The 104,866-nt window shown below is 43.9% G+C and overlaps 1 protein-coding gene across 5 annotated transcripts; it reads left to right on the top strand.

The window, feature by feature from the left end:
• Window positions 1-11,126: 11,126 nt before the first annotated feature.
• Window positions 11,127-43,775, top strand: LOC118368761 (ATP-dependent RNA helicase DHX15-like). 5 transcript variants are annotated; one of them, XR_004822424.2, is made up of 15 exons: window positions 11,407-11,896; window positions 13,478-13,781; window positions 14,564-14,757; window positions 15,040-15,199; window positions 17,176-17,394; window positions 24,087-24,254; window positions 31,365-31,451; window positions 31,933-32,082; window positions 32,734-32,842; window positions 36,209-36,400; window positions 38,034-38,156; window positions 38,992-39,182; window positions 42,121-42,290; window positions 42,369-42,482; window positions 42,700-43,775. XR_004822424.2 is itself a non-coding variant. In XM_035753125.2 (14 exons), the coding sequence occupies exons 1-14, from the start codon at window positions 11,333-11,335 to the stop codon at window positions 42,815-42,817; spliced, it is 2,193 nt and encodes a 730-aa protein (XP_035609018.1). In that variant the 5' UTR covers window positions 11,127-11,332; the 3' UTR covers window positions 42,818-43,775. The 5 variants fall into 5 exon arrangements, 4 of the variants coding, with proteins under 4 accessions (XP_035609018.1, XP_035609017.1, XP_035609020.1 ...); XM_035753125.2 differs by lacking the exons at window positions 11,407-11,896; window positions 42,369-42,482 and adding an exon at window positions 11,127-11,340; XM_035753124.2 differs by lacking the exon at window positions 42,369-42,482 and having other exon boundaries at window positions 11,408-11,896.
• The last annotated feature ends 61,091 nt before the right edge of the window (window positions 43,776-104,866 follow it).

The raw sequence follows: 104,866 nt of genomic DNA on the forward strand, positions 1-104,866 counted from the left end.
CATTTCTCCAGCCCTATCCCTCAACTTTTTACCGAAACGGGTGAGGTCGTGTTGTTTCAACTGCTGAGTGACGCTTTAAATAAATGTTTATTTCATGAATGTACACTGAACAAAAATAGTGTATAAACACACCATGTAAAGTATTGGTCCCATGTTTCATGAGCTGCAATAAAAGATCCCAGAAATGTTCCATATCCACAAAAAGCTTATTTCTCTCAAATTTTGTGCACAAATGTGTTTACATCCTGATCGTGAGTATTTCATATTTGCCACGATAACCCATCCACCTGACCGGTGTGGCATATCAAGAAGCTGATTAAATAGCATGATCATTACACAGATGCACCTTGTGCTGGGGACAATAAAAGACCACTCTAAAATGTGCAGTTTTGTCACACAACACAATGCCACAGATGTCTCAAGTTGAGGGAGGGGGAATTTGGCTTGCTGACTGCAAAAATGTCCACCAGAGCTTTTGCCAGAGAATTGAATGTTAATTTCTCTACCATAAGCTGCCACCAACGTTGTTTTAGATAATTTAGCAGTACGTCCAACCGGCCTTACAACCCCAGACCACGTGTCTGGTCTTGTGTGGGTGAGCAGTTTGCTGATGTCAATGTTGTGAACAGAGTGCCCCGCGGTGTGGGGTTAAGGTATAAGCTACTGACAATGAACACAATTGCATTTTATCAATGGCATTTTAAATACCAACAGGCTGACCTCTCATCAGGTGAACAGTGTTTCAGACCCATTGTACTCCACCTTTGCCTCCCGAGCCCATTGGGGAGTTGCAGCGATGAGACAAGATGGAGATCCTCTGAGGCTGTGGAGGGATCCAAATTGTGGATTTAAAATAACATGAATCATCAGCATAAAATGACACTTTTTTTAAGCCCTGGATTTCTAGACCCTTGATATTATTGTTGGATCTGATTTTAATAGCTAACATTTTGATGGCCATAATAAATAAATATGCCGATAATGGACAACCTTGTTTTACTCCTCTTGACAGTTTAATACTTTCTAATAGCCATTATTCACTATTTTACATCTAGAGTACCTATACATAACTTTAACCCATTGTATAAGAGATTCCCCAAAAAGTAATATTCCAGGCATTTATATATACCGTGGTCAGCCACATTTAGTCAGCCACCAATTGTGCAAGTTCTCCCACTTAAAAAGATGAGAGAGGCCTGTAATTTTCATCATAGGTACACTTCAACTATGACAGACAAATTTTGAAAAATTTGAAAATCACATTGTAGGATTTTTAATGAATTTATTTGCAAATTATAATGGAAAATAAGTATTTGGTCATTAACAAAAGTTTATCTCAATACTTTGTTATATACCCTTTGTTGGCAATGACAGAGGGTAAATGTTTTCTGTAAGTCTTCACAAGGTTTTCACACACTGTTGCTGGTATTTTGGCCCATTCCTCCATGCAGATCTCTAGAGCAGTGATGTTTTGAGGCTGTTGCTGGGCAACACGGACTTTCAACTCCCTCCAAATATATTTTTTTTATGGGGTTGAGATCTGGAGACTGGCTAGGCCACTCCAGGACCTTGAAATGCTTCTTACGAAGCAACTCCTTCGTTGCCCCGCGGTGTGTTTGGGATCATTGTCATGCTGAAAGACCCAGCCACGTTTCATCTTCAATGCCCTTGCTGATGGAAGGTTTTCACTCAAAATCTCACAATACATAGCCCCATTCATTATTTCCTTTACACGGATCAGTCGTCCTGGTCCCTTTGCAGAAAAACAGCCCCAAAGCATGATGTTTCCACCCCCATGCTTCACAGTAGGTATGGTGTTCTTTGGATGCAACTCAGCATTTTTTGTCCCCCAAACACGACGAGTTGAGTTTTTACCAAAAAGTTCTGGGATTTTTGCTCACTGTTCTTGTGATCATTTTGACCCCACGTGGTGAGATCTTGCGTGGAGCCCCAGATCAAGGGAGATTATCAGTGGTCTTGTATGTCTTCCATTTCCAAATAATTGCTCCCACAGTTGATTTCTTCAAACCAAGCTGCTTACCTATTGCAGATTCAGTCTTCCCAGCCTGGTGCAGGTCTACAATTTTGTTTCTGGTGTCCTTTGACAGCACTTTGGTCTTGGCCATAGTAGAGTTTGGAGTGTAACTGTTTGAGGTTGTGGACAGGTGTCTTTTATACTGATAACAAGTTCAAACGGGTGCCATTAATACAGGTAACGAGTGGAGGACAGAGGAGCCTCTTAAAGAAGAAGTTACAGGTGTGTGAGAGCCAGAAATCTTGCTTGTTTGTAGGTGACCAAATACTTATTTTCCACCATAATTTGCAAATAAATTCATGAAAAATCCTACAATGTGATTTTCTGGATTTATTTCCTCATATTGTCTGTCATAGTTGAAGTGTACAGGCCTCTCATCTTTTTAAGTGGGAGAACTTGCACAATTGGTGGTTGACTAAATACTTTTTTGCCCCACTGTAAATTCCAGTTGTACTTTATCAAAAGCCTTTTCAAAGTCCGCTATGAGTACCAGGCCTGGTTTCCCATATTTTTCATAGTGTTCTATTGTTTGGAGTACTTGTCTTACATTGGAGATAATATATCATCCATGTAAAAAAAACCTGTCTGATTTAGGATGAATAATATCCAACATACCTTTTTAATTCTATGCAACACTTTTCATTTACCCCAACACACTCACCTTAGATTGTACTTCTTTATTAAAAATGGATCTCTAATGAAGTATATTATTTATCTTTAGTCGCTCCTAATGGTATATACAGTGTATTCGGAAAGTATTCAGACCCCTTAGCTGCTTCCACATTTTGTTACGTTACAGCCTTATTCCAAAATGGATGAAGTTGTTTGTTTCTGTCATCAATCTACACGCAATTGATTTTTAGAAATGTTTGCACATTTATTATGAGACTCGAAATTGAGCTCATCCTGTTTCCATTTATCAACCTTGAGATGTTTCTACAACTTTATTGGATTCCACCTGTGGTAAATTCAATTGATTGGACATGATTTGGAAAGATACTACACACCTGTCTATATAAGGTCCCAGAGTTTACAGGGCATGTCAGAGCAAAAACTAAGCCATTAGGTTGAAGGAATTGTCTGTAGAGCTTTGAGACAGGATTGTGTCAAGGCACAGATCTTGGGAAGTGTACAAAAAAATAGAGTGGCCAGATGGAAGCCACTCCTCAGTGAAAGGCACATGGCAGCCCGCTTGGAGTTTGCCAAAAGGCAGCTAAAGGACTCTCAGACCATGAGAAACGAGATAATTTGGTCTGATGAAACCAAGATTGAACTCTGTAGTCTGAATGCCAAGTGTCACGTCTGGAGGAAACCTAGCACCATCCCTACAGTGAAGCATGTTGGTGGCAGCACGCTTTGGGGATGTTTTTCAGTGGCAGGGACTGGGAGACTAGTCAGGATCGAGGGAAACATTAACGGAGCAAAGTATAGAGAGATCCTTGATGAAAACCTGTGCCAGGGCACTCAGGACCTCAGACTGGGCCTAAGGTTCACATTCCAACAGGACAACGGCCCTAATTACACAGCCAAGACAACGCAGGAGTGGCTTCGGGGCAAGTCCCTAAATGTCCTTGAGTAGCACAGACGGAGCCCGGACTAGAACCCGATCAAACATCTCTGGAGAGACCTTAAATTAGCTGTGCAGCGACACTTCCCATTCAACCTGACAGCGCTTGAGAGAATCTGCAGAGAAGAATGGCAGAAACTCTCCAAATACAGGTGTGCCGAAGACCCGATGCTGTAATCGCTGAAAAAGGTGCTTCAACAAAGTACTGAGTAAAGGGTATGAATACTTACTCTACCGTTCAAAAGTTTGGGGTCACCTAGAAATGTCCTTGTTTTTTAAAAGAAAGCACATTTGTTGTCCATTAAAATAACATCAAATTGATCAGAAATACAGTGTAGACATTGTTAATGTTGTAAATGACTATTGTAGCTGGAAACTGCTTTTTTTAATGGAATATCTACAGACCTATATCCATTCTGCCCTGCCTATCTAAATCGACCTGGCCAAGGCTTTCAACTCTGTCAATCACCGTATTCTTATCGGCAGACTCAATAGCCTTGGTTTTTCTGACGACTGCCTCGCCTGGTTCACCAACTACTTTGCAGACAGAGTCCAGTGTGTCAAATCGGAGGGCATGTTGTCCGGACCTCTGGCAGTCTCTATGGGGGTACTACAGAGTTCAATTCTCGGGCCGAATCTTTTCTCTGTATATATCAATGATGTCGCTCTTGCTGCGAGCGATTCCCTGATCCACCTCTATGCAGACGACACCATTCTGTATATTTCTGGCCCTTCCTTGGACACTGTGCTAACTAACCTCCAAACGAGCTTCAATGCCATACAACACTTCTTCGGTGGCCTCCAACTGCTCTTAAACACTAGTAGAAACCAAATGCATGCTTGTCAACCGTTCGCTGCCCTCACCCGCCCGCCCGACTAGCATCACCACCCTGGACGGTTCCGACCTAGAATATGTGGACAACTATAAATACCTAGGTGTCTGGCTAGACTGTAAACTCTCCTTCCAGACTCATATTAAACATCTCCAATCCAAAATCAAATCTAGAATTGGCTTTCTATTTCGCAACAAAGCCTCCTTCACTCACGCGGCCAAACTTACCCTAGTAAAATTAACTATCCTACCGATCCTCAACTTCGGCGATGTCATCTACAAAATAGCTTCCAACACTCTACTCAGCAAGCTGGAAGCAGTCTATCACAGTGCCATCCGTTTTGTTACCAAATCACCTTATACCACCCATCACTGCAACCTGTATGCTCTAATCGGCTGGCCCTCGCTACATATTCGTCGCCAGACCCACTGGCTCCAGGTCTTCTATAAGTCTATGCTAGGTAAAGCTCTGCCCTTTCTCAGTTCACTGGTCATGATAACAACACTCACCCGTAGCACACGTTCCAGCAGGTATATCTCACTGATCATCCCCAAAGCCAACATCTCATTTGGCCGCCTTTCCTTCCAGTTCTCTGCTGCCAGTGACTGGAACAAATTGCAAAAATCGCTGAAGTTTTCTGCTCTTTTGCACACCAGTATCTCTACTTGCACATCATCATCTGCTCATTTATCGCTCCAGTGTTAATCTGCTAAATTGTAATTTTGCTCCTATGGCCTATTTATTGCCTACCTCCTCATGCCTTTTGCACACACTGTATATAGACTTTATTTTCTCTACTGTGTCATTGACTTGTTTATTGTTTACTCCATGTGTAACTCTGTGTTGTTGTCTGTGTCACACTGCTTTGCTTTATCTTCAAATCAAATCAAATCAAATCACATTTTATTTGTCACATACACATGGTTAGCAGATGTTAATGCGAGTGTAGCGAAATGCTTGTGCTTCTAGTTCCGACAATGCAGTGATAACCAACAAGTAATCTAACTAACAATTCCAAAACTACTGTCTTATACACAGTGTAAGGGGATAAAGAATATGTACATAAGGATATATGAATGAGTGATGGTACAGGGCAGCATACAGTAGATGGTATCGAGTACAGTATATACATATGAGATGAGTATGTAGACAGTAAACAAAGTGGCATAGTTAAAGTGGCTAGTGATACATGTATTACATAAGGATGCAGTCGATGATATAGAGTACAGTATATACGTATGCATATGAGATGAATAATGTAGGGTAAGTAACATTATTTAAGGTAGCATTGTTTAAAGTGGCTAGTGATATATTTACATCATTTCCCATCAATTCCCATTATTAAAGTGGCTGGAGTTGGGTCAGTGTCAATGTCAGTGTGTTGGCAGCAGCCACTCAATGTTAGTGGTGGCTGTTTAACAGTCTGATGGCCTTGAGATAGAAGCTGTTTTTCAGTCTCTCGGTCCCAGCTTTGATGCACCTGTACTGACCTCGCCTTCTGGATGATAGCGGGATGACCAGGCAGTGGCTCGGGTGGTTGATGTCCTTGATGATCTTTATGGCCTTCCTGTAACATCGGGTGGTGTAGGTGTCCTGGAGGGCAGGTAGTTTGCCCCCGGTGATGCGTTGTGCAGACCTCACTACCCTCTGGAGAGCCTTACGGTTGAGGGTGGAGCAGTTGCCGTACCAGGCGGTGATACAGCCCGCCAGGATGCTCTCGATTGTGCATCTGTAGAAGTTTGTGAGTGCTTTTGGTGACAAGCCGAATTTCTTCAGCCTCCTGAGGTTGAAGAGGCGCTGCTGCGCCTTCTTCACGACGCTGTCAGTGTGAGTGGACCAATTCAGTTTGTCTGTGATGTGTATGCCGAGGAACTTAAAACTTGCTGCCATCTCCACTACTGTTCCATCAATGTGGATAGGGGGGTGTTCCCTCTGCTGTTTCCTGAAGTCCACAATCATCTCCTTAGTTTTGTTGATGTTGAGTGTGAGGTTATTTTCCTGACACCACACTCCGAGGGCCCTCACCTCCTCCCTGTAGGCCGTCTCGTCGTTGTTGGTAATCAAGCCTACCACTGTTGTGTCGTCCGCAACTTGATGATTGAGTTGGAGGCGTGCGTGGCCACGCAGTCGTGGGTGAACAGGGAGTACAGGAGAGGGCTCAGAACGCACCCTTGTGGGGCCCCCGTGTTGAGGATCAGCGGGGAGGAGATGTTGTTGCCTACCCTCACCACCTGGGGGCGGCCCGTCAGGGAGTCCAGTACCCAGTTGCACAGGGCGGGGTCGAGACCCAGGGTCTCGAGCTTGATGACGAGCTTGGAGGGTACTATGGTGTTGAATGCCGAGCTGTAGTCGATGAACAGCATTCTCACACAGGTATTCCTCTTGTCCAGGTGGGTTAGGGCAGTGTGCAGTGTGGTTGAGATTGCATCGTCTGTGGACCTATTTGGGCGGTAAGCAAATTGGAGTGGGTCTAGGGTGTCAGGTAGGGTGGGGGTGATATGGTCCTTGACTAGTCTCTCAAAGCACTTCATGATGACGGAAGTGAGTGCTACGGGGCGGTAGTCGTTTAGCTCAGTTACCTTAGCTTTCTTGGGAACAGGAACAATGGTGGCCCTCTTGAAGCATGTGGGAACAGCAGACTGGTATAGGGATTGATTGAATATGTCCGTAAACACACCGGCCAGCTGGTCTGCGCATGCTCTGAGGGCGCGGCTGGGGATGCCGTCTGGGCCTGCAGCCTTGCGAGGGTTAACACGTTTAAATGTCTTACTCACCTCGGCTGCAGTGAAGGAGAGACCGCATGTTTTCGTTGCAGGCCGTGTCAGTGGCACTGTATTGTCCTCAAAGCGGGCAAAAAAGTAATTTAGTCTGCCTGGGAGCAAGACATCCTGGTCCGTGACTGGGCTGGGTTTCTTCTCGTAGTCCGTGATTGACTGTAGACCCTGCCACATGCCTCTTGTGTCTGAGCCGTTGAATTGAGATTCTACTTTGTCTCTGTACTGACGCTTAGCTTGTTTAATAGCCTTGCGGAGGGAATAGCTGCATTGTTTATATTCGGTCATGTTACCAGACACCTTGCCCTGATTAAAAGCAGTGGTTCGCGCTTTCAGTTTCACGCGAATGCTGCCATCAATCCACGGTTTCTGGTTAGGAATGTTTTTATCGTTGCTATGGGAACGACATCTTCAACGCAAGTTCTAATGAACTCGCACACCGAATCAGCGTATTCGTCAATATTTTTATCTGACGCAATACGAAACATTTCCCAGTCCACGTGATGGAAGCATGGAGTGTGGAGTCAGCTTGGTCGGACCAGCGTTGGACAGACCTCAGCGTGGGAGCCTCTTGTTTAAGTTTCTGTCTGTAGGCAGGGATCAACAAAATGGAGTCGTGGTCAGCTTTTCCGAAAGGGGGGCGGGGCAGGGCCTTATATGCGTCGCGGAAGTTAGAGTAACAATGATCCAAGGTTTTACCACCCCTGGTTGCGCAATCGATATGCTGATAAAATTTAGGGAGTCTTGTTTTCAGATTAGCTTTGTTAAAATCCCCAGCTACAATGAATGCAGCCTCCGGATAAATGGTTTCCAGTTTACAAAGAGTTAAATAAAGTTTGTTCAGAGCCATCGATGTGTCTGCTTGGGGGGGGGATATATACGGCTGTGATTATAATCGAAGAGAATTCTCTTGGTAGATAATGCGGTCTACATTTGTTTTTAGGAATTCTAAATCAGGTGAACAGAAGGATTTGAGTTCCTGTATGTTTCTTTCATCACACCATGTCTCGTTAGTCATGAGGCATACGCCCCCGACACTCTTCTTACCAGAAAGATGTTTGTTTCTGTCGGCGCGATGCGTGGAGAAACCCGTTGGCTGCACCGCCATGAGAACGTTACAGTCTCTGATGTCCCTCTGGAATGCTACCCTTGCTCGGATTTCATCAACCTTGTTGTCAAGAGACTGGACATTGGCAAGAAGAATGCTAGGGAGTGGTGCACGATGTGCCCGTGTCCGGAGTCTGACCAGAAGACCGCTACGTTTCCCTCTTTTACGAAGTCGTTTTTTGGGGTCGCTGCATGGAATCAATTCCGTTGACCTGTTTGTAAGGCAGAACACTGGATCCGCGTCGCGGAAAACATATTCTTGGTCGTACTGATGGTGAGTTGACGCTGATCTTATATTCAGTAGTTCTTCTCGACTGTATGTAATGAAACCTAAGATGACCTGGGGTACTAATGTAAGAAATAACACGTAAAAAAACAAAAAACTGCATAGTTTCCTAGGAACGCGAAGCGAGGCGGCCATCTCTGTCGGCGCCGGAAGGTCGACCAGGTCGCAGTTGCAAATTAAAACTTGTTCTCAACTAGCCTACCTGGTTAAATAAAGGTGAAATAAAAAATACATAAATTGGCATACAGAGGCCCATTGTCAGCAACCATCACTCCTGTGTTCCAATGGCACGATGTGTTAGCTAATCCAAGTTTATCATTTTAAAAGGCTGATTAATCATAAGAAAACCCTTTTGCAGTTATGTTAGCACAGCTGAAAACTGTTGTTCTGATTAAAGAAGCAACAAAACTGGCCTTCTTTAGACTAGTTGAGTTTCTGGAGCATCGGCATTTGTGGGTTCGATTACAGGCTCAAAATAGCCAGAAACAAAGAACTTTCTTGTGAAACTTCTGATAAATGAAGGCTATTCTATGTGAGAAATTGCTAATAAGCTGAAGATCTCGTAGAACGCTGTGTACTACTCCCTTCACAGAACAGCGCAAACTAGCCCTAACCAGAATAGAGTGGGAGGCCCCGGTGCACAACTGAGCAAGAGGACAAATATATTAGAGTGTCTAGTTTGAGAAACAGACGCCTCACAAGTCCTCAACTGGTAGTTTCATTAAATAGTACCCGCATAATGTAACAGTATAATTTTAAACCGTCCCCTCGCCCATACCCGGGCGCGAACCAGGGACCTTCTGCACACAACGACAACAGTCACCCTCGAAGCATCGTTACCCATCGCTCCACAAAAGCCGCGCACTCACCCCCCTTTTGACCTTCCTCCTTTTTCCGCAGCAACCAGTAATCCGGGTCAACAGCATCAATGTAACACTATAATTTGTTTAAACCGTCCCCTCGCCCATACCCGGGCACGAACCAGGGACCCTCTGCAGACATCGACAACAGTCATCCACGAAGCATCGTTACCCATCGCTCCACAAGAGCCGCGGCCCTTGCAGAGCAAGGGGAACTACTACTTCAAGGTCTCAGAGCAAGTGACGTAACCGATTGAAACGCTATTTAGCGCACACCGCTAACTAAGCTAGCCGTTTCACATCCGTTACAATAACACCAGTCTCAATGTCAACAGCGAAGATGCAACCTCTGGGATATTGGCCTTCTAAGCAGAGTTGCAAAGAAAAAGCCATATCTCAGACTGGCCAATAAAAAGAAAAGATTAAGATGGGCAAAAGAACACAGACACTGGACAGAGTAAGATTGAAAAAAATGTTATGGACAGATTAATCTCAGTTTGAAGTGTTCGGATTAGTTAGATGCAGATAAGATGCTGGAGGCAATGTGATGGTCTGGGGGTCCTTTGGTGGTGGTAAAGTGGGAGATTTGTACAGGGTAAAAGGGATCTTGAAGAAGGAAAGCTGTCACGCCATTTTGCAACGCCGTGCCATACCCTGTGGATGGCTCTTAATTGTAGCCAATTTCCTCCTACAAGACAATGACCCAAAGCACAGTCTAGTTACCCTGTTCAATGTGCACATGGCATTTACCTCCTCTACTTGACTTGTTATTGATTCTATTCTGCGAGGTCAAAGTAAAATAATGTGGGTGAATGACTAAACAGCTGTGGTGCAAACTATGAACAAGTTGTAGATCTTGAAAATCTGAAATAACTATTTTAAACAATACCTGTTTACTGTCACTTGGCAATAATAATTATTCATAGCTTATACAGTTACTTGATGTTTCAAGTGCAGCTTTGCAATTCATTCATCTTGATGTTATTGAGAGGTTGTTTCCCTTCAGATTGCATGCTATTGTCCCTTTTCACATTGAAATAACAGGGCTATTCTTTCCTGTGTAGGTGTTGGTCCTCTGTCTGTCAGCAGCTCTGCTTGGCAGACCTATTTCACACACAATTGGACTGTTATTTAATTGCCTGTGAAAGAAAGGGAGAAAAAGACCTGATATTTTAAATTAGCCTTGGATAAAGAGCATCAGTAAAGCTTTGTTATAACGTTGACTTCTCCTTCCCTATCACCATCAATCCCTGGTTACAAGCAATGAGCCATTTGCCATTACAAAGCTTGTTAGGAATGTCCAGGCTGTGTAATTACCTGTGTCAACGGCAATGATTGTCTCCGGTGTCAGCTGATTCGTCACTACATAATCTTATAGGTTGAAACGTTTAAGAAATATCTTGGAAGGTGTATACATTGAAAATGTTGGTCAAATGTTCTTGAAAGATTGACATGGATTAAAAAAACTCATTTACATCCAGAATGTGCATAATGCTGTCTTGCAATAACAAACAATTTGACAGCCCTCTTCAAGTACATATTTTTCGTATATTGTTATTTATAAAATGTTTGGCTTTAGGATGAATTCTACAACTGAGTTTCACCATCGGATTCGGTCAATGTTGGTATTGCACATGGACCCTCTTTTTTTATGTATTAGGGGGAGGCTGAGTTTGGTGCAAGCCACAACATCCCCCAGACAGCTAACAACTGACTCCACGTCCACGGCAGCAACTGTCCTTTACAGTTCCCCGTGGCGCAAATATTTAAGTCGCAATATTTTGCTAATATAAAAACGTTATTTCATGTATCTGGCTCGACGAAACTCACGCTAAATTGCTGTTTTTCTGTCATTTACGCAGAGATATTAATGATGAGGTAAGTGCTTCCGGTCGCCATACTTGTGGTGCTTAACAATAGCAGCAGCACAGACAGAACAAGGACCGATTTCTAAATATATTTGGCAGAAGTGTGCAGAAATTGTATGGCATCGACCTACTTTTGTTCCTTATTGTGGATAGCTATTTATGTGTAAAACAAAAAATGTCGAAACGACATCGTTTGGGTGATTGTTATTCATCGAGTGTAAAGAGAGTCTTCTGATGGGTGTGTATAGGGAATAATAGGGAGAGGATCCTTTGTTTTCGTGTTTGATGGGCACTGCAGTGCAGGAGTTTTTTTTGGGCTACAGCTAACGTCGCTCGCATGCTATCTTGCTAGATAAAATGTAAATGGCGAATGGACAAAACGTCCAGGGACGTGCATGCGGCGGAAAAGTATTCTAGCCTAGTTACGTTAGTTAGCTAGTCTTTTAAATAAACACGCAGTATAAGCTAACATAGCTAGGAAGCTCCTAAACCAGGCTAATGTTACAGAACAGTACAAAAGATGCATCATACATGCACGTGGGTAGCATCCTGCGCTTGGCCATAAGGTAGGTAGGTAAACTTAGGTATGTAGCTAGCTAGTTAGCATCCAGTCAGTAGTATTGCTAATGCTAACTAGACCGCTATCATGGCAAGTTAATCATGTTAACTAGTTATGCTAGCTAACTATATTATTTGTGTTTTTAAACACAAGTGGCTAGCTGACATGCTTTAGGTTTGTTTTGGTTGAAACTACCCGAAAAGCCGTTTCTGTCCATTGGGTATGCCAGCAGCATACCACCCTGCATCCCACTGCTGGCATACTTCTGAAGCTATGCAGGGTTGGTCCCTGGATGGGAGACTAGATGCTGCTGGAAGTGGTGTTGGAGACCCAGTAGGAGGCACCCTTTCCCTGGTCTAAAAAATATCCCAATGCCCCAGGGCAGTGATTGGGGACGTTTAACGGGTGTCTTGATTATTTTTGGCCACTAAAGATCCCATGGCACTTATTGTAAGAGTAGGGGTGTTAACCCCGGTGTCCTGGCTAAATGCCCAACTTGGCCTTCATAGCATCATGGCCACCAAATCACCCCCAGTTTACAATTGGCTCATTCATCCCCCTCCTCTCCCCTGTAACTATTCCCAAGGTCATTGCTGTAAATGAGAATGGGTTCTCAGTCAACTTACCTGGTAAAATATGGGTTAAAGAAACAACACACTGTTAACTAGCTAAGTCACAGACTTTATACATTTCTATAATCATTTCTATAATCCCTAGCTATATAAAATGTCTCATTTTGTATATCATCTGATGATTCAGTTGTCAGAGGACATCAACGTGGTGCTGAAACACATGGCCAACTTTGTCAGAACAAGATTCATTCATTAAGTCCTTCGCTATAATTGGGTACTGAAATGTCAACATTCTAGGCCCATAAGAACATGACACGAGTTCTGAAGGGTCAACTGATGTGTGTATGTATGTACCCAAGCTGACATGATGTCCTAGGAAATAGTGTAGTTGCTCATGACACAGGCTACATTGCTAAGACCAGTTTTTGCTTTTTGCCAGTTCATCAAATGGAGTCTTTAACATTGGTCTCATCAAAGAAGGAAATTCAATACTTTGGTTTCTTGGGTGCAGACATGCATTGTAGCATAATAAAGTTCTCGCCCCGCTACATTGCCACAACCCGTTTTAGCCTTTTGCCAGTTCATCAAATGGAGTCTTTAACATTGGTCTCATCAAAGAAGGAAATTCAATACTTTGGTTCTGGGGTGCAGACATGTGTTGTAGCATAATTAAAAGCAAATAAAGATATCACCCATTTGTAAAAGGAAAGTGTTCCCCTTTTGACTTGATATTTTAGCCTATTAATTTCTTTATTAATGTGACCTTTGCATGCAACACTTGATTACATCCTTCTGCAGCGTGAAAGGGAAATGCGCAGTAACCTTTTCATGTTATTTGAGGAAAAGGACATGACATAGCCGAGCCGCGGCACATTGTAGAATCTGAGCCGTCCTATTTCTGTGTTGGTTGTTGGGTTCATTCCATTTTGGAATGGTGATGGGAAAAGAGAAGGGAATGGGGCCTGGCCCGCTTTGTCTCGTCTGTCACACTACTCACATTCATGCCTCGACCACAGGCGAGACCGCGACAGGGACCGCGACGAGCGGTCGAAGGACAGGGACAGAGACCGGGATGCCAAGCTCTCTGGCATGGCCCTGAACCCGGCTGTTGGCAGCGCAGGCCTCTCCCACAAGCAGACGGCCATGCAGCAGCAGATCAACCCGTTCACCAACCTGCCCCACACGCCGCGTTACTACGAGATCCTGAAGAAGAGGCTGCAGCTGCCAGTGTGGGAGTACAAGGAGCGCTTCAACGACATCCTGGGACGCCACCAGAGTTTCGTGCTCGTCGGAGAGACGGGCTCCGGCAAGACCACGCAGGTAAGCAGGACAAGGGGTAGAGGCTTTACATTCATGTGGTGAGACGGAATGTATCTATTAAATGTTCTCCAAGCAATATATCATTGTATTCACGAACAAACAGTAACACAGCCGAGAAAAGCCAACTGATAACTCAATACTGTTTCCTATGAGATGCCTTGATGCCCTCACACACTTTCCCGTTATTTTCAAATGAATCCTGCTGCTGTGACTCATCTCCTTTCTCCCCATCTTGATTTGTTGAAATGTTAAATGCAGAGTGTGTGTTTCCCTTCCCCGTAGCAAAGAGGTTGGTTGCCACTGACGGGCACTCATCCGAGCACAAGGCTAATCCGGCAGAAGAAACAGTTTCTAACTTTAGGCTGCTCTTAGCAGGTCCCCTCGTCTTTTGAACAGTGAGCGGGGTGATCCCCACCGGGAGTGCCTATCAGCAGAAAGCTGGCAGACTGTCTAATACAAGCTATCATCTCAACTTCTCTGGAGCTCGCAGTTGATTATCAGAGATTGGAAGTGATCGGGGATGGTGGCATGGGGTTTACAGACAGTAACTGGCCGTTTTATTCTTTGCTCTTCATGCTATCATTCATGCATCCATGCATCATCATTCAAACATCCATGCTATCATTCATTTTTTTGACTTAAGGTTATCTCCAGTGCCATTTTATAAAGCACTTTTGATTGATATTGGTTTGGTTGCTGATTTGTGGAAGGTCAAGGGATTCTAAAAGTGAGTGTGGTTGAGTAACTTCTTCCTCTCACTATCTCCCCCTCTCTCGCCTCAGATCCCCCAGTGGTGTGTGGACATGGTTAAGGGGTTGGGCGGACCTAAGAAGGCAGTGGCCTGTACCCAGCCCAGGAGGGTGGCAGCCATGAGCGTGGCCCAGAGGGTGGCTGACGAGATGGACGTCATGCTGGGCCAGGAGGTCGGTTACTCCATTCGATTCGAGGACTGCAGCTCGGCCAAGACCTTCCTCAAGTAAGTGCCAGTCTCTACTGAAGTTGAAAAGCCAAAGATATTGTTTTATTTCACTGGGGTTCAGTGGGGCGCTTCGAAGGATATGTTTTCCGTTGAAAAATGTATTGCTATCTGAACATTTGGCATGTTCAGATAGTACCTCCCTATTTTTTGCTGTTAGGAAAAAAAAGTTAGATTTCAAAGAGAACTGGCTGATTTGGCAGTACACAGTTAGCAGTTAAATTGTTCGAGGAAAATGTCCACTTTAAAGACTTAGCCGTTGTGTTTCCTCCCTCGGTGCAGGTACATGACAGACGGTATGTTGCTGCGGGAGGCCATGAACGACCCTCTGCTGGAGCGCTACGGCGTCGTCATCCTGGACGAGGCCCACGAGAGAACGCTTGCCACAGACATCCTCATGGGCGTCCTCAAAGAGGTGGTCCGACAGAGGTCAGACCTCAAGGTACACGTCAAATCCTCATACCCCTGGGTGCAATGTACTGAACCTTGCAGGTAGAGGTGTCCTGAACAGAGCTGACCTCAGAGGAGCATGTCAGTTTTATGGTGTGTTTCTATCTAAATTCCTAACTTTGTGCACCTCTTGAAAGTGATCTGATCCGTGCCAGGTGAATGCAACCCCGTCCGTGCCAAGTTTCCACTCGCCAGTCTACATTCCACAGCATCTCATAGAGACATGCCACAGAGTTTCTAAATCCAAAGGTGGGAAAAAACGTTTTTATGGTTTGAGAAGTCAGTGAAAGAAGTGAACCATTCTTCCTTATTTGTTCATTTTCTCGATTTCTAAAGGCACAAGCCAGTGTCTCAAGTAGCTGAACCTGTCGTTACGACAACCTTTTGAAAGTGACAAACTGACACGTTTTCATTTGAATCAAAAGCAACTTTATATCGGAAGAGTGCGTTTGACTTCATGGCCGCAGTTCGACACAACCTGCAGACCTATGACGTGTTTCTGCGCATGAGCTTAGCTAACTAACGTCACCATGACATTGTCTACAAGGGATCAGGGATTTCTATTGGAGAAGCAGTTTCTGTTGTGTTCTTTACTGCTTCTCAAAGCCCTGTACCGTCTGATCCTCATGTCTTCTCCTCAGCTCACTCTCCTAGACTCAAATCCTACCTCTGACCTAGTCCCCTATCCTTCATGAGAGCCTGCCTCTCTGTGTGCACACACCTCCCCCCCCAAAAGCCTCAGTGTGGCAGTCTCTCCACGGGCTGACTGCTATGTGTCTATTGAGGAAAAGACAAACGTCAGCCATTCAGCTCAGAAATGCACGGCGAGTCTCCTCTGCGGCAGCACTGAGATTGCTGCCCGGGTCAGCCCATTTAAGAGAATCAGACAGGGATGGGTGGGGGTTCCGTTTTTATAGGCCGAATGTGCCGGACACAATTCTCATAAAACAGATGGGTAATGACTAGTTGTTGTCAGGGACGGCATCAAAGGTTACACACGTGTTCAGGGACTTTTAAATAAGGTCTAGGTTAGTGGCAATGATCGTACCGGCCCTGCTCATGTCCCTCTTCCCAGTCTCCCTCCTCTCCCAAATTTGAAGTGTAATTTGCCTTGATTAAGAGGAATTATAATGTCTTGTTATGCGTAAAGCGAAGTAGCGCATAGACCGTGGACCGAAATATTTGAGAGTGAAAATGGGAGAGCAGAGAGGCGCGCCGCCCACCATCAGAATTTTAATGTGCTTAATGGGCCCTAGGGGAGAACATGGTGTGCCCGCGAGACTTATCCAGGCAGTGAGCGTCGTGATCCTCATGGGTCAGGGGCTCTGTCCTCCTGTGATATGTCCACCATTTTGTTTCCTCTCACTTGGCCAGGGTCTAATCTACACTCTCTTTCTGGCTCACGCCCGCTTCCTATTCTCCTGCATAGAGGGTATCTATTATGTTTCCTATTTCTTTAAAAAAAAACGCATTTTGCCTTGTTATTATGGGGTATTTGTGTGTAGATTGATGATCATTATTGTTTATTTAGTCCAGGGGTCTGAATACTTTCCCAATGTATTGTATGTTCTACGTCCTAGGCCTTATCCATTTCATCAGTCACATGTGTTAACTATCACTCTAAACTACCCTGTGGTGAGACTACACCAGACCCTACCATTCGTCAACTTCTAAATACTCCTATCTTAACCTTTATCTACCTACGCTATACTATCGCCGCTGTCCCCTGGTTATATGTAAGCTCCTCTCTTCACAGTATTGCTCCTGCTAAAAGCTGCTGTTTCGGGTTGCCCTTAGACACTGATCTAAGATAACGCTAATCAGGATCTGAACCATTAGGCCAAACTATAATCTAGAACTCTGATCAGTGTCTAGGGGCAACGAAATCCTATAGCATCATATAACCCCATCGGCAGCCATTTTCTCTTCCCAGTCCACCTCTCAACACCCTGTCCTTTGTCTCATCAGGTCATCGTCATGAGCGCCACGCTGGATGCCGGCAAGTTCCAGGTGTACTTTGACAGCTGTCCGCTGCTAACCATACCGGGACGCACGCACCCGGTAGAGATCTTCTACACGCCGGAACCTGAGAGGGACTACCTGGAGGCAGCCATCCGCACTGTTATCCAGATCCACATGTGTGAAGAGGAAGAGGGCGACTGTCTGCTCTTCCTCACTGGACAAGAGGTAGGCCCTTTTCTGCCACCATTCCAGCTTTTTGCACACGCACAAACGAGATGATCAATGCTTAGATGAAGAGAGGTATTGAATGCATGTGTCCTTTCCTGTTTGGAACATTACCCTGGTAAGAGGGAAAAAAAGACAATGTCCCAGATTTTGCCTGCCCCATGAATCCTTGAAATTTCACTCCTAAAAATGTTGTATACTAATGTGTAATGGAGGGCGAGGTTTATGCCCATAATGATGAATTTGGTCACAGCTGGGCGGGCGCACGCCTGCCTGCCTTCCCCCAGAAACATCTGTCTGCCTCCCAGTTCACGAGTGGGAGAGGCAGCCTGTCTCAGGGCTCAGCAGTGCCACACTATTATTCTCACCATTCTCTCCCTACGTAATGTAACAGTTCGTGTAGCTTATGGTTGTGACATGGGAACTAATTAAGTGAGGTTTGTATGATTGTAACCCTAGACTGAGTTTAAAGGGATACTTGGACTTTTTGGCAAGGAAACCCTTTATCTAGTTCCTCAGAGTCAGATTAACTTGTGGATACCAATTCTATGTCTGGGCTCCCAAGTGGTGCAGCGGTCAAAGACATTGCATCTCCGTGCAAGAGGCGTCACTAAAATCCCTGGTTCGAATCCAGGGTGAATCATATCCGGCCGTGATTGGGAGTCCCATAGGGAGGCGCCCAATTGGCCCAGCGTCGTCCGGGTTTGGCCGGGGGAAAGGCACTCACTCATTGTAAATAATAATTTGTTCTAAACTGACTTGCCTAGTTAAATGAAAAAAGATGTCTCTGTGTCCAGTTTAAATGACGTTAAAGGTAGTTTTGCGAGCCAAGGCTAACTAGCAATAGCACAATGACTGGAAGTCTATGGGAACAGTTAGTTAGAAATTGCGCTAACGCTACTTAGCAACTTCCTTCAAACTGCATGCAGAGAAATAGAAATGGTATGCACAAGTTCATCTGACTCTGGGGAAGTAGGCTAGATAAATCTCTTAAGTATCCTTCGTGATCGAGCGTGAATGTTAATGTGCCTGGAGCTTCTCATTTTGAATGTATGGATTCCCTTACGTTAGCGCCACGTCATCATCCAGCGTAGCCATCTTTAAAAATAAATCATATCTGCCGAGGGCTCACCCAGTCAGATAATATGGCAGCCTATTCATTAACGGCAGTCATTTGTCATTCATCGGCAGGACGGCACTACCGCGCATCTACATCCGTTTTTATTTGCAGATGCCGGATCGATGCCTGGTTCGTTATGGTCGGGATGAAGTCACAGAGGAGCATTGTATTTGAAGTGGTATCCTTCAAGGGGCTGGTAGATTAGATTAGTGGTGTTCCAGCCACTCAGACAGCCAGGGAACAGCAATGGCCTCCCCTCGTTGAATGTGCAGAGGAGAAGAGAATATTTGCGGGAAATGCGTTAAACATTGATACGTCTCTTGCTGAGTATCCACCCCCATTGCCACCTCCCCTATAGCTCAATAACGCTGAACGCGTCAGGGTGTCAAGCTGCCGAGGCAAAGCAAGCAGTGCAGTCAGCGAGCACTCCCACGGTGAGTTCATTAACACTTTCCTAATTGGGTTAAAGAAGTCAATGTGAGATAGCTCTGGAGGAGATGGGCGTTAAAATAGTGCCTCCCCGGAGCGCATCTCAACCTTTCGTCGTCCCGCAACTTTGATGTTGACTAATGATCGGGTACGCAGATCTGCAACGTAGTTCTGTCTTTGAGGTAAAGCTGTTTTCATTTATGACAAATGAAAAGCGAAGTATTTGGGGGAGATTGTCTGTTTTTTTTAATGGTTCGCGGCAGGGACAAACTCAAACTCCCCAAAAAAGAGAGGCAAAACTTATCACAGCTGCCTCGCCCTGATAAGTCCCACCATTTAAGCTGCCCCCTCAGCGGTTCACTTCAAAACGTAAAGATTCGCCCGGGCCTCTGCTAATTAAGTGGACCGAGGCGAGTGCCTAATTGAGTCTGGTTAGGTGCCTGGTGCTCCACCGCATCGCTCCTGGGGTCGCGTGGGCCGGCTGGTGTGCAGGTTCTCACAGTTGGCTGGCCGCCCCGCTGTGCACGCGCTCCATTTCTCTTCGGGCACTGGCACACCAGCTCAATCCCGGCGCCTTGGCAACGGCGTCCACTTTTCATGACAGCTGCTGCATCCAGAGGGTTGATGGTCTATTAATACCCAGGCTAATTTTACCAATCTATTCATTACTCTTTTCCACTCTAACTTGTCAACGTGTTGATTACATGGCCATCGGTGGGATGGATTTGACTTGTGTAGTGAGTGAACACAGCAGGGAAAAATTGGGCTAGGAATGCATTACTGTCTGCAAACAAAGTCCACAAACACACAGAGAGATCCTAGGTGAGGCTCCCTATGTTTTTGTGTTTTATTCAATCGGGGCAAAGCCTTGCCAGTTCTTACCCTGAGTAAAGTAAATGCCACGTAAAGAGTAAACGCTCCAGGTCAAAGGAGAGCATCTGTTCTACTGGGTATCTCTAGGTTGCAGTCAGTGTCACATTGTGGCTTTGGTATGACTATCAAATATGGTTCCCATAATTTCAGAATACACCAAGCACCTATACCCCTTCCTGCCCCAGCCCCCATCTCCTTCGCACTCCAATAAAACATTTATTTTAATGTGTAAGTGCTAATTGTCACGTGACCCCGAAACAAACTATAGAAGGAGCTGCACAGTTCCCTAGGGCCTGAAGGTGGAGCAACAGCACAGGCTGTGACCGTTTACATGTTGGTGTTCTTGTTTAAAAGGAAGATTGCAGAATTAGGTTTCTTTTAAACATTCTGATTGGTTTCATCCTTCCAACTAAAAGTCCCAATACGACATATCAATTTTAAGCGTTTCGGAAAAGTGATGTCAAGAGAACACACAACAGGAGTGAAGCCACTGTCCACATAAGACGGTAAAGACCCACATCATAGAGTTGTCATTGTTTTTGAAAAAATATTTTTGGCACTCTGAATAAAGCCAACTTATCATCTGACCATATCCTGTGATTTCTTTATTCTATATAAAAAAAAAATGTTTTTTTAATCACTTTTACAGCACACAGGCTTTTAGCATTGCCCCTTTTACAGCCCTATTACCTACCCACTAACAGCTTTGAAACATCAAAGTATTCAGATCCCTTCACTTTTTCCACATTTTGTTGCGTTACTGCCGTGTTCCAAAATGAAAGTAAAACATTATCCTCATCAATCTGCACACCCCATGAAACAGGTTTTTAGAAATGTTTGCAAATGTGTAAAAAACCTTTGCTATGAGACTCGAAATTGAGCTCTGGTACATCCAGTTTCCATTGATTCTTGAGATGTTTCTACAACTTGGAGTCCACCTGTGGTAAATTAAATTGATTGGACATGATTTGGAAAGGCATATACCTGTCTATAAAAGGTCCCACAGTTGACTGTGCATGTCAGAGCAAAAACCAAGCCATGAGGTTGAAGGAATTGTCCGTAGAGCTCCGAGACAGGATTGTGTCGAGGCCCAGATCTGGGGAAGGCTACCATTTTTTTTTTTCAGCATTGAAGGTCCCCATGAACACAGTGGCCTCATCATTCTTAAATGGAAGAAGTTTGGAACCACCAAGACTCTTTGGAACCACCAAACTGGGCAATCGGGGGCCTTGGTCAGAGAGGTGACCAGGAACCCAATGGTCACTCTGACAGAGTTTCTGTGGAGAACCTTCCAGGAGGACAACCATCTTTGAAACACTCCACCATTCAGGCCTTTATTGTAGAGTGGCCAGATGGAAGCCACTCCTCAGTAAAAGGCACATGACAGCCCACTTGGAGTTTGCCAAAAGGTAGCTAAAGGACTCTCAGACCATGAGAAACCAGATTCTCTAGTCTGGTGAAAGATTGAACTCTTTGGCCTGAATGCCAAGCGTCAAGTCTGGAGGAAACCTGTCACCGTCCCTACGGTGAAGCATGGTGGTGGCAGCACCATGCTGTGGGGATGTTTTTCAGCTGCAGTGACTGGGAGACTAATCAGGATTGAGGGAAAGGTGAACGAAGCAAAGTACAGAGAGATCCTTGATGAAAATGTGCCATTAAACCCCTACAACTCATCCAGAACGCCGCAGCCCGTCTGGTGTTCAACCTTCCCAAGTTCACTCACGTCACCCCGCTCCTCCGCTCTCTCCACTGGCTTCCAGTTGAAGCTCGCATCCGCTACAAGACCATGGTGCTTGCCTACGGAGCTGTGAGGGGAACGGCACCTCAGTACCTCCAGGCTCTGATCAGGCCCTACACCCAAACAAGGGCACTGCGTTCATCCACCTCTGGCCTGCTCGCCTCCCTACCACTGAGGAAGTACAGTTCCCGCTCAGTCCAGTCAAAACTGTTCGCTGCTCTGGCTCCCCAATGGTGGAACACACTCCCTCACGACGCCAGGACAGCGGAGTCAATCACCACCTTCCGGAGACACCTGAAACCCCACCTCTTTAAGGAATACCTAGGATAGGATAAAGTAATCCTTCTCACCCCCCTTAAAAGATTTAGATGCACTATTGTAAAGTGGCTGTTCCACTGGATGTCATAAGGTGAATGCACCAATTTGTAAGTCGCTCTGGATAAGAGCGTCTGCTAAATGACTTAAATGTAAATGTAATGTAAATGAAAACCTGCTCCAGATCGCTCAGTACCTCAGACTGGGGCCAAGGTTCACCTTCCAACAGGACAACAACCCTATGCACACAGCCAAGACAACAAAGCAGTGGCTTTGGGACAAGTCTCAATGTCCTTGAGGTGCCCAGCTAGAGCCTGGACTTGAACCCGATCGAACATCTTTGGAGAGACCTAAAAATAGCTTTGCAGCGAAGCTCCCCATCCAACCTGACAGAGCTTGAGAGAATCTGCAGAGAAGAATGGGAGAAACTCCCCAAATACAGGTGTGCCAAGCTTGTAGCGTCATACCCAAGAAGACTCAAGGCTGTAATCACTGCCAAAGGTGCTTCAACAAAGTACTGAGTAAAGGGTCTGAATACCTATGTAAATGTGCTATTTTACCAGATTTTTTGCTGCTTTGTCATTATGGGGTATTGTGTGTAGATTTGATAAGGGGGAAAAACAATTCATTCCATTTTAGAATACGGCTGTAACTTAACAAAATGTACAATAAGTCAAGGTGTCTGAATACTTTACGAATGCACTGTATTAGCAGTTCAGCATTTATTGTACTGTTACACAAAATCAAAATGAACCTTTACTATCATAGTAGACTTTGAACATCTATAACCAAACTGTTGTTGGGTGATGGTAGCTATAGCTAGCCACATGCTAACCTGAGTACTAACGTTACTAGCAGTCTTCCATTTCCTAATAATTGCTCCCACAGTTGATTTCTTCAAACCAAGCTGCTTACCTATTGCAGATTCAGTCTTCCCAGCCTGGTGCAGGTATACAATTTTGTTTCTGGTGTCCTTTGACAGCACTTTGGTCTTGGCCATATTGGAGTTTGGAGTGTGACTGTTTGAGGTTGTGGACAGATGTCTTTTATACTGATAACAAGTTCAAACGGGTGCCATTAATACAGGTTACGAGTGGAGGACAGAGGAGCCTCTTAAAAAAGAAGTTACAGGTCTGTGAGAGCCAGAAATCTTGCTTTTTTGTAGGTGACCAAATACTTATTTTCCACCATAATTTGCAAATAAATTCATGAAAAATCCTACAATGTGATTTTCTGGATTTTTTTCTCTCTCATTTTGTCTGTCATAGTTGAAGTGTACCTATGATGGAAATTACAGGCCTCTCATCTTTTTAAGTGGGAGAACTTGCACAATTGGTGGCTGACTAAATACTTTTTTGCCCCACTGTATATATATATCTCGTGCAACCTTTCCTTTAAGTATGAACATGAAAATGCAGTGGCTATCGCTTCAGTACGTTTTCTGGTCTTTCCATAGCTAACATTGTCCAATGTCTGGAGATGGGGGGGGGGAAGAAACAAATGTGGTGTTTAGTGTAGATATTCCAGGAATCATAGACACCTATCAGGCCATATAGTATTATGTAGGCTGTATATAAGCTTGTCACTTAGGGTTCTCGTGGGCATGGTCGATTGCAAAGTAATAGTCTTAATTATTCATGGGCCGTTTACCGATTTGATATGTTGCATTTGCTAACGTCACATTATGGCAGTCCGTACCATGTTGGTTTATTATATTCAGGCTGCCGAGTTCAGTCGGAGTCCTAGCCTTTTGTCGTCTGTCATGTTTTCTTATTCCCCTGGTTGTTAAGTTTCTCTGTCTGGGAGCCCACTGGCTCTATAATGTTCAGCTCCACTAAACTGATCTGCCATGATTTGCCGCTGGTTATGCATCAGTGCAGCATTCTCATTTCACATTTCTCCTACAATATTGCGGTATGGAATAATGAACCGTGTGTGTCTGTGTTCTCCTGATTGCTGCATTTGACAACACAGCCATGGGGAGCTCAACCAAGCACGCGGCAGTCCAGGTTTAATTTCCTCAGTCAGATGGAGAGATGGGCAGAACAAATGTTCTCCTTCTAACCCCTCCTCTCCTCTTTAGACCTTTTTCTCCCCATTGTCTCTCAAGGTGCTATTCAAACCAAGCCCCAGGTTACTGTGTGCCCAAATGCTTGCTCTTCGTCAGCCACCCTTCACCTGCCTGCCCATTTTTACTTTTTCCGCTTCATCTTTCAGGAAATCGACGAGGCCTGCAAGCGCATCAAGAGGGACATCGACGACCTGGGACACGACGCGGGTGACATCAAAATCATCCCGTTGTACTCGACGCTGCCGCCCCAGCAGCAGCAAAGGATCTTTGAGCCGCCACCACCCCGCAAGCCCAACGGAGCCATCGGGAGGAAGGTAAACGCCACTCGATTCACTCCTCAGCAGCACAGGGCATCCCAGCAACTCAATATCTCCCTTCCAGAGAGGGAGGGGAGGGAGTGAACGTGGGAGAAAGTGAGAGGGCTAAAGGAAGCGAGAATTGGAGAGTGGCAGAGAGACGGGGAAGTAGGTGGGTGGATATGGAGATGGAGGAGTGGGAGGGGGGGTTAGAAAAACTGTTTTCCCGCTTCAGCTTTGGTGCAGGACTGACTCACACAACATATGCTGCTTTTGTCAGCATATGATTCCCTGCTCTAAAATATAACTGGGGTATTACTCACTCCCTCCATGCCCGAGGAAAGCACTGAAGCCACAGTCTTTTAATCTCTTGCACTCCTCTATTGGTTTTGCACAGTCTCTCTCTCAGAGAACAGAGGCCACAATCATCTGGTCTTCTCAGTGCCAGGGAAACGCAGCATGCATTACCGGAACTTTGCTCATCTACAAAAGAATGTGTGAACATTCCCCTCTTCTTGTTCCCTTGTCCTGAACTGGTCCCACAGAGAAATGTACGGCCCTTCGACTTCATGTTCCATTATTAATACGGGCCGCAAACCTGTCCAGCGTTTTGTTTATGGCTCGGTGTTCAAACGAGCGCACTATAATCACAGCAGTGGAACCACCTGGACGGCCACGCTGTTGGCAAGGAATCTGATGGAATATCAAAACCCTGTCACACCGCCAGTAATTTGCGAACATTTGCCCCAACATCTGACTGGGATTTGATGAATGACTCATTGTGTGCTGCCTACCCAATTGAGGCTGATTTGGCTGTCATTGGAGCCCCGAAAGATTATTGATGACTTATTTGGAATAATGAAGTCACCGCCTGATCATTTTTATATATACATTGTATTTGGAAAGTATTCAGACCCCTTGACTTTTTCCACATTTTGTTACATTAAAGCCTTGTTCTAAAATTGGTTTAATTGTTTTTTTCTCCTCTCATCAATCTACACACAATACCCCATATTTATTTTGCAAATGTATTAAAAATAAAAAACTGATATCACTTTTACATTAGTATTCAGACCCTTTACTCAGTACTTTGTTGAAGCACCTTTGGCAGCGATTACAGCCTGGAGTCTTCTTGGGTATGACCCTTTAACCAAGGGACCCTTCATCCAACCTGTATTTGGGGAGTTTCTCCCATTCCTCTCTTCAAATACTCTCAAGCTCTGTCAGGTTGGATGGGGAGCATTTGCTGCACGGCTATTTTCAGGTTTCTCCAGAGATGTTCGATCGGGTTCAAGTCCGGGCTCTGCCTGGACCACGCAAGGACATTCAGAGACTTGTCCTAAAGCCACTCCTTCGTTGTCTTGGCTGTGTGCTTATGGTAATTGTCCTGTTGAACCTTGGCCCCAGTCTGTGGTCCTGAGCGCTCTGGAGCAGGTTTTCATGAAGGATCTCTCTGTTCTTTGCTACGTTCATCTTTCCCTCAATCCTGACTAGTCTCCCGGTCCCTGCCACTGAAAAACATCCCCACAGCACCATGCTTCACTGTAGGTATGGTGCCAGGTTTCCTCAAGACGTGACGCTTGGCATTCAGGCCAAAGAGTTCAATCTGGGTTTCATCAGACCAGAGAAATTTGTTTCTCATCGTTTGAGGGTCTTTAGTAGGCTGTCATGTGCCTTTTACTGAGGAGTGGCTTCCATCTTGCCACTCTACCATAACGGCCTGATTGGTGGAGTGCTGCAGAGATGGTTGTCCTTCTGGAAGGTTCTCCCATCTCCACAGAGGAACCCGATCGCTCTGTCAGAGTGACTCTTGGGTTCACTTCCCTGACCAAGGCCCTTCTCTCCCGATTGCTCGGTTTGGCCATGCGGCCAGCTCTTGGAAGAGTCTTGGTGGTTCCAAACTTCTTCCATTTAAGAATGATGGAACCCACTGTGTTCTTGGGGACCTTCAATGCTACAGACATTTTTTGGTATCCTTCCCCAGATCTGTGCCTCGACACAATCCTGTCTCGGAGCTCTTCAAACAATTCCTTCAACCTCATGGCTTGGTTTTTGCTCTGAAATGCACAGTCAACTGTGGGACCTTATATAGACAGGTGTGCCTTTCCAAGTCACGTACAATCAATTGAATTTACCACAGGTTGTGTCCAATCAAGTCATAAAAACATCACAAGGATGATCAATGGAAACAGGAAGCACCTGAGCTCAATTTCGAGTCTCAAAGCAAAGGTTCTGAATACTTATGTAAATAAGGTATTTTTGTGTCTTGTTTTTAATACATTTGCAAACATTTCTAAAAACCTGTTTTCACTTTGTCGTTATGGGGTGGTGTGTGTAGATTTCTGAGGGGAAAAAAACATATTTAATCAGTTTTAGAATAAGGCTGTAACGTAACAAAATGTGGAAAAAGTTGAGGGGTCTGAGTACTTTCCGAAGGCAAGTCTAGGAAGGCTGCTGTCATCACGTTCCTTTCTACCGCTGCGGTTTGACCCACAGCATTTTGACAGGCCCCTCTTTTCCTGCTGTTCAAGACGAGTCGGATGAAATGCTTGCTCCGGCCTTCCTCGCTCACCTTCCCGGTGTGACGTTATTTTATCTCTCTCCTCCACGTGTGTGTGTTTTGTGTAAAGGAGGCTCAACAGTTTGGCCTAAGCCAGGGCCTGGGATCTTTCCAAAGTTCAAACATCATCCCTGTGTTTGCTTGCGCTGTTCAAAGGGATGTTGACATGAAAGAAGGACACAGGTAGCACAGGGAGTGGTTTGGATGCCACCTCCACATCTTAGTAGATTGGGACGGGGTGTTTTGGATGGTTGGGAGAATTGGTAGGTGGCTGTAAACTTGCATTTAGCAATTCTTTGAACAAAGAACCTCTTCCCAATATGCACTCTCAGCAGTGCCAGACTCCTCCCTGGTGTTTACAGTCTCAACTGTCTTAACAGCGTGCTACCTCTCAGGTAGTTTTTTTCTTCATGTTACCTGGCCTGAAGGGACTGTCACATGGAGGTGAGCTGTTGTCGGTGTCTGAACTTACATTGCAAAAGGGGAGAGTGAGGCTAGAATGACCGTGTAGGTCGCAATGATCATTGAACACCATATGACTTGCTTTCACTCAATGTCCAGGTTGATGAATATCATCAATTCTGGTCTTTCGCTAAGCTTAATTGGTCAAGGGTCTTGAATGTAGCAGTGGCAGCCAATGGCATTTGTCTTGAATGGACAAAAGCATGCACAGAGTGAGTTTGGCCTTCTGTTGTCAGTCTGACGCCGTCAGTGGCTGAGCCTTAGCTGAGGTGAGATGTCACCCAAGCAAGTCCAAGGAGAGGCAATGAAAGAATTAAGGCTCCCGGCCTCTGCTGTCCCGCATGCTAATGGCTGCATTAAGCACTCCCTCCATTAACATAACTTGCTTGCCCGTCATGTCTCCCCAGAAAAGCCACTGATCTCCCATTTTAGAACATTTTAATGATTTAGTGTTGGAGCTTCAATTCACTGTGATTACTAGCAAAGACTTTAATCCCCCCTCTCCCTTTCAAAGTATCATCATTATGCGCTTTTGACAAATGGGCTCTTGTTTAGCGTTAGGTTTGTTTTCTATCATCCTCACGTGTGTGGATATCCCTTCAATAGTCAGCGACGCACGCCCGCTGGGATCCATTCCAGTAAGTCACTGATGTGGCAGGGCCCAAATTGTTCGAGGCGCCCTCCATTTTTACCAATCAAGGGAAGGTTTTATTTTTCAACAGGCGGTTCCTCCCAGAGGGTTGGAGTGAAAGATGGCCCCTGTTAGCCACAGTGCTCACCCCCTGCAGGTTAATAACCCAGAAATAATGCGCAGAGATGATGCTCTAATGATATTACTGATGAAAAGTCTGGAACGCTCAATACAGCTGACAGACAGACAGGAAGGAGCCGCACTGTGCTGCTCTGTGTAACAGGCCCCAGCCTCCAGACGCATTCTGAATCAATGCAGTCAATGAGAGGCTCTCCTATATGGTTATGAAATGTGAGGAGACAGGCTAGCTGCTGTGGCAGCTGCTAAAGCACTGACTTACTCTTCCCTGACGTACAGGTCATTGGCCTAAACTGGTGGGAGTCATCTCATTGAACCTTTCACAGCTCCCTTTGAACAGGACACGAAGTGCTCCTTGCCACCCGTTCCTTTTGGGGAAATGTTGGCCGACATTGTTGTTTTCCAGAGATGATGGCCCAACCTGCCGGTCCATGCTAGGCTAGCCAACTTTGTTCAAGATTGCTTATCAGCTGTGTCATTGACTCAAAGAAGACGCAATTTCTCCACACCTACGGGTCACTGAATATGGCTAGGTGTTCTTAATGTCTTGAACTCTTTGCCAAGCAATTGGCTTTGGTTTAATTACAGTTTTGCTCTAGTTGTCAGCATGTAATTTTGTTTCAAAAGGTGGTTGATTCCTCTTAGTTCAAAGAGATCCCCTCAGACGTATTGTGAAGTGATACCTGCCACCGTTGATTCTTGCAATGCACCTCTAGTGTTCAATCCGATCAAGATGTACATCCCTCCCGAGGGGGAGGTGTAAACTAATCGAGGTGACCGTTGGCTTGGCCAGGCTGCCTTCTGACAGGTTTAAAATGGGTCGTCTTTGGCTGCTGCCTCTCTCCTCAGCATGAATAGAAAGCAGAATGCTTCTACTTCTAATGGCAGAATTACACAAGGCCAAGGGCTGGGCCCCCAAAAAATGTCCAAGACATTAATAACTAAACAGTCAGGCATTCTCTGGCTGGAGAGAAATCCTCGCTTAAAAGGTAGGATTTTGAAAAGCCTTTAAGGCTCACAGCTTTAGACAGCCACACGAAACGGAGCTACGCAGGATGGGCGGCAAGTGCTCAGAATCTGTTTTGGACCCATATCGATGGATGATAACTCACAGAAGTATTTTTGTACCGGCAAATGTTTGATCAAGAGATGTGAAAGCATTAACGAAATGCATTCACATACAAGCCACATATACACTATCAAATTAAGTACATGATTGGCAGATTTGTTAGAGGAAAGAGAGTGAATGTTTCTCACGCCTGTCATTCGTTGTAAGGAAGTGTCTGTTCAATGCTTCTGGAGATTTAATGTTGTAAATGGGCAACTTTCATTATTAGCATCTTTCCTGTGCTTGTAGTTGAACTGGTATTACTTTTCCATATGAAAGAAGTGGCAGTGCACAGAATATGCAATGAAGCAATTTTATTACCACCCCCCCTACATTATGCTGAGACATTGGAGTGGGAGTGGAAGTTCCCAGTACAGCAGGTTTCTGCCTGTCTGACTCCAGTCTCCAGTGCCATGGTGCACTACATAGTTCGAAGGGTTCTGGGGCCAATCAGGCTCTATAGTTACATAACGGGAACACCCCCCCAGCGGCGGTCAAGGCTCGCGTGAGAGCAGCTGCAGATCTGCCTTCCTCCCCTCCTCTCCTGTTTGTGTAAACGCTGACAGAGAGAGACCCATAGGGTGATGTGACTCATTTGATTTCGGTGCTCCGATTCAGCTGTCATTGCTCATAGACAGCCTTGCTATAGGGGATAATTGTAATAGAAAAAGATCTGGGACTGGGAAACGTGCAACTCCACAGCAGCTTCCCCGTTTGCGTTGATACCACAACCCAAACGGCTTTTCATTTGTTATTTCTCTTCCTTCGCCCCCCTCCCTTACGCAGTATTTGTCTGCACCCTATTACATTTTAGGGAAAATAAATGTTGCAGCCAGGCCCTGATGCTTTGATCAACCGACGCACCCTTCTGACAGCTGAGGAGTGGGCTTTTTTTCCTCCTCGTCTCCCCTCTGCTTCTTCTAAGTATTACTATGTGTTACCTCGGAGGAATTTCTCCTAAAGAAACCCAGCTGTAATATTTCTGACATTATACTTGGAAATGGGGAATCATAGGAAAAGAAAACCCCCTCCTTGGCTTTGAAGCAGTTGAAAACAAATCTCTGTTCTCATCACCTGCTCTAGTTTAGAGCCTCATTTTGCCGTGACTCATTTTTTGTGACTCTAAACATAATTGCCGCAATCCTCCGAGCTTATTAATTTTAATGCAACTTCGCTTCTATTTCGAGGTGGGTTTTGAGCACATCTCTGATTGCCGGAGTGAGTGATTTTAATTTGGTGGGCGCTCTCTTGCTGCCACACGACGCCTGCACCTTGGGGCGCATGAAACATCCGCGTGTTGCTTTGTTTGTTGAAGGCGACAGGCTCCATTACTCAGAAAGCAAGTCAGAATTTGATTTCCTTTCATTTTTGTCACCGCAACTTTCATTTTAATCTAAAACAAATTCCTCCAGTCTTGTCAGACTATAATCTCGGAGGATGAACGTCAACGTACACAGTGATTCTGAAAGAACTGCATTTTAAATGCAGGCCACCCGCTGGAAAAGGAACTATTACATCAATTATTTGTTGTAATTTTGAAGACCTGTGGGAGGAGCTTTTTGTAAGAGAGAAGATGACATCTCGTGGAGACTGGTAGCGTGCTGCGAGCTGACAGCGGCACCCCCTCCAAAAAGAGCAGTGGTAATACATGTGGAAGGGACACTCAGCGGCGAGGCAGCCCGCTGCAGTTTGCAGACGCCTCATTCGACTTGATTGCAACAACTGTTGCAGTACTCCCCTGTTGGGTCCTATTAGACAGTGTGTCTGCGATGGGCCATGGAAGTGTCTGCGGAACTTAATTCATTCAGATGTTGATGCGTGCTCGCTGTAGGAGTGTAGTGACTTGAGTGTTGAGCAGTGTCTCCACTAAAGGGGGATTTGTATGGGGCCACAAATTAACTATTGGTCATTTTTCCCTTTATTAAAACATTTGCTCCGTCTCGCTCTCATACTAAGATAATTTGACCTCCCCCAATGGCAGTAGGTTTTGACCTATGACCTAATAATTTCCCTCACATATTCAACACCTTATGACTAGACTCTGTGTCAGAATTCATGAATATGTGAATGACTGAATTATGAACCTATCAAATGACCAAATACCGGAATGAGTGAGTGAGTGATTGAATAGTGCCATTCCATTACAGGGCCTCGACCCATGTTACTCTCCCTTTCCCACAACTCCTCCCTAACGACTGACTCTAAACCCAGCTGTACTAATTTCCGCAGGTCGTGGTTTCGACAAACATCGCTGAGACATCCCTGACCATTGACGGTGTGGTGTTTGTAATTGATCCCGGATTTGCCAAGCAAAAGGTTTGCCACTGTCCTTCCTCCCCTGCGTCACCCCCATCCACCCCTCCTTAGCCTAATCTTCTCCGATCATCTGCCTCTGTTGCCTGAAAATCCCCAGATAAACAGAGCAGCGCTGCACCTGACAGCGGCAGAGATGGAAAAGCCTGTTATTTATTCCTCTGACATTTCTCTAGCCCAGAGCCAAGTCATACACGTGGCTCAATCAGAGATGATATATTTTCCCGGTTGGATTGTGTGTGCATGTGTGTTTGTGCTTGTGTGTGTATGTGTATGTGATTTGGGAATATGTGTGTTAGTGCCTCTTGTGTATGTGTGAAACTCAATTTCCCCCTGTAACCTGCATATAAATGCTGGTCTATTTCTCAACCATGATGCCCCCTATGCCTCATCCCTTTTGTAAATGATTGTGTACCTGTGTTTGTGAAAAGAGTGATTTGAATCCTCTCAATACCTCACCTGTCCCCCTTGCTGTTCCTTCCAGGTGTATAACCCTCGTATCAGAGTGGAGTCCCTCCTGGTGACAGCCATCAGCAAAGCCTCGGCCCAGCAGAGGGCGGGGCGCGCCGGGAGGACACGCCCAGGGAAGTGCTTCCGCCTCTACACAGAGAAGGCCTACAAGACCGAGATGCAGGTTAGTAGTGGTACTGCTATAAGAATTATATTAGTCCCAGATGAATTGTCTATAAATAACCAATTTGATTATTTGAAGCTGCTTAGGAATGCTAATGTCCCCAGGTCGAGATACCTACATCTTACATTATTTCCAGAGAGTGTACAGAGCATAGTCGTTCATTGCTTACTTGTATCCGTGATTCTTATAAGTGCAGTGCACTCGTACCTCTAGACTATACAGAGAAAAGGCATATGAGGCTTAATTATACCTGTACATTGAAAATAAACATCTCCATTTCCCAGCTATCCAGTATTTCCACTTAGAACACAGGTCTCTTATTCCTTATTCAGCCCTTTTCACTCTGACAGCTGGATTCCCCACCAATCACCCACAGCCCTTTTTAATAACCTGCGCCAGTGACACGGATCCCCCCTGTGACAAATGAACACGTGAAAGACCCAGTCCTCCACTTTAACAGGGTAATTCTTTCACGTCACACCGACTGGCAGAGGGCATTTTAAAACAAGTTAAATAGCCCTTCAAGCGGCCCTAGACTTCTATTTTCTGTTCACTTTGACGTACAAGTGCGTGTAACGAGATAATCGGTACCCTTGCTAATTTGTTTTGATTTGAAACCGTCTCCTCCGGTTTCCCTTTCTTCTGTCACAGGACAACACATATCCAGAGATTTTGAGGTCCAACCTGGGCTCGGTCGTGCTGCAGCTCAAGAAGCTAGGTATCGACGACTTGGTCCATTTCGACTTCATGGACCCACCAGGTAAGAACTCTTTTATTGCATTTTGACAAAAGGGATAGAAATTTTTGTTGTGTTAATATCTTGTTTTTGTGTTACTAGGGGACCTATTCAGTCAATCTCAGTCAAGGCTAAATTAATTTCTTTCTGCACAGTGTGTGTACACAGTGTGATTGTATATGCTGCTGAGTTTTTCTTTGTTTCACAGTGTAAATCACATAGCCAAACATTACTTCTTTTTTTTACTTAAAAGAGATTAATGTTCTTGACTTATCCTGGAAACCCAGTTACGGAGATTGATTGAATAGGGCCTCAAGTTGTAAAGTTTGGGTTTTGATAGATAACACCATGGTGAATTTCTGTCTCATTTCAATCACAGAATCATCTGTTAAGGGCTAATGAATAGACATGGACGAGTACATCTCAGGTCCACAAAAACAATTTTGTTGAACTGAAAATGTTTGATGTATGACACCCAATCTGGTTCAGCTATGAACTTAGAAAAATGAAAAAGAGGAAATGTGGAGTGTTTATAGAGTCTAAAATAATTGTTCTGTCTTGGAAGTTGAGCATAATGGCCACATTGGACCTTGTGGTTCTTTGCTCCTTTGCCGGAATAGGTAGTTAAACTGCACTGTCAAAACAAGTCTGTTTCTATCCGCCGTGGGTGGACATGGTGTAGTGACTAGGGAGGTGTAGTTTGGCTGGTCAGTCGATGTGTGTTTGGGCTGTCGCTTCTCCAGGCACCCCTATTCCCCCTGTTCATCTGCACTGGGCTGGAGCCTGGCCAAAACACACAAGAGGTGCCTTGTCTCGTCCCAATGTCACTTACTTCTCTTCCCAGCAGCCCTGGAGCCAACTCACCATGCGTGTGTTCTTACTCTCCCCAAGGAGAACTGCCCCCCACCCCCCTCGGACTCTCTGTCCATAGCCTCAACCCCAGACCCCCCCACCACCTTAATACAGTTTTCATCTCACCTCCGAGATTAAACCCATCTCTCCCCATCCACGGCGCCAAACACCATTTTGAGAATGAAATTGGTTACATCAATAGCCCCGGTATCACCTTGGCTATTGCCTTCTCTTTATATTCCGCCGGTGAAACGTGACTGACCTATTCCCCCAACCTCCGCCACCCACCCCCATCAGTTCTCTCCCACAACTATACGTCTCCTAGCACTTAAGGGTTAGCCCCCCGCCTGGTCCACTCAAGCCTTGTCCATTTAGTCTAACTGGGAATGAGGGGAAGGAATGATTACCTTATTCATCCACTTAGAAAAAAAGGCTGTCCCTGGAAGTTCTACACGCTGTCAGTGGAGGCACTGGGTCCGTCTAACTAGCTGCTTAGCGCCCCGGGAACACGAGCTGATTGGACTAGAAAGATGAATAGCCGGAGTATGCTGTGCCCTCGCTCCAACGCACTTCAAAGCTTCTCCTCCAAGAAAAGTCTTTGTATCTCGCCGGTGCACAGGTCAATTTGACATGCGGTGCAGAAGAACCACTCCCAGGATGCCTATGCCAGAGTTTTGGGTTCAGCCAAGTGGATCTCTGGAACTGGTTAAAGAGAGCAATGGATGTGGGTCTCCAGGTAGAGGGGCATGATTAGAACATGTTTTGCTCCTTAGCCCAGCGTTTCCCAAACTAGGCGTCGCCTGATTTTGAAAAAATGGGGTCATGAGAGAAACTCTGAAATACTGACCCAACGCTCTAAACGCCAGGCCAGAGCGCTAGTCCCAATTTGTAATAGACTGGCATAGCCCCAATTCAAAAAGTAAATATTGGGCTGCAAAACAAAATTGGGATCACAAATGGGGTTGCGGACCAAAAAAGGTTTGGGAACCTCTGCCTTAGCCTGTAGCCATTTGGATTGTCCACACACCGTCATCTGACTGATGAGGCCAGACAACCCAATGAATAAAATGTCAGCTCCTCTAAGGGCTTGAGAGATGGAATGCTTCCTTGAGACGATTGAAAACCTCTGCTGCTATGATGGTGGGGGGATGAGACCCATCAGCCATTTGTTTTAATTTATCATCAATTTGGGCACATTAAAAGGATTTAATCACGACTTGGGTTTGTGCTGCTGTCATTAAGGCAAGTGGGGACACTGTCATTGAGCTGCTGCTCTCTTCTGTGGCTGTATGCAATGAAATGGTGCAGGCAGGGTGATACCTTGGAGTGGGCAAGGATTGGAGAGGTCCATATATTTTAAGGTTAACCAAAGAACCCAGGCATGGAGGCCATTGGCTTTTAATTTGTGTTGCATTTGAGTTAGGCCTGAATCTTAATGGAGAACCTTGGTTTCCACCCTGTAACCAGGGAGCACACGAGCGGCCAGTCTATTTCTCTGTCAACCTGCCTCGCTCCACGCTCAATAAGCACAGTGGCAGTGGCGTGAAGCGGCTCACCAAATCACATAAAGTCCCAGAGAAATCAGTAGCGATTTACAGGAAGGACCAGCCTTAGGTGGGATTCATTTGCCTCTTGACATTTGCAGAGTAGTACATTTCAAAGCCAATGTGAGTTTAATGTACCTTTCAGCCTTTTAGTCCCATTGATTTGGCCCTTGGTTAATATATTGGATTCTCATGTATTGAGGTGGTCAATAGTTTATTTCTGATGAGGTGCATCATGTATAGATTGCATTTCCACACTTGTGCATCATGTTACAGATACTGCAAAATCAGATTTTCCTCCAAAAGGAGTGCGTCTGCCACAAGCCATTGATAATGTGGCTAGATCTCACTTTTCTATAACAAAAGTAGGTTTGATGCCCCGAATCGATTTGTTCGTCATAAGAAAACACCTGCTTGTATTTTGAAAAGGGCTTTTTTTGATTCCTTGTTTGAGAGAAATTAAAGTGAACAACATCAGCTGAAGCCGAAGCTAATTTTCAGTTGACATGCAACTGGTCATTAGGCTTCAGTTTTCCCGAGCCGAAGGTCAATAATTGCATCTTGGGGAAAATCTTTTAACCAAATGTGGGAGCCCTGTTTTGATGCATTAAGTGAAGGGTTCCCCTGTAATTGCATTAGAGTTGTTTTGAATCAGCGGAGCAGAAGATGAAAAATGAGCCTCCCGATTAAAGTTTCCGTTCGGGGTAACCGGCCATCACATATAGAGGTGCTTGTTTTAATCTCCCCTTGTGTTCTTTCCATCTTCCTCTGCGGTTTCTTTTTTCACTTTCCTCCTATGCCATCCCTTGCGCTTCCTGTGCTTCTCTTCAATTTCGTATTTAAACCTTTCTTTATTTAAACCTTATTTATCCAGGTTACTCTCGTTTGATATAAAATCAAATTTTTGTGTGAAAAGACCTGGTCCAAGATGGCAGCAGTTGACAATAGTACAAATATTTTCTTACCCTCGTCTCCCTCTCTCGTCTCCCTCTAGCACCGGAAACCCTGATGCGGGCCCTGGAGCTGCTCAACTACGTGGCGGCGCTCAACGATGACGGCGACTTGACGGAGCTAGGCTCCATGATGGCCGAGTTCCCCCTAGACCCGCAGCTAGCCAAGATGGTGATTGCCTCCTGCGAGTTCAACTGCTCCAATGAGATCCTGTCCATCACAGCCATGCTGTCAGGTAATACTCAGGGAGAAAAGTGTGGAATGCCCATCACAAGCCACCGTCATTATTGTGCACACTAATTTTCCTGTGAAAGTTGTATGTTTTTGACAAATTTGCCCTTCATCCTCCACAAAAGATGGATTCGGTGCCCTGCATCTGCAATTTTTTTTCTCTTAGTTGTCCAGGCGATGATCCCTTCACCCTTGACCCCTTTCTTTGTTTAGTCTATTTCACCAGACAGGTTTTTGGAGATAATTAGATGATATGTTTAAAGCCATGAACTTGCCTAGTTAAGTCAAATAAAAAAGTCATGAACTTCTCCTGAAACTCAAGACTTTAATGTGATTGTGTCTGCAGACACAACATGAAGACCCTACTCTATCTAGCCTTTGATATGCAGTGGTTGACATTAGATTTGTTTGTCTGGTGTCTAGAGGTGGTCCGAGCATTTCACACCTGTTCGTTAGAAAAACATATTTGTCCGGGAAAGAACATAAAACCATGCCTCTGTCATTGTAGCAATGACATCACTCTAGTACTGATGGAGTTCTAAAAAGAGCTGTGTATAGGGGGTGTAATCTGAACTCCATCTCTGCAACTGTGAATTTCAATAACGATGTTGATGAATGTGATTTGACTTGCGGCTGATAGCAAATTTAATCTCTAATGGGCCTTAACTTTGCACACGACCCCATTGAGCACAGTGAGGAAGAAAGAGTAGAGCAGAAGGAGTTGGTGGTGTCAGTCAGTTAATATTTGTCAGGCAGGAAAAATGCGTGTCTACAGTAAATTAATGAGTTTATAGTCTGAGCAGCACCAATGTGCTGCGGCAGTAATTGCACTTTAGGCTTGCCAAAGCAGAGTGCTGCTCATTGAGATGAATCCGATGCTTTTGAACAGAGGGAAAGGGAATTTAACTAGCTGTTTGGACAGGCTGCACATCTATAACTGGTGTGTCAAGGAACCCGGTTTTCTGCTGAGTTCATTACCGAGTCAGCAGTGGATACTAGGCCTCGCATCGCCCAGGCAACCAAGTGTAGGGATTCAAATCGATAAACACTCAGCTTTCACCCGTTAAGCCCACGATGGAGCATGTTTTAACGTTAGGCTGCTCACAACAAGTTTTGGGAAGGCGGGAGGTGTTTGATGCAGCCTTTTGATGTACAAGTGCTTTTCCGCGTGGATGCAAGACCATGGGTTTCCCTCTAAAGTGCTCAGGCAAAGATTGAGTGGTTAAGAGGACACTTTCTTTGGTGTCCCTCTGCACCACCGCTTAAAGAGTTTATGAGTCAGATGCAGGCTAGCCTCATAAATGCCCTTTACCCAAACAGTTTGAGTAAAGATACTATTTTGGGGGTTGGAGCCCCTTTCTATGCCCCTCTCATACCCTGGCTGAGGTTAGGTCTTACAGTATGCAGCTCGTAAAACATCTAACCTCAATCCTGCGCAAAGCAGGAGAAAGCCAACCCTCCTTTGCCTTCTCCCACCCCCCTTCACCCCCTTCTTCCGACACGCACCTGTGGCAATGCTCTGCCCCGTGAAGTGCTCTCTCTGGCCTCTCTGACCCGAGGCCTTGTTCTTCTCTGTGGGAATTGCTTAACTCATCCCTATGGGCGGCTGTGTTGGGGCCCATACCAACCTTGTTTAGTCCCACAGTGCTTCGTACGACCCACGGAGGCTAGGAAGGCGGCCGACGAGTCCAAGATGCGTTTCGCCCACATTGACGGAGACCACCTGACCCTCCTCAATGTCTACCACGCCTTCAAACAGAGTACGTGTCCCACAGAATGTCCATTGAGCATGCTTTATTAGAATTCAGGACTAGGCTTAATCTGTGTCCGGTAAACCAACCTTAATGTCACCTAACATACAGTGCCTTTTTGTCAACGATCTACACAAAAATGTTTGTGAAAGATAAAACACTATCTTGATTCCATAAGTATTCAACCCCCTGAGTCTGAACATGTTAGAATCACATTTGGCAGCAATTACAGCTGTGACTCTTTCTGGGTAAGTCTAAGAGCTTTGCACACCCAGATTGTACAACATTTGCACATTATTCTTTAAAAAAGTATATTATTCAAGCTCTTGTCAAATTGGTAGGTAATCATTGCTTGCCAGAGATTTTCAAGACAATTTTAAGTCAAAACTGTAACTAGGAACATTAAATGTTGTCTTGGTAAGCAGGTCCCGTGTATATTTGGCCTTGTGTGCTAAGGTGTTGTCCTGCTAAAAGGTGAATTTGTCTCTCAATGTTTGTTGGAAAGCAGACTGAAACAGGTTTTCCTGTAGAATGTTGCCTCTGCTTAGCTCTATTCCATTTATTTTTATCATAAACTCCCTAGTCCTTGCAGATGACAAGCATACCCATAACATGATGCAGCCTTCACCATGCTTGAAAATATGAAGTGCTACTCATGTGTTGTGTTGGATATGCCCCAATCATAACGCTTTGTATTCAGGACAAAAAGTTAATTTCTTTGTCAAATGTTTTGTAGTTTTACTTTAGTTTAAAATTCGGGCTTTAACACAACAAAATATGGAAAAAATTAAGGGATGTGAATACTTTCTGAATGCACTGTAAATCTATATCTTACCTCTCACAGACCATGAGTCGACACAGTGGTGCTACGACAACTTTGTGAACTACAGGTCGCTGATGTCGGCCGACAACGTGCGCCAGCAGCTGTCCCGGATCATGGACCGCTTCAGCCTGCCCCGCCGCAGCACAGAGTTCACCAGCAGAGACTACTACATCAACATTCGCAGAGCGCTGGTCACAGGATTCTTCATGCAGGTCAGTGCTCACTGGCCAAACAAGAGAAAGGAAGGGCCCAGAGGGTTCTGTCTCGGAATGTGTTGTCATGCTCTATGGCGCCATATTGTCCCCCAACAACACAGCACTTGGTTTTGACCTTTGGGTAGTTGGCTAGTCCCTTGTACATGTTCCAAAAATGTCACAGGCCAGAGTAGAGTATGTGGATTTGTCAGTTAACCCTAGTCAGTGTTTTGAAATTGGAAAATAGCACTGTACCACTGACTTATGGTTAGATAACCCATCTTCAATATAAGCTTGTTAGCTTGTCAAACTAATGCCATCCCTTAAAGTAGCAATCAACAGTTGAAACAATAACAAAGCGTACTCCACGCCTCTGTTTCAGTAAAAAGCTGAGGGATGCGGCTGGAGAAATGTAACCGCTCTCAAATTCATACACAGAGCTATGGATGCAAGGACTGATCTAAAAATGATAGTTTTAACCATGTTTTGAGGCTATAGTTTTACATTTACTTTAACAAACATTGGCGTAAAACAAGCTTATATTTTGGGTTCTGATGGGGTACGACAGTTGAACTAAACTCACGAGACAGAAGTTAAATTCTTTGTAGCAACTGCAGATTGCCCCTTTAAGACTGAAGTAAGATGCAGCGCTGCTTTTGTACTTCACCTTGGTGGTGTTTTCTCGATACTCACCATGTCTGTTTAGTTAACAGGTGTTTACACTGTTGCTTAAAACACAACACGTCAAGATGCTTATTGTAATGGATCGCCTCCCCTAAGTGTGCGCACACAGGCACTACCAGTTAAACACATAATAAGAATTCAAGGCAATTTGCTGCCTGCTAAGGGAAAATAAATGACATTTTGTTGAAAGTCCATTTCTGGGGGAACCTGAAAACAAGGTACCTGACAAGTTGAATTACGCCGTTAATGTAACAATATTTGTCAACATTAACCTTTTATCGCAAAGACACATTTGTAGCTCATATTGCAGTTCAGAGGCGTTTGAGCGCACATCTTTGTTTGGAGAGGTCTTTATTGAGACTGATTGATTGGCCTCGTTAATCACAGCAGCCATCGTCTGCATATTGAAGTACCCCGAACGGAAACCAAAAATGAACTTGGCAAATTCTGCTGAAGTTAAAACGCCTAAAGCCCAGAGCTGCCTCTTCTTCCCCTTTTCTGTGAAATTGATTGTGTTCATTGTACTTTAAGATGTACACTACATTCCAAGGGGTCAGTCTAGTTCATACCTGAATATGCCGATTCGGCTGCAGGGATTATAGATGGTAAAAAGAACTATGTTAAATCGACTCAGGGTTAAAAAAAAAACATGAGTGCCTGATCAGTAAACCTTTGGTACTGTGTTTCTGTGCGTGTATGGTAGGGATGTAACGTTTGATATGCATTGGTCCCTGGATCAAATGTTTAAGATTTGAGTGCATCGGTCTGTGGGACCTCAAACCGATCCAAATGTTGCATGCATCGGTCAGAAAATAGATTCAAACGTTATGAATCGCCGGTTCACTAAAACGTTTTGCTCATATTACTTTTTTCTACCTTCTGAAAATACCTACTCGTTTGTGACGACTGATACGTCCTCTTCATCAGTGTCAAACTAAGCATGTAACCGTGTCGAAGTTCATTGATCTACAAGTCATTTTTCATGCTGAAACACCCCAGGCAATATCAGTAGCCGAGTCAAACTGCTCACTGTGCTGCCTCGTGCGCAGACCAACAAGATGTAGGCGGACTATTCCTGACCTTGCACATTTGCGCGGCACCTTCAGCATTCAAATGCTTGTAAACTGGCTTGCACAATATTAGGCTTTATTAGTTGAGTGAAGATCAATGTAATTTGATAGGTTATTGTGCAGTTGAAAAATGTGTTTTACCGGAATAAAAGTAAGCTACCGGAGACAACATTCATCTGGCTATAGTCTATACCTGCTGATCGGGGCTTATAGTGGAGTTTTTTTTAACGATTGTTCAGGTTCCCCATCAGCAATTGTTTTGGTTGTTTTGCTTTAAATAATCTGTGTATATGGTCAGTTTTAGATATACAGGGTCCAGTTGATAATTAGATAACGACCAAAACCATTCGTTTTGAGACTGGGTGAAATCCAAAGTTGTGCTATTTATTCATTGCCATAGCTAATTATTTGATACATTACTAGCTAAAACATGTTTAATTCAGATCAAAAGAGAAAATCATACATTGCCCCCCAATCTGACAGTGGCTCAGGTGACTACATACACCATAGACATATATTGTACATAATTTAGACACACAAGTCAGCTCAGCAGATTTGAATTGAAAATGGAAAATGAATGTTTATGCAACAGATGTTAGAGCATCAAACCATATCCCACCGAACCGCATCGATTCATTCCTCTAATCAAACCGAATTGCACCAAATAATTTCAAACTAAAACGTATTGTTTCTGTATCGTATCGGAGCCCATGTATCTAGATACACATCGAATCGTCTAGAAAGAGGAAGATGCATATCCCTCGTGTATAGACTTTAAATTAGTTGATACTGTATGCATTAGTGAGATTTTGTTAATAAATGTCATTTATGCATTTATACGGAGACTTGATTACACACAGGTGGATTGTATTTATCATCATTAGTCATTTAGGTCAACATTGGATCATTCAGAGATCCTCACTGAACTTCTGGAGAGTTTGCTGCACTGAAAGTAAAGGGGCTGAATAATTTTGCACGCCCAATTTTTCTGTTTTTGATTTGTTAAACGTTTGTAATATCCAATAAATGTCGTTCCACTTCATGATTGTGTCCCACTTGTTGTTGATTCTTCACAAAAAAAGACAGTTTTATATCTTTATGTTTGAAGCGTGAAATGTGGCAAAAGGTCGCAAAGTTCAAGGGGGCCGAATACTTTCGCAAGGCACTGTATCTAGCCTACTGTCTCTGTATGTGATTGACAGGTAGCCCATTTGGAGCGTACAGGCCACTACCTGACTGTGAAGGACAACCAGGTGGTCCAGCTGCACCCCTCCACTGTGCTGGACCACAAGCCGGAGTGGGTGATGTACAATGAGTTTGTGCTGACCACCAAAAACTACATCCGCACCTGCACCGACATCAAACCAGAGTGGTAAGCACACTGCCTGCCTAGCCCCAGGTCCATCTTGTCTAGTGCGTGTGCTCCTGACTATAGTCGGTCCTCACCTAGATTCTTCTAGGCGTCTGTGAATGTGCTTGCCTGCAGTCAAACCCGCCTGCTCCTAGATCCATATTCCAGAGAGAGAGACTACAGCTTCTAGTGTTCATGTTTCCTGCTAGACTGGTGAGAATGTGAGTGGCGTGTGTAAAAAAAAAAAAAAGCAGCCAGCCCGCTCCTTATGTGTCTGTGGGACTGTGCGCGTTGTTGGTTTACATGTCTGCACCGATCTCTCTTTCTCTCTCTTCTCTCTCTCTCGGAGAGAAAGCCTTCCTTCTATTTCTCAAATACACACACACAATCCAGACACATTTCATGACTGTTTATTTGTGTCCTTTCCCAGGCTGGTGAAAATCGCCCCGCAGTACTATGAGATGGGAAACTTCCCCAACTGTGAAGCCAAGAGACAGTTGGAGCGCATCGTAGCTAAACTCTCAACCAAGGAATACTCTCAGTACTAACACAAGTGTGTATGAGAACAATACCAGCACGAAGGGCATCTGAACTCTTTATCTGAGCACTCTTCATTTTCTTCAAAAGCCTTTTCTTCTCATTGGTTCATAATTTATTCTTTTCATACTTTTTGTTTGGGTCTTCCTTATTTTGACCACCTGTAGTCATTTGTGATTAACAGGTGGTTGGCACTGCGGCCGATCCGGGTAGGAGTTAGCGGTCAACACAGTTACTGCCATTGACCATGGTAAAGCATGACCATTTATGTAGATGTTGACATTCCTTTTTAGAAAGTGTGAACTCTTACTGAAATGTACTTAGGTAGAGACATTCCATGCTAATTCATTGAACCAACTTTGACTTCAATTTAAGGAAAAATACCAGCGTGGACGGTTTAGCACCCACCGTCTTGCTTGTATAGCTATCAGACTTTGGTGTTATGTTAGGGGGAGGGGCTCAATAGGTTGAAATGTTAAAAACGTGATTGTCTTGTGTTTTATATATTGTTTTTGAGGTTGGAATAATACTGTGAAAATGATAATGCCCTTTTAGTGTAAGAGCTGTTTGAAAAGAGCCTGACATTTCAGTCTGTTTTGATTGGATGGACTTTTGTAAATTAGTTGATAGACCAATAAGAAAGAGTTCCAAACCTCTGCCAATAACAGCTAGTTTTCCATTTTCCCCTCGCCACTCAGACCACTTCCAGACAGTCCAAGCTAAGTTCTTGCTTGAGAAATTGCTTTCTTTTTGACCATTTTAATTGAAAACTATCACAGTAAGGTACTTATTTAACAAGAAAGGTTTGATATTGATATACAAACAGACGCATAGGGCCTTTAATGTATGTTAATGGACACAAGGGAGATCCCCTTGTGTGAACAAATGTGAGATTATAGTGGTGTGCAGACTGGGAAATCACCTGGTCATCCATTTTAAATAACATGAATAAACTGTAATAATTTGTAATGAAGGTCTTGGCATTTTTTTTGGCTTTTCAAGCTTGGCCTTGGAAGCAATTAGTTATTTTTTTGTGCATATAGATATGTACTCTGCATACTGAACAAAAATATAAATGCAACATTTTTTTTTTTTAACCTTTATTTAACTAGGCAAGTCAGTTAAGAACAAATTCTTATTTTCAATGACGGCATAGGAACAGTGGGTTAACTGCCTGTTCAGGGGGCAGAACGACAGATTTGTACCCAGTCAGCTCGGGGGTTTCAACTTGCAACCTTCCGGTTACTAGTCCAAAGCTCTAACCACTAGGCTACCCTGCCGCCCCATGCAATAATTTCAAAGAGTTCATATAAGGAAAGCAGTCAATTTAAATAAATAAATTAGGTCCTAATCTATGGATTTCACATGACTGGGAATACAGATATGCATCTGTTGGTCACAGATACTTTTGTATATATAGTGTATGTGGACATACCTTCAAATTAGTGGATTTGGTTATTTCAGCCATGCCCATAGCTGACAGGTCTATTAAATTGATCATACAGCTATGCAATCTCCATAGAAAAACATTGGCAGTAGAATGGCCTTACTGAAGAGCTCTGACTTTCTACATGGCATCGTCGTAGGATGCCACCTTTCCAACAAGTCAGTTTGTCACATTTTCTGCCATGCTAAAGCTGCTCCAGTCAACTGCAAGTGCTGTTATTGTGAAGTGGAAACTACTAGGAGCAACAACGGCTCAGCCACGAAGTGGTAGGCCACACAAGCTCACAGAATGGGACTGCTGAGTGATGAAGCATGTAGCGCATAAAAATCATCTGTCCTCAGTTGCAACACTCACTACCAGGTTCCAAACGGCCTCTGGAAGCAGCGTCAGCATAAGAACTGTTTGTCGGGAGCTTCATGGGGTTTCTGCACACAAGCCTACGATCACCATGCGCAATGCCAAGCGCGGCTGGAGTGGCGTAAAGCTCGCCGCCATTGGACTCTGGAAAAGTGTTCTCTGGGGTGATGAATCATGCTTCACCATATGGCAGTCCAACGGACGAATCTGAGTTTGGCAGATTGGGAAATCTTAACGCTACAGCATACAATGACATTCTAGATAATTCTGTTATTCCAACTTTGTGGCAACAGTTTGGGGAAGGCCTTCATTGACCTGCACAGAGCCCTGACCTCAACCCCATCAAACTCCTTTGGGATGAATTGGAACGCAGACTGCGAGCCAGGCCTATTTGCCCAACATCAGTGCACGACCTCACTAATGCTCGTGGCTGAATTGAAGCAAGTCCCTGCATCAGTGTTCCAACATCTAGTGAAAAGCCTTCCCAGAAGAGTAGAGGCTGTTATAGCAGCAAAGGGGGGGGCAACTCCATATTGCCCATGATTTTGGAATGAGATGTTCTACGAGCAGATGTCCACATACTTTTTGGTCAGAAAACCAGTCTGTATCTGGTGTGACCACCATTCGTCTCAGTATCTGTTGTCCGTAGCATCTGCCTGCTCATACCATAACCCCACCGCCACCATGGAGCACTCTGTTCACAATGTTGACGTCAGCAAACCACTCGCCCACACGACACCATACATGTGGTCTGCGGTTGTGAGGCCGGTTGGACGTACTGTTAAATTCTCTGAAACTACATTGGAGGTGGCTTATGGTAATGAAATTAACCTTCAATTCTCTGGCAACAGCTCTGGTGGACATTCCTGCAGTCAGCATGCCAATTGCGCGCTCCCTCAACTTGAGATGTCTGTGGGATTTGACAAAACTGCATATTTTAGAATGGCCTTTTATTATATGCTACACCTGTCAGGTGGATGGATTATCTTGGCAAAGGAGAAATGCTCACTAACAGGGATGTAAACAAATTTGTGCACAGAAATTTGAGAGAAATACGCTTTGTGCATATGGAACATTTCTGGAAACTTTTATTTCAGCTCATGAAACATGGGACCAATGCGTTTTTTAAATATTTTTGTTCAGTGTATATCAGCCAATAACTTGAAGTCTGCACATTTCAGGAAAATTCCAGACATCACTTTTAGTCAAAGTAATCATAGATGAGTTAATTACAAACGTTTGAGGGTTAAAAATATGTGGAAATCTCTTTGCCTGCATCTGTTGGAGTAGTAGGGACTATAGTTGCATAAAATCGCTCAAGCTTTTGTCAAGCCACTGATGAGGCTGCAGAATAATTTGAAACAGGACCCAATAACATTCTAAACGTTCTTCAGTCCACTTCCTAATTTGTCATTGGGATTGGACAGCTAGTTCTTATCAAACTTTGAACAAAGGAATTTAATATTTATTTGCTTCTATAGCCAAGAAAGTTTGAAGAGCCCTGGAGAAGTTTCTTAGAGAGCTCCCCTGTCATCCGATGGGTCAGCAGCCCAAATGAAACGCATCGCTGTGTGAGGCTGTGCGTGAAGCCACAGGAAATTGGACGCAGGACTCCTTAGAGATGAGAGCCTTGAAGACAGGGCTGTTCCCCAGGCTCAGGTCAGCCCAGGTCCCAAAGAAGACTAGCCCAACTGGTGGAGCATCTTGGGTCCTTCCACCCCTCAAGGCTCCCTCGTGGCTGCTTTTGGTTGAGGGGGTTTCGCAGTGTGTGTCCAAGGCAGTTTCAGCTGGCCATAAAATCTCTATATTATTCAGAGTTAAAGCCTCCTGACAGTTATATGAACTCTGGCGTTTTAGTCCCTCTATGGTAGATCATGCCTTAAGAAAAATGTCAATGGCTGTGAGATTTAGAGATTTAGTGCTTATTCTCTAATATATGGTGCTTTATGCACTCTGACCGTTGCGGGTGAATTCTGTTGGTTTTTCCCTGTTGTGACATTTCTCTTTTTTCCAATCTTTCTCTACCTCATTGTATATTCTCAGTAAGGCTATGAAGGGTCCAGTTCATCTCACCTGAATGGCAGCCTGTGTCTGGGACACCTCTGCCATTGCAGGTACTTTATGTCCATTTCTTTTAAAAATGGCTGCCCCTGTGTTGCTGGGCAAATACTGAAGCATTTGCAGCAGCACGGTTCATGTTTCTGCAGCTGACTACGTGGGCGAGAACGCAGTTTGCCACGGCACCCAAGGGGTCTTTTTTGTTTTTAGCTCCGTGATGATCCATTAGTCTTACATGAGGACCAAATAATTTTTTTCTACACCTATGGCGTAATATATCTCACCCGTGTGCCTGAGAAGTGTTGAGTCTTATGCTAAGAGACACGACTGAGGAAGACGAACTTCAAAAGCGACCCTTAACTTAGCATTTGCCCCCTGATTGAAGTTTCAAAGGCAAGTCAGCCAAGTGGGGAGGGGAAGTTTAAGTGTTTTCAGAGCGGTCTTTAGTAGCGAGAGGAGAGGGAGGAGGGGAATGTGGCACCCTATACTACTGAGGGAGTATTACGGCTATGGTTTGTGCAGTATGCAAAGTCAGGAGATTAGTATGTTTATTTTATATTTCCAGACTGTTGGGAGGCAAGTTTTTCAGCCCAAGTTTTTAAATCGACTCCTTTTTGCACAGGAACATGAATGTAACCACGAGATGGTGCCAGGGAGATTAGCACCCCTAACTGAAGCAAACGGAAAACCCATAGGTTTGAGCTGATTGGGATATTGTCGTGCTCAATATTTCCAATCCACCCATTCTGTCATACATAATTACAAAAGAGGGGGGGTTATATGTTGGCTAATGACACACAGTGAAAGCATAACATATATTTAACAAAATGTCCTTCTTTAGACCCATCCACCATATATCCTTTGGAATTACGACAGCCGTCTGCACTGACAATGTTTGCTGCGTTAGTGTCTCCATCTGTCGGAAGACAATGGTGTGTAGTACAGTTCATTTCAGTGGCATGGTGAAATGTGTGTTATGTAAACATAATGTCCTCTGTGTCTTAATTGTACTTAAATAGTTTACAACATGGACCGTCCACATACTAGCTGATATTTCCCCATTTTTAAAAGCCATTCTTTTATGCCTAAGCAGTCATGATTGAAGTTTAGTAATCTCATGCTTCAGTATAAAGGAGTTGTATAATTTCAGCAAATGCATTCTATTTTAGAGGAACCTTTAGTCCTGGGTGATAAAAGGCCATGGATACATTATTATGTCGAGGAAGGAGATTGCCTGAACCAGAGTAACCTCAGATCATCACTGTTCACCCAAGCCTCACCTGCTGACATGGTCATTCTCAGCCTTTGCTGATGTGCCCCCCTTTGAATGTGACAGAGGACAACACAAGGGACCATTCAACAGTGGTCTGCGAACATAACTTACCAAAACCACAAATTCGGAGACAAAAGGATGAGGAAATGGCTAGCCAACCGGCACACAAATCACCACTTTGTATGGGAACGACTGCATCTCTGGACCACCCATGGGGCGATGGATGGAGGCCTCATCAGTTTGGGAGGGGGTTTCCACCATCTAACCCATCTAGCCCCCTACCATCCTGCACCAGACTTTCCTCCCAATACGAGCCCAGACAGGTGTCTTATCTCCATCACGCAGCACAAGAGCGGCCAATCTCACAGGAAGATGGCGACTGGAATGTGACAAATCCATCTGTCCTGGTTTGAATTTGTATGCTAATTTGAAGTAATAGCCTCTCTGGTGACAGTGCAACGGAACAATTCAATCATGCCATCTCTGACAGTCGCTTGCCAGCCCTTTATGTGATATGGTATATATGCATGAACCACCGGGTTAGGCTTGATAGATTGGCTATATAGGGGGAGGTGGGTGGTAGTCTGCATGTTTAAAATTGAGCTGCCAATTGGAAATTAATCTCGCCCCCCAACTAGAGGGATCTATGCAGAAACATGCTGGCAGGAAATGAAAAACAATATTTGCATCATTTGTGACTTCATCTATTTCCTCAAGCTCAGTAGATAGATATCCTGACATATCACCTAACCAGTTCACTGGTGTGGTCCCCTTATGAAAAAAAAAAATGGAAATTATTAAAATATACCAGTATTTGAAATGGCACACATGATTGTCACAGTGGATTATTACTACCTGTCAATGCGATTTCTCTGAAAAACAAATATGCCCCTAGAATTAGACGTAATAAGAAAGGGAGATCACAGAAAGCAAAGATTCAGTACATTGCAATGGACCCTGAAGGGTAGCGTGTGCTGTAATACATTTGTTTTTAAAGAGCTTGCTCAGACTATTGTGATTTCTCTCGCTGTGCAGCTCCCCTCTGCTGTGTAAATGCATGGTGCTCTGCAATCTTTAAATTAATCTACAGTAGAGGACAGATTATGGTAGATTATGACAGAGATAAAGCACAAACCACGCACCCCCCCCAGTGTTCACATGGCGTGCGTCACCCCCCCACCCCCCACTCTCTATACTTTCATCTAGGCCTCCTTACTCTTACTACTTAATTGGTTAACCTATTTTTTTTCTACCCATAGAAACTAGGTTTAGGCTATTTACAGTCATTCTATAAGGCAGTACCACACTTGGGAATTCTAACTAATGACCTTAATAGGAAAGGTCATTTGCAATCACTAGTCCAGGGAAATATAAGAGCAATGTGTAGGAGAAATTATAGTGGAAACATGACACTAATGATCCTTGGTGGTAAATCCCAATTAAGACAATTTGATCATATTTAATTGACAAATTAAATACAATTACAGTGTGCATTTTGATGTGAAATTTGCATGATACATGAATTCCCTATTGGCCACATTAACTGTGACACATTAAACATGTGTTTTTCTTATCTTCCTCCAAACCAAGTGACCATGCTGAAATCTGATTGCTGTATGAAAAGCCTTTTACAGTGAACACAGTTTCTCCTTCCATGTTAATACCATCAGTGTCCATTTCATTTTTACATTACTCTAGCCAGTGAAGTGTATGACAAGTTGTGTGTGAATGAAAATGCACAACATTGAGCCACTCAACCAAAATTCAAAAAGGTCACAGCTGATGCGTGACAAACACACGTCAAATCAAACGAGGAGGAGAACAAAGAGAGATACAGGGAGAGAGTGAAAGGCTCTGGCTGCTTTATGGTCCTCAGCAACAAGTCATGATAAACAGGCGAAAGACAGCCCTCCAAACAAGCTCTGTTGGTGGACCTAGTTGAAGTGAGTCGAGAATACAGGCAAGAGAATCAGCCTTGTTTGATGAGCAACGTTTGTTATCTTTTAATCCAGTGATTCTCTACTGTTGGGTTGTGAGGTTTTGAATGGCTCCAGGTGTCTGGGGAAAAAATATATTTATATTTTTTGGGGTTGAGAAATACTCCCGTCTGAATTTAAATAACTAAACCCAGGTAGAAAGTGATTCAATAATTTAAATAGCATTCTTTTATGCTATTAGCAGCGCTATTTAGCGGATTTGGTCAATTTGATGGGTCTTATTAATGTTCTTAATGAAGAATATGGGCAAAATGTAATTATTTCCTATTTTCCTTTGTCATATAATTGCTACTTCTATCAATATAGCATTAAAAATACTTTTCAGATATTGGGTTGCGAGGCGAAACCATTTGGGAACCACTGCTTTAATCTCAACAACCCAAAACCAAACTTTGTGTGAGCGCTGTCCGGGAAGATACATGATTTGCATTTGGAGAAAAAACGTAGATGTTTGGCCTAGTGCGAGTGCAGGAACCAGGGTGGACTCTCTTTGCTAGCTGACACACCCACTCCTCGGACATTTTTCTGGGTCAATATGACATCTTGCTGTTATGTCTCTTCTCCTGCACATGTACACTCCCCTACCTATTTAATTGGACAGTGAAGCTAAAACTTTACATTTAGCTCTGCTCCAGCATTTTGGATTTGAGATCAAACGTTTTATATTAGGCGATAGTACAGAATGTCACCTTTTATTTGAGGGTATTCCATTCGGAAAGTATTCAGACCCCTTGACTTATTGTATTTTTTTCCTTTTTTCTTTCACTGTCCACATTATGTTACAGCCATATTCAAAAATGTATTCAATTAACCCCCCCCCCTAAATCTATATACAATACCCCATAATGACAAAGCAAAAACTGTTTTTTAGAATTTTTTGCAAATTAAAAATAAGGGAAATATTACATTTACATAAGTATAAGACACTTTACTCAGTACTTTGATAGTCTTGAGTCTTCTTGGGTATGACACTATAACCTTGGCACACCTGTATTTTATTTTTTAAAACCCTTTATTTAACTAGGCAAGTCAGTTAAGAACAAATTCTTATTTTCAATGACGGTTTAGGAACAGTGGGTTAACTGCCTGTTCAGGGGCAGAACGACAGATTTGTACCATGTCAGCTCGGGGGTTTGAACTTGCAACCTTCCGGTTACTAGTCCAACACTCTAACTAGTTTCTCCCATTCTTCTGTATCAGGTTGGATGGGGAGCTCTCAAGCTGTATCAGGTTGGATGGGGAGCGTCGCTGCACAGCCATTTTCAGGTCTCTCCAGAGATGTTAGATCGGGTTCAAGTCCGGGCTCTGGCTGGCCCACTCAATGACATAGAGACTTGTCCCAAAGCCAGTCCTGCGTTGTCTTGGCTGTGTGCTTAGGGTTGTTGTCCTGCTGGAAGCTGATTCTTTGCCCCAGTATGAGGCCCTGACTGAGCGCTCTGGAGCAGGTTTTCATCAAGGATCTCTCTGTACTTTCTGTTCATCTTTCCTTCGATGCTGACTAGTCTCCCAGTCCCTGCTGCTGAAAAACATCCCCAAAGCATGATGCTGTCACCACCATGCTTCACCGTACGGATGGTGCCAGGTTTCCTCCAGATGCGATGCTTGGCATTCAGGCCAAAGAGTTCAATCTTGCTTTCATCAGACCAGGGAATCTTGTTTTATCGTTTGAGAGTCTTTAGGTGCCTTTTGGCAAACTCCAAGGGGGCTGTCATGTGCGTCTTACTGAGGAGTGGCTTCCCTCTGGCCACTCTACCATAAAGGCCTGATTGGTGTAGTGCTGCAGAGATGGTTGTCCTTCTGGAAGTTTCTCCCATCGCCACAGAGGAACTGGAGTTCTGTCAGAGGCCCTTCTCCCCCAATTTGGTCGGGCGGCCAGCTCTAGGAAGAGTCTTGGTGGTTCCAAACTTCTTCCATTTAAGAATAATGAAGGCTACTGTGTTCTTGGGAATCTTCAATGCTGCAGAAATGTTTTGGTAGCCTTTTTTGTGCCTCGACACAATCCTGTCTCGTAGCTCTAAGGAGCATTCCTTAGACCTCATGGCTTGGTTTTTGCTCTGACATGCACTGTCAACTGTGGGACCTTACAGTTGAAGTCGGAAGTTTACATACACCTTAGTCAAATACATTTAAACTCTGTTTTTCACAATTCCTGACATTTAATCATTGTAAAAAAAAAATGCCCCATCTTAGGTCAGTTATGATCACCACTTTATTTTAAGAATGTGAAATGTCAGAGTAATAGTAGAGAAGCATTTATTACAGATTTGATTTCTTTCGTTACATTCCCAGTGGGTCAGAAGTTGACATACACTCAATTAGTATTTGATAGCGTTGCCTTTAAATTGTTTAACTTGGGTCAAGCGTTTCGGGGTAGCCTTCCACCAAGCTTCCCACAATAAGTTGGGTGAATTTTGGCCCATTTCTCCTGACAGAGCTGGTGTAAATGAGTCAGGTTTGTAGGCCTCCTTGCTCACACACACCTTTTCAGTTCTGCCCACACATTTTCTATAGGATTGAGGTCAGGGCTTTGTGATGGCCACTCCAATACCTTGACTTTGTTGCCCTTAAGCCATTTTGCCACAATTTTGGAAGTATGCTTGGGGTCATTGTCCATTTGGAAGACCCATTTGCGACCAAGCTTTAACTTCCTGACTGATGTCTTGAGATGTTGCTTCAATGTATCCACATCATTTTCCTGCCTCATGACGCCATCTATTTTGTGAAGTGCAGCAGTCCCTCCTACAGCAAATCAGCCCCACAACATGATGCTGCCACCCCCTTGCGTCACGGTTGGGATGGTGTTCTTCCGCTTGCAGCCTCCCCCTTTTTCCTCCAAACATAAGGATGATCATTATGGCCAAACAGTTATATATTTGTTTCATCAGACCAGAAGACATTTCCCCAGAAAGGATGATCTTTGTCCCCATGTGCAGTTGCAAACTGTAGTCTGGCTTTTTTATGGCGGTTTTGGAGCAGTAGCTTCTTCCTTGCTGAGTGGCCTTTCAGGTTATGTCAATATAGGACTCTTTTTAATGTGGATATAGATACTTTTGTACCCGATTCCTCCAGGATCTTCCCAAGGTCCTTTGCTGTTGTTCTGGTAATGAGTTGCACTTTTCGTACCAAAGTTCCTTCATCTCTAGGAGACAGAATGCGTCTCCTTCCTGAGTGGTATGACAGCTGCGTGGTCCCATGGTGCTTATACTTGCGTACTATTGTTTTTACAGATTAACGTGGTACCTTCAGGCGTTTGGAAATTGCTCCCAAGGATGAACCAGACTTGTGGTGTTCTGCAATTGTTTTTCTGTTTTCTGACGTCTTGGCTGATTTCTTTAGATTTTCCTATGTTGTCAAGAAAAGAGGCACTGAGTTTGAAGGTAGGCCTTGTACATCCACAGGTACACCTCCAATTGACTCAAATTATGTCAATTAGCCTATCAGCAGCTTCTAAAGCCATGACATAATTTTCTGGAATTTCCCAAGCTGTTTAAAGGCAGTCAATTTAGTGTATGTAATCTTTTGACCCACTGGAATTATGATACAGTGAAATAATCTGTGTGTAAACAATTGTTGGAAAAATTACTTGTGTCATGCACAAAGTAGATGTCCTAACTGACTTGCCAAAACTATAGTTTGTTAACAAGAAATTTGTTGAGTGGTTGAAAAACGAGTTTTAATTACTCCAACCTAAGCGTATATAAACTTCCGACTTCAACTGTATATAGACAGGTGTGTGTCTTCCCAAATCATGTCCAATCAATTGAATTTACCATAGGTGGACTCCAATTAATTATGGGGTATTGTGTGTTGATTACTGAATAAATGTAAAAAAAATATATATTTTACCGTTTAGATATTAAAGCACTTTATGTATCTAGTCCCCCATTTGAAGGTGTCTTAAGTATTTGGACAAATTCACTTAGTGTATTACATTTAGTCAAAGGTTTAGTGTTTGGTCCCACATTCCTAGCACGCGATGACTACATCATGCTTGTGACTCAACAAACTTGTTGGATGCATTTGCAGTTGGTTTTGGTTGTGTTGTGCCAAGTAACTCTCACTCATCATTATTCACGATTCATTCATGAATTACCTTAATTTATGTAGACATGTTTAGAGACATTCTATTCTTATTTAAAATAAAAGTGACTCCAAAAATGACACCATACATGATTTACTATTCATTTCTATTGTGTACAACAAACCGAAACGACCTAAGCAAACTGCAAATGCATCCAACAAGTTTGTAGTCACAAGCTTGAGGTAGTAATTGCTAGCTTGGAATATGGGGACAAATAGATTTTGACTAAATGTAATACACTAAGTTAATTTGTCTAAATAATTATACTGAGCATACAAAACATAAGGAACACCTTTCTGATATTGAGTTGCACACCCCATAAATGTTTATTGAAATGTATGTCTGAGTTGGTGTTTTTGTCTAGACTTTCTTTTTACTTTATGTTGAAGGTTGGGTATTAAGTCCCAGCCATTCCCGTGTTCAGTTTAGTGGATCCATGTATGTGAAATGTTAAGTTGTCTTTTGTGTATTGTCCAAAAACCAAAATCTTCCAATGTTTTTTTAATACATGGACTGCTTGCTGGACTCCCCTTTGGAGAGAGACTGATACTGCTTGAGTGTACAAAACACTAAAAACACCTTCCTCATATTGAGTTGCACCCCTGCCCCCTACCTCTTTTGCCTTCAGAACAGCCTCAATTTGTCTGGGTATGGCCTCTACAAGGTGTTGAAATTGTTCCATAGGGATGCTGGCCCATGTAGACTCCAATGCTTCCCACAGTTGTGTCAAGTTGGCTGGATGTCCTTTGCGGACCATTCTTGATACACACGGGAAACTGTTGAGCGTGGGAAAACCCCAGCAGTGTTGCAGTTCTTGACACAAACCAGTACGCCTGGCACCTACTACCATAACCCGTTGAAATGTACTTACATATTTTGCCTTTCCCATTCACCCTCTGTAAGGCACACATACACAATCCATGTCTCAAGACTTAAAAAAAAAATACTTTCTGTCTCCTCCTCTTCATCGACACTGATTGAAGTGGACTTAACAAGTGACATCAATAATGGATAATAGGTTTTACCTGGATTCACGTGGTGTGTCACAGAAAGAGAGTGTTCTTAATGTTTTGTGTAGAACACCATTAAATGCCGGGACTGGACACACAAAGTGCATTCATTTCTAAACGGTCAAAGAGATGTATAGAAATACATATAAAAAAGGTGACATTATGTACTGTTGCCTCAAACATTTGATCTCAAATCCAAAATGGTGGACTATAGTGGCAAGTTAAAAGTAATAGCTTCACTGTCCAAGTAAATAAGTAGGGGAGAGTACATGTGAATCCCTGACATACAATGCAGTATTAGCTTGACCAATCAATGGCTTCCCAATGATGAAATGCAGAGCAAATTCCCATGTAGACATTTTAGAAGTATGGTCAATGAACCACATACTGTAGATGTTATACTTTTCCCTATTATGCACACAACAACAGGTAGGTTATGTGTACCATATAAATGGTATGGCACTCTAATGCTATCTATGGGTACTTGATTTCACTACATTCAAAAAAATATACATTTCAGTTATTTCAGTCTCTGTATGAAAGAGTACCTGATGGAGCCTAGTTTCTTAGGCAACATGTTGGAGAAAAGCCCCCATGAGGTAACTCGGCTGGCTACCTGTTGAAGTTTATGCCAAGTCACCACCAGCACAACGTCTGACTGCGAGGCAACAATTGCAAATAAGTTTGCAAAACGTTGGTTTAATTATTGTGCTGACAGTCCATTGACTGTCGTCAGGGAATGAAAACCAAAAAAACGAGCTTGCTAGAATCTTGGTCCAGTGAAGGTGTCCTGCATCCCCGGTTTTGGGGAGAAGGTGCCCACGTGACGGAGCCAGCAAGCAATACAGCGGTCGTTCGTTTTAATACACAGCGCCAGAGCAGCAAGCGGGGCAGAAACACTCGTCGAGGGAAGAAATAAAACCTTTCCGAACCAAAAATTCTACTCACTCGTCGCGACACAACAGACCATGGACGGTTATGCGCTGACAGAAGATGAGCTGTTTTCCTCCTGCCTCCTGAACCTCACCTGGGAGAATTCTTATGAGCAGGTAGGAACGTGACTCCGCTCTTCCTCGCTGACTCTATGAAAGTATCCATCCTGTCCTTTGCCGCGAGCAGGTGCATGCTTTAGGATGTATTCAAACCCATTGAGAAGCGCAGCAGTGAATAGCTCGTAGTCTATCTAGGCTGCTTATGTATCATTTTAATAACATAGGTAGACATAAATGAAGTTGAGGAAATCGTGCAAAGCAATTGAACCATGTCTGGCAAATGCATCGTGATGATGGCGACAATTCAGTTAAAGGGGCAATCAGCAGTTGCTACATACATTTTTCGAATGATAAATTAATTAAATATGTACCCATTTTGATTCTTTAAGAATATAATTTAGAATATAATTTAGAAGTGCCTCATGAGCTTAGTTCAATGGTCGTACCCCATTAAAAACCCAACATATAAACTTGTTTTATTACAATGTTTGAAAACAAAGTAAATATTTAAAAAATTATAGCCTCAAAACATGGTTAAAACTAGAATGTTGATATCATGGATGGTCAGCCCTTGCACCCATATCCCTATGAACTTGAGTGGTTACATTTCTCCAGCCCCATCCTTGAAAAATGGGCGGGAAAAGCTTTAATATTATTTGAACTCCTGATACCCACTTTAAGAAGAGTGGTCTTTATTTAAATTTAGCTTAATTCTTATGGTCCGTCACACTATGCTACTTTACTGCACTATGGCTACATCACTGTCCCCATGCTGGGACATCCCACCAAATAAACCTTTGGAAACTTGATAGGCTTATCATGAAATGTGAGGTGACATCACCCATTCAATATATCCTGACCTGTAGGTTACTTAAGCAATAAAGCCTGGGGGGCAATATATGGCCAATATACCACGGCAAAGGGCTGTTCTTATGCACGATGCAACATGGAGTGCCTGGACGCAACACGGAGTGCCTGGACACAGTCCTTGGCCATGGTATATTGGCCATATACCACATCCCCTCAGGGTGGTTTATTGCTATTATAAATTGGTTACCAACGTAATTAGAGCGGTAAAAATTAAATGTTTTGTCATACCCGTGCTATATGGTCTGATATACCACGGCGGTCAGACAATCAGTATTCAGGGCTCGAACCATCCAGTTTATAATATCATAACATAATATAAAATTGCAATAATTATAGGCCTACTATAGTTTAAATACAAACTCGCTGCAATATCTTACCAATTTGACTTTCCATTACATCAAAATGCCTCTGTCCCACTCAACATAGTTTTAAATTTCCATCTTCAGGCATTGTGAACTTTTTTACTTGTGATATGCTGATAGAATTGAAATGCATCGGCTAAGTGTCTGCCCTATACTCTCCAGGAAACAGCAACCCCCATAACTCAGATAGGCTACCATTCTAAAGTTACACAGCTTTGGGCAAGGGATCAAACAACTACTGCACGCCCTCGAAATCAATAATGAATTAACCCAATAGAGAGAATAAATCTTATGCCAGAAGTCCTATCAATAAATCAGAACCAACAGGAACACAACATTGCTTTGAAGGAACTCTAATTTGATATTTGATATCCACTGGCTGCGTGCTCCATAGTTAAACTACATTTTGCATTAAAAGCATAAGTGAGTCGGGGCCTCCTGAGTGGCGCAGTGGTCTAAAGCACTGCATCGCAGTGCTAGCTGTGCCACTAGAGATTCTGTGTTCGGGTCCAGGCTCTGTCACAGCCGGCCGCGACCGGGAGACCCATGGGGCGGTGCACAATTGGCCCAGCGTCGTCCAGGTTAGGGGAGGGTTTGGCCGGCAGGTATGTCCTTGTCCCATCGTGCACTAGCGACTCCTGTGGCGGCCGGGTGCAGTGCACGCTGACATGGTGTATGGTGTTTCCTTCGACACATTGGTGCGGCTCGCTTCTGGGTTAAGTGGGCATTGTGTCAAGAAGCAGTGGTTCTTGGTTGGGTTGTGTTTCGGAGGACGCACGGCTCTCAACCTTCGCCTCTCCCGAGTCTCATAGCTGAAACTCACGTACGGACAAGACTGTAACTACCAATTGGATGCAATGCGTGAGGCAATTTGAAGTTATTGGTTTTCAAACAAAGCTACCTGATGATGAGCAGTATTGCCATGTTTTCATCCTGCAGCACTAGGCCTACAACTGCTTCTACAGAACAGCCGTATGGTCTCTGGAGATAATTACCTTCATATTTTTTTTCAGCCCAATCATTCGGCCTTAAAAACTAATGTTGATGTATGAAATCTGTCTTCATCGAATTCCAAGGATTGTCATTTGCGAACGTGTGAGTTATAATCATCTCCCTAACAAGAATGGGGGTGAATGTATTTGCCGTGAGTGTTATGAGGGCTCACAACTATTTAGCAAATCGTTCCGCTTGATTGATGCCAAAATAAAGGGTAGGTTTCTTGAATTCCTTGATTGAAATTGACTTGGATGGCTTCTCCTGGGTTAAGGACACATTTCGTGGAAAGGTTGCTTTTATGTGATTCTATTCAGGTCAGTTGCAATACTGTTGCAGGAGAACACATTGAAACAATAAAACACTTGCTGTTTAGCATGGAGAACCGTTTTGAATTACAAGCAATTGCGAATTAAAGCGGATTAGGTGCTTAAACCAGGCTTTTAATTGGCAATGCTTAAAAAAATCCTTTCGCAAAAGTATTTAGGCAGGGAAAACAAAAGGCATCCCAAACATTATTAATGTCATTGTGAATGCCATATAATTGTGCCACCATTAAGACTTTGCCGATTGCATAGCCGAAACCCAAGCAAAAACTCTCGATCCACATGTGCAAATGAGTGGGGCAACAGAAACTAAGCGATGTAATTAAAAACTCTCAGCCACAACATTTCACACATTTACCATACAGATCATACAAAGTACCAGTGTGCTTACTACTACATATGGCCTGCATATACAGTGCATTCGGAAGGTATTCAGACCCCTTCCCTTTTCCCACATTTTGTTACGTTACAGTCGTTATTCTAAAATGGATTAAAAAAAAGGTTTCTCATCAATCTACACACAATTCCCCATAATGACAAAGTGAAAACAGGTTTTTAGACATTTTGAAAAACAGATACCTTATTTGCATAAGTATTCAGACCATTTGTAATGAGACTCGATATTGGGCTCGGGTGCATCCTGTTTCCATTGATCTTCCTTGAGATGTTTCTACAACTTGATTGGAGTCCACCTGTGGTAAATTCAATTGATTGGGCATGACTTGGAAAGGCACATACCTGTCTATATAAGGCCCCACAGTTGACAGTGCATGTCAGAGCAAAAACCAAACCATGAGGTTGAAGGAATTGTCCATATATCTCAGAGATGGGATTGTGTCGAGGCACAGATCTGGGGAAGGGTACCAAAAACGTGTGTTTCTTGACTGATTCCATTTGATTAATGATGTTTGTTTCCCAAGCCTATTTCACTTCCTCGGTAACCAGAATGAATCTAAGATCATTTAAGAAATGTGGAATTAATTTTGACGTTTTTGCTGAGGATGTTTTAGTTGTGCAATTTTACATTAACTAAAGTGTTTGGTGATGTGTTTCTCAAGTTCAGAAATATGTTGTCTCATTTAAACAAAGTCAGACCTTCTGGGCAGGTCTGTGTCACTGTCTATGCTATTGTATAGAGCGCAATCACTGCAGCTGTTCACCCAATGTTAAGTGGGTGAAATGTACATGGTCAAATCAAAACCAAACCTTCCAAACTCCATTTTAGAAGAGACTGACTTTATGACCAAAACGATCCTATTTGCACTTTGAAGCCAATTTTGACACTAGAATTTCTGTTTCGAATCGATGCCACATAGCCTGTTTTCAAAGGGATTTAGAAAGTTGGCTGTCCTACATTTTACTATGTACATTTCTTTTTAATCTGTGTGCATATTTCAAGACATGGCATATGGGGTGCGGTGAGAGACCCAATGGGTTGGACCATACTTTTCTCATTAATCATTTTGACAAAACGTTTTACTTGAAAATCAAATGATCCTCCATAGTTAAGACAGTGGATGAATCAAATGCTTTATTAAAATATTTTTTTAAATGTGGGCTAACAGAGAGAAACAAAATTGCACAATTTCAAGCCATATGACATAAATGATTACAAGCACAACAAATATCCAAAGGATAAAAAATGAGGAAGAAAATGTTATTATGAGAACAAAATAGACTGGTATGGAGGCTGTGGGAATATGTACAGTGCCCTCAGAAAGTATTCACACCTCGTGATGTTATCCAAATTTTGTTGTGTTACATCCTGAATATAAAATGGATTAATAAATTGAACATTTGATTTTTTGGGGTCACTGGCCTGCACATAATACCCCATAATGTATGTCAAAGTGGAATTATGTTTTTTGTCATTTTTACATATGAATTAAAAATGAAAAATAATTTGTCAATAAAGTATTCAACCCCTTTGTTATGGCAAGCCTAAATAAGTTCAGGAGTAAACATTTGCTTGACGAGTCGCATTATAAGTTGCATGGACTCACTGTGTGTGCAATAATGGTGTTTAACATGATTTTTGAATGTCTACCTCATGTCTGTACCACACATGTACAATTATCTGTATGGTCCCTCAGTCAAGCAGTGAATTTCAAACAGAAATTCAAAGACCAGGGAGATTTTCCAATGCCTCGCAAAGAAGAGCATCTATTGGTAGATGGGTAAAAAAAGCATACATTGAATATCCCTTTGAGCATTGTGTAGTTATTAATTACACGTTTGATGGTGTATCAATACACCCAGTCTCTACAAAGATACATATTTTATAACTATCTTGTCGGAGAGAAAGAAAACCGCTCAGGAATTTTACCATTATGACTGTTGACTTTAAAATGGTGACGTTAAAACAGTTACAGAGTTTAATGGTTGTGATAAGAGAACTGAGGATGGATCAACATTGTACTTACTCCACAGTACTAATCTAATTGACATAGGGGGAAAAATGTATCCTGTACAGCAATAAGGCACTAAAGTAAAACTGCAAAATTAACTTTATCTTGAATACAAAGCATTATGTTTGGGGCAAATCCAATACAACACGTCACTGAGTACCACTCTCCATAATTTCAAGCATGGTGGTGGCTGCATCGTGTTATGGGTATGCTTGTCATCGGTAAGGACTACAGAGTTTTTTTAATGATGAAACGGAATAGAGATAAGCTAAACCTTAGAGGAAAACCTGTTCAGTCTGCTTTCCAACAGACACTGGGAGACAAATTCACCTTTCAGCAGGACCACAGGAGGTTGGTGGCACTTTAATTTGGCTCGTGGTAATGGCTGGACCGGAATGAGTACAATGGTATCAAATGCATAAAACACATGGTTTCCATGTGTTTGATGCCATTCCCTTCGCGCCGTTCCAGACATTATTAAGAGACGTCCTCCCCTCAGCAGCCTCCTGTGAGCAGGACAACAATCTAAAAACACAAGGCCATACACTGGAGTTGCTTACCAAGACGACATTGAATGTTCCTAAGTGACCTAGTTACAGTTTTGATTTTAATCAGCTTAAATCTATGGCAAGAGTTGAAAAATGACTGTCTAGCAATGATAAACCACCAGCTTGACAGAGTAAAAAAAAAAAAGAAGCTCTTAGAGAGTTACTCAGAAAGACTCACAGCTGCCAAAGGTGATGATAACATGTATTGATTTTGGATTGAGTACTTATGTAATCAAGATGATATATTAGTGTTCTATTATTTCTAACATTTGTACAAAAAAAAAAAAAAAAATGTAATAAAAAAATCTACTTATTACAGATTATAGTGTGTAAATCAATTTTAACACACATTCTTTGGTAAAAAGTCAAGGGTGTGTGAATACTTTCTGAAGGCACTTTAGGTCTGAGCAAGTATGATGTCAAAAATGTTTGTTGAAATGTATGTATGTCTGAGTTTGTGTTTTTGTCTAGACTTTTTTCATCTTTTTACTTCATGTTGAAGGTTGGGTATTAAGTCCCAGCCATTGTCGTGTCCAGTTTAGTGGATCCAATGTCTGTGAAATGTTAAGTTGTCTATTGTGTATTTTTAATTGTTTATTTATATATATATATATATATGTGTGTGTGTGTGTGTGTGTGTGTGTGTGTGTGTGTGTGTGTGTGTGTGTGTGTGTGTGTGTGTGTGTGTGTGTGTGTGTGTGTGTGTGTGTGTGTGTGTGTGTGTGTGTGTGTGTGTGTGTATGTGCATGCTGATACTGCCTGGGTCTACAAAACATTATGAACAGCCTCAATTCATCGGGGCATGGACACTACAAAGTGTCTAAAGCGTTCCATAAGGATCCTGGCCCATGTTGACTCAATGCTTCCCACTGTCGTGTCAAGTTGGATGGATGTCCTTTGGGTGGTGGACCATTCTTGATTCACACGGGAAACTGTTGATCGTGAAAAACCCAGTGTTGCAGTTCTGGACACAAACCAGTGTGCCTAGCTCTTACTACCACACTGTTCAAAGGCACTTACATATTTTGTCTTGCCCATTCACCCTCTGAAGGGCATATACACAATCCATGTCTCAATTGTTTCAAGGCTTGAAAATCCTTCTTTAACCTGTCTTCTCCGCTTCATCTGCACCAGGGGTGTCAAACTCATTCCATGGAGGGCCGAGTGGAAACAGGTTTTTGTTATGTAATTTCAATTCAGACCTAGACAACCAAGTGTAGGGAATGCTTACTAATGAGTGACCTTAATTCATCAATCAAGTACAAGGGAGGAGCGAAAACCCTCAGCCACTTGGCCATCCGTGGAATGAGACCTGTGATCTATACTGATTTGAAGTGGATTTAACAAGGGACATCAATAAGGGATCATAGCTTTTACCTGGATTCACCTGGTCAGTTCATGTCATGGAAAGAGCAGGTGTTCTTAATGTGTTGTACAATCAGTGTATATTTCTACAACAAGGTTGGAATAATACTGTGAAAAGGATGATAATGCCCTTTTTTTAGTGTAAGTGCTGTTTGAAAAGCCCCCCCCCCCCTGAAATCTCAGCCTGTTTTGATGGGATTGAGTTTTGGCCTGCTGGTGACATGGAACAGACTGTGGGAGGTACACAAGTACTGCATAGAGACATGACTACGTGGAACTCTATTCCACATCAAGTAACTCATGCAAGCAGTTTTAAAAACCCCAGATAAAAATACACCTTATGGAACAGTGAAGCAACACAAACACAGAAACATGCATTCCCCTCCACTGATCTCTGCATTGTCACTTTAATAACTCTACCTACACTTATATTTTTTATTTATTTACCTAGGCAAGTCCGTTAACAACCAATTCTTATTTTCAATGACGGCCTAGGTTAACTGCCTTGTTCAAGGGTACAACAACAGATTTGTATCTTGTCAGCTCAGGGATTTCATCTGGCAACCTTTCGGTTACTAGTCCAACGCTCTAACCACTAGGCTACCTGCCGCCCTACATGTACATACTACCTCAACTAACCGGTGCCCCCGCACATTGACTCTGTACCGGCACCCCCCGGTATATATTGTTCTTTTTTTACTGCTGCTCTTTAATTACTTTTATCTCTTATTCTTATCTGTATTTCTTTTAAACTGCACTGTTGGTTAGGGGCTCGTAAGTAAGCATTCCATTGTAAGGTCTACCTACGCCTGTTGTATTCGGCACATGTGACTAATAAAGTGTGATTTGATTTGGCGATAACATACGCACTATACATACGTACACATGGATTTTGTGTTGTAGATATGTGGTGAAATCTGTTGTGAATGTATTGTAATGTTTTTAAAATTGTGTAACTGCCTTAATTTTGCTGGACCCCACGAAGAGTAATTGCTAATGGGGATCCATAATAAATACTAACACAAATAACCAGGTGGTAAATGAGTTAATAGACCAATAAGAAAGAGAGTTACAAACCTCTCTGCCAATAACCGCTTGTTTTCAGTCTTCCCCTCCCCACTCAGACCACTCCCAGACCGTCCTAGCAAAATTCTTGCTTGAGAATTGCTACATTTGCTAAGAAGCTATTATTTTCTTATTTTTGACCATTTTAATTAAAAACAATCACAGTAAGGAATTTAATTGTTACCCAGAAATGATTTGATATTGAGACGAACACATTGCCTCTCCCTTCCCAGCTCCTGGTGTAGTGGTGTGGGGGTAAATAAATAAATAAATAAAGGAAATGTTGACACATTCTGTCCTTGTGGCTAGATTATCCACTCATGCTTGAGTACTGGGTAAAGGCTCTACATTATTCAGTCTGAGACACGGAGGCCTGGGGAAAACTGTGGAATCGCTGGCTCCTGCCGGGGGTTAGAGAGTGTGTGTGTGTAGGGTAGGCTATTTGTGTGTGTGTGTTGCGGTGGGGTGACTGCCTCCAATTCTAAAAGCGCAGACAGCGAGACCACTGAGCTGCACGAGGAAAAAGGGTTGACATGTCCACTTAATTTACCAAATCAACTCTATGGTCCCTGTGTCTATCTATGTGAAGAGAAAGCAGCACCCATGTCTCCCTTTGTCTGGGGTCTTCTTCAGACAGCTGTCCAAGGTGCTGAAAGTTTCATCAGACATTTGCGCTGCATGCCTTTAAAAATTCCAGACTCGGTCGCTGTTTGGCCCCCCTCGCTCTTCAAAAGCGATGTATTCAGTTTGTCTTGACAAAGCACACAAGCACTCTCTGCCTGGGCTGTAAAGCGTGATGCCTACCATTCAGAGGCTTCAAAAAGCTGCAGGTACCACATCCCCGGTCTCAGAGCAGTTTCTGAGGACTCATGCATTTTTTAGCCTGTTTCCCCTTCAGCATATTGTATCACAGGTGGGTTCAGGTTGGGTTGCTACACTGCAGTTGAGTTAAATGAAAATGCCACCTTATTCACTCCATGCAAAGGTTCACCGTACATTTGTACTGTGCAGCGTGTATCGGATGATTATCTAGGGGCGGGGGCGTATGGGAAAGGATCTATAGGTTTGACAGTTAGTATTTGATTCCCATAGTGCTAACACTGCTGGAAGATTGCAGATAGACAGACCAGACCCTCTTATCGTATATGATATAGTTGAAATATCATAGCTAAGCTGCTGTGAATTTCTTCCTACATTCGGTACATGGCATGAAAAAAAAAAGATATCCCACAAAAATATTTTTGTTTCACTTTTGAATGTCTGTTCAAACTGTGCATGCTTTCCCTCCGTTATTGCGATGCATTGCCTAGCAATTTAGCTAGAACTGTCCCTGCTAATATGACCACATTAATGAAATTGTCTTACTACTAGATTGTAAGTTAGCAGACCCATTTCTGTCAATAAGTATAGTGCTTTCCCAGTATCTCTCCTTTGATATAAGCCCACAGGAATAAGGCACGTTAGTGGTTTAATGAGCTAACCGCTTCTTTACTTTGCAACATATTGCCATGATATGGATGGATAATTATCTCATCAGACTTAATGAAAGTGACGCTACTTACTCAACACTGACCTGCTAAATGACTGTCTGCCTTTAATACCTCGCTATGTGTAGGGAACATCGTTTGCCTGAACACGTAAACAAGTATCGCTGAAGATCTTTTACAAGATATTACTGACAATCCTGGCAGTGCAACAGAACCCAGAGAAGAACATGTAGCTGATAACTTACCTGCTTTAATTGGTCTGCAAAGATCAAATGAAAAGACTAGCCTGTTTCTTCTAGCCTGTTTCTTCCCAAACATGGTTTTCAAAGAGAATTTGGGTTAGTTTCCCAGTAAGGGGTTTCTGTTTGTTTACACTTCTATGTACATAAGAAATGTGTTATTGTAGTTGTTCGTTGATATAGCCTAGTTATCTCGCAGTTCTGCTGATGATTATCATGTAAATTCAATGTTTGTTTTCGTACTCTGAGGTGGAATCTAAAGCGACTTATGTTGTACTCATTGTCAATGGCGCTCGGACCATTGGTAAATATGTGCCGAGAAATGCCGCCTGACACTCGTGATACAGTGATATTCTGTGCAATGTCGAGATGAAAGGAATTTCAGCTGAAGGTAGGTAAGGCTTGCTTGCTCTCTCACTGGGAAGTAAGCAAGCAAACATTGAGCTGTGTATCTGAAGTGTTGGCAATTTCACCTGAAAAGGAGGGCCTCTGTGTCAGCACTGAGCCTCTGAGCTTTTGATTGTGCTTGCAGGGCTGTAAACAAGTGTTTACCCATCTCTCTCTCTCTCTCTCTCTCTGATTATCTCAACTGCCGATTAATTGCTTTTCTTAACCTCTGCAAACGTGTTCCTACACCGCCCAGGAGCCCACCGCACATGCTCACACGGACCCCTGGCCTCTCTCTGCCACAGCAGAAAAAAACAAAACACACCACCCTCCTATCTCTCACCGCCTCGCAATTACTGACCTTCATCCTTTCATTTCGCCCAGGTTATTACTTATTGTCATTATCAGTTTAGTTGGTTTGTTTATTCGGATACTTTGCTCACTGCGGCAGCTGGGTTGAATTTCTTAGGAGGTGGGCTGGGTGCTCAAGCACCTAGGCTGGGTGTGTTTGAAAAGTTGTATTAATGTCTAGTCCCGTTTCTAGACCGGATGGAATGAGCTTGGTGGGCGCGGGTTCGCACATAAATGTATTCACTGTCATAAAACGCGCCGGCTGCAGGGTCACTGGGAGAGGCGGTGGATTATTACATTGCCACTTCTTGAACTGTCCTTATTCTGTGATTAAATAGATTTTGGCCTTGAGTTCTGCTGCCCAAGCACTTTCTCTCTTTTTCATCTTTCTTCCTCCGTGAGCTTTTTTCTTCTTCCACTTTGCCTTTCAAACATGCATGTGCATCGTGCGCACCCCTGATAGGACTGCTCCCCTGCTGTGGGTGGGAGGGAGGCTGCGCCGTGGCGACGGCTCGCCTCCCCAGACCTCAGATTTTTTAGGACATCCTGGAAGCACGTCCGACCGCTGCCCATCTCAATGATTTATGCGCTGCATTTGAAATGTGGACCACCTGCTTTGAGATTGGACCGCGCTGTCGCAAAGTCATCTAGTGGAGGACGGAGAGTTAGTTTGAAAGTAGAAGAAAAGTTGGAATTTGTGTTTTTGTATGAGACTCAGTGCTGCTGAGCCCATCCGTTTGTCTGTTTACTATGTGTGGGAGTTGATGTCATGCTATAATCAGATGTAAAAGGCTTGTTAGCCGAGAGTTTCTGCCTGAGCTGTTGGAACTTTCTTTATCTGGCAGGAGATTCCAGTCCATAGCTTGGAACCTATTTTTGGCCCTGGTTTCACACCAACTGCATATAAGACCCATAGAGTAAAAATGGCTAGTATGTATCATATGATGATCCAAGAGCAGAACAGTAGTGATGGTGGAGATAAAAATCGATACAGTTACATATCACAATATTATTTTGGATGATATTATATCGATACTCCAAGTATAGTGTTCATTGTAAATGGTTTAAACACTGTTTCCCATGATTATTTGTTTATGGTTCATTGAACAAGCAACATGCACCTGTGGAACTGTCGTTAAGACACTAACAGCTTACAGACGGTAGGCAATTAAGATCACAGTTACGAAAACTTACAACACTAAAGAGGCCTTTCTACTGACTCCAACACCAAAAGAAAGATGCCCAGGGTCCAAATCAAATTGTATTTGTCACATACACATGGTTAGCAGATGTTAATGCGAGTGTAACGAAAAGCTTGTGCTTTTAGTTCTGACCATGCAGTAATATCTAACAAGTAATCTAACCTAACGATTTCACAACAACTACCTTATACACACAAGTGTAAAGGAATGAATAAGAATATGTACATAAAAATATATGAATGAGCGATGGCCAAACGGCATAGGCAAGATGCAGTAGATGGTATAGAGTATAGTATATACATATGAGATGTGTAATGTAAGGTATGTAAACATTATATAAAGTGGCATTGTTTAAAGTGGCTAGTGATACATTTATTACATACATTTTTCATTATTAAAGTGGCTAGAGATATGAGTCAGTATGTTGGCAGCAGCCACTCAATGTTAGTGATGGCTGTTTAACAGTCTGATGGCCTTGAGATAGAAGCTGTTTTTCAGTCTCTCTGTCCCAGCTTTGATGCACCTGTACTGACCTCGCCTTCTGGATGATAGTGGGGTGAACAGGCAGTGGCTCGGGTGGTTGTTGTCCTTGATAATTTTTTTGGCCTTCCTTTGACATCGGGTGGTGTAGGTGTCCTGGATGCCCCCGGTGATGCGTTGTGCAGACCTCACTACCCTCTGGAGAGCCTTACAGTTGTGGGCGGAGCAGTTGCCATACCAGGCGGTGATATAGCCCGACAGGATGCTGTCGATTGTGGATCTGTAAAGGTTTGTGAGTGTTTTTGGTGACAAGCCAAATTTATTCAGCCTCCTGAGGTTGAAAAGGCGCTGCTGCGCCTTCTTCACCACGCTGTCTGTGTAGGTGGACCATTTCAGTTTGTCTGTGATGTGTACGCCGAGGAACTTAAAACTTTCCACCTCCACTACTGTCCCGTTAAGGGGGTTAGGGGGCTGCTCCCTCTGCTGTTTCCTGAAGTCCACGATCATCTCCTTTGTTTTGTTGACATTGAGTGTGAGGTTATTTTCCTGACACCACACTCCGAGGGCCCTCACCTCCTCCCTGTAGGCCGTCTCGTTGTTGTTGGTAATCAAGCCTACCACTGTAGTGTTGTCTGCTAACTTGATGATTGAGTTGGAGTCGTGCATGGCCACGCAGTCATGGGTGAACAGGGAGTACAGGAGAGGGCTGAGAACGCACCCTTGTGGGGCCCCAGTGTTGAGGATCAGCAGGGTGGAGATGTTGTTACCTACCCTCAACACCTGGGGGCGGCCCCTCAGGAAGTCCAGGACCCAGCTGCATAGGGCGGGGTCGAGACCCAGGGTCTCGAGCTTGATGACGTGTTTGGAGGGTACTATAGTGTTAAATGCTGAGCTGTAGTCGATGAACAGCATTAATACATTGGTATTCCTCTTGTCCAGATGGGTTAGGGCAGTGTGCAGTGTGATTGCGTCGTCTGTGGAACTATTGGGGCGGTAAGCAAATTGGAGTGGGTCTAGGGTGTCAGGTAGGGTGGAGGTGATATGGTCCTTGACTAGTCTCTCAAAGCACTTCATGATGACGGAAGTGAGTGCTACGGGGCGGTAGTCGTTTAGCTCAGTTACCTTAGCTTTCTTGGGAACAGGAACAATGGTGGCCCTCTTGAAGCATGTGGGAACAGCAGACCTGGATAAGGATTGATTGAATATGTCCGTAAACACACCAGCCAGCTGGTCTGCGCATGCTCTGAGGACGCGGCTGGGGATGCCGTCTGGTCCGGCAGCCTTGCGAGGGTTAACACGTTTAAATGTTTTACTCACGTTGGCTGCAGTGAAGGAGAGCCCGCAAGGTTTGATAGCAGGCTGTGTCAGTGGCACTGTATTGTCCTCAAAGCGAGCAAAGAGGTTGTTTAGTTTGTCTGGGAGCAAGACATCGGGGTCCACGACGGGGCTGGTTTTCCTTTTGTAGTCCGTGATTGACTGTAGACCCTGCCACATACCTCTCGTGTCTGAGGCGTTGAATTGAGACTCTACTTTGTCTCTATACTGACGCTTAGCTTGTTGGATTGCCTTGCAGAGGGAATAGCTACACTGTTTGTATTCGCTCATGTTACCGGTCACCTTGCCCTGATTTAAAAGCTGTGGTTCACGCTTTCAGTTTTGCGTGAAAGGTACCCATTAATCCACGGTTTGTGGTTGGGGAATGTTTTAATAGACGCTGTGGGTACAACATCACCGATGCACTTGCTAATAAACTAGCTCAACGAATCAGCGTATTCATTAATGTTATTGTCCGACGCTATGCGGAACATATCCCAGTCCACACGATCGAAGCAATCTTGAAGCGTGGAATTTCGATTGTTCGGACCAGCGTTGAACAGACCTGAGCACGGGTGTTTCCTGTTTTAGTTTCTGTCTATAGGCTGGGAGCAACAAAATGGAGTCGTGGTCAGATTCTCCGAGAGGAGGGCGGGGGAGGGCTTTATACGCATCGCGGAAGTTAGAATAACAATGATCCAGGGTTTTGCCAGCCCGGGTTGCGCATTCGATATGCTGATAAAATTTAGGGATCCTTCTTTTCAGATTAGCCTTTAAAATCCCCAGCTACAATAAATGCAGCCTCAGGATATGTGGTTTCCAATGAAAATCTTTCAAGGCTGTCGATGTGTCTGCTTGGGGGAAATATACATGACTGCAATTATGATTGAAGAGAATTCTCTTGGTAGATAATGCGGTCGGCATTTGATTTTAAGGAATTCTAGGTCAGTTGAACAAAAGGACTTTAGTTCCTGTATGTTGTTATGATCACACCACGTCTCGTTAATCATACGGCATACACCCCCCCACCCTTCTTCATACCAGGGAGATGTTTGTTTCTGTCGTTGCGATGCGTGAAGAAGCCAGGTGGCTGTACCGACTCTGATGACGTATCCCGAGTGAGCCATGTTTCCGGGTAACAAATAATGTTACAATCTCTGATGTCTCTCTGGAAGGCAACCCTTGCTCGGATTTCGTCTACGTTGTTGTCAAGAGACTGGACATTGGCGAGCAGTATGCTCAGGAGAGGTGCCCGTCTACGGAGCCTGACCAGGAGACCGCTCCGTCTGCCCCTTCTGTGGTGCCGTTGTTTTGGGTCTCCGGCGGCTGGGATCCAATCCATTGTCCTGTGTGGTGGACTAAACAGAGGATCCGCTTTGGGAAAGTCGTATTCCTGGTCGTAATGTTGCTCTTATATCCAAGTTGAAGTTGATGTTCCTCTTATATCCAATAGTTCCTCCCGACTGTATGCAATAAAACCTAAGATTTCCTTGGGTAACAATGTAAGAAATAATACATAGAAAAACTAAATACTGCATAGTTTCCTAGGAACGCGAAGCGAGGCGGCCATCTCTGTCGGCGTCGGACGTACCTGCTCATCTTTGTGAACGTGCCTTAGGCATGCTGCAAGGAGGCATGAGGACTGCAGATGTGGCCAGGGCAATAAATTGCAATGTCTGTACTGTGAGACGTCTAAGAGACGCTACAGGGAGACAGAACGAACAGCTGATCATCCTCCCAGTGGCAGAACACGTGTAACAACACCTGCACAGGATTGGTACATCCAAACATCACACCTGCAGGACAGGTACAGGATGGCAACAACTGCCCGATTTACATCAGGTTCATCAGGTTCTACGCACAATCCCTCCATCAGTGCTTAGACTGTCCGCAATAGGTTGAGAGAGGCTAGACTGAGGGCTTGTAGGCCTGTTGTAAGGCAGGTCCTCACCATACATCACCGGCAACAACGTTGCCTATGGGCACAAACCCACTGTCGCTGGACCAGACAGGACTGGCAAAAAGTGCACTTCACTGATGAGTCGCGGATTTGTCTCACCAGGGGTGATGGTCGGATTCGTGTTTATTGTCGAAGGAATGAGCGTTACACCGAGGCGAGGTAGTGTTATCTAGCGCTAGTCGGTTGTACCTGTGCCGACAGTGCAGACAGATGAACTAATTTCACCTTTTCATAAGTCTCTCTTGTGCTTATTAACTTTCACTATGACCGTGCACATCAATTAATATCAGTGGATTTTCGGCATTTCAGCAAGTACGGCCCTAGTGTAGTCCAGGTGCTTGTTAAAGAAAGCACCAGGGGGCTCCAATCCATCAGAGTGGAGAGATGAGAGCCACACACACAGACACAGAGCGAGAGAGAGGCAAGTAGACTCCCAGGGCTGTATATTACGTGTGCGTGAGGAGGGTTGCCCCCCTCTCCCTCTTCAGCTTGCTGATTTTCCCCTATCAGCAGAAAGCCTGGCTGAGCTGAGCTAATTGAGATGGGAGGCCCGGCGGGGGAGTGGGCCCTCCACAGAGTAGACCCTCCACGTCACTTCCTCTTTCTCTCTGCATACACTGCTGTGCCACTGAGACCCAAACTTCCAACACAGCCCAAACCTGTCCCACAGTGAGCCCCGCCCATACCAAAAAAAAAATACAATTGTTAAATGCATTGGGAATATATGAAACATACATTTGATTTTTATTTTACCTTCATTTAACTAGGCAAGTCAGTTAAGAACAAATTCTTATTTTCAATGACTGCTGAGGAACAGTGGGTTAACTGCCTTATTCAGGGGGAGAACGACAGATTTTTACCTTGTCAGCTCAGGGATTTCATCTTGCAACATTTCCGTTACTGGTCCAACGCTCTAACCACTAGGCTACCTGCCGCCCCTAGGGATAGGGATTGGTATGAAACTACACAAATACAAACTTGAACAATTACTGTGGCAATGCATCATTTCTGATGTATGTTTCATCCTTTAGAATCAGGAAAAAGTACTTCCCTGCAGATATATTTTCATTTTTTAAACTTACTTCTAAAGGAAGGTACAAACAAACAGCTAATCCACCATCATCCTTATCCACACAAACAGATAGCGGCTCTCATAGAACAGGAAACTGCTTTTTTTTAGGCGGTAATCTTTATAAAAACAGCATTTACAAGCTTGGAGATTATATTGGCTGCTGTTCTGCATTTTCTATATCTGGGAGCAGCGGCAAACAACAGAGCCAGATTAACCCGATCTATTTGAGGGTAGCAAGACATTTTATGGTGTTCCCTAGCCCCTGGGGGTCCCATTGTAAAAGCCATCACAAGCTGTTAAGATGGCGACCCAGAGAGTTGTTTTTCATTGTAACCTGCACTCAGGGAGTGGTGAGTGTCTGAAAGAAAACGCCTTTCACACAGAAAGTCACATTCGGCTTCAGCTGTCCAACAGCGGCCGCCTGGTTGTTAGCACGGCTAATGTCTCGTTAAGCCGCACAATAGAGGGAGTTTATAGACTTTTTGGTCAATGTAGCACCTCGTAAGAACGGGGAAGGTTGCTGGTGCACAGAACAATAAGTATCCTTATGCACAATCGTTCTCATGCCCTGGCACAAGCATTTGAGTGTTATTAGTCGATTATCTGCTGGGGGCACGCCTTACCGGCCCACCAAGCCCCCACCCCATCCAATAAAAAGTTAAACATTTGGGCTAATCCTTTATTAATTTTCATGGTCCACTACCAACAGAGAGTGAGAGAGGGAAAGAGCGCGAGAAAAGCGTTTTACATTATCAGGGAGATAATTACAAAGCAATCATGAAAAGTTGTTTCCCTGGTAAAGTGGTAAACAAGCCAAGGGCTTCTGTTTTTCCTTCTCCAGAGTAACTAATGCTGGTTCCGTCTTCTATTCATCAGAGTCGCTCCTTGGACTTAATTTTGCCCTCATCATGCAGCCAGATTGTGTCTATTTTACCGTTTAGGGAAGGAAACGCCCTCAGTCTCTTTCCTCTCTTTGCTCTGGAAGTTCTTCTGCAGGCTTTCTCGCCTAGCGCCGCTCGGCAACAGAACTTTCCGTGCCCCCTTTCGCCCAGACATGTCCCCCTAACGGGAACCGGGGAACACAAGGTTGCGCTTGACACTGGAATATCATCCCCACCTGTCTCCGACACCATGGAATCTTGGCCTGTGGCACGGGTTCAGGAGTCCAAGACAAGAACAAGCTACCCCAGGTGTTCAGTGGCTTGACAGTCAATAATTTTTAGACATTGACATGGGCTGCTAATGTTGTCTATGTTATGTCATTCTGTCTGTCAGAATGATGGGTTGAACACATTTGCTGACCACTATTGCCGAGCATATTTGTATCACGGCCTAGTGCATTCAGTGCAGCAGGTTTATAAGGTGATGTAATGAATACATGCGCTTTGTTGTTCCAGGCCGGTCTGCGTTGTTCTGTCCAGGAAAACTGCTTATTTGGCCTTCGTGACATTTCATCCTCTGAAAACAAATTGTCTATCCATAGGAATAGAAGTCGCAGAATCCATAATGAATACTTTGTGCCAGAATGTGGGTACAATACTCCTTGCGAAAAGCAATCTGCACTGACAAATGACAGTGTAAGGATTTTGCCGTGTGTATGCTATTTGCAGTGCATCATCAAGAGCTTTAATTGTAGACTTTAATCATGCTGCGATTTAGCTTGTAGCCATACAAGATTATACTCCTACTGATCAGCGAATGTTTAGTGCCCAATCCGTGAATCAGTTACTGTACAATAAATGGAACAAATCAAGGTGCTAACAATACTTACATGTACAATGTGTTCTCCTGCATGTGCGTCGGGCATGATGCTTCCTCCATAGCCTCGGGTCACTGTCGTGCACATAAATCAGCCGCCGTGCTTAGTGCCCCGCAGCCTGTCAAATTACAACCCTGACGTGTAGTCATTACTTGGGGAACAAACAACATTGGAATCAGTAAATTATCCATGGAATCGATAAACATGACCAACAGGGCGCTCATTTCAACATTGAATCAATCTGCATAGCCTTTTTTCTCTATTTATCTTCGACACGGGTCAATGTCAGGGGTTGTTGCGGGTCCGTTCTGATGGATCTGTTCCTCTTGACGGCTTGTCTCTGATTTATGGTTGTTTTCCAGAGGAGTTGGACCGTAAGCCCATCTCTGTCTGTAGCTGCAGCCAGCTCACATAATGCTTTTTCATGCTATTCCATGACTCTTCTTATTGCATTACTTCACCTTTTGATCTGAAACAAGGGTCTGTTTTATGGTGAGCATACGTATGTTTCATTTGTGTGTGTGTGTGTGTGTGTGTGTGTGTTTTAAACCACCTGGGTCTTCTTGGACAACATAATAAGCTCTTCACATTGACTTTAGCATTTCTGGTTATAACATAGGCTGGCTACAGTAACTCCCAGCTGACTTTATTAGTTAATGAAGTGAGGTCGTGTTAACGTGGCACCAACCCATGGGCGTATGCTGCTGCGGTGGCAGTGGAGGTTCAGGTGGAGGGGGGAGGGGTCGTCCTTCCTGGCTGATGACATCTGAGGTTTATCACGCTGGCTGGTGGAGCATGAAGCACGGCGCGGAGAGCATGGTCACCTTACCCCGAGCCTCATTGTGACAGCGGCCAGCCAGTGAGTCAACTAAGAACCCCATTGGAAATCAATAACCACCACTCTTTAATTGTGGAGAAAAAAGATTCCCTATTTACAGCATCACAGGACAACCTGACTTTTTTTCCCCCTTCCCCCTCTTTCGTCTTTTCTCTTCCACAGTGGAGCAGGATTTGCTTGCTGGCTGATTATGTGGTAGATTATGAAACTTGAGCCTCCTGTTTTTGTTTGGGAGTCTATTTGAAATGCATAGGGAACTGTTCTGGTTGACTTCAGAGTGCTGCGGGCTTTTTGTGTTTTATCTCAGTGAGTGTTTTGCTGGTCTGCTGGCTGTTGCTCTCTAATGATGGCTCTCATACTGTGCCTTCCTGGCTACAGTGCACTCTGCAGCGCCCCCTGTCCACTCTGTGAGGTTACTGCCAGACCCAACTGTAGGCATTGCGAACAGCAGATCCAGCAACCTCCTATTCCCAACTTCACAGTATCTTATTGTATGTGATTTGCCACCATGGCATGTAATGACTCAACGTTTATGCTTAGATACTAAACATCCTTGAACAGTAGCAACATTAAATGTGGGTCTGTTATTTTTCCACATCGGTTTTGGTCTTTTCGCCTCCACTGGCTTTCTTCGAGAGGTGTCAGACTGGGCTTATGAGGTGCCACCTTTCCACATCACCGTTGTTCATACGTACCTGTTCAAGCGTCTCCTATTAGCGCATCACCTGGGGAGGGACGGGCATCCAAAGCGCTGATTAGGCCCTCTTTGGCTAATTAACTGCCAGGGCCACAGTTTTCCATTTGCATCGCTTATTGGAGGGCCTCTGTGCTGTCCTTCATCTGTCATTCCTGTGATTTATGCCCTTTAAGCCGCAATTTGTGCCATAAAAATGTATAAATAGCCAGAATGAGCATAGCATTTATTGCTCTCATTAAAGTGCCAGGGAATATGGAGTGTGCTGCGACGTCGCCTTCCATTTTAGATGACAGCAAGGTTTCCCTTTTAATTACTAGAGACTGGAGAAAAAATGTCCTGGAAGTATTACATTTTCTTTTGCATTCAAAGAAATTCCTGGCGGTTCCTGTAAAGAGGACCTAATTACTGTATGAGGATGTTGTTGGTACTTTAAAACCCTGCTAGCAGGCTGGCTCCCCCCCCCTCCTTTTCCCCCTCTTTTCTTTTGCTCTGCGGCTATTTGGGGGAACAGCCTGCTTAATTATTTATACCTATCCTTTACGGTATGAAGATCGTGAGGACACTAACATGCATACTACAGAGGAAATCTACTATTCACCCCCTGTGTGCCTAGTTTAAACTTCAGCTCTCTCCAAATCCTTTTCTCTGTCAAGTCACGTTAATCAGTGGAGCGCCAGTGCTCAGGTGAATCCTGAACAGATGGCTTATTTTGTCTCGTACTTGCTTGCACACTCAGACACCTACGCACACAGAAATGCACACATACACAGTACACACACACACCAGAAGCACTGCCTGAAATATACCCACGCAAAGATCAGCAAACTTTCTCATATACACACATACTGTACAGCTCTCCCTCTCGTACATGTACACAGAGCCAGATAGACTTCGAAAATAGGCCTGCACACAGGCTTACGTTTAGCTCTGGAATTGCTGCATTTTCACAGCCACACAGAGTTAAGAATTTTCTTCTCAAATTTTCCCAACTGCTTTTTTCTGTGCGTGGTTAGAGTCCTTTCACTCTTTAATTGACTTTAATCTTTATTAATTCTTTATCTCGCAACAACTTTTGTCTTGAGCGTGGGGACTGCATGAAAATGTAGTTTAGTTCCTTCAGAACAGGGCTTCCCGAGGGAGGATGGATGGCGAGTGTGAGCAGATCACATTTGATTATGGGGAGGGGGGCTTTAAGAAGGAGCCTGTAGTGTTTCAGCAGAAACAAACAGTGGTGTGGCCTCCCCTGGGAAGACTGCGATTTCTCCCTCACAAGGCAGCCCCCTGGAGAAGTTGTTTTATCTACGACTGCTGATAACTTTAGGGGGTTTAAACACTGCGCCTGCCGGCTGCTTGTTCTTGTGCGTCGCACACTCGCACATAGCGATGATATCGTGTAAGCTGACACAAAAAAAAGGATGATTAAAAAAAAACTATTGTGGAATGACTTCATCTGGTATTCACCAGGATGGCGTTTTTAATTTTTGTAACAGCCTCACAATATAAACTCACTGCCACTCACTGCTCACTGCGAATTTACATATAAAGTGTCTGATAAGCATATTTTTGTATTGCCAGTGCTAGTTTGCACATTTTTGATGCAAAACATAAAGGGGAATAAATGCGAGTGGTGTGTTTTGGGTATCTATTAAAAACGTTGAACCGCGTGGTGTTTTTCGGTTTGGGTGAGGGGCGGGGGGTTGAGGAAGTGAAAGGGGAGGGAGGGAGTGGTGACAGGGAGAGAACGCACGCTAGAGATTTGTCTCCACACTGCCGGGAGGATTTACGACCCAGGTGTGGGGACATCCATCAACGTAGCTCACGCCAAAGACAACTTTGTCTCTTTGTGCAATTTGTAAGGCTGTCCAGACAAATTGATCCTTAACAAGGAACAGTCTGACTCCCAACGGAGGTGGAGCCTCTAAGAAGGCCATGAGCGTGTGTTTGTTTACCATAAACTGGGGACGAAATGAAATGTGACACAGCGCAAATGGTTGATTCCTGCAGGAGAAAATTGTAAGTGTTTTGGATATAAACATCAGTTGTTCTGCTCATAACCCAAATTTGATTGAATTATTTGTTGAAGTGGCTATGAAAATGTAACGACAGCGTAATTATACTACAATTAAACCGTACAGTTCCAGCCATTATCAGATTCATGTAGTGAACCTCATGAAGTCGGTGATTAAGCTGTTTTCTCTTTGCCAAACCTTTGTTGTCTGAATGATGGTGCTCTCTCCAAAAAGTAACCACTTTTTCAAGGATTGATGATGCTGTCGAGTTAGCTCCCTTTGGAGAAGGCCTTATTCCACTATGATGTTTGTTGTCTCATAAAAATGAAATACCTTTCTATTTTTCCACTTCAGAAAATGTACTCCTTAATACATACTGTACATCCCAAATCTGAGGGCGGAGGGCATTTTCATGGACTTATGTATGGCTGGCGGGCCAAAAAGAAGCAACATTGGTTTACAATATATGGGTCTTATTTATCAGCAGGAATGAAGTTTGTCTCGAGTTGCACTGAAAGTCAACACATACCTCATTTTCATATTTTTCACCCAGAGACTTAGTCCACGGGGAAAAGATATTCATGAGTGAAAATGGCATCTTTCACCTTCAGTGGAGAGAGTATCTAGTTGATTTCAGGGAATAGCCCTCAACAACAGCAGAAAATACCCCAAAATGTAGAAGTAGGAAGTGGCTGCATTGATTTTGCTCGTCACAAATTTTCAATAAAAAATTTGCCCTTTTTTCTGATTAATTTTGGTAAAGGCTAGGTATCTTTCCGGTTGTGACAGATGACTAAATATATATGAACTTGTGTAGGTGGTGGTCCACAGTTTGATACTTCCTGGATTCCAGTTCAGCTCCCACCAATAGGAAACCCTATCCCCTCACTTCCTGCTGAGTGTGCACTCAGTCTTCCCCATCGACTCTGTGGTGATTTGGGACGTTTAGGGGACAATGGGAGCGCTATCAACGAAGCAGGCTGTGTGAATAATGGATGCCGGAAATTATGTTCAGATTTCTCAGACTCCATAATGAATGAAACCTGCCCCCCCCATCATTCAATGTGCCCCTCTGTGATCCAACACTATGAAAACAGAAGGATTCATTTAGCTAATACTTTGCGATTGAACAAAAAGGAAACTACAGTTATGCCACCCAAAGAATTAAGCTTGTGATTATACCCCATCTGTCTCGTTAATGCCCTACTGCCTGCTTGAAAGTGGGTCTTTAAAGTTTAGATTAACATTAACTCTCGGTTTCTTGAGGTGAGATCGAAGACAAGGGAACATTTGCCTCTACCCACTGAATGGACTAACTAGTGAAGGAAACAGACACAGTTGTACCAAAGAGCTCCGAAACAGCATGAAGTACATTAGCTCACGTTACTAGTAGCAGAGTGTTGACCTTTTTTGAGAGTTAGTATTAGTATACAAGCTGAATTAGAAACATGATTTGCCATAGGACTCAGTAAATGTGCTAACCTCGCAGCCTATTATTCTGTTGTTAGTCAGAATGAAGTCATATTAAATAAAAACACCTTCCAATTGCCCATATATGCCAGTAGAATCTTGTATCTAAGCAACAACATTCCATCAAATCGGATTTCACCTGCCACCAATACTGTGGAATTGTGAAAATGATGACATTGCCCTTTTAAGTGTAAGAGCTGTTTCATAAGACTGACTGCCTGAAATGTTGGCCTGCCTGGTGATTTAGTTAATAGACCAATGAGAAAGACAGTTCCAAAGCTCTCTGCGTATAACAGCACATGTAGAGTCCCCCCCCAACTCAGACCACTCCCAGACAGTCTTAGCAAAGTTGAAAACAATCACAGTAAGGCACTTAATTGTTTACCAGAAATGATTTGATATTGAGATAAAAACAGCTGCATTGGACCTTTAACAAGAAATTGCAGGAAAATAACGTTCCATTACAGTTGAATAAAAAAGCCAACGTGTCTGAGTGCTGCGAGAGAGAGAGAGAGAGAGAGAGATGCTGTTAGAAGCAGTCCAGATTTTTTTTAAATGAGAGGAACTGCATGTTCCCGTGAAAGAGCTGGCTGGCAGTATGACCCTTTTTTGGGATAAAAGGAAGGGCCGTAAGCGAGATCTCTCCGTGGGCCAGGGGGGTTGACTGGGAACAAATTAGCATTTCAGGGATCCAGCTGTGCTCTCCACTTCCAGTCGTCACCCTCTTCCCTGAGATAAATGGAACAGGAGAGAGGAGAACAACAGACAAAACATTTAAAAACACATCCAGACAATTGGGAGCGGAGGTGCTGCTCCTTTTCGCTCCACTCTTTCAAGGCTTTAAGTCGACTGGAGTGTGACGTCCATTCTGCTCAGTAGGAGAACAGGAGACCAGCCCTGGTGTCAGTCGATACAGTATGTTGCAGTGAGCTCTCATACCTAGATCTATTGAAGAGTGGGGCTTTGTTCCACTCCCTCTCTCCACTCCTTATTTCACATTCTGCTCACCTATGCATTTGCCAAGTGAAGCATTGTGCCGCGATCGATTGGCCCAGGCCCGGCGAGCTGGGAAGAGTACGGGCACGGCAGGTTATCAGTGACATCACTCCTCCGAATGGCAGTGTTTGCCTTCTCTTCCCTTATCGATAGTTCTGGGGAGTGCATTAAGAACGGCACCTCGGCCTGATTTATTGAGATGCTCCAGTGCCTTCCCTATTCCCCCAAAGGGCACGGACCGAAAATCTAGTCCGACTTCCCTTCTTACTGTGTTTATTATCTCCAGGAGATGACGGCAGCAGCTTTGACAGCTCAAAGAACGTTATGACGTTGCCTTCATGTCACGGTGGCTTGGTGTTTTCTTCTTTCCCACCCCCTTCCCCTCTCGCCTTGTCTCCACAACGTCTCTCAGTCTGAGTCGCCATTCCCTTTCCCCGCAGCCCTGGGCTCTGTCGACACGGAGTCAGTCACTCCTCACATGAGGGAGAGCGGCGGGGACATGGCGGCGGCCATTACTATTCATGAGCTGGCTTGATCCACTCTGTCACCCCTGTCAGCGCGAGGTGTCTGTCTGCACTGCCGTTCCCTACTCTCTTTATCAGCCAGGGGTGTCTAATGAGAGCCACCAGGTTAATACCACCACTGAGACAGCAACGGCATTAAAGCCTCTTAATTCATTTAGACGAACGCTAATTGAATCTAATGTGAACCATGTTATGACACCAACCATTTTTTATTTTTTTTGCACGGGATGTGTATATATAAAGACAGCTCTCAGGAGTTCTGTCACTTTTCTGATGCCGGAACAATCTGAATGCATTTACTTGGTACTGTTTTTTTCTTCTTTCCATCTCCTGGAAGCTCATCTTTTTTAATGAAAGCTGTTGTCAAAGTTCAGCCTCCCTGGAAACTGCAAAAGTAGACAACCACGGCGAAATGTTAATCTCACGACTCACTGTGGCACCATCACGAGCAATAACACCTGCTGTGAGTACAGTCGAAACCTATCTGAGTCCGATGGACTGCAATCAGAGATGGCAGCCGTGACTAAGACAAGACTACTTCCTGGATGTGGAAAAAGTGTCAATTAAAAAGTCCCATGTGCCCCGCAGTTGTCTGAACCTGACTTAGTCATCCGCGCTCTCGAGTGATTAATCAGCATGCAGGGAACATTGTGGGCTTGAGTGCGGCCAGGAGTTCTCTCCCTATTGACTGCTATGTGAGTGTTCTCCAGCCTCCCCCAGATTCCCTGTCTCCCTGCAGCATCCGTTTTGTCTGTGGACTGACTCCCACATACTGTATATATTTCCCCCATTGCAGATCATCCTGTTAAATTGTTCTCTTTCAATTTGTTTTTAGTCCTCCCATCTTTACACACAATGTAGCTTATAGTGTTTATAGTGCATATAGTGCACATGCTGTACGCGGATTGTGTATATTCTGCGTCTATATATTTAGTCAGTTTGTCTGTCTGTAACTCTGTAGCAGCGTCAAATTCATGTACATAAAGGTGGTTCTGATTCCTTGTGCTTCTCCTCCCCCTCTTCTCTCACTGTTTGGGAGATTGGGTTAGCTCTGAATGCTCTCACCTCAGGCAGCTTTTTCATACCTTCATATGGCTCACCTCCACAGCTGCCATTGTTGATCCGTCTCATTCGCCTCACTGGAGGGCTGCGGCCTAATCACCAGCGATCATTTACGAGCCTTAGTGGCGGACATAAATATTCAAATGAGCCAACATTTTGTCGATGCCTTGAGAAGTAACGGGCTCATCTTTCACCGGTCTCTTCTGCTACGAGATAGTGGGAGTTTAATATTTAGTCATGGACATCTTCCCCAAAAGCGCATGCTTTGCTGGTGTACATTTCAACCAGTCAAACACCCCCCCACACCCCCCTCCCTCTTGCCCGGGGCGTCTCACGCTCATCCATTCAGCCTTGTCAGTTCAATAGTTATTTTATGGTGGCACGGTATTAATTGAACTGCTTCCAACACACAACCATTCCAGGCCCGGTACAACCATTACGGAGTGAGCTGTGAGGGAAATATAACCAAACGGGCCCACAAATCAGCCTAACCTAAGAGGGGAACCTCTTCATAATGTAGCAAAATGTAATCGTTCATTTACGTTGTGCTCCATCCCCAGCCAACCGAGGAAAATGTCTTGCAGTGCAGAGTTGAGCGCTGTGGAGACAATCAGCAGATGACTGTCTTACCACCATCCCTTTCTATTTGGTTCTGTTTTGTGTGAGGCGGGTTTCTGAACCCTTGTTGTAGTGCGTTGGTGAAGGAGGTGGCCTCTCAACAGTCGTCATTTCAACAGACACCATGCAGGAAACGGAGGTTAATAATCGGGCTCGTATTTTAGAACAGTGAGAGGCAGGGTGTGTGTGTGTGTGAGGGGTGTTGTTCCTCATAGTACCCCAGCAAGAGATGAGCCCACACTGTTTAAAAGGCAAGGAAGTGTTGTCCACTCTGTTATTTTGTCTTCATGAAGTATTTAGCATTTAAGTGCATTTGTGTCTTGCTGACAGAAAAGCAATGTGTGACAGAAGTAACAGCCTTTTGTTTGATCGTCCCTTTAATTCATCTTTTATCTCTGAAAAGCTTGATAATACAACTCTGACTCACAGCGTCGAGAAGACTAAAACAAACAAGGTGCTCTAAAGCTGCCAGAGAAGTTCAATTTAGAGCCATCTTAATGCAATCTATAATAAGCAGAGGGGCGCAAAGATAGAATGCCACAGTATCTCTGGATAACACTTCAGGCTGGAAGCAAGCAGTCGGGACCCAGCCAAAGCTCTGTGGTCAGGGTCCCCCGGAGACCAAACCAAGAGAGAAGGAAGAAAATATCCAGACGCTATTGCCCAATTCATAGGGGATTTCTTGGCCTTTGTACTGGTACGGGTTGTCTTCACTCGGAGGAAACCCTGACAGTGGACATTTCTCCTATCCTTTTTGGCCCTTGCGCCCTCACAAGGTAATCTTCTGTCTGCAGCGCTGGCTGTTTTTAAAAATATTTTTTATATTTCCTGCCACACGTCTGAACAGCCAAACTTTAATTTCACGGGCACCTGTTCCTCCACGTTCAGCGGGAGAGAGGAGTGGAATCCCATTCTTCTAAAAACCACTGGGACCGAGCCAGGAAGCTCTGCCGTGGAGAAAAACAACAAGGCGTTCTCTATTCTGATGGGCTCACCGTTGATTACATGTGCAGTCGTGTTCACACTGACAGATTGGCAAACGGAGGAGGCGGACGCGGCTGTCATCTGAAGGGGCCGCTCGGTTTCTGTAAGTTTAATGTGCAGACATGATCCAAATGATAAAAGCAAGCAGAAGTCTCCCTCCCAACTGCCCTGGCCTTGTACTCACAAAGGCCACTGGAAAGTTGATGGGGTTGGTTGTAGGGTATCAGTGTCATGGCTGGAATGTATTTGAGTGTCTCTGTATGTATTTGAGAGAGAGAGAGAGAGTGTGTGTGTGTGTGTGTGTGTGTGTGTGTGTGTGTGTGTGTGTGTGTGTGTGTGTGTGTGTGTGTGTGTGTGTGTGTGTGTGTGTGTGTGTGTGTGTGTGTGTGTGTGTGTGTGTGTGTGTGTGTGTGTGTGTGTGTGTGTGTGTGTGTACACTGCCTTCAGAGAATATTCACACCCCTTGACTTGTTTCACATTTTGTTATATTCTGAATTTAAAATGGATTCAATTGGTGTTTTTTGTCACTGGCCCACACACACACACAATACCCCATAATTCATTTCACATTTTTACAAATGAATAAAAAATGAGAAGCTGAAACGTCATGAGTTGATAAGTATTCAACTCCTTTGTTATGACAAGCCTAAATACGTTCAGCAGTAAACATGAGTTTAACAAGTCACACAATAACTTCCATGGACTCACTGTGTGCGATAATAGTGTTGAACTTGATTTTTGAATGACTACCTCTTCTCTGTAACCCAACACGTACAATTATCTGTAAGGTCCCTCTGTCAAGCAGTGAATTTCAAACACAGATTCAACCACAAAGACCAGAGAGGTTTTCCAATGCCTCACAAAGAAGGGCACCTATTGGTAGATGGGTAAAAATACAAGCAGACATTGAATATCCCTTTGAGCATGGTGAAGTTATTAATTACACTTTGGATGGTGTATCAATACACCCTGTCACTACAAAGATACAGGTGTCCTTCCTAACTCAATTGCCAGAGAGGAAGGAAACCGCTCAGGGATTTCACCATGAGGCCAATGGTGACTTTAAAACAGAGTTTAATGTCTGTGATAGGATAAAACTGAGAATGGATCAACGACATTGTAGTTGCTCCACAATACTAACCTAATTGACAGAGGTGGGAAAAAAGGAAGCCTGTACAGAAGAAAAAATATTCCAAAATATGGATCCTGTTTACAACAAGGCGCTAAAGTAACACTGAAGAAAATGTGACAAAGCAATTCACTTTTTATTTTGAATACAACATGTTGTGTTTGGGGCAAATACAATACAACACATTACTGAGAACCACTCTCCATATTTTCAAGCATAGTGATGGCTGTATCATGTTATGGGTATGCTTGTAATCATTAAGGACTGGGGAGTTTTTCAGGATAAAAAATAAATGGAATGAAGCTAAGCACAGGCAAAATCCTAAAGGAAAACCAGGTTCTGTCTGCTTACCACCAGACACTGGGAGATTCATTCACCTTTCAGCAGGACAAACCCAAGGCCATCTGCACTGGAGTTACTTGCCAAGAAGACAGTGAGTGGGCGAGTTGCAGTTTTGACTTAAATCTACTTGAAAATCTATGTCAAGACCTGAAAATGGTTGTCTAGCAATGATCAACAACCAATTTGACAGAGCTTGAGGAATCCTGAAAAGAATAATGGGCAAATGTTGCACTATCCAGGTGTGGAAAGCTCTTAGACTTACCCATAAACACTCACAACTGTAATCGCTGCCAAAGGTGCTTCTACAAAGTTTTGACCCAGGGGTGTGAATACAAGCATTTTGCTACACCCGCAATAACATCTGCTACAGATGTGTATGTGACCAATAACATTTGATTTGGCCTATGTAATTGGTATTTATATTTTTCATTTTCAATAAATTTGCAAGCATTTCTTAACATGTTTTTAATTTGTCATTATGGGCTTTTGTGTGTAGATGGATGAGGGGAAAAAACATTTTGAATCAATTTTTAATTCAGGCTGCACATTTTCTAGGGGGAATAAGTCCAGGGGAATGTATACTTTCTGAAGGCACTGTATGTGTGTTTTGAGTGTCTCTCTGTGTTTAAAGGTAGACAAAAGATGGTGTTTGGACCGAGCGAGAAACAATCACCTGATGTTCTGAAAGAGCTGCAAAATATGAACCCCCTATAAATCAACTGGGCTAGACAATCTGGACCCTCTCTTTCTAAAATGATCAGCCGAAATTGTTGCAACCTCTATTACTGTTCAACCTCTCTTTCGTATCGTCTGAGATCCCCAATGATTGGAAAGCTGCCGCAGTCATCCCCCTCTTCAAAGGGGGAGACACTCTAGACCCAAACTGCTACATGCCTATATCTATCCTACCCTGCCTTTCTAAGGTCTTCGAAAGCCAAGTTAACAAACAGATCACCGACCATTTCGATTCCCACCGTACCTTCTCCGCTATGCAATCTGGTTTCAGAGCTGGACATGGGTGCACATTAGCCACGCTCAAGGTCCTAAACAATATCATAACCGACATTGATAAGAGACAATACTGTGCAGCCGTATTCATTGACCTGGCCAAGGCTTTTGACTCTGTCAATCACCACATTCTTATCGGTAGACTCAACAGCATTGGTTTCTCAAATGACTGCCTCGACCTGGCTCACCAATTACTTCTCAGACAGGCAGTCTCTATGGGGGTGCCACAGGGTTCAATCCTCGGGTCAACTCTTTTCTCTGTATACATCAATGATGTTGCTTTTGCTGCTGGTGATTCTCTGAACCACCTCTACGCAGATGACACCATTCGGTATACTTCTGGCCCTTCTTTGGACACAATGTTAAAACTAACCTCCAGAAAAGTTTCAATGCCATGCAACTCTCCTTCCGTGGCCTCCAACTGCTCTTAAATGCAAGTAAAACTAAATGCATGCTCTTCAACCGATCGCTGCCCACACCTGCCCGCCTGTCCAGCATCAAAACTCTGGTTCTGACTTAGAATATGTGAACAACTACAAATACCTATGTGTCTGGTTAGACTGTAAACTCTACTTCCAGACTCACATTAAGCATCTCCAATCCAAAATTAAATCTAGAATCGGCTTCCTATTTCACAACAAAGCATCCTGCCAAACATACCCTCTTAAAACTGACTATCCTACTGATCCTTGACTTTGTCGATGTCATTTACAAAATAGCCTCCAACACTACTCAGCAAATTGGATGCAGTCTATCACAGTGCCATCCGTTTTGTCACCAAAGACCCATATACTACCCACCCGCTCAATGGTCACCATAGCAGCACCCACCCATGCGCTCCAGCAGGTATATTTCACTGGTCACCCCAAAGCCAATTCCCCCTTCAGCTGCCTTTCCTTCCAGTTCTCTGCTGCCAATGACTGGAACAAACTGCAAAAATCACTGAAGCTGGAGACTTGTATCTCCCTCACTAGCTTTAAGCACCAGCTGTCAGAGCAGCTCACAGATCACTGCACCTGTACATAGCCCATCTGTAAATAGCCCATCCAACTACCTCATCCCCATACTGTTATTTATTTTATTTATTTTGCTCCTTTGCACCCCAGTATCTCTACTTGCACACTCATCTTCTGCACATCTATCACTCCAGTGTTTAATTGCTTTATTGTAATTATTTTGCCACTATGGCCTATTTATAATTGCCTTACCTCCCTTATCCTACCTCATTTGCACACACTGTATATAGACATTTCCATTGTATTATTGACTGTTTGTTTATGTTTGTCGCAATGCTTTGCTTTATCTTGACCGGGTCGCAGTTGTAAATGAGAACTTGTTCTCAACTAGCCTACCTGGTTAAATAAAGGTGAAATACATTTTTTTTAAAGCCACGACGTAAAAAACCACGACAGTAGAACCCTATAGCCCAGCCATTTCATACTGAAGAAGGATAACAACACACACACAAGCAGACAGACTGCGTAAACATTGAGCCGCCTATGTAACGAGCCACGGGACAGCTTGATGAAATGATAGTGAATTTGGCCTAACAAGCATATTCAAATGAGATTACATGAAAGGCCCAGTCGAATGACAGACAATGGACATAAATCGGGTTTCATTTGTTTACGCGACTGCATATTGGGAAGACACCCACTCTTGGCTCCAGAATTAATGACTGCACTGGGATCAGATTACGGGGTTGTCAGCTGTTTAGTGTGCTCTGGCAGAAGAGATTAGCAAGCAGCTGCTTGGAGGTGGAAGTTTGGAAACATCTCTATCGTTGGCCATGGTATCCAAGCTCTCATCTATTTCCATATCAGAAATCTGGAAAATAGTAGGCGGTGTGCACATGAAGTAACGTCATGTTCTGTTCGAGCAGCATTAAAACCCAATATTTTTCCTCCGGCTTGTGATTTTTCTCTCTCTAATGCCCCGCTCCCTGTCTCTTCTCCATCCCTCCCTCTCTTCTCCATCTTAACTCTTTTTCTCAGTGGCTTATGCTCTGTGAGTCACTGCAGATGTTTCCGTAATGATGCAGAAGGCTCACACAATCAAACTGAATGGAAGCGGAGCCAGCAGAAATGAGTCAAAAAATTACTTTCTCATTATTTCTCCTGTAAGTAGTCTGAGTTTCCTTGCGATTAGCGGAACGAGCCGTGGAAATGGCCTCAGCCAAGTTTTCACCAATCAGTCGGAGACCTACTAAACACACGGACACTCCAGAAGACTGTCGACACTGTTTGTTATTTTACATCTGCTCGTTTTGTTTCCTTGTAATTTTCAATACTTTTTTTCTCGTGTGTGATCTTATTTTTTTAGAGCTGGTAGTGGCTTCTCATTTGTCACTTCTTCGTATGTTCTCTCCCCTGCCGCTAATTGCTGAACAAGCGCAATGTCACCGAGATTACACACAGCTGTGTCTCACCCCCCCTTTTACCCTCTCTCCCACTCATGACTTGCATTTCCTTGCTACTAAACATTCATTCCCCCTTTATTGGTTGTTCCGGGAGCTAATTATTGCATGAGGTATGGTGAACTAGGTGTGCCATATTTACTTTCGCCTGAATAGAGCGCAATCAGGCTTTGCAGGCTTTGTGCTGTGTAGCCGGAGGGCAAGTTGATAGGAATTAGAAAAAAAATGTTATGTTTAATTTGCCTACACAATTTTTAATGACATTCTTTATAATAGGTGAGATGCACGGAACAGCTCAGGCTGGAAAGTTGCTTTTAAAATGCTGTCATTCAAAGGAGATATAGGACATTTAATGGGTAGTATGAATGTGCACAAAATGACTTTCACCTTTAGGCCCAGACTTTTCAAGCAGTGTTTTCTGGAACACTGTGGAGCAATGCCTCCATTTGTAAACATTATTCTGAAAGAATGAACGTGACCCTAGAGCGTTGTTTAGAAACAGCACTTCATCGTCAATCCGCTTGCTGGAACTATTGTCACACTATTTGTGCTTCTGTCAGGCAAGTACAATGGTAACACTGAACTCTAGTGTTACCATTGTACTTGCCAGTGAAACCTTTAAGAAGAGGAATTGCTACCTAATATACCAATAGTTGTTGTAGTTTTAGTGACCATGTGGCGTTTTTGTTTAAATGTGGTTTGGGCGCCCATGAGATGCTGGTAAATCCAACTGTACTGTAAGAGCATAGAACTGAGAGGGAACATACAGAAAAAGTGTGTACTCAAGCATTTTATTTGCCTATTAAGGAGACACATCCCAGGCTCGAAGGCATTGACCTGTTCTACCAGGTGTGTGCGTGGGTTGTGTGAGATGTCGGTTGAGCGCAACACAGCCAGGATGAAATAGCTGATTGTTGGTCAGCACTAGGAGAGATGCTACCTGGGCTAGACGAACGAGGACTTCAAAGGGTGCATTTGGCATTGCTGAGCAATGGATCCCTCACGATGGTCCGGAACGGCGGTCCGCTCAGAGGGATGGTAGTATCGCTTTACACTAGGCCTGGGAAAGGGAAATTGCAACGTCCACACAAAGTTGTGCAACAGAACTCCCGGAAAACGGAAGCCTGTGTACCCACAGTCAAATCGCCTCGTTCTCCACTATTATAAGGATGTTCGCATTTCTCATTTGTTCAGAGCACATGATGTAAAGGCGCAAGGTGTGCACGGAATCTGGGACACGGAAATACACACAGGGAGGCAAGGCAGTGACAATGTAATATGAGTATCTGTGCAGACATGTGTATGAATTACAGAAGATAAAGTGTTGCGCCTGCACTATTTGCGATGCAGCACTTTTCTCAGCCTGGAGAAGCTGCTGCTTGTTTAATTCAGATGGTTTACTTGGTTTTTAAACCCTTGTTTTCCTTTCATCGTGCAAAATACCGTTTCCTCCAAAAGTTGTTTTTACTTTTGAAGACGTTACATGAATATACCCCCACACATTTTTCACTGCATGGATTTGTTGAAACTAATATCACTGGCATACCAACATCACTGGGAAATGACTTTGGCTACCAAAAGGACTGCGTTTCAGTTAATGGGAGACCCGAAATGAGGTCTGAATACCAAGGCTACCATCTAAAGATGTCAGGACTGCTGTTTTTAGCTCCATATCGTCACGATAAGGCACACTAAATTAGACGTGGCCTCCTGCCAGAAGCCTGCATGCTATTCACATGACTGTAACTAGAAGACGGTCAAAAGTCATTGTAGCAGCCAACGCTGTGTTTTGGCCTGTAAATGGTGTCAGCTATTTCCATGTCCTTCTTTCCCCCTGTGTGCTATTTCTTTCCACTGGGGCTGTTGCCTCATAAAGTGTAGTGCTAGGAAGGAATCTCGCCTATCTGTCTAAAATTATCCTGCTACGTTCAGCGAGATCTTGTATGCCTCCATCCCCCAAAAATATCCCCATCTCTGGCTTACTGGCCCTGGACGTAGGTTGAGAGGGAGAGGCTGGCGCCAGCTTTGGGCAGGCGCGTGGCGCTACGTTGGCCAGTGCCAGGGTCTCGTGGTGTGGGCCCGGTGCCAACCCACCATCCAGCATGCAAATGGCAAGCTCTCTGCAGCATGTTTTAATAAGGCAAGGGGGTTGAGACGAGGGGATCAAAGAATTGCCCTCGTTTGGACACTTGCTTATGTAAGCACCAGGTGCGAAATGTCGACCGTTGCAGTACCATTGTCGTGTGTGGGGCTCTCGAACCCTAGCCCCACTAGCCCCTCCTCCACGTTGCACGGCCGGGGTATGTGTGTCAGTAGTGTTTCAGATGTCTGTGCTGTAATGGAGCACCCCTGTCTTACCTACAATAACTGCTGCGCCTGACGTCACACAGTGGCGAAGGAACGCACAGTCGGAAGGGAGGTGGAATGATTATGCTTCCCAAGAATAGTGCCGATCTCATGGACCAGCTTCTTGTGAATGCTCCCTGCCATTTTTTATTAATTGACTGCTGCGGCTGCCAGTTTTCATGAGATAATGTCCTGTCCTACATGCAAACACACACACACACACACACACACACACACACACACACACACACACACACACACACACACACACACACACACACACACACACACACACACACACACACACACACACACACACACACACACACACACACACACACACACACACTCCCCCGAGCCAGCTGAATATCAGTACATTATTAAAGGTAAATCACATTTCGCAAGGATTGTCTCATCCTCACGTTTTTTTCCCACCACACATGCATTCATATAGACCGTCGCGTTGTTGGTTTAAATATAATCTATTTATAGCGGAAGTGTGCACACATCGATACGTGCCCCTGTAAATGCTTATTAAAATCGACATGCATTTCATCTCTCTGCATGGAGATTGGGTTCCCTTGGCAGGAAAGTGTGTTCACCGAGAGAAAAGCCAGAGCGGTCTATCTCAGCATGATAGGAAGGAAGCAGCAAGGAACCCGGCAACAAACTGGGAAGAACACCACATTAGGCCTTTTGTTCCACAGCTGCTGGCTTCAAATAGTGGCCAAAAATGACCGGACATTTTCATTTGAGGAACCATTTTCATTCTGCTCGCCATTGAAGAACAACAGACGATTAAAGACTATCTTTGATTCCAGAGCCGGTTGGCCCGGCGTTTGATGCATTCACTCGCTTGGGCTAATTCATTTATTATAGATCTGTTATTTTATCATTCATATCGCAATAGAGAGCTTGAAATGGGAATTATGAGACTATTTTTGCAACAGCTTTGAATGGGCAGATATGGTTGGTTGTCCAGTTTTTACGCAGAGGTCATCTTTGCCATTTAATAGGCAGATGTAAAATCTTTGAGAAGGAGCCCCCCCCATAAGCTGTCCTTTATGCGTTGCTGTTTTTGGCTGAATGGAAAGTAAGACACGGACGAGAGGCTAGCCAATTGCTTAGGAACAATAAGCTGGCTTAATAAGATATGCACATATAGATTGAGAGACACGATTTTGGCAACTGCATCAGCAATTTCCTTTGCTCCAGGTGAGATGGGGAAGAGGTGTTGATGTTGGGCACACAAATGCCATTAGACGATACATCGCTGTTTAAAGCTTTGATTCAACACAATGCTTTGGAAATGTGCAGGCAGTGCATATCATCTTGGAGTGCTCGGTCAGCACCGTGACACTATCTCCAGGCCAAATAATCTGCATCTCTTGGATTACTCCTCGCTATCTAAATGGCAGATTATGCCAGCCATGTAGGTCACTCAAATGAGGGTGACATTTTTTTGCCAGGATTACAACCCCGTCACTTTGTGCTTGTGATGCGAGTGTATGTAAATGAGGTAAAGCGGCTCCCATCTCTCCTCTCCTTTGTTTAGGATTAGAAATCCCCCCTGAGCCCTGCTTGCTTTAGATCAAGTCAGCTCATCTCGAGATCTCCGCAACAGATAAACATTGCAGTTCTCCCGGCCTCAGCGCTTTTTTTTGCAATGTACCAACATCCAGTGTTATAGGTCTCTGCTTCCCCCCGCAAAGGAGGTGAGGAGGGGTGGCAACATCTGCGAGTTGTAACAAGTGTGCAAGAGAGGGAAGCGCTCCAGAGGTCATCTACCTCCTTTTCGAAACCTGTTCTGTGAGTAAAGCCCTGTCTCTCTCTCCCGATCCCCTTCTGTACGGAGAGGTACAAAAAAATACAACAAAAAGAAGGCAATGGCAGCCATTGTGGGGGAAAGGAGGGACAAGATGAGTCGTGTTGGTCAGTGGGGTTGTGGAGTGTGGCGGGGGAGAAGGAGAGTGGCCTGCATGCCTGTCAAACCGAGGATGGCGTTGTATCGGTCTGTCTCAGAGAAAGGAGCCCCAAGCTCTCTCCTTGGACTCCAGTTTAGAAAACATTCAGCATCTTTCACCGCATATTACTGTGATTTCTGCGGAGAAATATGAACTAATGATCCGGAGAGATCCTAATGATTACGCATACCTAGGCAATTAAATGTTCATTTGTTTTAAAACCGCAATGGCTTTTTTGACGTGCGAGTGGAAATATTGTAGTAAAAAACCCTCCTCTCTTTTCCAAGTAAATCCATTCACAATGCGTGAGCACAGGCTTTTCCTGACAGATACTATTTGGAGACCCCTGGTAGGATGGCAGTTTGCCTAAGATTATTCAAAATAACCCTGATGTGAAAGAGAACTAAAATAGGGTGTAAAGGTGCTAAAACAGAAATGAGCACCGCAGGCATGGATCTGTGGACACAGAGAAAGCACATTTGAATAACTGTGATAGCCTAAACTGGGCTTGAGTGATATCTCCCACTGTTTTGTTTGTCACACTTTCTGAGCACTGTCATGCACGGTCACCTGTTATAGCGCCCATGCAAAGACTGTTATTTCCCGGCCTTTTGGGGGATATTATTGTCCCGCTTCTCTCTAACGGCGAGCTGGAGTGGCAAGGACCAGAGGAATACCGGGACGTCGGGGTTGGGCGACACGCGTCCTCATTGAGCTCCACACCAATCTGTTGGGGTTGAGTCATAATGCCCCCCCCCCCGCCGCTAACTTCCTCTGTATCAGCAAGGGCTGACCGCTCACCGTGAGGCCCACGCTCACCGATGGCTAATCTAGCCGAACGGCGCCTGAAAATGAAGCGAGGACCTGCGAGCACAGAAGGCATTAGCATTTGAGCGTGGCACGATGTGAGGAAAAGCTTTTTACCAGCTCACTGCACCCATATGGCATTAGTGCATAAAAATGCCACTGTTGACATTTTGGAGGCTTGGCCTCCCTCTTAAGTACAGGGCTTCAATATTAGCGGCAGAATCATTAGCGAGGGGTACTTGATCTCTTATTGATGGTGAAACATAGTGAAGGAGAAGAGAAAAAAAAGCCAGCAGTCCCAGAGGGGCTTGGTATTAGCAGGGCTGTGCCTGGGTTGATTTGTCTGGCTGGTGAGATGAACACAGTGCTCATCGTGGCCTTGTGAGCCACCAGAAATGAACCCACGGAGCAATGATCTCCATGCTGCACATGACGCCTTTCCAAGTCTCCCAGACTTCAAATGTCAACACACATCTTCCCATAAATGGCTTGTCGTTTGGTCCGTATCACCCTGACCAGACGTAAAGGTGTTGTCATCCTGAGGTTTAATGCTGACGTTTTGCAGGATAACTCTGGTGCCATGAACATGCTGCATTGTATTGCGGTTATATGAGGGGAATGTAGGCCTTCTCGCAGTTGTAAGTCTTAGTTGGAAAACAGATGCAGTGATGCGGATCATTCGAGAGGACATTTCAAAGGTTAATAATGCATTTGTTTTGGATTCCCTACCTCTGCTGTATGTTTGCAGGCATGCCTGTAAGTCCCTTGGGATAAAAGTGTCTTCTAAATGGCATATATTACGATTATTATAATATTATTATTATATCACTGTAGTAATGTGACGCAGCAACAACTACGGCCATCGGGCACCGAGGTACGTCAAGGCATGCTGTTACTGCCAACCCCCCAACCCCGACAGCACAGTCAGAGAAACATACCCGAGGTAGAAAGAACACAAGAAAGGCATATTAGTTCTGCTGTCAGGCAGTATTTCTATCACCAACCATCTCAATTTGTAGCCGTCTAGAATATTGACTAGGGGATGTCATAGTTGATTCGGCCTGTCATCGGCCCTGATTGTTGGGGGAAATATTTGCTGCAATGTCCTGTTTCCTTCCGTCCCATCCCGACGCTGGTGGAAGACCCTACTTCCACCTAGCTGTGTTCAAACACTTGCTATCACTTTAGCCTCCCTCCCATCTCACCAGCCCCCCTTCTCAAAATAATCTTCTAGTAAGAAATTACACCGCCAAAGATCTTCTAATAAGAAATTGCACAGCCAAAGATCTTCTAATAAGAAATTACACAGCCAAAGATGAATTGTATCCATTGTGCATGTGAACTGATATTCCCTCCTCACATCTCTCTCTCTCTCTCTCTCTCTCTCTCTCTCTGTCTGTCTGTCTCTGTCTGTCTGTCTGTCTGTCTGTCTGTCTGTCTGTCTGTCTGTCTGTCTCTCTGTCTGTCTCTCTCTCTCTCTCTCTCTCTCTCTCTCTCTCTCTCTCTCTCTCTCTTTTGAGTCAGTCAGCTTATTGAAAGTCGTTTGCTCTCCACATACTCCACTAAAGTAAAATACAGCTTTAGGGACAATTGGTCTTTCTGTAGTGATAAAATAACTAATTTGTGAAGTGAACAAAATTTGAATGGGCATCATTTACTGATTGAGAGCGTCTCTGCACTCTCCCTTTTTCTCTCTCTCCCTCTGTTTTTTTTAAAAGTCTCTCACTGAATCTGTATTGAGTTGTTGATTTAGTTTTGCGTTCGTGTATCACTCTTCCTTCAGCCCGTGCATCTTTTTTGTTCCATGACGCTTGCCGGTGTGTCGTTGACGCATTCAGCTGATAACAAGAAAAAAATGAAAAGTTTACAATGCGGTCGGTGGGACTGGTTGTTTGCTCTAGAGATTGCAGAGTTATTACAGCGCTGCTGCCTGGTGCTCCTTGATGATGTATTGTGCTGGGCTTTTGAGGGGAAGGCACGGTTAGCAGGAGGAATAAGGCCACCAGCAAAGAGCTAAAGGCAAAACTAGCTGGTGCTACTAACTTCATCACGCCCGCTCTACAATAACAGCGACTAGGACTGTGTGTCTCTCGGTACCTTTCTCCTTCTCCATCACTACTCCATCACCCGCCCCATGTGGAAACACTCTACCCGACTAACAGGTTGTCATGACATTGCCTGTATTGTCGTCAGTGTCAAGGTATCTCCAAATCTGTCTGAAGTGGAGATTGCGGGGGAGGCGGCCTTGTGTTGTCAGGACAACAGTATGTCTGAGTGTATTACAGCAACAGAAAAATGTGGTGCCGGGCTGGGATAACAACGAGTGGGATATTACTGTAGCAGCCCAGAGGTCTAAATACAGCCATGGCTCTCTTCCTTTCTCTGTTTCTCCAGCTCTCTCTTTCCATCTCTCTTTCTTTCTCTGTTTCTCCAGCTCTCTCTTTCCATCTCTCTTTCTTTCTCTGTTTCTCCAGCTCTCTATTTCCATCTCTCTTTCTTTCTCTGTTTCTCCAGCTCTCTATTTCCATCTCTCTTTCTTTCTCTGTTTCTCCAGCTCTCTCTTTCCATCTCTCTTTCTTTCTCTGTTTCTCCAGCTCTCTCATTCCATCTCTCTTTCTTTCTCTGTTTCTCTAGCTCTCTCTTTCCATCTCTATTTCTTCCTCTGTTTCTCCAGCTCTCTCTTTCCATCTCTTTCTTTCTCTGTTTCTCCAGCTCTCTCGCTCTCTCGCTCGCTCTCTCTCTCTCTCGCTCTCTCTCTCGCTCTCTCTCTCGCTCTCTCTCTCGCTCTCTCTCTCCCTTCTCAGGCAAAATGGGATGAAGGAAAACATATTCTTGTTGAAAGCTCGTAAAATGCCCCTTTCTTTTTTTTGGTAAATGTGAATTTTATATTGTGTAGGAATTGGGGATCACCTCTGCATCCCAGACATAAAATCCCAGCCCTCGGGGTATTGGAACTAATTATTATTTTTCCTTTCACTGCCATTTTAACTATATGCGTGATTAGGTATTCACCAGAACACCCGCCCTTTGCCACTTATTTGCTGTGGTTAGCATTCATATTTTGTTTCATCTTGTTGTTTGGAAAATAGGAACAAACATGCGAGTCCCTATGTATTTCAGAAGCGTTATCTTTACTAAATGTCTATTCACTTGTATTGAAAAGTCCATCTTGATGGAATCTAAACAGGATCTCACTGTAGTACTTTATGCATACATATGAGATTTGTTGCTTTGCTTTCAAGCATTTATACATTTCAAATTGTACATTTGAATGTAATACTACTACTACTGCTGCTACTGCCAGTGGTGTAAAGTACTTAAGTAAAAAATACTTTACTAAATACTTTAGTACTTTACTTTCATTTATAGTTTTAGCAACTTTTACTTCACTACATTCCTAAAGAAAATAATATACTTTTTACTCCATACATTATCCTAACACTCAAAAGTACACATAACATTTTGAATGCTTACCAGGACAGGAAAATGGTCCAATTCCCGCACTTATCAAGAGAACATCCCTGGTCATCCCTACTGCCTCTGATTTGGTGGACTCACTAAACACAAATGCGTAGTTTGTTAATTATGTCTGAGTGTTGGAGTGTGCCCTGGCTATCCGTAAAAATGTTTTTATAAATAGATTGTGCCCTTTGGTTTGCTTAATATAAGCAATTAAAGGATTTATACTTTTACTTTTGAAACTAAAGTATATTTCAAACCAAATACTTTCACTTTTACTTACTTCATTTTCTATTAAGGTACTGCGTCTTTTATTTTACTCAAGTATGACAATTGGGTACTTTTTACACCACTGGATACTACTGCTGCTACTACTACTTCTACTAGTACTACTGTTTCTGAAATGTGTGGAACCACATGTACAGTAACATTCTCTGTCACAATGTCTTACATGACATATTTGGTGGAACAAAGCCCTTGTTAGAGACCGTATCTTGGATAAGGACACTCACGTGCGTAACGACAATGGGAAACAGCTGTGTGACCCCATCTCCCCACTCCCACTGTTACTGCCTCATATCTCCGACGCACTCCCGGTCGCCCATCACGCCGATAACGGCCACGCCACTGGTCTCTCCCCCTTCGCCTCCCTCATTCGCAGCTGACTGACAACTCTCTGCAGACAAGGTTTATGGGGGTCAGGAGTCAGGACCCTGCTCCCTGTCACCTCTAATTGTAGTGGCACGCGATTAGCTGGTGGTCCCCAATCTCGGCTGTCAGAGGAGGCGCCGCGTTTAACCCCTGCGTGACTGCCGAAGGACTCCCCCCGCCGTCTCAAAGCATCTAAAGCTGTGATGTTTTGGCTGGTGGTTCCAGTCCTCGAGGTATTCTTAATTTCCTGGTTTTCAGCTGATATCAGCAACTCATTCCGACCTTTAAAAAAAAAAAAAAAAAACAGTGTTCTGCGTTTTCTGTTCAGTCAAGTGTCGTGAAGAAGCAAAGAAGGATAAGTCCATTAGGACTAAAGTCATGCTCTGTTGATGTCAAGGCCAACCCTTGGTGTACTGGATCCAGTGAACCCCAGTAAAACAAAACAGTCCGAACGCCTGACCTTCATAATGGTTTACGTCTTCAACCCTCCCCGCTGGGAGCTAAATTTCCATTGTGGTCTCTAGACCCCCAGCGGGCATCATGATTCCATGCTACGTGCGTCTCCTCACACACAAACACTGCAGGTGCGCTGGCTCGATTTGCATAAGTCTGTGTTGCCACGTAGGCATCTGACCTCCTGCGGAGCACGGGGTTAAAAAGAATACCAGAAGCCATGAAGCGCAGAGAATGTCTATGAGGGGTACTGCTTCCCCTTTGGCCAGCATATAAATATATATATTTTTTTGATATGACAGATTTAGGCTTTGCTCAGGATTACGGGGTAAATCTTATAATTAGGATAAAAGGCCAGCGAGGGAGAGGGGAGTTTGAATGGACGGGGTCGACCTGACCCCTGATAACTCTCCCCCCCACCCTCTGCATGTCTATAGCTTAGCTTATCTGCGTCGGCTAGGGTAATGTTTATGTATAACTAGATCGGTTCAGAGATGTGCACCGCACATAAGCCGTTGTGTGACAGTTACGTTTTGAAAAGGGCTTTTGAAAACCGTACGGAAGGGAGGACCTTTAGAAGGGACGCTGAGCTGCTTTTTATGCAAGCACGTGTCCGTACCATCACGTTTCAGTTCGTCACCGCACACCATTCAACCTTGTTTTTTAAATGGCTTGCGCCACATCTTTACAAGGAACCGGTGACGACATGAAGATAAATGTTTTGGATTGTATGCATGCGAACACTCAGCCTCCAAGTGAACCCCCCACCCCCCCCCCCACCCTCACCTGATCAATCATACCCAAGAACACTGCAACAGTAAGTGCCCAATGTTAGAGCTGCGTGAGAAGTGAACCTCTTGTTTGGTCAGCCCTTTGTAACCTATTGAATACGTCAGCCTCTGCGAACAGGCTTTGACAGCTCCTCAGCGTGAAACCCTGTTTGCGGTTTGTTTGCTGCCACCTCGCCGCCGTACCTCCAACCCTCCAACCTTGTGGTGTTATTTACTCTGCCCGACAAATCTCCCGGCATTATGCATTCCGCCTCCAAACATTTCACTTCAGCTTTTATTTATTTGACGTATTACTTCAAGTAGTGTAATCTCTATGCGGGAGTCCTCCACACAGAGTTCTGTTCGTTTTCTTCGTCTTCTCTCTCTCTCTCTCTCTCTCTCTCTCTCTCTCTCTCTCTCTCTCTCTCTCTCTCTCTCTCTCTCTCTCTCTCTCTCTCTCTCTCTCTCTCTCTCTCTCTCTCTCTCTCTATCTCTCTCTCTCTCTCTCTCTCTCTCTCTCTCTCTCTCTCTCTCTCCCTCCCTCCCTCTCTCTATCTCTCTCTCTCTCTCTCTCTCTCCTCTCTCTCTCTCTCTCTCTCTCTCTCTCTCTCTCTCTCTCTCTCTCTCTCTCTCTCTCTCTCTCTCTCTCTCTCTCTCTCTCTCTCTCTCTCTCTCTCTCTCTCTCTATCTCTCTCAGTATTTTCACTGTATTAGTCATGTCATTGTAGTCGTTACATAAGGGACACGATGGCGGAATATCAAACACCAGCTGCCACCAGCAGCAGAATGACAATGAGAGCCAACCCCACAACAGGTCTGTCCAACTCATCTACCTGTTTATGGAAATCTATTTGGATCACCTTGATATTAATTAGCTTGGTGTGAGTCGTTGGTATCGATTCCAGTCCCGCTTCGCGCCCGCCGTTCCAGGGTCCGGTAATTAGAAATGATTTGGGAGACAGCGCTTTGTGTCCACGGGCATGGTTCTTCGAGATGTGTGTGTGTGTGTTGTGTGTAAATGCAGCCTATAGACTTGTATACAGCGTCATGCCTCAGGCCGCCCACTCTATCTTAGCCCCTGCGCTGCCTTGGTGTTGCCAAAGTGGCATTACCCTCTTATTTCTCTCGGGTCAAAGCAGGAGGAGGGGTTTCAAGGCTTACCTGCGGAATCCCCCCAGTGACAGCTAATATGGCAGCACCTGACTTTCATCACTTAATGCACACAGTGAGAACTCAATCTCCCTAAAAGACTAGCTGCATGTAGGTGATGTGGTGGACGGTAAGGGGTCTCTGGCACTATGAAGAGGTCTTCATTGTGTTGAAGGCTTATGGCAGTCCAATGGGTGTAGGGATGGGTGGTAATGTATACAAGATTATCTGGTTATTTTTCTTTATTTGCTCGCAACAGACAGGGCCTAGAGGAATCAGAATGTGTGCACGTAACATTATAAATATTGACCTCTATGTCATTTCTGGCATCTACCAGTAAGACATGCTTACATTTGTAACTTGCACAACATGCCATGAGATGTTCCCTGTTTGAAATTGGACTCAGTTAGTTCGATACATATTTATAAGTTGCAGGTTTTGGGTATATCAAAGTTTGGACGATCCACAGTAGACCCCCAAGGTGAAAATGAGGCGTGTAAAATCGCAAATGGATTATGCAAATCGAAGATCAATCGAGCTCTTCCTTGTTTTCCTGGAGAGAAAAAAAATTCCAAAGTAAACAGTTTCCAAGAGACCTTTTCATATCCAAAATGGGTTTGGAAGGAGTAAGCAGGGGTTCTCGATACCCTCTAGCAGGTAATAAGGCTGTTTTCTATACATGGACAGGTGGATGTTTTAAGATAGGCGCAACGTTGCGGTGTGATGTTGAATTCTGCTTCGAGCTCTGCCCAGGTAGGATGATGCTGTTAAAAATGCAGCTTGCAATTTGAAGTCGTCCGTATCACACACACAGAAAAAGGCTAACATCTGTTTTAAGCATACGCCAGCCTTTTCAATTCCTCCCTCCCTCCCCCTTCCCTCCCAAAGTCATGGTTTGGAGTCGCATGCCTGCTATTCATAGATTAAATACTTCGACAAGCTTAACTGCTCGCTTTTGAAACTCGCCTCTCTTCTCCAATTCCCTCGATGTTTGTCTAATTTCTGTTTTCGGAAGCATATGGTTAACATAATCATACACACTCCCTCTACATGCAGGCCCCCACCCCTGGACCCAGATTTATATCAACGTGTGACTCTTCATTTTAGGAGAGCATTTTTCTACTGCTCTCTGGAAAACATTTCAACAATTATGTATTATCATTGTCTTCACATTTTAGGGAGGAAAATATAGGTTATGCATGTACTGTATGTACAGTACCAGTCAAAAGTTTGGACACACCTACTCATTCAAGGGTTTTTCTTTATTTTTACTATTTTCTACATTTTGTGTTACCAGCAAGGCACCATCACACCTCCTCCCACATGCCTCATGGTGGGAACGACACATGCGGAGATCATCTGTTCATCTACTCTGCATCTCAGAAAGACACAGCGGTTGGAACCAAAAATCTCACATTTGGACACATCAGACCAAAGGACAGATCTCCACCGGTCTAATGTCCATTGTTGGTGTTTCTTGGCCCAAGCAAGTCTCTTCTTCTTATTGGTGTCCTTTAGTAGTGGTTTATATCCAGCAATTCAACCATGAAGGCCTGATTCACGCAGTCTCCTCTGAACAGTTGATGTTGAGATGTGTCTGTTACTTGAACCCTGTGAAGCATTTATTTGGGTTGCAATTTCTGAATTTAGTAACTCTGGGTCTTCCTTTCCTGTGGCGGTCCAGTTTCATCATAGCGCTTGATGGTTTTTGCGACTGCACATGAAAAACTTTCAAAGTTCTTGATGTCTTAAAGAAATGATGGGCTGTCGTTTCTCTTTGCTTATTTGAGCTGTTCTTGCACTAATATGGACTTGGTCTTTTACCAAATAGGGCTATCTTCTGTATACCACCCCTACCTTGTCACAACACAACTGATTGGCTAAAATGCATCAAGAAGGAAAGAAATATCACAAATGAACTTTTAACAAGGCACACCTGTTAATTAAAATGCATTCCAGGTGACTACCTCGTGAAGCTGGTGGTTGAGAGAATGTCAAGAGTGTGCAAAGCTGTTATCAAGGCAAAGGGTGGCTACTTTGAAGGATCTGAAAAATATTTTAGATTACAATAAATAACACTTTTTTGGTTACTACATGATTCCATATGTGTTACTTCATAGTGTTGATGTCTTCACTATTATTCTACAATGTAGAAAATAGTCAAAATAAAGGAAAATCCTTGAATGAGTAGGTGTGTCCAAACTTTTGACTGGTACTGTATGTACACTACCGTTCAAAAGTTTGGGGTCACTTAGAAATGTCCCTGTTTTTGAAGGAAAAGCACATTTTTTGTCCAATAAATAACATCAAATGTATCAGAAATACAGTGTAGACATTGTTAATGTTGTAAAAAACTATTGTAACTGGAAACGGCAGATTTTTAAAATGGAATATCTACATAGGTGTACAGACGCCCATTATCAATCAGCAACTATCACTTCTGTTTTCCAATGGCATGTTGTGTTAGCTAATCCAACTTTAGCATTTTAAAAGGCTAATTGAGCATTAGTAAACCCTTTTGCAATTATGTTAGCACAGCTGAAATCTGTTGTACTGATGAAATAAGCAATAAAACTGTCCTTCTTTAGACCTGTTGAGTATCTGGAGCATCAGCATTTGTGGGTTCGATTACAGGCTCAAAATGGCCAGAAACAAAGAGCTTTCTTCTGAAACTCGTCAGTCTGTTCTTGTTCTGAGAAATGAAGGCTATTCCATGCGAGAAATGGCCAAGAAACTGAAGATCTCGTACAATGCTGTTTACTCCCTTCACAGAACAGCGCAAACTGTCTCTAACCAGAATAGAAAGAGGACTGGGAGGCCCCGGTGCACAACTGAGCAAGAGGACAAGTACATTAGTGTCTAGTTTGAGAAACAGAAGTCCTCAACTGGCAGCTTCATTAAATAGTACCCGCAAAACACCAGTCTCAACATCAACAGTGAGGCGACTCTGAAGGCGATGCTGGCCTTCTACTGTGTACGTGTGTGCATATATATGCAGTTGAAGTCGGAAGTTTACATACACCTTAGCCAAATGCATTTAAACTCAGCTTTTCACAATTCCTGACATGTATTCCTCGTAAAAATTCCCTGTCTTAGGTCAGTTAGGATCACCACTTTATTTAAAGAATGTGAAATGTCAGAATAATAGTAGAGAGAAGGATTTATTTCAGCTTTTATTTCTTTCATCACATTCCTAGTGGGTCAGAAGTTTACATACACTCAATTAGTATTTGGGAGCATTGCCTTTAAATTGTTTAACTTGGGTCAAACGTTTCGGGTAGCCTTCCACAATCTTCCCACAATAAGTTGGGTGAATCTTGGCCCATTCCTCCTGACAGAGCTTGTGTAACTGAGTCAGGTTTGTAGGCCTTTTCAGTTCTGCCCACAATTTTTCTATAGGATTGAGGTCAGGGCTTTGTGATGGCCACTCCAATATCTTAATTTTGTTGTCCTTAAGCCATTTTGCCACAACTTTGGAAGTATGCTTGGGGTCATTGTCCATTTATAAGACCCATTTGCGACCAAGCTTTAACTTCCTGACTGATGTCTTGAGATGTTGTTTCAATATATCCACATCATTTTCCTGCCTCGTGATGCCATCTATTTTGTGAAGTGCACCGGTCCCTCCTGCAGCAAAGCACCCCCACAACATGATGCTGCCACCCCCCATGTGCAGTTGTAAACCGTAGTCTGGCTTTTTTTATGGCAGTTTTGGAGCAGTGGCTTCTTCCTTGTTGAGCGGCCTTTCAGGTTATGACAATATAGGACTTGTTTTACTGTGGATATAGATACTTTTGAACCTGTTTCCTCCAGCATCTTCACAAGGTCCTTTGCTGCTGTTCTGGGATTGATTTGCACTTTTCGCACCATAGTACGTTCATCTCTAGGAGACAGAACGCATCTCCTTCCTGAGTTTATACTTGCATACTATTGTTTGTACAGATGAATATGGTACCTTCAGGCATTTGGAAATTGCTCCCAAGGATGAATCAGACTTGTAGAGGTCTACAATATTCTTCTTTTGATTTCCCCATGATGTCAAGCAAAGAGGCACTGAGTTTGAAGGTAGGCCTTGAAATACATCCACAGGTACACCTCCAATTGACTCAAATGATGTTAATTAGCCTATCAGAAGCTTCTGAAGCCGTGACATAATTTTCTGTAATTTTCCAAGCTGTTTAAAGGCACAGTCAACTTAGTGGATGTTAACTTCTGACCCACTGGAATTGTGATACAGTGAATTATAAGTGAAATAATCTCTAAACAAAATAGTAGAAGTAGATGTCCTAACCGACTTGCCAAAACTATAGCTTGTTAACAAGACATTTGTGGAGTGGTTGAAAAACGAGTTTAATGACTCCAACCTAAGTTTATGTAAAGTTCCGACTTTAACTGTATAAATGCACACACATACTACCGGTCGAAAGTTTTAGAACACCATCTTTTGGACTATATAGTTGGGAGGAGGTTTTGATGTTGGTGCTGTGCCATTTTGTCTCCACACATAATGTTGTGTGTTCCCTCCAAACAACTCAACTGTAGTTTCATCTGTCCACATAATATTTTGCCAGTAGCGCTGTGGAACATCCAGGTGCAATTTTTCAAATTTAATTTCATTTATTTTATTTTGGACAGCAGTGGCATCTTTCGTGGTGTCCTCCCACAAACATCATTCTTGTTTAGTGTTTTACGTATCGTAGATGTGTCAACAGAGATGTTAGCATGTTCCAGAGGTTTCTGTAAGTCTTTAGCTGACTCTCTAGGATTCTTCTTAACCTCATTGAGCATTCTGCGCTGTGCTCTTGCAGTAATCTTTGCAGGACGGCCACTCCTAGGGAGAGTAGCAACAGTGCTGAACTTTTTCCATTTATAGACAACTTGTCTTACCGTGGACTGATGAACATCAAGGCTTTTAGAGATACTTTTTTAACCCTTTCCAGCTTTGTGCAAGTCAACAATTCTTAA

The sequence above is a fragment of the Oncorhynchus keta genome, chromosome 35, assembly GCF_023373465.1.
Source record: "Oncorhynchus keta strain PuntledgeMale-10-30-2019 chromosome 35, Oket_V2, whole genome shotgun sequence".
NCBI lineage: Eukaryota > Metazoa > Chordata > Actinopteri > Salmoniformes > Salmonidae > Oncorhynchus > Oncorhynchus keta.

Bases quoted from the DNA above. Each gene is read 5' to 3' on its own strand.
- LOC118368761 (XM_035753124.2), top strand. From the start codon at position 11,829: ATGTTACAGAACAGTACAAAAGATGCATCATACATGCACGTGGGTAGC. The intron at 32,843-36,208 runs GTAAGAACTCTT...GTCTCCCTCTAG, and splicing joins CGACTTCATGGACCCACCAG to CACCGGAAACCCTGATGCGG. The intron at 38,157-38,991 runs GTACGTGTCCCA...TACCTCTCACAG, and splicing joins CTACCACGCCTTCAAACAGA to ACCATGAGTCGACACAGTGG.